Source organism: Xenopus laevis, chromosome 3S (assembly GCF_017654675.1).
Source record: "Xenopus laevis strain J_2021 chromosome 3S, Xenopus_laevis_v10.1, whole genome shotgun sequence".
Classification (NCBI taxonomy): domain Eukaryota; kingdom Metazoa; phylum Chordata; class Amphibia; order Anura; family Pipidae; genus Xenopus; species Xenopus laevis.
The window spans coordinates 69,755,257-69,877,152 of record NC_054376.1 but is presented as its reverse complement, the minus strand read 5'-3'; the positions used below and the strand labels follow the sequence as shown (position 1 = coordinate 69,877,152).

General features: G+C 37.9%; 5 protein-coding genes and 1 long non-coding RNA gene across 14 annotated transcripts; 2 read left to right on the top strand and 4 right to left on the bottom strand.

Moving 5' to 3' along the window:
• The first annotated feature begins 290 nt into the window (after nucleotides 1-290).
• Nucleotides 291-27,575, top strand: dmtf1.S (cyclin D binding myb like transcription factor 1 S homeolog). The gene is made up of 17 exons (XM_018255741.2): nucleotides 291-440; nucleotides 5,101-5,216; nucleotides 6,900-7,019; nucleotides 7,752-7,846; nucleotides 9,435-9,549; nucleotides 11,224-11,300; nucleotides 12,236-12,393; nucleotides 14,164-14,196; nucleotides 14,352-14,461; nucleotides 16,559-16,787; nucleotides 17,926-18,077; nucleotides 19,098-19,301; nucleotides 21,390-21,475; nucleotides 21,983-22,141; nucleotides 23,685-24,041; nucleotides 24,705-24,852; nucleotides 25,599-27,575. The coding sequence occupies exons 2-17, from the start codon at nucleotides 5,108-5,110 to the stop codon at nucleotides 25,694-25,696; spliced, it is 2,250 nt and encodes a 749-aa protein (XP_018111230.1). The 5' UTR covers nucleotides 291-440; nucleotides 5,101-5,107; the 3' UTR covers nucleotides 25,697-27,575.
• LOC121402181 lies at nucleotides 21,050-23,954 on the bottom strand. Its single transcript, XR_005966658.1, has 2 exons — nucleotides 23,821-23,954; nucleotides 21,050-22,139 (listed from the first exon to the last, which is right to left on the bottom strand). It is a non-coding gene; the product is annotated as an uncharacterized LOC121402181 (long non-coding RNA).
• A 2,445-nt stretch (nucleotides 27,576-30,020) lies between the features above and the next one.
• tmem243.S (transmembrane protein 243 S homeolog) lies at nucleotides 30,021-39,299 on the bottom strand. 2 transcript variants are annotated; one of them, NM_001092915.1, is given in 5 exon segments: nucleotides 30,025-30,479; nucleotides 30,794-30,898; nucleotides 34,334-34,384; nucleotides 37,209-37,465; nucleotides 39,118-39,246. In NM_001092915.1, coding segments are annotated over 4 exon segments (357 nt in total). In that variant the 5' UTR covers nucleotides 37,287-37,465; nucleotides 39,118-39,246; the 3' UTR covers nucleotides 30,025-30,356.
• Nucleotides 38,304-59,623, top strand: dclre1c.S (DNA cross-link repair 1C S homeolog). 6 transcript variants are annotated; one of them, XM_018255738.2, is made up of 14 exons: nucleotides 38,304-38,922; nucleotides 48,000-48,051; nucleotides 48,188-48,272; nucleotides 49,114-49,173; nucleotides 49,635-49,690; nucleotides 50,853-50,954; nucleotides 51,160-51,232; nucleotides 51,533-51,673; nucleotides 52,609-52,710; nucleotides 53,867-54,003; nucleotides 55,090-55,144; nucleotides 55,489-55,577; nucleotides 57,626-57,726; nucleotides 58,263-59,623. In XM_018255738.2, exons 2-14 carry the CDS (start codon nucleotides 48,005-48,007, stop codon nucleotides 59,195-59,197), a joined length of 1,983 nt encoding a protein of 660 aa, XP_018111227.1. In that variant the 5' UTR covers nucleotides 38,304-38,922; nucleotides 48,000-48,004; the 3' UTR covers nucleotides 59,198-59,623. The 6 variants fall into 6 exon arrangements, with proteins under 6 accessions (XP_018111227.1, XP_041444402.1, XP_018111225.1 ...); XM_041588468.1 differs by having other exon boundaries at nucleotides 38,851-38,922; nucleotides 48,000-48,047; XM_018255736.2 differs by lacking the exon at nucleotides 38,304-38,922 and adding an exon at nucleotides 46,932-47,151.
• Nucleotides 43,050-46,525, bottom strand: meig1.S (meiosis/spermiogenesis associated 1 S homeolog). Its single transcript, NM_001171698.1, is given in 3 exon segments — nucleotides 43,050-43,739; nucleotides 45,298-45,439; nucleotides 46,457-46,525. Coding segments are annotated over 2 exon segments (267 nt in total). The 5' UTR covers nucleotides 45,436-45,439; nucleotides 46,457-46,525; the 3' UTR covers nucleotides 43,050-43,610.
• A 10,608-nt stretch (nucleotides 59,624-70,231) lies between the features above and the next one.
• On the bottom strand, nucleotides 70,232-82,959 carry suv39h2.S (suppressor of variegation 3-9 homolog 2 S homeolog). Of its 3 annotated transcripts, none has more exons than XM_018255733.2 (7): nucleotides 82,721-82,959; nucleotides 80,221-81,403; nucleotides 78,917-79,062; nucleotides 77,608-78,279; nucleotides 75,355-75,501; nucleotides 72,342-72,471; nucleotides 70,232-71,626 (listed from the first exon to the last, which is right to left on the bottom strand). In XM_018255733.2, exons 2-7 carry the CDS (start codon nucleotides 80,255-80,257, stop codon nucleotides 71,520-71,522), a joined length of 1,239 nt encoding a protein of 412 aa, XP_018111222.1. In that variant the 5' UTR covers nucleotides 80,258-81,403; nucleotides 82,721-82,959; the 3' UTR covers nucleotides 70,232-71,519. The 3 variants fall into 3 exon arrangements, with proteins under 3 accessions (XP_018111222.1, XP_041444399.1, XP_018111224.1); XM_041588465.1 differs by having other exon boundaries at nucleotides 81,325-81,403; nucleotides 82,721-82,946; XM_018255735.2 differs by lacking the exon at nucleotides 80,221-81,403 and having other exon boundaries at nucleotides 82,721-82,951.
• Nucleotides 82,960-121,896: the final 38,937 nt, after the last annotated feature.

Sequence of the window (121,896 nt, the reverse complement as noted above, 5' to 3'; positions counted from 1 at the left end):
ACATGTTTAAAATCAATTTTTATTATTCTTTTTTTACTCACTGAAATAAAAAAGACTAAAGGTATCTCAGCATAACGAGACAAATATAAAGGCCACAGAACTGTAGTCAAACCAGTCACAATATCATGCAGCAGCAGCAGCAACGTGCCAAATAGCAATGCACTGAAAATGCATGGAAACTGGATGAGCCAAGCAAAGAAATGGAATTACTAAAGTGTAAATTAAAACACAAAGAAGAGTCAAACGTTCCCTCAATTATCCCGTAAACATACGGAAGCACCATTTTGCGCTAAAAGCGGAAGTGATAGTTAGCTGTTATGCTTTGTTTCCGGTAACAGGAGGTGGAGATTGCGGTTTGTTCTGTGTGTTGGTCTGTTCCTGCATCCTGGTATCTCGGAGCCTCCATCCTGATCTCCAAGTGCCCGGACTGAAAACAGGAAGTGAGTATGAAGCCCGGCCCTGTGTGTGACAGGCAGGAAGGCTCCGAAATGTGGAAGCTCTTGCCCGCTGGCGCTTCAGTTCTGGGGACATTACGGTCCCATTGGCGTCCCACCCTGCGCAAGCCTTGTACTGCACTGTCAGTCTGTGTTACTCGGTGTAGCGTTACAATAGACTTTATTGCTGTGATACACGACTACTGTGTTACTCACTGTGCAATTACTGTTCAGTTGTTTATATTAAAAGTTATTTTTGCTGCATTAGCAAAAGATAGTTGTCATAGTTTTAAATAAGTATTTCACATTAGTATTTTCCTCTAAACTGTCTAAAAATTTAGAAACCATTAAATGAACTAAGCGATTTTTATGGCCAACTGTGACCACCATCTGGACTCCCTGTTTTACCTGGACTCTTCACTAATGTGCTTACAGTTTGCACAAGATTGACCAGTTTTGCACTTTAGCAAATACTTACAGAGATACTGTCATAGTGCAGTTAATTTTCTGCAGTAAAATCTGTTTCTCAAAAGAACAAACAGATTTTTTTATATTTATTTTTTGAAATCTGACATGGGGCTAGACATACTGTCAGTTTCCCAGCTGCGCCCTAGTCATGTGACTTGTGCTCTGATAAACTTCAGTCACTCTTTACTGCTGTACTACAAGTTGGATTGATATCACCCCCCCCCCAGCAGCCTAACAACAGAACAATGGGAAAGTAACCAGATAACAGCTCCCTTAAGGTGGCCATACACTATTCGATCTGATCGTTTGGCGAGGTTGCCAAAAGAGCGAATCTTAACCTGATATGCCCACCAACGGCTGGATGATATCGGGTTAATCAGAACGTTCTGCCCTTGGGATTACAATGCTGCGAACGGGCACCAACGGGTTGCACCACCGTATCAACTAGCCGATGCGGTCCTGTATTGAAGAAAAAATTAAACTTGCCCGATCCATATCTGGGCGATTATTGGCCTGATATCGATCAGGGGGACCCGTTGGGAGCACCGATATAAGGGCAGATAAACTGTCAAATTGGTCTAAAGGACCAATATCAGCAGCTTTAATCTGCCTGTGTATGGCCACCTTAACATAAAGATAACAACTGCCATAGACGCATAGATTTTTGGACCGTGTGTGGAGTGTCCCGACATTTTCCGTCCGGCGGAGATCGGTCGTTTGGTCGATCGGACAGATTTAATTTTGTCCTGACCGTCCCGCCGGAGCCCATTGCACTCTCATCGTAATCCGATCGTTCAGCTTACGCTCCGATATAGCCATGCCCGTTAGTGGCATATCGGGGCAAGATGTCGCCAAAGGAGCTGATCTTTGCGTCTAACTATGGCCAGCTTTAGAACAGCACTCAATAGTAAAATTCAGGTCGCACTGAGACAGATTCAGTTACATTCAGTGGGAGAAACAACAGCCTGACAGAAAGCAGTTCCATCCTAAAGTGCTGAATCTTTCTGAAAGCACATGGCCAGGCAAAATGACCTGAGATGGCTGCCTACACACCAATATTACAACTGAACTTGCTGGTTCAGGAATTAAATTTTATATTGAAGAATGAATTATTTGTAGTGTAGACAGTGTGATTTAAAAATAAAAATCATGACAGAATCCCTTTAACATCTGTTTGTATAAATGATTGCACCGTGTTTATTTTAATAAAAAGAAATTCTCACTTTAGCATCCATGTGTATTTATTTTATGCATATTTATGCTGGAGGTAACTGAACAGTTCCAAAGCAAATGCTCTCCCCTGATTGCCAATAGCAATCCCCTTTCTATTTACAGTTACACTCCTACAGTGGTGTGAAAAACTATTTGCCCCTTCCTGATTTCTTATTCTTTTGCATGTTTGTCACACTTAAATGTTTCTGCTCATAAAAAACCGTTAACTATTAGTCAAAGATAACATAATTGAACACAAAATGCAGTTTTTAAATGAAGGTTTACGTTATTAAGGGAGAAAAAAAACTCCAAATCTACATGGGCCTGTGTGAAAAAGTGATTGCCCCCCTTGTTAAAAAATAACTTAACTGTGGTTTATCACACCTGAGTTCAATTTCAAAGGTTATAAAGGCATTTCTAAAGCTTTGGGACTCCAGCGAACCACAGTGAGAGCCATTATCCACAAATGGCAAAAACATGGAACAGTGGTGAACCTTCCCAGGAGTGGCCGGCCGACCAAAATTACCCCAAGAGCGCAGAGACAACTCATCCGAGAGGCCACAAAAGACCCCAGGACAACATCTAAAGAACTGCAGGCCTCACTTGCCTCAATTAAGGTCAGTGTTCACGACTCCACCATAAGAAAGAGACTGGGCAAAAACGGCCTGCATGGCAGATTTCCAAGGCGCAAACCACTTTTAAGCAAAAAGAACATTAAGGCTCGTCTCAATTTTGCTAAAAAACATCTCAATGATTGCCAAGACTTTTGGGAAAATACCTTGTGAACCGACGAGACAAAAGTTGAACTTTTTGGAAGGTGCGCGTCCCGTTACATCTGGCGTAAAAGTAACACAGCATTTCAGAAAAAGAACATCATACCAACAGTAAAATATGGTGGTGGTAGTGTGATGGTCTGGGGTTGTTTTGCTGCTTCAGGACCTGGAAGACTTGCTGTGATAGATGGAACCATGAATTCTACTGTCTACCAAAAAATCCTGAAGGAGAATGTCCGGCCATCTGTTCGTCAACTCAAGCTGAAGCGATCTTGGGTGCTGCAGCAGGACAATGACCCAAAACACACCAGCAAATCCACCTCTGAATGGCTGAAGAAAACCAAAATGAAGACTTTGGAGTGGCCTAGTCAAAGTCCTGACCTGAATCCTATTGAGATGTTGTGGCATGACCTTAAAAAGGCGGTTCATGCTAGAAAACCCTCAAATAAAGCTGAATTACAACAATTCTGCAAAGATGAGTGGGCCAAAATTCCTCCAGAGCGCTGTAAAAGACTCGTTGCAAGTTATCGCAAACGCTTGATTGCAGTTATTGCTGCTAAGGGTGGCCCAACCAGTTATTAGGTTCAGGGGGCAATTACTTTTTCACACGGGTTTGGATTTCTTTTCTCCCTAAATAATAAAAACCCTAATTTAAAAACTGCATTAAAAACTGCATTTTGTGTTTACTTGTGTTATCTTTGACTAATAGTTAAATGTGTTTGATGATCAGAAACATTTTGTGTGACAAACATGCAAAAGAATAAGAAATCAGGAAGGGGGCAAATAGTTTTTCACACCACTGTATTTAGATTTTTACAGAAACAGGTACCTGTTATTCATTAACCTTTATAACTTTATAATACACAAAAGCCATGAATATCCTGTAAATTATATCCTTATAAACGGTGAGTTCTGATGTCATCAGTTATAAACTGTGAGTTCTGATGTGAGTTCTGATGTCACATGACTCACTGAAATTTGTGTATTATAATAAATAAAGTACCCCCAGTTGTAAAATATGAGGATATTAGAAGTTACCTCGGAGTTCCATGACCCGTATAAAACCACTCGGCCTTCGGCCTCGTGTTTTTATATGGTCATGAAACTCCTCGGTAACTTATAATATCCTTATATTTTACAAGAGGGGGTACTTTATTCACTATATATTTTTATTTTTAAATAGCTGCTGTTATCCTGTGCTGTACTATTAATGTATTGTAGAAATGCACAGTGCTGCAAATGCAACTAGCACTCTTTAAATAATTAATGTGTACATCTATCACCCTACAGGCTTACTGGCATTTACAGAGTTAAAATGATTGTTCTGTTAATTGCAAGCTGCTGTGAGATGAAGCCGGTTTATAAGGCCTGCCTTGCTTTGTTGCTGTTAAACTTACTCAAAGTATATGTATTATCTATCAGACACATACTGTAAAGTTTTGGAGGCATCCAAAATAAATGCATTTACCTTCAAATATAACTACCAGGATACCTAAACACAATTAGTACTATATAGGGATGCACCGAATCCACTATTTTGGATTCGGGGCCGAACCTCCGAATCCTTTGCGAAACATGCGGCCGAATACTAAACTGAATTTGAAACCTAATTTGATCACCCTTGGGTGAGAAGGGTGATAAATAACCGCACAAAAGTTTGGAGAAGTTGAAAATAAACTATTTAACATAATACTTACAGGAGGCAAATCCATAGAAAAAGGTAATGTGTAGTTGCCTTTTAAAGAAACACTTCTGGCCTTCTGCCATTCTACATGTCAACTGTATGATGTGCCTCTGGGTCTCACTCTTCATACCTGAACCCCATCACATGCCATTAATTATCTAAATTACTTTAACTAGGGTTAAGCTATGTAGAAACGACACCCTCCTTTTACCCCCATGCAAATAAGCAGAAGCCTATTATGCAAGGGGAATAATATGCCCATCAGGCAGTCTATTAATTTACATAGCAAGCTCCATAGTGGAGTAGCTTCGGTTTTACTATTTAGCTTAAACAAAAACTATATATTTTTCATCATTAAAACATAGGGAAAAAGTATGTTCCTTACAAGCCCTTTTAATGAACTAAAAGTGGGTATACTGTCCCTTAAACAATGCATAATCAAAAAACAGGTAGAATTTCACAATCTGCTTTGTTTCCTCACAATAAGCAAAACCTTTGCATTAATACTGTTGCTGATTTTTTTGTACAGATTAAGTATGAGCACAGATGAAGAAGAGTCTGGCACCGTAAAAATACAAACCAGAAACTCTCTGACACTCACACAGGACCTTGACGGAAACATCATTCTCCACTGTCCCCAAAATGGTATATATCTCTTACAATTAAAATACAAAAGGGGAGGGTTGTGGGTGCACTCCAAGGCTAAGTAAAAATGTGTTTAAATACAATGAAAGTGCTACTGATTTGGCCAATTAATCGATGCACATTCACTGGTCCCCTGTCTCATAAGTAATTCAGTATATATGCAAGTGCATGTATTTACAAAAACAGGTTTTTAGTTACAAAGTTATGATCATAAAATTGATAAGCCACCATGTCAAGGTGTGTACCCACAACCCTTCTCTCTTACAATTAATACTGCTTTTTTGTATGGGTAAATCAAAGATATTTTTTTTTACAATTCATAAGAAAGTAAAAGGTCATCCTACCATCAAACTCTTCCATAAGAATTTTGTTTACTATAGGGAAATACTTATCCTTGCACAGATTTATGGCATTTCATAAACACAATAAAGTGAGGTGGAGGTTGGGTTTTTTGGAGAAACTTGTCAGGAAAAATGTGCTGTCTAGGTGTTGCAATAAATTAAGCCAAGTAATACCTTCATAAAATATAAGAAATAATATTATTAATAATATTCCATTAGGCATATTTATTATGACCAACTGATGCTTGTTTTTCAGATTAGGGGAAAATATATTCACATGGTGCATTTCATTATTTCCATTTCCACCTAAATGTAATTTCACCTCTCAATTTTTGAGTTGCATTGAGTAGGAGGAACAACCTACTTGAAAACAGTTCCATCATGAAGTGCTGGCACAGGATCAGGCAAAATGACCTGAGATGGCTGCCTACACGTCAATATTACAAGTAAAAAAATATATACTTCCTGGTTGAGGAATTTGATTTTATATTGTAGAGTGAATTATTTACAATAATAATACCACACCATAAAAATCATGACCGTATATTTTTAACTGTTTGTTTTGGCTTTAATCAAGCCAAACAACATATAGTGGTGGTCAGAAAGCTCTCCAATTCTGCTTCTAACAGCTCTCCATAGTGATCTAAAAAAAAATGTGTCTCTGTGTAAAATGGTAAGGGGTAGGTGCTTTCTGATTACAGAGACAGTGAAAATGCCCTGTGTGCTAAATCATTTAGTCAAGCACCCAAAACTATTGCTGTCCTCTTGCATTAAGAATAGTACAGATATGGGACCTGTTATCCAGAATGCTCAGGACCTGGGGCTTTCCAGATAACTGATCTTTCTGTAATATGAATCTTCATACCTTAAGTCTACTAGAAAATCATGTAAATAATAAATTAAAACAAATGGGCTGGTTCTGCTTTCAATAAGGATTAATTAAATCTTAGTTTGGATCAAGTACAAGCAACAGGTTTTTTTTTATTACAGAGAAAAAGGAAATAATTTTTAAAAATTTAGATAAAATGTAGTCTATGGAAGACAGCCTTTCCGTAATTCGGAACTTTCTGGATAACGGGTTTCCAGATAACGGATATATCACACCTGTACTGCCAACTTTCAGTCAAAAAATGCTATTAGAATATTTTTAAGATGAAACGTGCTAGTACCAGCACCGTTACATGTTTCTCATGCAAGTCATTGGGAGGCACCAATTTAGGGCCTTTCTCTGCTAGCTCAAATACAGTGACTGGTGTATTGTGTGCCATCAGTCTAAGGGATTTGTTTTTACATAAATGTAAATAAAAGCTTAAGCTATACATTTCTGTTTGATTGCTTGTAGACTCACGACTAGATTCTGAACACATTGTTGGTACTCCTACAAAGAGGATTTGTTTGTCATCTGAGCATGAGCACAGTGTTACTGAAACGACACCATGCATATCTGTTGTTGCACTCCCATGTAAGTCCTTGATTATCTAATTTGGTGTGTGTGTATTAATGTATATATTACCTATGTATTTATTAGATGAGATGGGGAGGTAAATAAATAAATATTGAGAAACAATTTATCCATAAATGTTTGCTGTTGTGTGGAGGATAATTAAGGGTATGCCACCATCATAACACACACACACACACACACAATCAAATACACTGGTTCTGAATCTTCTAGAAGACTTGAATCGTCTTACTTATGAGGGCACAGAATGATACTCTTGCATGATAAAATAATCAGCATGATAAAAATAAAAAATCTTTTTCAGAATTGCAGTAGGTATGGCATAAATATGTAGTTACCCAGAGAAATTCAGACTCTCATACTGCGAATTATCATTCATGCACATGTTCTATACATGCAGCATTTCCCATGATCTGGGAGTTATCTATAGCCATTGCTACTGTTTTCTTTTTGTGTCTTTTCTCCAAAAAATCATAACATGCTTTGATATGTTGACATTGTTGATATGGTATACCAAAATATCAGCTATTAGGAATAGTATTCATCCTACAGTAGGCAGATAAATAAAGAGTATGTAGAAGTTCATAGTAAATATATATATATATATATATATATATATATATATATATATATATATATATATATATATATATATATATATATTATCCCATGTATGCAAAACTTTTCTCACATATTTACTTACTGTACTTTCCGCACATATTTCTACTTTAGTGTCAGAGAATGATCAAAGTTTTGAGGTGACCATGACTGCTACCACTGAGGTGGTTGGGGATGACATCAGTGAAGACTCAATTACGCAGATACAGGTATGATTAAAAGCTAGATCATGTGATTTTAATATGGGGAAAAAGCATCATATACACTGATAATGCTTATTGACCTTCACCCACTTACCTGTTCATATGCCTTATGAGGCAAACCTGCATTGCATTAGAACAGAAAAAAGCGATGCATGTTCCTGTGTCCAATTATGCATCAAGAACCTTTGATTTACTAGTGCTGACAAAGCTTTAAACTCAGCGCCATATTTTCAAACATTCAGTCTATTTCTATCTTGCTAGATCTCTCATCAGTGCATGATATTGGAACATGCTTTCCGAGGGGTAGAACTTTGAGATCAATCAAGTGGAATAACATGAAAGGTTAGGTTAGACTAAAAGAAGCCAAAAGATATTCTATTGTGTAGTAAATGCAGTGAAATGCAGCAGAAAGCAGTGATCAGCAGAAATACACTCTTTCTTGTCAATATACAAATAGATATCTACAAAATGATTTACAAGAAGTACAATAAAGCAACTCTATGCATAAGTATACACCCCCCTCCAAGTCAATATTTAGCAGATGCACCTTTGGCAGCATTATAGTATTGAGTCTGTGTGGATAGACTTTCATCAGATTTGCGCATCTGGACACTGCAGTTTTCCCCCACTCCTCTTTGGCAAAACTGCTCAAGCTCTGTTAGGTGGAGACCGTGAGGGAGCAGCTACAAATTCTATATTGGATTGAGATCTGGACTCCTGACTTGGCCATTTCAGGACTTTAACATTGCTGTTCAGATGTTGTGTAGGATTTGCTTTATTATGTTGGTGGGTGACAAATATCCTCCCTAAGCTCAGGTTTGTTGCAGACTGCATTATGGTTTTGCTCCAGGATTGCTTTGTATATGCTATATACATTCTATCTTCTCCCTAAGTCTTCCAGGGGCTCCTGCTGCACCCCCACAGCATGATGCTGTTCCATCACCACCACTAGTTGTATGTATGTATGTATGCATACTCTCCAGTCTCAGCCAGAGTCCTGTAACGCCTTCAGAGTTGTTATAGGTCTCTTAACGGCCTCACTTACTTGAAAGTATTGTAATACAGTATTCTGTGTTGCAAGGAACGGCATAGAAGCATTTGAAAAGTGGTTATAATTAAATATTCCAATATTTGTGATTTTCATTGTATAAGCAGAGTGTATATTTAGTTCCCCTCACACTAGGAAACTGACAGCATTCTTTACTGCCTAGAAATACAAACCTTGTTTATTTTACCAGCTGCCAGTGTTGCTGCATATTAGTCAGTATTCATATAATCCTAGTTACTCCTTTTGAGCACAAATATAGAAGACAAAAGGACTGCAGGTGCTCTCAACAAAGAGATGTAGAGCAAGTAAAACCATCACAGGTGAAGGTACACAAAGTCTTTGATCATCACCCACCCATCCAATGTAATATCCAAGAATCTCTTTATTTGCTAAAAACCACACACAGTATCACTACTGTCTTTTCTTAACTGTTTAAACAGTATCAGCCTAAATACTTTATATGGACATATCCTTATTTTTTTGGAATGCATTATTTAGTTTTGTCTTCATTGTGTTACTAAATTGGATTTTATATACTTTTTTAAGATTCTCCAAAATGAACACCTCAATGACATTTCACCCTCAGACAATGAAGAGGCTTCAGAAGTAAGCCGAGCCTGGTTTACAAGCAAAGAAGACAAATATTCTCTTACCAACAAAGGTATTTTGTGATATTTGTTAGGGTATTAAATTAGCATGAATGGAGTTATGAATTTTTTTCAAAGAATGTGCTCTCTAAATTGTGTGGTTGTGTGTACACATTTTATGACACCAGCACAAAGAACAGTGCAGTGCAATAACTTTGGATACCTACAAGTATGTTTTTCTTTTAGAAATGCACACAAAAGAAAATGTTTTGCTTAGACAGCCTACAGCAGGGGTGTCCAAAAGGTAGATCGGGATCTACCAGAAGACCTTTAGCTGGTGATCAGTAGATCTCAAGACACTGTCAACCAACAGCTTGTCTAAATCAACCTTCTGTAAAAATTGAGATATTTATTCTGTTATGGTTACATAAGAAATAGTTAATAATAATAAATATAATAATAATACAATAATATCATATTAATTTAATAATACATACATAAGTTTAGCAATATAACTTCTATCAATGTATTATTTAAGCAATACAGAATTCTAACAATGCTATTATGGATGTAGATCATAATGGGACAACAGCACTAAAAGTAGACCCCGCATTAGTAAAGTATGGGCATGCATTCAAATGAATAAGTTATTAACTTATTAATTAAGTTTATTACGTTTTAATTTTGTACCTGGGCAGTTGTGAGAGTTTTGTTTGATAAGCTGGGCAACGGTGGACCGAATAACCAAATATAAAAACACTGGGTAAACATTAATTCTTATTCGCCAATCATATATTACCAAATTAAATTCATCTAAGTCTTCAATTCAAATACTTTGTAGTAGTGTGGGTGTGAGCAGTTTTGGGGTGGATGATGACCTGCCATTGAGTTATTTTTTGTTTTGCTCAATATACTTTGCTAGTCACTCAATCATTTAGAAGATCCAAAGAAAACTGTAGCACACCGATCAAACTTGTCTTGTGAAGAAAAGTGTTTTTATTGGCTCACGGCAGACATAAAGTTTGGCAACGTTTCGGGCCACGCAGGGCCCTTTATCATTTAGAAGATCATACAGTTCATATAGGAAGTAAACAGTGTAAAATTGGTGTATCTATATGACCAGTTTCAGCGGGACTTACAAATTTATATGTGTACAGTGGCCCAGCGCCGATTCGTACCTTAGGGCCGCCTGAGGCGGCTCCTGCAATGCCGCCCCCCCTCGCCGACTTACCTGTCGGGAGGGGAGGCAGGAACACTAATGCGGAGAGCGCAATTGCGCTCTCTCGCATTCGTAAAGCCGAATTTCCGGTTGGGGAGGCAGGAACACTAATGCGGAGAGCGCAATTGCGCTCTCTCGCATTCGTAAAGCCGAATTTCCGGTTTAAAAACCGGAAATTCGGCTCTTAAAGGTGCAGGAGCGGCTTTTTGCCGCCCCTGGAAACCGCTCCGGCGTTGCCGCCTGAGGCGAGCGTCTCAGCTCGCCTCATTGGCGGCACGCCCCTGCAGTGGCCTATCACTGGTCTTAGAAGGACAAAATAATTTTGACCTTTTCTGCAATGTATGAAATAGACCTGTGTCCTAAGTGCAGCAATTTTGAGTAGAAAATAAAATAAACACAAGTAATGTATATTAGAAAGTACAAGCAGAAAAGTAAACCTTTCCTTTATCCAAAGGCTTAGGTTTCCTCTGCTGTTTTCAAAAGTGCAAAAGTGGAGCTACTCTAACAGCTTATATTTTTCTTCTTAAAGGACATAAATGGAAACAGGGGATGTGGTCTAAGGAAGAAATTGAAATCCTGATGAGCAACATTGATAGGTACTTAAAGGTAAACATTCATTTTATATTTTATTTATTCAGTAAAATGTTGTTGATTGGTAGATGATAGTGACAGAGTATTTTGCTGGTTCTAGCAGTGTCAATAAAAGTTATAATTTACCTTTCATACCCCACTTTTATGGGTAAATACCTTTCCTAAACTGGTCCACAATGGGTAGCAGACCAATTATCTCCTCAATTTTTTCTGTTTTTTCTGGACAAAATGTAACTGATAACATCTCACTCATTTTTACTGAGGTTTCACTGTGGAAACCTTAAGAAGGGGAGAGATAAAATTAAAGGTTAATGGGCAAGCAAAATTGGCCAAACGAAAAGCAGGGGTGAGTAGAAGAAGTGTGAGGAACATTATAATGGGGGGAACAAAATCAGACTCAGGAGATAACTGATATGGCTGGAAAAAAGCAAAAGTGGTTAGAAAATAATGAAAACACTGGGAAGAGAGTTTGAGGAACAATTTAAGGTACAGAAGAAAATAGGGGAACTCAATTTCAGGAGCAAAAAAATAGTAGAAAATAAAGCGGGAGAGACAGAGGACTATAATATTTAAATTACTAAAGAGAATGAAAGACAGAAGGGAGTAAAGAAGTTAGAAAAATAGAACGAGTATAACATTATAAAGCATTAAAGTAATCCTGCAGTTTAATGAGAAGGGTTTTGGATGCAGAGGGATTATAGCATGAGTGCATTAGAAGTGTCTGTACTGAAGTGCAGTTCTTTGGGCTTGCTGTAAATGTGATCTTCAAAGCAGAATGGCAGTAAGCAGTGGAGGTAGTGGGGGGAAAAGACTTTTTATACAGTGGGGGTTTTTTTTACGTAGAGTGAATACCAGGCAATACTATCCATAGAACATGTTTCTAAGGGCTCTAGCAAGTAAAACAAAAAACTTTGTATTGTCCACTGACCTAAATATCTTTGCCTCTGCAGACTCATGATATTAAAGATGCAGCTGAAATTATTTTTGAAATGTCAAAAGACGAGAGAAAAGACTTCTACAGAACGATAGCATGGGGTCTGAATCGGCCACTCTTTGCTGTGTACAGAAGAGTTCTGCGCATGTATGATGATCGGAATCATGTAGGAAAGTAAGGAAAAGAGAGCTTGTAGCATATTCAACCATTCCTTTTTGTAGTCCCATGTAACTAAAAGCATACTTATATCACTTATATTTGATTGTTTATATAGTCAAAGTGTATTTGAATTAAAGGGGCTCTTCCTTTTTTTATTTAAGTGCTATAAGTTTTAAATTATATTAACTACAAACAAAATAGCGAATTTTTGCTAGGCACAAACAAATGCTAGAGCATCTTTGCTATGAAATGCTTGCACTGCCAAAGTAACACTTGAGAAAAGCCGCCAGCGTTCGGCGCCCAGGGTCTGACTTCGCATTTTTGGGAATTATCATAGTGGTAGCGAATTTGCTCCTGGTGAAGTGGTGTGATGTGCACAAAGCGGTCGCTGCAGACAATTCACCCTTTAGTAATTCTGCCCCTTAGAGGCAGCCTTCTGCATTTTGTATTGTATTGTGGGTTATATAGAACAGAGTAATAACAATGCTGAGAGGGCTGTTCTCACTGATTTCTTTTTTCAAGGTTTGATTAGAACATTTTCTGTTTCACCATCTGATGACAAAGTAATAAGTCAAAACTCTAAAAAAGACAAGGTTACAAAGACAAAATGTAAAAAGCACAAAAGTAGTGGTGGCCCTTAAAAATACTAATTTTACTTAGGTACTAAAGTATATTGGTTATCACGGCTTTTTCATTAACAGGTTTATGGATCATGCTATATTGGTAATTTTAAATTATAGCGTTATTATACATACCACCTACAGTATAGTGGAGAATAATTAGTTACAGTACTAAGAATTATAGGATGATATTATAAATCAAAGGCAACTTAATGATGTGGTTAGTTACATTCTTTTTCCTTCCTGTTGTAACAAGTATGTACGTTCTATTGTTAAATTCTGTATACTTCTTATACGGTATCTTAAAGGGGTCCTTCTCTCAAAACCTGCATTCAAAGCTATACTGGCACGTTCCTATAAAAATCATAGGAACGTGTCCATTTAAAGTAAATGCTGCACCCGGAATCGTTCCCAGAAAAGCCACCCTCAGCCCCGCGAACATGTGTGCTTCCAACCTGCTGACACTACTAACAGATCTTCTGAGTTGCTTCAGTGACGCTGGGCTGGGGGGCAGAGCGATCCTTCCATAGGCTGAAGTCCTGTTTTCATTCGTAATCAGCCTATGGAAGGATCATCCCATGCCAGCATCACTGAAACGGCTTCAAAAGGTCTTTTAGCAATGTCAGAGAGTCGGGTGAATGCAGGTTTGCGGGGACTAGGGGAGGTGTTGCTGGGGGCTTTGAGGGGAATGATTACGGGTGCAGCATTTACTTGATACTGACACGTTCCTATGATTTTTATAGAAACGTGTCAGTATCGCTTTAAGGTTTTCTAAGCAACTTTCCAATATACATAAATTACAAAACTTCAGTAGTTTTAAAGTTATTTGTAAATGTGCGGCTGTTTATATTGTCTGCACTCCTGGCTTGGACTCCTGAAACAATGTTTTGAGCCAGCTGGTTAACAGATCTGAAGGAGAACTAGCTCTTGAAATTAAATTTTCTTCATTATGAAACTGTTTTGGGTTGTTCCCTTTTAACACCTGCAGATTATCCTTTATGTTCCTAGAAATTTGTATGCCCACAATATGGTCATGTCAACAGCAAGCCTGCTTCAAGTAGCAGTTGCTTCAAGTAACAACTACTATCATTTGTTTTACAATGTTTTTTTCTGGTGTAATTTGTATTTATTTACTGAAAGGCTAATGTTTAATTTTGTTGTGCAGGTACACGCATGCAGAGATCGAGAGACTTCGAAAGTACGTTTTTCTCTTTAAATATGTATTATGCTATTTCAAGAACAAGTTTACTGTATAAATGTATACACAATATCAGCCTCTGCATTTTCATTAATAATTAACAATGTGTAATATGTTTTGTTTTGATTTTTTTAAAATTGATTTTCATTTTGCAGCCTGAGAGGGAAACATGGGAATGATTGGGCTACTATTGGGGCTGCTTTGGGCAGGAGTGCCTCTTCTGTAAAAGATCGTTGCCGACTCATGAAAGAGACCTGCAAGACTGGTGTGCATGCTCAATTTACTTCTTTGTTTTACTAAAGGAAATGCAAACCCTTAAACCAAATTAATGGAAAAGTGATATCCTGTGCACTTCTGCAATCTACAAATTTTTTTCTTAATTTTGAGGTATCGGCAGTATTTACACTGCTATTACAATTCTTTTGAAACAAAAGTGCCACCTGCTGCTCACTTCTGGCAACTAGACAGTCAGCATAAAATTACATTTGGGGGCAAATTTATCAAAATGTGAGTTTAGAGCTTAATAAATGAAAACTCACCCACGTTCCATTCATTCTTATGAGATTTTTAGAATTGTATTTATTAACGGGTGAAAGAACTTACAGTTTGATAAATACAATTCTAAAAATCCCATAGGAATGAATAGAACGTGGACAAGTTTTTATTTATTAAGCTCTAAACTCACATTTTGATAAATCTGACCTTAAGATTCTGATAGGTGATATAAGGATATAATACATCAGCAGCAAACAACTGCTGTTTGGTATGTGGTGAATTTTACACAAGAAAAAGAAAGCTTTACAATAGGCAATCTCCAATATGTTTAATAATAAAAGATGTATGTGCTCCAGTACCATCTGCACTCCTCTACCAATGTGTTTTCCCCTTCTAGTGGAAAGCATAGCACCTGTCAATGACCAGTGCTCTGCTTACACAGAAATAGTTTTGTGCTGACACCTACAGAAAGTACTTGCACATTTGATCAGCACAATAAAAGCTAATAATAAAAATAATTGTAATAAAAATAATTGTATCACTATTCAGTGTTTTAAATATAGGCTAACATTTGTCTACACTACACTCAAAGGAGAAGGAAAGTCACTTGGGAGTGCCAAAAGTTAGGCACCCCCAAGTGATTTTAAGTACTTACCTGAAACACCTAGACGGTAGCGATCGATTCCTTCTTCTTCTTTCTTTGCATGGGTGCTCATGTGCAGTATCAAGAAAAGCCAAAGAAGTTGCCTTTCCCGTCATACTGCGCATATGTCCGCCCTGAAGAAAGCAGAACAAGGAAGCTGATCGACTTGGGTGCTTTCTGGAAGAACCCCCGGACCGGTGCAGTTTTCTGCTGATAGGAGCACAGGCCCAGGGTTTCAGGTAAGTATATACAATCACTTGGGGGTGCCTAACTTTTGGCACCCCCAAGTAAACTCAGCCTTTCCTTCTCCTTTAAGTCTCTCTATGTTACATAATCCAAGATTGCAGCACAAGCTTCATGCAAAAGCCTTCAAAATTGCACTTCAGTCAGATGTTATTTTTAGCCGAGATATTTTCTGAGGAATTCAGCAGCTTTTCCCCCTGGCATTATATCATCAATTCTGAGTTGTCTATGTGCATTGCCAGCATTGCACATTCAGACAAATAAGTGTTTTCAACATTGTGATACTTTGCCAGTCACTTTAAGCTTCTGTTGCTGTTCAAGGAGCTCACATATTGTATGATCACACCCAGATGCCAAACTCTGCTTTTGCCTCAGCTGTGAAAATGTAGCTCCTTCCTTAAGATAGCTACGCCTGATAGGCCCACAATAGGCAAAACCATTAGTGACTGTTGCTTTGTGTGAAAACTTGTAAACTTAAAACTTTGGGTGAAAGGAATTGTCATCTTAAAGGACATGTCAACCCATTGTTTATTTTGCCTAATAAAAGAAAACAATTCTAAGCAACTTTGCAATTTGGGTTGTCACTAGAAATGGCCAGTGAAAAAGTATGGTTCATCCCAATGTTATTAATATGGAAAAAAGATAAATATATATATATTAGAAATGTACATTATTTGGATAAAATTTAATCTATGTGAGACAGCCTGTCTGTGGGTTTCCAGATAACAGATCCCATACCTGTAATTGTGTTTTCTTTTATTAGGCAAAAAATGTTTTTTTGGGTTGACATGTCCTTTGATGACAAAAGGCAGTAAGTGTTTCAAGTGAACTGCTGTTTCTTTTAGAAATAGATTTAACCTGTTCTAATCACCCTACATTGCTTAAATTGCGACTGCATTTCCAGGTGTTGTATAATTCTGTTGTAGTAATGTATATTTTTAATCTGTTAATGTGTGTTTTATGGTTGGTTTATCTTAAAAGGAAAATGGACAGATGAAGAAGAGAGAAGACTAGCAGAGGTTGTCCATGAACACACCGGAACCGATGCGGGAGATATTGTAACACAAGGTGTGTCGTGGGCTTCAGTGGCTGAAAGAGTGGGAACGCGATCTGAAAAGCAGTGTCGCTCTAAGTGGTTAAATTATTTAAACTGGAAGCAGAGTGGTGGCACGCAGTGGACCAAAGAAGATGAGTTAAATCTTATCCTCAGGTTTGTTATTAGAGTAATAAACACTGAAGATGCTGTTCCAGATTACTGTAATTTCTTATTACTTTAGCCTTAAATCCAGATTTCAAGCTACCAGAATGATTATTTTTGTATACCTACAAACAATATGGTTCATATTACATGATGAAAATGTTTCTCACATGAGAAATATATTCTGCCTATGTATAAGGAATGCTTTTAGATTTTCACCCTTTGACAGAATTAAATATGAGTGTATCTTATAGTGTGCATATATTAATATCCTTAATGACATGTTCGTCATGTACAAATGTATATATGAAAGAGAACTACCATTTTCTATTTCTAGATAATGTTCTTGGAGAAAGCATGATATAGAACAAAATGTATTTTGCTTGTTCAGGGCATATTTAGATAATTGTTCATTACTAATTTAAACAATACAGATAGGACTGCAAATTGAGGAATTGATTTCCAGGATATTTTTTTTGCATTTATAATTATAACTAATAATAACAACAACCCTGATGTGCTGACTATTATGAATTTATGTATGTATAGCGCTACTTCTGTATGCAGTGTCCAGTTATATCTTAGATTTTTTTGCCAGTTGCTTTATTTGAATGAAATATGGATCCGGTAAAGCATTTATCCCAGTTCAGCTTTCCAATTTCAGTACCTGGTAAAAATCAGGTCCTGTTGCTAACCTGAGATTAACCAGATGTGCGCAATCATTTTCATTTGGGAAAATCACCTTTTCCAGGGTAAATAAGTAGAGAAAGTCTGAGCAAGTTGTCTTTAATTTTCTATTTGACTTTACAACACCTTTAAATATGACGTTACAACTATTTTCCCATTTAAAAATGTGTGTGGCATTGTAACCGACTGGATATCAGATCATGTATGCATTTTTTTTTGGTGGCTGAACTTTCAAACACTAGCAATATTCTTTTTAATATTTGTTAATATTTGTCTTTAATTTTATACCAGGTTAAACCATGCATGAAATAAATATATATATATATATATATATATATATATATATATATATATATATATATATATATATAATAGATATATGAACAACATGGATGATGCATATGCTGTATGTCTTATGTAGTATCTTATTTTGTGAATGCTTTTTTATTTGTGACCCCTCTAGAATTTCAGACCTTGGTGTTTTAGATGAAAATGGTATAAACTGGGATATTCTGGCAGAAGGATGGACCAGTGTTCGGTCACCTCAGTGGCTCAGAAGTAAATGGTGGACAGTCAAGAGGCAAATTGCAAATAACAAGGACGTGTCATTTCCTGGTAAATTGTTGCTGGACTATTTTAAATTTATATATAGGTACATTTGCAAAAATAATCTTTTTAAAAGAGACCATTACCTAGTAATAAATAACGTTGTTATTAAATTAATTTCCCTTAAATAGACTATAATTTGTGGGGGATATAACTTGCTGAATGTGTGGGCAGTATAACTTGCTGAATCAACAAGAAAATCACTAGGATTATTTTCTCTGTATATTATTGGTGGGCAGACTTAGGCAGTCTGATATAAGTGTTTGGGTTTGGTGTATGCCAGGATACCTTTCTGAATGCCTGAGGTTTTTCAGGTAAAGAATTTTTCCATATGTTGGAGCACGCCTTAAGGCTATTAAAACATTTAAACTAAAACATAAAGGATTGATTTGTTTTTCGGATTCATGCTTAATTTCCAATTACATGCTATTCTCTTAACACAGAGAAAAAAGCTAATTTGGTAAAAATGAATATTTGTTAAATAACTTACCAATAAATATGGCTAGAACCCCTATTTAGCCATATTTTATATATATTGAACTTGTCCCAGGAGTTTCCCATCTTGGTTTTGTTCCTTTGGGCAGCTGTTGAGAAGCTAAGTTTAGGGGTTGTTGCAAATCATCAAGTAGAAAATGAGGTTTGTCATAAGCTGATGCTACAGGGCTAATTATTAAATTCTGATTGTAATTGTGCTGGTTTCTATTAATTATTTACAATCAACCTTTAAATTGTAACATTTATATGATGTATATTCAGTATATTGTTCGTCGGTTCCTAATCTCAATAACAGTAACTGACAGCAGCACAGAGCACGGGGAGCTACTGGGGCATATTTGGAGGCACAGATCTTTACTGCTAAAGGGCTGTGGTTGCCTTGGTCTGGCATAGAAGCCCAAAACATACAACATGTCTAGCCTACTTCTTTAGTTAAGCTATAGTTTTCCTTTAACATTGATAGCTTTAGGAAGAGGGCAAGCCAAAATACTTCATTCTTTTTGATTCTGTGCTGACCTATGGGTTTGTGTTTAGTGCTAATTAAAGGGCTAATGCAGCTGCATGAAAACCAAGCAACACTCTTGGGTGCTCAGGAGCTGGAGAACAAATCTGATGAATCAAGCAGTAACTCCAGCGTGCAGCACGTCCAGATCAGAGTAGCACATCTGGAAGAGAGTGCAGGCCTATCCCAGAGCTCCATGACAGCCTTACAGATTCCTGTACAGATTACACATCTTTGTAAGTAATGACACAGAATTACTTTGTAAAAGTAGTTTAGAAATAAACTCAGAGAGAAATAAACATGACAAATGAATAGTAGTTGGTAGAGTGAAAAGTCAGTAGAGAATAGTAGTGGGTAGAGTCAGTAGGTAAGTAACCATATTAAAGGGGGTCATTTTTTAGGTAAGCATTCTCTTTTGTCCTCAATACATATTGAAGTATTAGCCTTGAAGGCAGTTTTTCTTGAAAATCTTGTGAGACCTCTTTTATTCTCAGAAACGAGGCAGTAATTGTTGCTATTTTTTCAGTGACGCCATCACAAATTCTGGAACTCTGCATTCCAGTTAGCTTACTGCTTTTATCTATACAAGGAATGTAAACAATTTTATAATAGTAATGTCTGAGGATAGATGTACACGTGTTTGCAGGTTTCAGTAGTAAACCTTAAGGCCTGGGCATTGGTTGTGAAAATCATGTGAGGCTTAATTGGGGGGAGCTTCTAATGGTGTACTAATAATTCATCTTTTTAGAGGTGTGGTTCTGAAATGATAACTGAAAAGCCACAAAAAATAAAACTAATAAAAAGCCTATCAACCTTCCTAATATAACATATAACAGGTAGGTTTGGCAACTGAGAGTGTCTGCAGAGCAAGTTGCTGATAGTAGCATTGGGATCATGATTTAATTAAACATACTACAGGTATGGGATTCGTTATCCGGAAACCCGTTATCCAGAAAGCTCCAAAATACAAAATGGTTGCCTCCCGTAGACTCCATTTTATCCAAATAATCAAATTTTTTTAAAAATGATTCCCTTTTTCTCTGTAATAATAAAACATTATTTTGTACTTTGATCCAAACTAAGATATAATTAATCCTTATTGGAAGCAGAACCAGCCGATTGGGTTTATTTAATGTTTAAGTGATTTCCTAGTAGACTTTTATTAAAACCAAAATGTAAATTTTTAGAGAGCAGCCAATGGAATGCTGATATACAAGGAAGGGTGGCTAAGGGGTACGTCTGTAGAGATCTCAAACAAATACATGATTTATTGTGTTGACTACAAAAACAATCTACCATTCTAGCTATGCATACAAAGGGTAAGCCTAACATCTCTTAAAGGGGTTGTTCACCTTTAATTTAATTTTTAGTATAATGTAGAGCAGGGGTCCTCAACCTTTTTCACCCGTGAGCAACTTTCAGATGTAAAAAGTGTTGGGGAGCAACACAAGCATGAAAAATGTTCCTGTGTGCTGCCAAATAAGGGCTGTGATTGGCTATTGGTAGCCCCTATGTGGACTGGCAGCCTACATGAGGTTCTGGTTGGCAGTACATCTGGTTTTCATGCAACCAAAACTTGCTTCCATGCCAGGAATTAAAAAAATAAGCACCTGCTTTGAGGCCACTGAGAGCAACATCCAAGGGGTTGGGGAGCAACATGTTGAGAGTGATATTCTGAGACAATTTGTTAATGGTTTATATTTTTATTATTATTTGTGTTGTTTTGCTTTTTTTTTTAGCACCTCTCTAGGGGGTCTGGTTTCTAGGGTCAAAGTTATTTTAGCAACCATGTATTAGGTTGAATAAGACTGGAATATGAATAGGAGAGGCCTGAATAGAAATATTAGTAAATAAAAGTAGTAATAACAAAAAAGTTGTGGCCTTACAGAACATTTGTTTTTTAGATGGGGGTCAGTGACCCCCGTTTGAAAGCTGGGAAGAGTTAGAAGAAGAAGAAGACCAATATTATTTTTAAAAAAAAAAAAAAAATGAAGGCCAAATTGAGAAGTTGCTTAGAATCGGCCATTCTATAATATATTAAATATATTACAAGTTAACAGGAAGGTGAGCCATCCCTTTAAATTTAGCCTTTTTTAAAATATGCCTTAGTGGTGTAAATGATATGCGAAAAGAAAATCAGAGAACCGCATCACTTTATTTGTCAATGTTAAAAAGCACCGTGGCGTTATGGGCCTGATGCGTTTCAGGCGGTTGCTCCCTTCATCATAAACATGTAGTGTAAATGATGAAAATGAATGTTGCCCATGATAAAATGTCATTCTAAGCCACTATCTGCTATAATAAGCAGTTTTTGTCAATTATAGCCTCTTCTGCTCCAGCCTCTCCTTCGACTGACACAGAAACCATAGCACTAAACTGTGGCACACTACAGACATTTGAAATCCTTCCTGTAAGTATGCGTGCGTCTTTTTCTGTTCTTTTGCTGATCTATTTTAATAAAACCCTGATGTTATTTAGTTTAAAATGTATCTTTATCAAGCATGCCCAGACTGAGACTCAGGTCACAAAAAGGAATTGTGCTGGTGCAACTGTGTAAATGCTATACAAAAACATCCTGCTGCAAAACATTCTCTCTAATTTCTTAACAGAGTAGGGGAAATAACCCAGTACCAAGCGGTGGCATCTGGTACATTAATGAAAGTATGGATATACATAGAACATTTTTTTGCACTCGACAATTTGTGCAGGAGCCGTGTCCCTCTGATGCAGCTCAAAATGTAACCAAAGACACCTAACGGTCTTTGTCCTGAAGCCTAAAAAAATCACCCTTATTCATTATTTCCTAACATTTTCACAAAACATACAAGAAACACAATAAAAGGTAAACTGTGTTCTTTCATATTGGTAAAAAATAAATCTACATCTGGAAGATCTGAATAATCTTCTTTGTCTTTAGTCATTCTACTTACAGCCAAGTGGGACCACAGGAACCTTCATTCTTCAGACAGGTTCCAGCCAAAGTCTTCCATTAACACTAACTTCTAACCAAGCAGTGACGCTTCCATCAAACTCATCTCCAGCATCACCGGAACAAATCATTGTGCACACCTTATCTGTGAGTAAACGTCAAATTATTATTATTCTTTTGTGTGTTACTGGCCCTATTACTTTATTTCAGCAAATGCTTTGAAGTTACCAGTTAAACTGTTTTATGGTGTGCTTCTTTTTAATGTGAGATGTCACTTTGAGCTTTTTGAAACTAATTTGAAGGTGAACTGCCCCTTAAAGGGAAAATGTACAAACACTTTTTCCAGTTCAGTTAGTTTCAGATAGTTCAACAGAAATAAAGACTTTTTTTCCAATAACTTTCTATTTGTAACTGTTTTTATAATATTGAAGTGTAAAGTTTAATTTTTCACCTTCTAAAGCACCTCTGGGAGGGGGATGCATTGATACATTTCTTATCTTTGTCCCCACTGAGAAGAATCCCCGAGTTTCATTACAGGCAGCTGTTACAATTAGAATTAGATGCTGCTGAGAAATGTATCAACTAGTTGTAGTAAATTGTAAAATTTCAGAATTCTCCTGAATCACTGAGCTGCCAGACTAAAACACTAGAGACAGGAACATCAAACTTTAAACTTGAATTTTGGGAAAATGGTAAAAAATAAAAGATGGAAAGCAATTGATAAAAGTCTTTGTTTTTGGTGAACAATCTGAAAACAACTCAACTGAAAACTGTGTGGAGGTGGACAACCTTTTTTAAGGGTCAGGGCGCACGCTCAGATTCGGGGATATAAGTTGCCTGGCGACAAATCTCCTCTTCTTCGGGGCGACATCGGAAAATGAAGCACTTTCAGTGCCATCCCGTCGGTGATTTACATTCTAGCCGGTGGGAGGCAGTTCGGGGAGATTAATCGGCCGAAGAAGAGGAGATTTGTCGCCGGGCGACTAATCTCCCCGAATTTGAGCATGTGCCCTGACCCTAAACCAAGCTCAGTTGCTTTTGTTAAATATTTGTACTTGAAAAACACATGAAAAGCAATTTCTCTTCTAACAAACAAGATTTCTATGTAAAGCAACAAGCCCTTACCACTTGTCTAGATACATGTTTGACTCAAATTGTAGGAATGTGCTTCATTTCCTCTTAGTCATTAAGGTATAAGGCAGAAATAAATGTTATTTTAAGCAGTGTTTGCTCCTCTTGGCTGCTTTGTCTCATTGGTTTACTTATAGACTTTACGTAATCCAACAATATCCTAGTAGACTGTTTCTTAGCCCATGTGTAGACTCCCAATTTTATCTTCTCCTTTTATTATCTGGTTGGGCATTGCCCACACATCTAGCAGACTAGTTCATACATAATGTTGGGCTAGGGCTGCACTGAGCCATGTATGAGTCATGTAAGAGATCAGTATATGCAATCAGATTCAGAGTGTATGGATGCAAACTGAAAAGTGTTTGTCCTGAACCCACAAGGAGAGTTATACTATAAATGTTCAGTAAAAGTTTACACCTGCTCAATTCTTTCACAGATAGTATCTTAGAACAGGTATTATCAAGTTCATCTCCATGCCTTTCTATCATGGTTTATTCCAGATATCACAGGACATATTTCATACTAGTTTTTATAATACATATATTCCATTATTTCCTAGCCAGAACATCTCCTAAACAGTGGTGAGAATATTACAGTTCACTGCCATACGCCGGGGATTATAATTCGCACTGTGGCTTCTGAAGACATGACTTTACCTCTTATTCAAAGAGAGCTTTCTGCTGATTCAGACTTACATATGGACAATCCTCAGGGTGGTTTGGAAGTGAACTCTTTTTCTGGGCAGATCCAGCCTGTTGATATTGTGCAAGACTCTGGGTATTTTCGAGAGCAATCTCTAAAGATAAAATTCCGAAGGTCCCTGGATTTAATGCATCAAGTTGTGGATGATAAAGGGGTGGACATAAAGCCAGACAATCACAGTCAAATGGACCTGGCTAGCTCCTGTATGAAAAAGGTAAGACAAAGGAGTTATTTATCAAAGCCCGAATTTATCTCAATATTTTCTGCTACAAACTCTGATCAAATCCGTTCGGGGTTTTTACGCTTATTTATTAAATTTTCCCGAAAATTTGCTTTGCGGAAAAAAAATTATTTTCACGATTATTTCTGATTTTTCATCCAATTTTGATGACCATTTCAGATTTTTCACCCCAAAAGATTTTTGCCTGAAAACTCGGGGTATTGCACGAAACCCAGTGTACATCAAAAAATCATTGGGACTTCTCCATTTGACTTATATCCAACCTCGACAGGTCTGGGATGCTGGATTCTCAGATTCTGACTTTTCCATCCTTGCGGTTTAATAAATTCCGAAGTCTGATCACAATTTTTTTTTTGTCATTTTTGCATTTGGAGTTTAGTATATAACCCCCAAAGTGTTCTTGCACTTGGCCAAAAGGAATTTTAATAGTAGATGAGAAATGTGGTAATTGGTATTTAATTTTTTTACTTGTTTCCATTTAAATAATATCCTCTCAATAAAAAAAAAGTAGGGGGAGGTTATTTTTCTGTCCACAGTAATATTGCAATTGTTTTTTGCTGGACATGTACTGCCCTCAGCAGCTTGGTATCCATATACCTGCCTGTAGGGTGAAGTCATTACCTTTTTTTTTTATAGGTCCTGAATTCTTCTGTCATTGAGGAACAGACTAGTCCGTCTTCCATTGCTAATGAAGGAGTACTTATTGTCTCATCACTACCTGGTTACATCCAGACTGAAGATGATATTGATGGAGAGTCTGTACTTTCTCTTACAACACTTGCAGGTAATTGAAATGTATATAATAAAGCAAAGGAAGCATACACAGGTTTGTCTGTCATCTTGCCAATTCTTACAGTTTTGTGATATTTCTGGTACAAAACTGTGCAGCAGTATTATATAGCAAATAAGCTTGTTTTTCCATTTGTAATGGTATAATATAAAGAAAGCAAAATTGGCCATAACTTCTGATGATCATACACAGGCAAGCGCCAAACAAAACTCAATTGGAAAGGCCCTATATAACTAGAAATCGAAAAAGGTATAGTCTTCATTTCATTGAAGCTCAGGGGAAGGATGAGGGTCACAAAAAGAAAGAGGACTACATTTGGCTGCCCAAACACCAGTTTAACATGAGTACCAACGCAACAGTTAGGGACTACATTTAAATGAAAACAAATTTTCAAAAAAAACCCCTGAATCCTTAGAGAAAGTTTAGTCAGAATACCAAACCAAATCTTAATTTGCATATGCAAATTAAGGGTGGGAGGGGCAACACATTTACTTCCTTGTTTTGTGGCAAAAAGTCACGCAATTTCCCTCCCTGCCCCTCATTTTCATATGCAAATTAGGATTCGGTTCAGACGGGCAGAAGGATTCGGGCGAATCTAAATCTTGCTGAAAAAGGCTGAATTCTGGATTCGGTGCATCCCTAAAACAAATTGTAACTACTGAAGTAGAGGGTAGAGCATTTTTATATTTGAAAGGTGCCAGAAATATATGTAAAGTATTTTGCATTTTGATCCTCCATAGATCCTATTCTGCAGCACCACGGGAACAGATCACACCTTAATGACTCTTCACTAGATGGCCCTTACTCAGATGACTCAAAAGATGTTGAAGATCTATAAAACGGACACCAAAATACATTCCCATCCAGCTCACTTAAAGGAACATTTCACTGTAAAATGAAACTGGGTAAGTAAATAGGCTGTGCAAAATAAAAAATGTTTCTAATATAGTTATTTAGCCAAAAATGTAATGTATAAAGGCTGGAGTGACTGGATGTCTACTTGATGGGGACCATATTGGACATAACTGTTAGTTTTTGTATTTAACCTGTGTGTTTAGAATCAAGAAGTGAACAGTTATGTCCCATATGACCCCCATCAAGTCACTAATTGGTGACTGACTTGTAACAGGTTAGAAAGCTGGAAAGAGGAAGGTACTGGCTATTATGTTAGACATCTGTTTACTCCAGTCTTTATAGACTCAAATTTTTGGTTAACAAACTATGAAAAACATTTTTATAATTTTGCACAACCTATCGATTTATCCAGATTTGACTTTTACACTGAACTTTTCCTTTAACGTTTCTAAACACTACATTGTGTATTACCTGCACCACATACACTGTGTTCTACAACCTGACTGTTACAGAGAAATCATAAGCAGACTTTTCATTTCCTTCTTACCTTTTTTTCAGATACAAATTTGTAAATGGGTTCACTTTCTGCACACAGGGCAGCCCAGGCCTTCTTTGGACTGTTTCCAAAATACAAAAACATAATTGTATGCGAGCTGTAAAATGGTTTTAGTTTTAAAAATATTCTTTTCTTTTTTTTATAACAATTAAAAAGTGTTAAGGGGAAATTAAAAAGAAAGTTTAGTTCTTTTTATGCTTTATATTTTAGAATCAAAATAAAAAAAAGCATAAAAAGCCTTTTAATGGTGGCATGGGGAAGAACATACATGGGGCCATTGACACTGGCAGTTTTATATACGAGACTGCTGGGGCTAAAACTTAGTGGTTACATTTCCATAACCCTGTACATCAGGTGGTACATTATATCATGCATTGTAACTGAGCTGCAGCAAAGCAGAATTACAGTCATTTAGTCCAGTACTAAAATAATTTCCTCTGTCCAAAGCAAGTTCTTCATCTTTCTATAGGAAATGTAAAGGCAAAGTAAAATCAATGACATTTTGATCACAATTGTTTGTAAGCTGAGCTGGCAGAAAACATACAAGTTCATGCAGGCAGCAACATTTCTGATATGTATATAGATGCTAAAAAGAACTACAATTAGCTTGAAGCCTATTTATCATGCTATGTAAAATTCTTAATGTTGAAGCAGCAGTGTTAAATGGTACATTTATAATGGTGTGCATTTTTTTATGCTGCTTGAATACTATATTTGACAACCAATGAAATTCAGGCGGTTAAAAAAAGCATTGCATTAAAGTACTCATGGATATTTCTTTTAGCATCATTTACATTTTATGCCCCCTTCAAACAGTTGGATTGTACCAGAGCTTAGCACCAGAACACACATCTATACAGACATTCAGACTGCCTTTGTGACTGCCTAATGTGAAGTCTGTAGCACTCAGCACAATTCTGGGCATTTAGTCACCCAGACGATTGATAATTGGCCACAGACAACTGCTTGGAATCTCTACTAATTTCAGTGTTTCCAAGCAACAAATACATGACTATTACAATACTGGAAGCATTCATGCAAATATTGTGCCATTTTAATTTGTTTCCATTTATAACACTGAGGCTGATTGTACTGTCCATTTTGACCACTGTAACGAGGCATAAACCAGCAGTGAGCAGATCATCATTATTCACCTATCACTGCTTCCCATAGTCGCCCTTCAGAATGATGTTTAAAGGGGGTGTTCACCTTCCGACACTTTTCAGTTCACTTGGTTTCAGATAGTTTGCCAAAAATAAGGACTTTTCCCAATTACTCTCTTTCTATGTGTGACTGAGGGGGTTATGTATCAAAGTCTGAATTTATCTCAATATTTTCTGCTACAAACTCGGATCAAATCCATTTATTTATTATTACATTTTCCCAAAAATTTGCTTTGCAGGAAAAAATCTGATTTTCACAAATTTTTCAGACTTTTTCATCCGATTTTCACCCGAACACTTCGGGGTATTGCCGAAACCCAGTGCACATCAAAAAATCATTGGGATTTCTCCCATTGACTTAGATGCCCGATTTTCAGATTCTGACTTTCCATCCTCGGTGTATAATAAATTTCGAAAAACTTGTAATTTTTTTTAAAAGTCCGATTTTATAAAGAAAAAAAACTAATTTTCGTATCTTTTTGAAGCAGCTTGGGGAACGGGGGTCGACAACTCTGTTTAAAAATTGATACATTTAGTTGATACATTTGTTATCTTTGTCCCTGCTGAGCAGAATCCCTGAGTTTTATTAAAGGCAGTTGTTAGAATTGATACAATAGTTGCTAATATTCCACAGACGCTGCTGAGAAATGTATCAACTACTTGCATCAACTAAATGTAGCAAATTGTAACAGTTCAGAATTCTCCTGGACTACAGAGCTGCCAAACACTAGACGAACATTAATCTTAAATATTGGAAGAACTGTAAAAAATAAAAGATGGAAAGCAAGTGAAGAAAGTCGTTATTTCTGGTGTATTTGGAAGGGGACAACCCCTTTAATAGCTCTTAAAGGAGAAACAAACCCCTACTAGAAAAAAACCCTACCCTGCGTAGACCAACCTCCCTCCTCCTCCACAGCCTAACTTTTTCAGAAATTTTCATGACTTTCGGCACATGCGCAGTTGTTCGGGACCAGAAATTTACTCCAACTGCGCATGTGCCAAAACTCCACTCAGATTACGAAGAAGACCGAAAAAAGAAGATAGCGCCCGTGAACTCCCAAAGCTGCACGGAGGGGTAAGTAAATAAAATTAGGGGCATTTGCCCAGGGGGGCAGTTAGGCTGTGGAGGAGGAGGGAGGTTGGTCTAAGCAGGGGTAGGGTTTTTTTCTAGTACGGGTTTGTTTCTCCTTTAAAGACAAGCATTTAGTTGTGCATTCCATTTCAATCGCACAAATTAGTTAGAGATCATTCTTTCCAATACTGACTGCATTGCAGGGAATATGCAGCTTGCTGAGATTGGCATTTAGCATGCAGTGTGTATAGCCTCTATAGGAAAGAATGCTTATTTATGTGTTCCCTTGTGATGGAATGCATACAAAAAAGCCACCAGAGAAACACATGACAAAATAGTCTGTATGGTGACAGGCAGATCAGAGCATTGATGAACTGACCTGTCGGCACTATAAGTTTGATGGCATATTCACAGCATGCATATGTATAACTTTGTATTTTGAACCAAAGAAGCCACCTGCTGTCTTGTGTACTTCTACTATAAAATGCTCCCACTGCTCTACCATTGGTTTGTTATAATCCTTCAACTAACTCGTATTATAATAAAATATATTTGTAGAAAAAGTAGGAAAGTACTTAAAAACTATATACAGGTTAGGTGTAGCTTATTTATATAATATTTATAATATTTTAGTATTTTGGTACATTAGTAAATAGTTGCAGCCCTCCAATAGACATTGGAAGACTACTCTGTTAGTACTATGTGCTCCTTCCCCCTTAATCAAGGCTCTCAAACACATTTAGATTCCCCTTAAAGAGCAAGTCAACCCTAAAAGATAATTCTAAGCAACTTTCCAATATATATTTCTGAAAACTGTTCAGTGATTTTAAAGTTATTTGTAAAAACAGTTGCTATTGAAAGCAGCATTTGCTTAACTCCTGGCTGTGACTTTTTAAATAATGTTGCAAAAGTTTTAGTTCCCCAGCAAAGACAGGTCTGTTAATCAGCTGCCTTGTCTTATATTGTATCAGTCTGAGCCATCGGGGCAGAGACTAGAAAGGGACAAACACTGCTTTCAATAGCAATACAAATAACTTATAAACCACAAAAAATGTAATGAATGTATATTACAAAATTGCTTTGAATTATGTTTTCTTTTATTAGACAAAAAAAAATTTGGGTTGACATTCCCCTTAAGGCCTATTGGCACCTGTGTATTTCCTTCTGTTTTTCAGCCAGTGGAGTTGCTCCAATACGTAAATACATAAAATACGTCCAATAAGTAAAGGCCACATGTACTACTTTGTGCCATAGGCATGAGTTCTCCACAAACCCGACCATGACACGATCTCTAGAGTCTAAAGAAATACCAAAGATTTCACTTGAATTATTTTAAACAGATTTTTTTTCCATTTGTCATCTCCATCTCTATATATAATACAGGAAGTCAGTGGTATCTGCAATTTCTTCCTTCATATTTATTCAGAATCCTTCCAAACACCATTTATTTCTAACCATCGTGGTTCTCATCCAGGGCTGGTGATGCCTTCGCCGTCATTAAGGAAAAAAAAAAAGCTTTGTTGTATTTTTTAATTTATTAAACCCTTAAATTGTCCTGTACAAGCTAATAATATTACAGTTCTGGCAATGTGAAGAAGTAGATACTGGCATTCGTTGCATAGTAGAGAGAACCCACTGTATTATATTTAAACCAAATAAAGAATATTTCACATATGCGGTGCCAAGATTGTGTTCCTCGTGTCTGAGTTGGCAAAGGGCAAGTCTCACATGTGGATTAAGTGCAATACAAAATAGCTTCATGGTATATAAGCCATTTCTTGCATAAAAGAATCAGAAGTCCTTTGTTTGTCCAAAGAACATGGTTTCCAATGCAGTTCTGATTGGTCATGCTTCATTTCCCCACATCATGAAAATATAGGTTGGCACATATGCATAACATGATAATTGAAAACAAAATATAATAGATGAGATTTCTAAATTTTGGTTCTAGATCACCTTGTCTGTACCAGAAAATCTAAAATAAGAAGTGAGAAAAAAAATTATTAGAAAGGATTCCCTTCATATAGAAATATACATTATTGTATATGGGGATGCAGCAAATCCAGGATGAGGCTTAATTGCAATTGCTTTAAAACCACTAATTTGGAATTTACACATGCAACTCTTGTTATATCAGTGCAGAAATATATCATTTCACTGTGTGCTGGGGGAAGATCCATCAGATGACTTCCTAATATTTTACCAGCGACATATCACTGAGAAACAATGTGAACAATTATTCCGTGCCTTACAGCACCATTCCCATGTATTTCACATCAAAATACTTACTAAAATAATTCCAGTTATTGAGCACAAGAAAATGCAGATGGCAAAGAAGATATTCACTGGTTTCGGTGGGGTATGTGGAAAAACAAAAGCGCTGACCATTGTTACCTGTACAGATAAATCAGAAACATGGATTACAATATATAGATTAAGCAACATTACAAGCTACACATCCATAGCTATCCAGTCATGGGAATGGAATAGCAACAAAATATTTGCATTTTTTTGTTTCAAAAACAAAGAATAAACCAGTGGAATGGTATTTTTTTAAATTAACTTTTAAACTTTACAACTTTTAACATCCTTGTAACAGCCACAAGTCCAGGGATTCTTCAATGAGACCAGTTGGGGTGAAACACTAGGTGCAGTCTTCCCTCAATTAGCACACTTCTCATTTCAGTAAATGACAGAGAGATGGGCAAATATATTACATGGTTAACCCTGAGACAGACATTCCTGTGTGCCATAAGCATAACAAAAGGCAATGGTACATAGTGTATTGTGATCTGTTCAGTCCTATCAAAATTCATTTCTCTGCTAGTAGTCTTTGATGATTGGCTGGATGGCAAATACAGTCCCCTATGTGTTGTATATCTGCTTCCTGAGCAATTCTGGTACAATGGGACTATTGTGTCACACATCTCATATGGGCAGAATGAAAAATATCTCCCAGTGGGGGAAAGTGTTTTAACTAGTGCCATTCTCCTTGACAGGGCCTGTATTAGATATAGAAGGAGCATGCAGGACTCAATAAGAAACAGGTTTCATTTATAAACTGCTCAGGACAATGTCCCTTTTAGCAGGATTTGGGGTCATACAAGAGCCTGTGAAATCTCTCTAACCATTTTCAGAAGCTAATGCACAATGTGTCGCTTGCATTATTCCAACAACTACATGACCACAAGTGCATTACTATCCAAGCAGCGGACAAAACCTCTTAACCTTACCAAGCAGCAGGGGAGCAACTCTCTCAAGCAAGAACTAAATCTCCCAAACTACAGGCAAAATCAGTTTATAGAAGCCAGTAAATGATATCTCAGTGAGTGATGCATTGATACCGTTAGGAATTAAAATGACTCGCACAGGAAAGATCAGAAGGCATTCAGGCAGGATTTCTGGTCATAAAGTAGCCAGGCACACAATACAATCCTTTATTCGGGAAAACTTCCTCAGCACAAGGGCAAGAGGAGGGGGGAGGATTTGCAGGGAACATTATTTTAGCACGCTGACAAAGAACCTGCATTTCTTCCCAGGTTGCTGGGAAGAATGGCACAAGTCACATACTAGATAAGCTCTGTAGAATACAATGGTGTCCTACAGAATGTATCAGCTATGTAACCTGTGCCATGTCACCCTTTTCAGAAAGAGCAACAGTACATTATATTTTGAAAAATAAAACTAATGTTTTGGTGTCACTGTTCATTTAAGCACTAGTCTAGCTTGTAAAATTTTATCCGTGTAAAATTCTGTGGGGTTGTTTGTACTGATTTTTTTTTTTTTACAAATAGAACAATGCCCCGAGTCTAGCCTTGAGGTCTCTTTCCAGGAAATATAAAATTAAATGATTAGAATCGTTCACATTTCACAACAGAGACCAGTCTCACATGTTCACTTGAAGGACTATGCCAGAAGTTACAGCAATTGGTGTGGCCTCCTAGTAAAGTACATTATAATTGCAACCAGTTCCTCAACTATGAAATCCATATGTCTGGAAGAAACTTGCCAATACGTCTGTTGTTTCTCCCACTAGACTTTGCTTTGTGACAGTCCCCACTGCAACTGGGTTAGCTACTAATGTATCGTTGTGTGTAAACAACTGGGGAGAGTGCCATCATTACTTTCATTTAGGGGCTTCCTTTGCGAAAGATTCGGCTGAATACCGAACCCAACCCCTAATTTGCATATGCCAATTAGTGGTGGGAAGGTGAAAATATTTTTCCTGCCCCTAATTTGCATATGCAAATTAGGATTCGGTTCAGCTGGGCAGAAGGATTCGGCGAATCCTGCTGAAAAAGGCCGAATCCTGGATTCGGTGCATCCCTACTTTCATTCAATGCCCAGTAATTTGTTGCCTACTAGGACCTACCAGAATTTCTATACTGTGTCCAGTTCAAGCTTTAACAAGGGCTACCTGAGAGATGGGGGGGGGAGATGGTAGTGGTTGATACCAAATCTAGTAACTCAGGCTAGCATATTTTTTTTATAGAAGAGGCACAATAGCCTGGGACAGAAGGTAAGTTGCAAACATTTAAGGTTTCCATGTCTTTTAGGGCAATGAGACACAGAGCTTCTTTGGGTCCTAGAAAAAAGCAGCGCCAAAGCACTACCCAAAGATTGTAAACAGTCTGACAAGCACTACATAATACAATAATAATAAATGCCTGTCATAATCGCTTGATTGGTTTACATTCTAAACTTCACATGGGTGCTTTGGTGCTGTATTTTCAGGTTTTTACAAAATACACAGCACCTGTGGTAGCCATGTGTGCCTTTAAAGTATTATATATATATATATATATATATATATATATATATATATATATATATAAAACTTGGGTAATACCCGCACTCCGTCACAATATTCAGTTTTCCGGGTCCTTGGTCAAATAATATGTAGACAATTGTTAAAAGGACCAGCACTCCGTTTTCAAAAATCACGATAGTTTATTGTAGTGTCACAGTGTCTTCAAAGTTTCGGCCTTCATGAAAGATTCAGCCAAATCCGAATCCTAATTTGCATATGCAAATTAGGGGAGGGAAAGGAAAAGGTGGGAAAAATGTTTACTTGTTTTGTGACAAAAAGTCACGTGATTTCCCTTCCCACACCTAATTTACATATGCAAATTAGGGTTTGGATTCAGTTTGGTCAGGTACAAGGATTATGTGCATCCCTAATATATACACCTACAAATATTAGACCCAAACTTATGTTATCAAGTTACCAAATCCAGATTTCAGTTCAGTATTTAGCCTTTTTCTGGAGGATTTGGCCAAACCCTTGTGCGTTACTGATGTGCAGGTCGGGTTTTTCCCTGCCCGATATCCACCCTCCCTCCACCCAAGCCCGACTTCCGGGTTCCTTTTATAGACCTGCTCCGCCCTTCCGATGACGTAGCAAAAGGGGAGTGGCGAGCAGGTGCGTGTCTATAAAACTTGACCCCGGAAGCCGGCATTGTAAGGTCTCGGGTGGGGAGAGCAGGCAGAAGAGCACAACCCGGACCCGCCAGGGACGGAAAGCGAGGTGCAAGGTCATCCCCAACCCGATTGACTCGCAAGTATTGGGGCGGCCCGCACATCACTATTGTTCGTGGCCAACTGAATCTGCACTGGGTGGGCAGTTCTCGTTCACTCGTCCCGACCTAATTTGCATATGCAAATTATGATTGTTTGGTATTTGGCCGAATCTTTCAAAAAAAAGGAGTCAAGGGGTTTGGCTGAATCGCAAAATAGTAGATTCAGTGCATCCCTATTTGAAATCAGTCATTTGCAGAGTCAAAAGGTGAAAACCATTTTGCAAAAAGATACATATTTATTTAGACTTACAAGTACAAGCACAGATGTTAGTCCACCAACAACTAGATTAATGATTCTGTCCTGAAAATACAGCAAGAAAAGCATACTGTAAGTGGTTTAACATGATCATGTACTATAGATAAATAATGTAAACTAGATAGCAACTATAGTAAAGCAGCACTTGGAAAATAAGGATCTGTACTTATAGGGAACCTTCCACCCTAAGAAATAATTCCAAATTATTTTCTATCATGTTAGTTGCGCAAAATGAACTTTACACTGTATTTATTATTTACATTTTGTTTCCTTCAGTCTTGGAATTACACAATCACAGCAAGCAGGCATGTGCTATTTTGTGTTATTTAGACAAATTTTGTATCACCACAAAATCTTGTGTATGCACCAGAATGGGGGACCTAATGCCCATGCACAGTGCCCAACATAATTATAGAGTGTGAGCAGGGAAAGTGCAATGTGTGGAGTGCAGTGACATCGCTCAATGGAAAGAAAGTAATTGACTGTTCCACCTCTATGAATATTTTATTGGCAACGCAGATATTTAAACACCTTTATAATAGGTATGGATGTTTAAATGAATTCAATAATTTTGATTCCTTGTTTAATTTGACTTTCATTTTACAGCTTTTTATGTGTAGATGGCAGGTCTGCTTTAACTTTTAATCATTTAGGTTCCACAGATTGTAGAATCTATGGTGCCGGAATAAAAAAGCCATCATTTACAGTTTTTGGTTAGTTTTGTTAATACCTTTAGTTTTCCTTTAGGTTAAGTGCCACACACAGCTGATTTTGGGCCTGTGAGAATCAGCCAATCCAGAAGCCTTTGCCCGCTCCTGTGTCTACATTCACAGGCACTCTAGTGGCCTGACTGCAGACAAACACAGCATATTTTGCCTCAGAAACGAGTATATATTTTCACACTCTATGGGGCAGATTTATTAAGGGTTGAACTGAAAATTCTAATCTAATTTTTAAATTTTTTATGGTCAAAACTCTCAAATTCAAATTGTGCATAATCCAAACTCTATGCGTCAATGCTATTCGGCCGGCCAATGACGCAGCATCAAAATTGATGTAATCGGCTTTTAGGATGCGGTCCGTCAATTTTCATGATTTTCCTCGAATTTCGGGGGAAATTCTAATTTTTTTGGCAATGTGAAACGGGAGAAATTAGCCCATCATTACTCCTGACATTCGAATCTTTTTCAGAGAAAAAAAATTTGATTTGAGTTTAGTAGATTTTCAGGTCGATAATATTCGTTCGAGTTTTAGATATTCCAGTTTTTAATAAATAACCCCCCAATCAAATTTTGAGAATATTTGAATTAGAGTTAAAAAAACAAAAAAACACATGAATTCTAAATTCAACCTTTGATAAATATGCCTCCCCGTGTGTCTGCACCCAAGCCAACCCAGTGCTTGTGAGTGCAGACACAGGAGTAGGCAGAGACTAACAGGCAGGCTGATTATCGGCTTGCATTTATATTTATATACAGGCTGAGAATCAATCACTTCCCAAAAGCACGCACAATGCAATTTAGTGGTGCTTTAACAACAAACTGAAAATTCAGTATGAAAATCTCAAAGCATTCATTTGCCGGCACTATGTCTGCTGCTTCTGAAAATATTTCTCAACGCCACTTCTCTTAAGCAAACACCAAAGAGTCTTCTGTGTATGATGTGTGCTATAAGCACTTTAATCAGAGCAAACAGAGGCACTTCAGCTGTACAAGTAAGTGTTTATTCTGAAACAGCAGGATGAAATGAGCCATCAGATGACGGTGCACTAAATTCCAGGAGTGAATGAACAGTGATCCAGCTTTTTTTACAAATGAAATCTACACTGTTTTAAAGGGGTCTTTCACCTTTTAGTATGATGTAGAGCGTGATATTCTGAGACAATTTGCAATTGGTTTTCATTTTTTTTTTATCATTAAAGGGTTTTGAGTTATGTAGCTTTTTTTAATCAGCAGCTCTTCGATTTGCATTATAAACAATCTGGTAGCTAGGGTACAAATTACCGTAGCAACCATGCATTGATTTGAATAAGACTGGGATATGAATAGGAGAGGACCTTACTAGAAAGATGAGCAATACAAATTTGCAATAAAAACAAATGTGTAGCCTTACAGAGCATTTCCTTTTTAGATGGGGTCAGCGATGCCCATTTAAAAGCTGGAAAGAGTCAGAAGAAAAAGGCAAAAAATTATAAATCTATAAAAAATAATGAAAACCAATTGAAAAATTGCTTAGAATTGGCCATTCTGTTACATACTAAACATTTACTTAAAGGTGAACCACCCCTTTAATAGACAAATAGGGATATGTAATAAGACATAGATGATATAAGCAGTTTGAATTCGGCAGTATAATATTGTTCCTTAAGTAGTTTATAGCATTGCAATTTTTAATTTAGCACTGCGCATTTTTAGCACTAATGCGAAGGTGCATCATTTTCTGCAAAAATCCCTCTTCTGCTGGTAGAGGAGTGGCTATATGTTCACAAAACATCACATCAACTATGTGCAAAAAGAAAATTAATGAATGATTATAGGCATAAATGATATCCTCAGCTGACCTACAAGAAATATCTTATGGTTGGAGACCACATGACACCTAACTGGAAACAAAATGGTTTCCAAACAATGAAAGTGTTGTGTTCATAATTCATGTGAAATGCAAGGATACAGCCCAAAACAGTGGTGTAGAAAATACATTTACTTCCAATGCTGCGTTGAAGAGAAACTATTTGGTTTATACCAGCTGTTAAAATATAAAGAAAGATTGGGACAGAAGAACAGAAATGTGTTACACATAAACAACATTTTTAGAAGTGTTTTCATTAACTACTATGTAAAAGGTAGAAAAAGAAACTAAGCACACTTACTCTTGCTGAGGTCTCCCCAAACAAAGGTCTGTTGTCTAGGCCCCCAGTTCCATAGGTTCTGGTGGTGTAGTCCTCCATGATAAACGGACTGGCTTCTTCAGTCATTAACCTAAGCTGTGTATGTGAGGATCTATCATAAAGCAGGAAAGTGGGCACCTTTAGAGCACGGCATGGAATGTTTGTTCAGGAACTATTCACACTTGAAGTGCCGGGCTGGGGCTTGGAAGAGAAATCTTCAGTTCATAGTGAGCTTCTTCCTGTAAAAACACATCACGCTGTAAACAAATAAAGCTTTTCCCTGACTGGTGTGGCTACAGAGCAGGTGTAATACAACAATTTAGAGACAGAGGGAGAGACAGCTGCCTTGTCAATAGTGTGTTCACCAGTTACAACTTACTTGTAGTGAATCATTTTGAATATTGACTGTGTAAGGCTTGAAATGGAACCACAGCACATGGACATTACACATTGAGTTCATCAACCTTTTATGTGTTTTATGATGCACTCTATCTACTCCCAAATTGCATGTATGGATCAGCCTCCAAAATCTATACTGCATTAAACAAGTATCACTCCCCATATACATTGTGTTACACAAGCTCTCCAACATCATAGCCATATTACCATTGCACAGGCACCCCCATAAAAGCAGACCACATTGCTCACACAATGCCCTATAGACGATGTTACAAAAGAACTCCCCTTCACATCCAGAATGCATTGCGTCTAATCCCCTGAACATCTACACAGATTTGCAAAAACACACTGCCACAATCATATACTGTTGCAAAAGCTCTTTTCACCCCAAGCTCATTTATGATATAGCTATTGCACACAGAGGTGAAACTATAGAGGAATCCAATTCTGCAACTGCTCGGGGGCTCAGCAGCACACTGATTAACATCTGTTCATGAAAAATACTTCTGCTTTAGTGACCTCTTTGACCGAAAGGGACATCAAGTCGTGAGAAGGGGAAACTCTTCTCTAGGTTTTGCCATGAAAATGACATCCAAAGAATGGGTGAAAAAAATGGTTGCCAGTCAAAAAATTGTTGCCAATAGACTTCAATGCATTTGGCGAATTTTTCCGCCGTTTCATGAATTTTCAGCAAAGCAAACCAAATCAGATCTGCCCATCACTAGCACATCAGCATCCCAGATCTGTTTTAAGAACAGACTTTCTGCAGTGGGGTTGAAGGACAATCTGTAAAAAAAAAACTGATTGTATTTGTTCAAACTGTCAATCAATAAGCTCAAAATTGGCCAAAAAAAGTCAGTGCACGCATTGCCACCGATGTCCTGAACTGTAAGATCATGTCAGCCATTGAAAGCCATATTCAGAAAAAGAAACACATTTCTACTAACACTAGTACAATACACTAAATGGTGCTACTTTTAAGTGTTCCCTTGCTTCCTGTAGTGTATTTGCTGCTAGTGCTGAGATGTTCAAACTTTGCTGCACAATACTGTGAGGGGATTCACAGTGAATAACATGCAGTCCTCTCATCAGAGGCAGTCACTTGTACTTCCCCAACTGCCGGAGAGTCTCAGATTGTCCATCACTGGCTGATGAACCCATAATAAAGGCAAAAGAGAAATCCTAATCCTTCAAACGACACCTTTACATACAACACGTGATTGCAGCTGCACCGTAAGAGCCCTCACTGGGGAAAGCCCACAGCCAGTTCGGCAGGTGGAGACAAGGAAACACACAGGTAAACTAGAGAATTGCTTAGAAGCGGGACGTAAACAAAAGCAATGCTGAACAGCGTTGCATATAAAGTTGATTGATATATAGGAAGCACATCATAGTAGAGCCTATCAATGCTACATAAGCTCCTCAGTCTGCACTATAATGATACAATAACACAGAGGCCGGAGGAACATTTAAAAATCGCATTTCCTCTTACGCTCTCGCGTGTTCAGTGTGTCGCTTCATTTTCCTCCTCCGGCCATGAGACTAGAAGCTGCTGCAAAACATGATGATCACTATGTGAGAGCAAACAATATGCATCCCAGCTTGGAACACATCCACTTCCTTCCAGCTACAGGAAATTCCGCGTTTGCTCACGTGAATTCTACGATGTGAGTGCAACGCCATCTAGCGGCTGGAGGTGGACGCTTCCATACCAAAACAGATTTTCTAACTCAATGATATTAGAAGTTGCGATTTTATATTAGACAGAATAGACACATGGCTAGTATGATGGCATTTGAAACTCAATTCTGCAACTAATCTTAGCACCTGCTTCTGTTTATTTTGCTTAAAGGGGAACTCCACAAAAACATAACAAGCTTTTTTTTTATAAAGTAAACATAATTTTAAGCAACTTTGCAATATACATCAATTAAAAAATATGCAGACTTTTCATGATTTTTAATGGTTTGGAACAGTTCCCTAAGCCTAGCCCCCTGCTCTCCTCCTTATCTTCCTGACTACTTTGCTGAGCTGGCTGACAACTGTTACTTTGTACAACAGCCAGCTGTCCTTAGCCTGCATCCTCCAAACCCGACATTTCCCTGCACATGTGTACGGAACGCATTTTAGGACATTCTGCAGTGAAATACCTGTCCTGCATGCGATGGCCTATGCCTTCGGAATGGCGAATCGGTTTGCCGTCACCCATCGTCCAAATCTGCAATCACACCTCTGTCCTCTACCCTCCCTTCTCAGCCGTCACTCATACGAACCCCGCCATCAATCTTCCACCCTCAGTCCTCTTCCTTTTATTGCTCTTCCTTCCGCCCTCTTCCCGGAAGGAAGAGGACTGAGGGCAGAAGGCAGATGACTGAAGGAGGAGAATGGAGGGCTGAGGGTGGAATACTGAGGGAGGAAGGCTGACGGCAGAAGGCTGACAGCGGAGTTCGTATGAGTGACGGCTGAGAAGGGAGGGTAGAGGACGGAGGTGTGATTGCAGATTTGGATGATGGGTGATGGCAAAAGCAACCGATGCGCCATTCCGAAGGCATAGGACATTGCATGCAGGACAGATATTTCGGTGCAGGATGTCCTAAAATGCGTTCCGTACACGTGATTTCAATAAGGAAAGGAACATCACAGTGCAATGCATTGTGGGTTATGTAGTTCCTACATGCTGTCTGTAAGCTGTGGAGAAGTTGTTACAATTTGTAACATCAGTGTTTAGTCCCTCCTTCCCTGCCAGGATTTCAAATGATGCATAAAGAGAAGAACTGTTAAACAGCTGGATTTCAGCATAGAAAATGGCATTTATTCATACTTTTTGAGGAAATAGGTAACTGTGATGGGTATATTAAGGGTTTCTGTGTTATGTGGGCCTCTTTATCAAATGTTGGTTTGGAAGCCGGAGTTCCCCTTTAATAATGAACCCAGTGGGGCATTTTAGGGTTGCTATACTGGTCTAGCAAGGTAAATATTTATGTCTCCGTGTTCCACCATGGTTCCATTTTACCATGTCCTTGAGTTCAGAACTAAAATGTAACATTCTGGTAGCAGTTTCTTATAAGATAGTTTGGAAAGTGGGCCCACGGTTTTCTGGTGGGTCACTAGCATCCCAGTCCAGTACTGAATTCATCTCATGAAGGAGATAACACCAGTTATTATATCTGGTCAGAAAAATGATATTTCAGCAAAATTACAGTAGTTCAGATTCTCAAGGTAGATCTTTTAATCAGCATATATTAAATTTTATTAAGTTAATAAAGTGGAAAAATTCCCAAAAAGACAGATCATATATAAGCACCTTCCCATCAAAGGTCTTTTTGAACAATTCTGTAAACCAGTGCTTTCCAACTTCTGTGCTACCGAGGGCAAGAATTTTTCTGGCCTACATGGTGGAGGACCGATAATGGAAGCCAGTGTTAACCACTCCCTATTTTTAAACCACACCCACTTTAAACTACACCCGTGTTACCACAAGACCATGTACACATTAATGGTGGTAGCAGACCAAAAACCAAATGGTTGGTGCTCGCTGATATCACGCATCACTCATATGTGAAAAAAGTTAAGTCATATTAACTTAAATCCATATGCCTTCTCCTCCCCTGATAAGACAGCACCCCCAGCACATGATGAAACACCTTACGGTCTCCTAACAATAATCAAATGCTAACAAACCCCACACAGGAAGAGTAAGGCACACACCAGTAACGTACCTAGGTGGGGACAGGCCCGGGTATCTGCCGTACAGCCGCCCCCCACCACACCCCCCTCTGTGCTGATTTTCTTTGCAACTGCAGCCGGCTACAGGGAAGCCCGATCTGCCGGGGGGCCCTGCAGGGGTGCGTGCCATTATCCTATTGCACCCCCTGCTCCCCCAGTAGTTACGCCACTGGCACACATAGGGTTGCCACCATTTCTGGAGAAAAATACTGGCCTTCCTATATATTTATCTTTTTTCCCTATTAATAACATTGGGTTTAGCCATCATACCAGCCAGGTGGCAAACCTAGGAAGAGTATGGCACACACAGGGAGCATAGGGAAGGCAGAACAGAGCAGGAGAAAGGGAAACCTATCAGGACCAGTCTAATATGTACTTCATACAGTGACACAGTGCTGGTGCCCCTCCAGCAGTTTGTAGTGTGAACAGGTGAACAATGTGGGCAGTTTCAGTCTGGGTCTCAGATGTGAACAGTACAGGGCTTTAGGGGTGTCAACAATAGAGGTGTCACACGTATGAACAATGCAGGGGAGAAGAGCCTGAATTTGAGGTTTAAGCTCTGTAGTGATACCTATTAAATATTATACATGGTAAGCAAACACAGCAGGCAGACTTTCATGTGGGGGCCACACAAGGGGGGTTGTGGGCTGCGGGCTGCATGGCAGCCAGTTGGACAGTCCTGCTGAAAACCAATGTAAAACATGTTGGTGCTATATAAAAAGAATCATTCATGTGTTATCGTGTTGCTGCATAGAATGGCAAGGAAAAGAAAATTTTGGTAAGTATGGCAAACACTTTCTCTTATTCTCCTTAATCCAGTGCTGGGCAATGCCACTCAACCCGGCCGACTTTTTTGGCTAATTTTGGCATTTATTTTACAGTATATACCAATAATATTTCAAAGCCCAAATCTGAGAAAAAAAATAAGACAGCACAATTTTAGTTGTGTTCTTGGTCAAAACAGTTTTGAGCACAAAAGAAGTAATAATATTAAAAACTGTTTACTTATTGTAAACCATACACAAGTACAACTAATTAACCTTACTTATAATCAGGTGAATTGCTTGACAATATAAAGAGCAATATAAAGAGCAGAATGTCTGATCAAATGTGCAAAATGCAAACGCAGTTCATTATGAGTCCCATAGACTGAGAACAGCAGCTCTCTGCCTCCATGACAGCTGATCTTTGCTTGAGGTAAACGAAGATGTAGTACAAGCAACATGGGCCCCCAAGTCTGGATGATTTTTATTTATATTGGATCGAGCTTACCTCCACCAAAGTAGCTGATCTAATTGGAGGCGAAAACCATTAAAGGACAAGAAATGTGGATTCCTGAGGGATGGTAATATGGCATCCCCAAGTAAAGCCATGCACATATTTCAGACAGCACTAGGGATACATAGACATGTAAGTAAAATGGCAGTACAATTGTTTTTTTTCTCTGGGCCAATGCAGTTTTTCCCAAAAACATAGTGGTTGGATTCACTAACTAACATATTGGAAGTCTCTGGTAGTGAGCTTTTTCTTGCCCTTTAAAATATAAACAAGTGGAACTCACTGTACTATAGTTAGTAATTCATGATGGACAAGATTGATTTTGGCTACTCTTAATCCTAATATTATAGTGTACAGAAAAACCTAAAAGGTTTTTTTCAAATTTGTTGGACTTGGCAACAAACAACAATTTTGCACAAGTTTAAATTGCAAATTCTATTTATTTAAATAACTGTATAATTCTACTTTTCTATAAATGTCCTTGCAACACAGGAAGCAATATTAACAAACATTAAACATATATAAATCTTTGTTTTAATGCATGGAGCTAGGAACCATCATACATCTTTATGAGTTCTACATCTCATTGCACTTAAACTCACTGAAAAATTGGTGGTCAATTTTGCAATGTCTAGATGTAATCACGATAAACATTCCATGTTTGACATTATTTTGCACAACTGTGCACACAACATCGGATTTAAAATATAACAAGGAGTTAGAAAAGATAAAATGGTCCTGTCCATGAATTCCTCTCTGTATGGAATAATGAATCTCCAATGGTAAAAATACAATATACAAAACATTTCATAATATACGCCAACTGGACAACAAAGCCATTCAGGAAAAAAAATAATGTGCTAGAGCATATACAGCATCTACTTTACCTTAATGAATATTTTTTTCCATATAACACTACTTCTGTAAAAATGTCGTTTGCCAAAGAAAATGAAAATATATACTACAGCAAATAAATGAACTTTAATAGGCATATACTTTAACTTTATTGACTTCTTTTTCTTCACATTCTCTCTTTTTATTGTAATAGTAAAACGTATTATCCTTTCTTTGAAGTTTTTTCACAAATCCAGTTTCAGGCCATCGATCCACCTTATGAGGAAAAGAAAACAGTTTTATATTAAGGTGTGGAAAGTTTTTTTTTTACCATAGGCATTGCAAAGCTGTGGAATTCTACTAGAATATACAGGAAAGTGTTGCATGCTCTTTTGGCAACTGAGAAAATGTAAGGCTTGGGGCACAGGCATGTGCATAATAAGCAAATGCCACAACTTGCACATTATGTGCATGCGTGTGACGTCAGAAGAACATTATGCACATGTGCTATGCACTACATGACCGCTCGCACTGGGAGCTCCCTCCCACTATGAGTATCCTAGCGCTGGCTGGAGGCAGTTATATATTAATATTTATGGCCAACAGGTGTCCTTTAAGGATCAATTATTTTGTAATGTACATTTTTTTTCCCACAATCTGATTTCAAAAACTTAAAAAAAAAGCTTGCAACCTAAAACCTGGCACATTTTTTTATCCTTTTAAAGAAATTGTTCAATGTAAAAATAGATAAATAGATGGGCAAATAGATAAGCTGTGCAAAATAAAAAAAGTTCTCTCAATATAGTTAGCTAGCCAAAAATGTAATAGCCAGAACACAACTTCCAGCTTTGCAGCTCTCTTACCTGTTACCAGTCAGTAACCAATCAGTGACTTGAGGGTGGTAATATGGTTCATAACCATTTGCTTTTGAATCTGAGCTGAATGCTAAGGATCAATTGCAAAATCACTGAACAGTCATGTCCCATGTGTCCCCCCTTCAAGTCGCTGACTAACTCAGAGTGTATTTTTACACTGAAGTTAGTTAAGTTAGAAAAAATTGATCAACGCATATTCCCTAGTCCACTGTTTCACAAATGGATTAAGTATCTAATCTAATGCATGTATTTTGCAAAACAGGGGTTTTTAGTGACAAAATTATGATCATAAAATTGATAAGCCCCCGTACCACGACAAGGTGAACCCCATATGGTGGTCCTAACCTTTTTTTCTGGATTGGCATCTCCCTTCACACTGCATGTCTCAGGGTCAGTGTTTTCAGACCAGGGCATCGGCTTAAGTGGGCTTGATCCTCCCCCATGCCAGTAGCATTTTATAGGGGAAAGGTTTGCCAGTACCAAAGCATTGATTATTTACACAGGCTTGTTTCTTGCTCCCCGCTTAAGGCTTGTAAAAGGGAGTGATTGCCCAGACCAGCACCAAAGTACTGATCTAACTAGGCTTTAAACTCTCGTGTGCCACAGACTTTATAGGGGAGAGATTGCCCTAATCTCAACAACGGTTTAATAGGCTTGTCCTTCCTCCCCCGCGGCTTTTAAAAGAAAGTGATTGCCCAAGCCAACACCTATTTTAAAGGCATAAGCTAGTTAAGTTCCTCATGTTTTCTAGCATCGATAATCCTGAACCCAAAGGTGAGAGATAACAGATATGCCCCATAGCTTCTCTCATTACACAAAATGCTAATCTTTTTTGAATATTTGTGTAGAGTTCCTCTTTAATGATAAAGGATGAGAATATTTTGAGAGAGTGCTGTATGTTGGATTGCCTTATCCTTTACTAATAGAGGGAAATGGCGAAATAGATGAAACAAACTTACCATTTCAACTTGCTTTACATGCCTGTATTCCACTTCATCTCTGTATCCAGCAGTCTGAAACCTGTACAAATTTTCTATCTCATCTGACCATTGTTTTGCACGAGTCATTGACTTTGGTTTTGCTTCAGAGGCAGACATTGTGCTAACAATAAAGTGAATAGCAATTAAGACATGTTTGTAGGCAATTTAATTTATGAAATAGCCATCCTAATACATATGATTTTTTAAAAAAAAAAAATTCTGTACAAGAATGTGTATCTTAGATGGTTGATAAACAGTAAAATACAGTTCTAGTAATTTAGTTTGCAGTTGTCAACTTTGGCACAGAGTTTGGGCAGGGTATTTGCTTTATCTGTTCAGTGTCTGGCAGTTCCTTCACAATGGTTTGTAACAGGGTAATCTTATCAAACGTATATATTTTGGTTACTTGGTGTCCTAAAGCAAAGCACCTTTGTAACAAAACCAAAATGTTCCAAACAGTGCATATATGGTAATTCAATTGTGTTTAACAGTGTTCAGGTAAAGCCACCATCTTTCCTGCATGCTGACCTAAGGCCAAATAAACTCACAGTAACTCTTTTAAAATAAAGCCTGCCAATAAAAATCCCAGCATGGTACAGATATGGAACCTGTTATCGAGAATGCTCAGGAACCTGGGGTTTCCAGATAATAGATCTTTCTGCAATTTGGATCTTCATAAATCTACTAATAAATAATGTGAACATTTAATAAACCCAATAGGATTGGTTTGCCTCAAATAAGGACTAATTATATCTTAGTTTGTATCAAGTACAAGATACTGTTATAATTATTAGAGAGAAAAAGTAAATCATTTTTAAAAATGTAAAATTATTTAGATTAAAATGGATTCTATGGGAAATGGCCTTCCCATAATTCAGAGCTTTCTGGATTAATGGGGTTTCTGAATAATGGATCCCATGCCAGTATATTTCATAGAAGAGATTAGAAGCCTTCATAAATTCCAAAAACTGTTCAGATATATTAGATCATGTGCTCCTGCTAATTTAATTATACTATATCTCCAATTAACCACTTGGCTATATGTGGAAGGCCAAACTGCACAAACCATAGCAGCCTGGCGGTACTCATTTAAAACATATTAAAAGATGCAACGTCAGTGGATTTAGGCAATTCTTACCAGATGCGGATTATGGATTTAATACGACTAGAAAAGACGGGACGCGTCAGGGCTGCCCAGTCGATCTATAGAACGCGAACTGCAAAGACACAGCACCGCAAATTTGACGCTGTGTCAGTTTCTAAGGCACGCTGGTATCCTAGCAACCAATAACGCGAGTTCGCTATTGGCAAAAGCAGAGCGGGCCAAGTGAAAACTAACCCGAGGGCAAGCTAGTTCGAGTCGCAGGCTGACAGCCAATCAGCATGCACATATATGTGTGTCTTGGCCAATCGACTGCCGCATCTGGAGGCCGAATAATCTTCGAATTACGAGTGTCTTTTAGAAGAAGGTGTGGTTAACATTACCAACGTGGGATATGATCTGTTTTAATAAAAGACTCTATTTTACTTGTTTTCCTAACTAATAATGCGTTTTTTTTTAACTGAATCATAATTCGTGTTGCCAAGACCCCGCCCGTTTCCTTCTTCCTATTGGGCAGGATGAGGCATGCGCTGATTGGTTTGCTGCCTCTTCCGGGATTTTTTATACTAAGAGCTGCAGATGTTATTAAGCGGGGCTAATAGATAGGGCCCATACTTTCACTATGAGTTCTTTCCCGGGGCGTATGAAGGAGTATCCTGACATTTCCATCGATAGGTTTGATAGGGAAAACTTGTCTGCTAAGGCTTACTTCTTATCTCACTGCCACAAAGGTGAGCGCTGCACGGAAATGCTGGTCTGCACAAGATGCAACTGTTCTGAATACAATGAAAATATATTCTATCTATAATTGAAATACATTCCGCCTATTCCTTTAATTAGCACATATTCTAAAGGGTTGCTAATTAATGTAGAGTTATTGTGCTTTTCACTATGCATTAATTAGCTGAGTTAGTTTAACCAGTGATGCTGAGCTCTTTTTAAACAACCCCCTCCCTTCAACCTTTGTTGTGACTGTTTTGGGGACACAATCCTAATTTATATATGCAAATTAGGGCCGGGCGGGAAATTGTGTGACTTTTTGTCACAAAACAAGGAAATAAAAAATGTTTTCCCCTTCCCACACCTAATTTGCATATGCAAATTAGGATTCGGTATTCGGCCTAATCCTTCATGAAGGATTTGGGGGTTCGGCCGAATCCAAAATAGTGGATTCGGTGCATCCCTAGTAGGAATGGGCTAAAATCAACTGTTACCAAAAATGTTTAGTTGCAGTTATTGCTGCACAAGGGGGGTCACACCAAATACTGGGCGAAAGTAAGTGAAGACTGACACACTTACTTTTTCCACACGCAGATATGTAATTGGATAATTTTTTCAATAAATACATGACCAAATATAATAATTTTTGTTTCATTTGTTTAACTAGGTTTTCTTCATGTACTTTTCTGACTTGTTTGAAAATCAGATGGTTTTAGGTCACATTCATATAAAAATAACATTTTAAAGGGTTCACAAACTTTCAAGCACCACTGTATAGCCACCCATCGTCCTAGCATGAATGCAATACTGTACATTTATCCTTCTCAAAATTTTTTCACAATTACATTTCTCTTTATAGACCACATGAAAGGACTGAGGGCTCCGTTTCTGAAACGAAGACTGCAGTGTAGGTGTGTCTTTTATACCTTCGATGTTTTCTACATGCTATAGGTTTAACTTAAAAAAAAAATTTTTGTCTTATGATCATGAAGTAGATATTCCTTTTAATAAAAGCATAGATTAAAAATGCATTGCTTTATTTTTTAGCCTTAAGGTTAACCTGTACTGTTCCCCAGTCACAAAAGAACTTCTTCTCACAAATCCAAAGTATGCATTCTGGGAAAATCGTATGGTAAGTTCCTGTTTTCCTTATTTAAATCTGTTAACCTAAACATTAAATTATAGCAGGACAAGTTTATACCACAGTTTTAATATTAATTTTAACTCACATAAATAATAATTTACATAACATTCAAATAGACTAATAATTAATTTTACTCTGATCCAGATACAGGTAGGGAGATAAATAATCTATATATATATATATATATAAAAAAAAAGTCCCTTGAGCCAGATAAAAATATATTAATCCACTACATAGAGAAAGGAGCTCTAATGTGGAATAGCAGTACAATAACTTGTACTTGTGATCACAAATATCTAATTGGAATTTTAAACAATAACAGTATGATTGACTGGGCCATTCTAGCAGCTTAATTGAGAGTTTCTTTGGCTATGTGTTTGGGATCACTGTCTTGCTGAAATGTCCACCCTTGTTTCATCTTTAGCATCCTTGTAGATGGCAGCAGATTCTTTCTCAATTCATACTTCCTTAGGGTGAATTGTTTTTCTTTCCACTTTTTAATTATGGCCCCAACGATGCTCACTGGAACATTCAGAAGCTTAGAAATACATCTGTAACCAATGCCATCAGTATCTTTTTGCAACAATACGGTTGCAAAGGTCTTGAGAGAGGTCTTTGCTTTTGTCCATCATGAGATGCTTTTTGTGTGAGACTTTATTAATGAGAAACCCTTTTTATGGGCCATCTATTAGGACTAAACCAGCTGATAGGGGGCAGGATTGCTTACTAAAAACTGACAGATTTCAGCAGGTTTCTTGGCTTTCCATGCCTTTTTGCACCTCATTTTCACTATTAAGTTGTGTTTATTTCTATACCCCCCCCCCTTCAGATATCTATTGAGATTGACACTCCAACTCAGATTTCTTTGGTCGATGAAGCAACAGGTGATGTAAGTAATAGAAAAAGTTGTTGTTTTATAGATCAAGGATGTCTCGTAGTAAAAATAAAAGGAAAGCCTCAAAACATATTGCTCCATATATGAGTGATGCATGGTATAGGGCTACTGTGCAATTTGCCCTATACAGCACTAAAGATATTGCCCCCTCCCTTCGCCACTGCTTATTTTTCCTTCCAGGTATGCTGTTTGCCTTTCTCTTTAAATTTCATTGTATCGCATTAAACTGCCAGTTTATATGCTTTTGGACTAGCCTGGAAAGCTTTGCATTGAGGGCTATAAAACTAATATGGAGGTACTTCTCCTTCAAATATTTTCAGTGCTGAGCCCAGATATAGTTTTTGCTATTTAAGTATATATAATAATAATAATATTGGTAGAAAAGTGATGAGTTTACCACTATTTGTACCACTGGAGGGTGGGGATTTTTTAAATTGCTTTTCTCTATATTTCAGAAAGAAGATGTTGTGGTCACACTTTTACCTGCAGGTCACTGTCCAGGATCAGTAATGTATGACCTCCATGCCAGTAAATTAGAGATTATTCAGAAAAGGACTGCTAAAAATCTTCGTCTTAAGCAGATACTTAAAATATAAACTTTAAAAGAGGAGGGGTTTAATATAAAAACTCATATAAAAACTCATAATTTGTCATCTGCTTTAGGTATCCCATGAGTACTCTCTGTGTATCACTTTGAAGATGAGAAACTGCAGCTTGTGCTGCAGACTTTGTTTCTTCCAAATCAAAATGGTGATCCAGCATTATTTAGAGGGGTGGGGCATTCTCTCATGAGATATTTCCATTCAGAAGTCATAAAAGAAATAAAGCTTACTGTGCCCAGATATATTCAGGAAGTTTGACTAATTTCAACAAAATTTCTCACCATGTGACCATGCTTGTCACTAGCTTTTATACATTACATTTTTGGCTAACTAACTATATTAGAAACATTTTATATATTATCTATTTACCCAGTTTCTATTTTTATACTGAACAATTAATTCCTTTAAAGGAACAGAAGCACAGCAAATGAAAGTGTATTTAATTAATTAAAATATAATGTACTGCACTGGTAAAACTAATATAGTATATATAAACACTGCTGCTGGGTAGCTGTGGGGGCAGCCATTCAAATCTGCAAAATGAGAAAACGCACAGGTTACACAGCTGAAAACAGTTAAGCCCTGTAGTAGACATTGCGATTCTACAAAGCTTATCTGTTATCTATTATTTGTCTTGTGGTTGAATGGCTGCCCCTGTGGCCACACAGCAGCTTGTTTATATAAATTATAATAGTCTTTCTGAAGCAAACACCACAGTTTTACCAGTTTAGGGCAGCAGTACATTATTTATTCATAACTTAAAAACACTTTAATTTTTTGATGTTCCTTTAAGATAAACTGTGAATAGTCTTTTTTTCCAGTTTTGGAATAATTTACCTTGTTTGATTCTGCAGCTTTCCAATCTAGATTTGGTTACTAGGCCTTACTAACCATTGCTGTATTGTATTTGTTCACCTACTTTTGTGTGTTTATGTTATGGCTGCATTTTTTCATCTCAGTAAGTCATTCAATCGTTTGCAGAAGTAGAAGCTTTACGTGCTTGTTGCTGGCATTGGAAATTCAACAGTTTAATCTGATTATACCGTTTCTGATCAGTATTCTGTTTTCTAGGTTTTTGTTCCAAGGAAACGGCGGCACCGTTCTGTATACAGGTGATTTTCGGCTTGCAAAAGGAGAAGTGGCGCGTATGGAGCTTCTACACTCAGGAAACAGGTGTTTAGAAAATGTTGGGGTTACAGACAGGCTATCTGCATGCATGTTCTTTCTTTTCACATATTGTATTAACCTCTTGTTGTGCCTTCACTGCAAGCTAATGTTCTGTATGTTAAATGCAGCTTTTAAGAACTGTGGTTTTGGCTAAAAACTACAGGTTGCAAGATGAGAATATAATATAACTTTTTCTACATTTTTTTAATAGAGTGAAAGACATAGAGAGTGTTTATTTGGATACTACGTTTTGTGACCCTAAATATTTTCAGATTCCTAGCAGGGTAAGTTTGTTTTTTAATGGCTACATTAATAAAACTGATACATTAAACAATTTACAATCTGTTATATTAAACCAAGTAAACACAGAATTCACAATATGAATATGGATTAGTTTCCTTATTTTTTATGTTTTATTTTTGTTTATATTTATCAGCACTAAACCAGGTTCTCATTAGACATTTACAGGTTTAAATGTAGACTATTACTTACATGTTACAAACATATTTCACAATGCTGTGCACTAGAAGGGAGAGAACCCTGCTTATTGGGGTTTACAGTCTGTTATTTTTGTTTTTTTGTAGGAAGAATGCTTGTTTGGAATTTTGGAGCTGGTTCGAAGTTGGATCACACTGAGTCCTTATCATGTTGTGTGGCTCAACTGTAAAGCAGCTTACGGCTATGAGTATTTATTCACAAACCTTAGTGAGGAATTTGGAGCAAAGGTTATTTTATTGTACAGTAGAATGTTTTTAAATACCTATATTAAAGGGGTTGTTCTCCTTTTGAGTTAACTTTATTATGATATAAAAAGTGATATTCTGATACAATTTGCAACTGATTTTCATTTTTATTATTTATGGTTTTTGAGTTATTTAACTTTTTATTCAGCAACTCTCCAGTCTGCAATTTCAGCAATGTGGTTGCTAGGGTCCAAATTACCCTAGCAACAATGCATTCATTTAAATGCGAGACTGGAATATTAATAGCAGAGGGCCTGAATAGAAAGATGAGTAATAAAAAGTAACAATAACAATACATGTGTAGCCTTACAGAGCATTTGTTTTTAGATGGGGTCAGTGACCCCCATTTGAAAGCTGGAAAGAGTTGGAAGAAGAAGGCAGACATTTTAAAAACTGTACAAAATAAAAAAAAAAAATTATTTAGAATTGGCCATTTTATAACATACTAAAAGTTAACTTAAAGGTGAACCACCCCTTTAGTATATGTTAAATGCAATATAATTTGATTTTTAGTTACTATTAAATAGACTTTTAGAATAAACCAGGGGATAGTCCTGTCTTGAAGCTCTTCCTGGTGACCTATCCCGGACTCTCGACTGAGTCAATAGCTTATTGTCCCATGTATAAGATTTGCTTGCTTGGCAACTTTAACAAATACGTAGAACTTCCAGTGTGTGGTCTGCTTACGTCCAGTTAGGCATCTACTATGCTTTTTTTTCCTGAAAAACCAAGATGATGTTCTATAAATTATAAGGCTCTCCCATGAATCAATAGAACAAGTTCCATTTTGTTTACACGTCTGATTATCAGTGTCCGAAGACATTATGGATATACATTTGTACTGGAAGCTTTATTTGCTAAATCACTGAATTCTGTTTCATGTGTACTTTTAGAGTAATGTTTGTTTCTATATTTAGGTCCATGTGAATATGTTAGACATGTTTAAAAACATGCCTGAAATCCTGTGTCATATAACAACTGACCGCCGGACACAAATACATGCCTGCCGACATCCTGTGGTAATTAAGAGGTTATATAGTGTTCTTTATAATAACATATTACAGTAAAAAGTGGAAAAGCAGATGATAAATTGGTTATCAAAAAACTGGGCTCTATAGTAGTAGTATACACCCTTTTCCTGTATGATCCTAATAAACAGGGCTTGTAAAGGTTGTGCTGTTTACTTATTTTAATTGAAATCTCTAGTTTTTTGTTATTCACTGTACCAAACTGACTAGAACAGTGAAATTAAAGACACGTTCATCTTATTCTTTATCCCACCTCTTCAGAGCATTTGTTTTCAGTGAATGAATGCAAAGCTTCTTTATATAGTAAATGTATTCTTATATAAAGGTCTTACAAATAGCCTCCAACTGCCAAAGGACTATGTTGCTATGTAAGGCTACAATATTATTGCTAATGTCTTTAATTTCACTGTTCTAGTCATTTTGGTACAGTGAATTACAAAACACTAAAGATTTCAATTAAAATAAGTAAATAGCATGACCTATACTCAACTGTCTTTATTACAAATGACATGACAACTCTGAATGTATTCTGTGTTAAAGGGATTCTGTCATGAATTTTATGGTGTACTTTTATATATAAATAACACTATTTACATTGCAAATAATTAATTCTATAAATTAAAATGTATTTTTTTTTAGCGGTAATATTGGTGTGTAGGCAGCCATCTTTGTGCATTGTGCCTGATCCTGTGCTTCCTGAAAGAGCCAGCACTTCACAATGGAACTGCTTTCAGATAAGCGATCAATATCACTTTCAATTGCAGTGCAGCAGTAAAGAGTGACTGTTTATGTTTACCAGAGCACCCATGGCCGAGGGCACCTGAAAAACTAAAAACAGGTGTAGCCCCTATGTCAAATTTCAAAACTAAATATACAAAAATCTGTTTGCTCTTTTGAAAAGTGGACTTCAATGCAGGATTCTGCTGGAGCAGTGCGTTTTCATTTGTACAAGTTTCTGTTCTATTGCTGATATGCTCAAAGTGTACCATAATATCTGGGGGTTTTTTATACTGAACTGAAGATTTTTTTATTCAAATAATTATTTTAACAAAAAATTATTTTTATAGCCAGCCAGTTAGAATCTGGGACAAATTACCTATCTTTTGATTGTTTTATTGGTAATGGCTTTACATCTATCTTTTCTAAGAATGAAGCGTTCATGCGAGGTAATAGGATGCCCTGTGGAATGCTCTCAGATGATGGCATCCCTCTACATGTCATCAGCATTAAACCATCCACTATGTGGTTTGGGGAAAGGACCAGGAAGACCAATGTGATTGTAAGGTAGGCTTTCTTAAAGAGCACACTTGGAAAAGCAAAGCACTAGCAAGAATGTAATCCTGTGGGACCTCCTGCACCTACAGTTAGAGGGTGCATCCTTAATGGCTTGGTATAGCCATCACTGTTTAGACCCAAAGGTGATTTTTATATCGGACACCTCCATCAGCTGAGCCATGTGACAGTTTCAGTGAGCCATGTGAATATGACTCAAACTTCCTTGGGGATTATATAGGGTTTTCTAGTAAAACTGCAGGAATGGATGTGTTTTTATATTAATAAGACTCTTTTGCATGATATATTATTTCAAACTTCATCCTATGGAGAATCACCCCTTTACTGCTGGGAGTGGAATGATTAGATGCCATTAATCCCATAAACACAAGGTGGACATCCAGACATCTGTACAATGTGCAGCCTATTTATGCACTTTGCACAATGTCTGGAGAATTGTATTTGACCCCTTCAGAATTTTAAATTCTGTTAAAGGAGATATATTGTGTGAAAAACAAAAATCTCCCAGTGCATTATACTCTTAAATATAGAAGGGATGTTTGGACTGATTTATTAAAGATTTCTGCACAAACCTTACTATTCTCACCAATTTGTTACACTTCCTGCTGCCTCCTTTCCCAGGTTGTGCAGGGGAGCACTTAATACACTGCACTGTAGGATAGGAAGACAGAAGCTAGGCTAATATGATAGGAAATGAAGCTTGTCTTTGCTTGTGTGACTTCAGAGCTGTGATTGGCTACTTCCCCCCCACTGTGTTCTGGCAGGGACCTTTAGGACATGCCCACCCTCATTTGAAACAGGGACCATAGCAGATCTATGGGAATCTTCAATAAAGTTCATCATAGTTTTTAACCCAGAGTGAAACCGGCAGCATATAGTATTCATTATTGCCTCCTTACCTCCTAGGCAAGAGATTAAAGAAAATCTGCTGCCACCAGAGCGAGTAAATGCAGTGTAAAGAAATGAGAGCATGTGAAAGCTTCTTTATACACACACAAAATCCATATAAATCATTTTTATTTTTTAATGTCACTATTCCTTCAAGAACATATTTTTATTCTTCTTTTTCATGTCCAGGACTGGAGAGAGTTCCTATCGTGCTTGTTTTTCTTTCCATTCCTCATACAGTGAGGTAATGTACCCGATTTTAATTTACAGTAAAATGTAACAACTACAGGTTCCACTATTGACTTGTGTTTTAATGGAAATAAAAACGACCTAAAATGACAGTAAATGTAACTTTGCTGTGCTGTCTCATATAGGATCAGTTTATCAAGGAGGTCCACTATGAAATATGCCATTGTCCCTCTATAAATTCATGTTAATAAGAAAAAACCTGTGCTGGGTTTTCCATCTAATGATCCGTGCTTCTTGTTTCCTTATTACTTGTGTACTATGTTATTTGCTTAGTTACTCCATCTCCTCTTTTTACATTCATGTTCTTGCTTTTTTAATAAATGTCTCTTTTGAACTAAGATTAAAGATTTCCTGGGATACATCCTGCCCATGAATGTTTATCCTAATGTGATTCCTGTGGGGAAATCAATAGAATATGTAGAAAGCATGTGAGTATTTTAAAAGCTTTTCTCTTAAAGTGAAACAGTTTCTTATTTTAAATGCTATTTGTAGTCTGTATGCATACATTTATTTGTATATGGCACAGATTATGAGGTGCAGCATGTGGGCAGTACTAATTGGGATGTACTGGGCTCCTATTTTTGGAATTCAGGCGAATCCCCAATCTTTCGATTAGGCCAAATGTGAACCCTAATTTACAAACTATTCCAGCTCCTCTTTTACAATAATGTTCTTGCTTTTTAATATGCAAATTAGGGAACAGAAGGAGGAGAGAGTCAGTGCAGGGGAAAGCTTTTGAACCCCTTAATTGACATAAAGTCACTTGATTTGAAGAATTTGGTTCAGCCAGGCTCTTGCAATTATCTGAATCCTGATGAAAAAGACTTGGATTTGGTTGAATCATGAACTAAATCCAGGATTTGTGTATTCTCTGAAACAGATTGTTCACCCTGACACTGTTTTGTTGGCAAATCTGTATTTTTTTCAGGCTCCGCCTGAGACATTCCTCCATAAAGTATATATGTTGTGGGCATATGAATCTGACGTGTTGCCTAAAGCTGGCCATAGACGCAAAGATATAGTTGTATGAAAGTTCTGTGCGATTTTTGGACCATGTGTGGATCGTCCTGATATTTTTCATACCATGGCGATCGGTCGTTTAGTCTATTGCTTAGGTTAAAAGATTTCTGTCAGCTAAAGATAATTTCTCTCCATTGCCTATCTGACGATATCAGTGGGCGACTGTCACTGATATTTGTAGGACATAACTTTCATATGATTGCTGTCACCGCCAGAACATCTTCTGATTTGTTCTTTTACTACTGTATTTAATCTGAATGAATAGTGACAGGCCGAAAGATTGGGACGTCCTATCGTTCGTCAGATACAAGGGTAAAATCTGAACGTCTATGGCCAGCTTAAAACACGCTAGACATTTTGCAGATAGCATTATCTAATTTGTGTTCTAAGCAAGGGCAATGCCAAAATCTTATCTGTAGTGTCAATACATTTGGGATATCTTGCCTTACTTCCTGACATATGTGTATATTTAGTGGACTTATGGAACCAACTTCCCCGAGAGTATAAAGGTCCCCATAGACGCAAAGATTTCTCTTGCCGAACGACCGATTTTAGAGAAATCTGACCAATCCATCTAAATTATTGTGCAGTTAGTAGGATTCAAACGATCGAACATCTTATGATTTTTTGGCCGACCTCTGTCAGGAAATTGATCGGCCAGGTTAAAAAATCTTTATCGGTCCCAGTGCAATCTATCTATGTTTGCAGGGACAAACAGGCAGCTCCCCTTTGTTTTCCTGACAAATTGGTCTTTTTAGTTGATGGACAATTCGTACGATCGAGATAATCGTGGTCTCACAATGATGATCAGATCTTTTAAAAATCTTTACATCTATGGCCAGCTTAAGGCTGATGGGTTGGGGAAAAAACATGTTTTACAATTATTCACTTAAGACTGAGGCTAGAAATAGATATATAATTATATTGCCTCTTCTTCTGGGTGAAAATCTCCCCGAACTGCCTTCACGTGTCTTCCCGTCCGATATGATGAAAAGTCGCCTGCGCTAAAGCACACGGAAAACAAAGCGCTGCGTGTGCTTTAGCGCAGGCTACTTTTCATTATAGCGGACGGCAAGATACGTGAAGGCAGTTCGGAGAGATTGTCGCCCAGAAGAAGAGACAATTAGTCGCCAGGCGACAATCTCCTTGAATCTGCCCGTGTGTCACAAGCCTAAAATGCCACACAGATACTGCTTTTAATGACAATTACATTTGCAAATTACTTTAAAACCAATGGAAATTTTTAATGTATATTGGAGAGTTTCTTGAAATTATATTTCCTTTTTTTTAGGAAAAAAAATCAGTTTGGGTGTGGCATTCCTATTTAAGTTCTGCACCTTGTATTACAGTTAGGATCAGATCTACCACTGCTTTGCTGTGTAATGCAGAAATATATATAATATTTATTCTCTTTTCCGTGTAAAGCATTTATTACAAGCTCTGTGTCATTTTACAGCTTAAAACCTCTATGTAGATCTTATTCTGACAGTTCAGTGGTAAAGTATAAACCACTTGGAGCCCTGAAGAGAGTGAGACATGTGGATGCTCAAGACACAGGTAAGTAAGCAGCTCTATCCTAACTATACTCTACAGTGGTGCTTGAAAGTTTGTGAACCCTTTTTCCTATATTTTTATAGGAATGTGCCCTAAAATAAAACCATCTGATTTCCAAACAAGTCCTAAAAGTAGATGAAGAAAACCTAGTTAAACAATCAAAACCCCAATTATTATGTTTGGTCATCTATTTATATAATAATTTGTGTTTCATTAGATGAACTAGGTTTTCTTTATCTACTTTTAGGGTTTGTTTGAAAATAAGATGATGTTTTAGGTCACATTCATATAAACATATAGAAAACTTTAAAGGGGGGTCACAAAAGCACTGCTATATATGATGTCCCATGAACTAAAATCCTTACACCCTCTTGGCCTACTCTAGACTCTTCTCTGTGCTGCTTGCATTAGACACCTCAGCCATTTATTTGCCAGTTACAATACCAATCTGTAATATTTCCACATATAAAACATTACATGCAAATTATTCCTTAACACCCCTTCAACAGCAGCTTTCATAAAATATTTTCATTCTACAGATAAAGATGGTATTGATTCTTTATTTGATGATTATCCATTGACTCATGTGAGGAACAAGATTGCCCGAGATCTCCACTGGAACTCAAAACAGTGTGGCCCTATTTCATCTGCAGTCCACAAAGAGAATGCCAGACCTGCAGGTAACCCCACTGACATGTCAGTCAACACAGTCTTGCCGGTAGACTATATTGACTGTGAGGAATCTAATGGGGAGGACGAAGATGAGGAGGAAGAAGGTACGGAAGAAGCATCCTCTAAGATAATAGAAACTTCACAAGTTGAGACTGCTTCCAGGAATTCTGGTGACATTGACTTAAAACAAGCAACAACTAATGCAGAGGAAAGTGATGTACCTGAATGGAGTTCCTTCTTCAGGCCTCAAATCTTGGGAAAGGTTGATGTCTCAGATACAGATACAGAACATAATCCAGCATCTGGAGATGGTATGGCTTCCCTCTCACCAAAATTGTTCAGCGATTCCGATGATGATTCTACTCATATTTCCTCCATGAATTCCTCTCAGTCAACTCACATCTCTGAACAAGGTAGTCAAGGATGGGACAGTCAAGCTGACACTGTCCTGCTATCTTCTCAGGAAAAGAGAGCTGCAGAACTGTGTGTTACACATAGATATTCTACTCTATCTGCTATTGATGAGTCGGCGATTCCTGAAGCCTCCGGAGTTAATGAGTCTCCAAACCTGAAGCTCAATGATCAAACTGTTGACCTTGTGACCACATCTCCTACTAAAGTATTTGGAATTCCTAAGGCAAAATACACAGACGATAGTTCATTACTGAACTCTGAGCTAAAGTCAGACTCCCAAAGTTCTTCTGATTTTGACATTCCTTCTACTCCTGGAACTGAACAACCACAAGCAGATAAACTGCAACATGTGTATAAGAGGCTTGCAATGGGAGATAATGTTTTATAGAATAAACAAAGGGTAAAATATTGTGTATTTGTAAGATAAACAACTATACAATGGAATAGGATCACCCAATATGGAGTAGCTGGCTCCTAACTGGGACATATGAAAATGTATCTTTTTTGTTAATGGATTTTTTAAAGAAATCTATTGTGTGTTTTACATAGTTTCATAGAGGTTTACAACTGTGTTGGCATCTTCTTCGGCCTCAGACACTGGCGCTTCTTGCTGCATTGCCCTGTGGCAGATCTCTCCTGCGTTCCACCGTAGGGAAGGGCAAGAAGAAATGCAGCCCATTTTCAGGATCAGGTTGTAAGAGCCCTTATGGAGCTGTTGACACCTTGTTGCTGAAAATTGACCATAAAACCTTAAAGGAGGCATCCTGCACTTGGGGGTGCCAAATGTTAGGCACCCTAAGTGATTGTATTGACTTACCTGAAACCCCAGGCTGGTGCTGCTATCAGCAGAAAACTGCACTGGCCCGGGGTTATACCAGTGAGCACCATGGATCCTCTTCCAGCCTCTTTCTTCAAATTTCCCAGGGCAAACGCATGCACAGTTGAACAAAATAGCCGACTTTTTAGTTAAAGTTCGGCTTTTCGTTCTACTGCGCATGTGCAGTTGCGCGAAGGAAAGAGGAAGACTGGAGAGGATTGCTCCGTAGTGCTCACAAGTATAACCCCGGGCTGGTGCAGTTTTCTGCTGATAGGAGCACCGGCCCGGAGTTTCAGGTAAGTAAATACAATCACTTGGGGTGCCTAACATTTGGCACCCCCAAGTTCAAGATGCCTTTCCTTCTCCTTTAAAGATAGCCCTGTAACGATTCCACTTGTATTTTGAAGCTCATGTTATGGAGATTATTTTTATTTACTCATTTTGATTATGCAACAGGCATGACACAAACCAGGTACCACTTTTCTAATTATTCCAAAATATTTCTGTCTAAAGTTTTCAGAAAAATGATCCACTGGTGAAGCAGCCCCAGGACCTAGCTGTACAGTCATTATTTATGAAAACTACCGAACACCGGTTTTCCTGGTTCAAAGGCTATTTTTAATGGCGATAACAGACTGTACTGCCAGGTCCTGGAGATTTTTTGCCAGCTAAAATACAAGGCAAATATGCCAAAAAAATACCAGAGATAAATCATTACAATCATTATCGGTACGGCTAATTTTCTCTCTTCTGCTCTTTATTCGGCTGCACCCTACTGCTCAGCTGCTGAATCGTCTATTTTCAAATTAGCAAGGATACCGACTAAACTTTTTTTTTTTTTTTAATGCAGAAAACCATTTTTAAAGACTTCCTTTTATTCAGTCGTATCAGTGAGCAGTAAGAGCTATTGTTTCAGAAAATCTATTTGTGTATACACTCAACAAACTTCAGGGAAAATAACTATTTATACTATATACACTATATGTATGTATATAAAAAGTGCTGTTTCTGAAAAAGAAATGTAAGACAACTTTATGTATTTAACTGGATAGGTTATTTTTCACTAAATAAAATAGTATCTATGGATTCCATGCTTGTGGGACTTTCATTTGCATAGGACATCATTGAGCCTTTTAAAAGATGCAGTCAAAAGTAGTGTGCAGTCCCTGGTTGTGTAAACAGTGTCACCATCAGTAATTGTAGGGCTTCATGCTATTTGTGTCCCCCCCCCACATAATGTGGTTTCCATTTTTAGCATGCCAATCATCTGGGCCCCCTGGGCAGCAGGCCTTGCCCACCAGTAGAATTAGGCCTCGGTGAACACAAAAGTGCTCATGCACAACATTTTCGAATTAACACTTTTCCGATACTTCAAGGTCCAGCATACAAGGTGTTGGTTTGTCCGCTGTTTTTCCCACAATGGGAGCCACCTCATTTATTTTACTATAGACACCCTCCTGCTCCCCACCCCAACTCATACTACTATTAGAGGGCATATAGGCTGATGTAATGATCTAGGTGGGACCAGTATTTTCATTACTCAGATATACTGCAATCCTTACAACAAGATCTGGATACATCATATTTTTAAGTGTTTTTATATTTTATTAATTCCCTCTTTTAATTTTAAATGAACTATTAAATGTTATGTTTTATTGAGTGATTCCTTCTACAGACTAGTGGAATGCGAACTGTTGCTTACGTAATTAGCACTCCTTACACTATTGCACTTTATTAACTCTTGTTTATCACAAGACATAATAGTGACAATATATCAAAGTGTGGACACAATGAATTTATTTGCACGAATCAAAACATTTTTAAGGCATTAATTATTCCTTTCATGGTTTCCAAGTTACACACACACAATCTAATTATATTTATTATTAAGGCTTTGCGACCTCGTTAGCTCTTCTTTGCAGTTCCTTTCTTTCTGGTACAAATTCATAGACATTCACTTACATTGAGTAAGAGTTTTTATATCTATCTATATATATATATATATATATATATCTTATAAAAACTTAAATTTATATGCTTACCCAATGCACCCATGCACAGACTGGCAGCAGGGAGTAAGAAGTGTGCAGGATTAAGCGCCACTAATCAGATTAACCAAAGACACACAGGCCAGGCTTCATTTGGATACCATTCATTTTAGATTTTGAAACCAGCCATATAAAATGCCCTGCTCCTTGAACATGAAAATAATTTCTGGGACAAATATTACAAGCAATGGATTTTTAATAGAAACAATTTTAATAATATATTTCAGAAGTGACGCCACAGGTAATGGAGTATTAAAATAAGGTTTTTGTATTTCACATTTGTTATTAACTACCATATTATTGTAATATACAGGTAAACAAGTACTCATTTCACTCCATTACATGTATTTCAGCATTGATCAAACAAAAATACATTTTAGCAAAATCTAGACAATTTCTGAGCACAAATATTTTATACACCAAGTGATTCGGATTAGGTAACTTGTGAGCAAGTAATATTTTCTACTTTTAATAAATAAATGCATCTTTTACATTCTGCCGAGATGTTACTGACAATTTAATAGTAATAAATAACACTGAGGAGCTACTGTGTCAACTGACATCAAAAGTGCGGATAGGCCATAAAGCCCAAACTGCTTTCCCTAATGACGTATTGTGCTGGCACTGCTACATGCCTACATTCTTTTCACTAAACGTTTGTGCTACTCTGCATTCTTTGTATATACTTAGATTTAGGTGTTAGATGTGCTGTTTAGAAGAAATATAGAAATTTTTTCATACTCACCGTAATTTCTATTTCCAAGTCACTTCCATGGCAGCATTCACCAACATGGGTTAATCCCGCCTATCAGGTCACTGGACAGGAAAGTGTTAACGATCGGTTTAAATACCTTGCTCCTCCCAGCAATCCTCGTCTAGTAACAAGCTCCAGAAGAAGGGAGGGAAGTTGGTGAATGCTGCCATGGAAGTGACTTGGAAATAGAAATTACGGTGAGTATGAAAAAATTTCTATATTTCCCGTCACCCATGGCAGACAATTCACCAACATGGGATTTCCCCAAGCTTAAAGAAGGGAGGGACCATTATCGATCAACCAAAAAACTTTATTTAGCATGAACAACAGATTGCAAAATCTTTCTTCCAAACTTTGCATCTTGAGACAACATCACATTCAGTCTGTAATGACGAATGAAGGTACAAGAAGATGTCCACCTAGCAGCCTTGCAGATGAGGTCTGGCGGGGCCCTGGCTTCCGCCGCCCAGGAAGTAGCCATGGCTCTTGTAGAGTGAGCCCTCAGGTCCTTAGGAATCTCATTGCCTGTCAACCGATAAGCTAGAGCAATGCAGGAGACAATCCAGCGGCCAATCGTAGATTTAGCTGGTGCCATACCCTTTCTAGGGCCCCTCGGAATCAGGAATAACTTGTCAGATTTTCGCCAATCCTTCGTTCGCGTCAGATAATGCGAAACGGCCCTCACCAGGTCCAAAGTATGCCATTCTCGCTCCTTGTTAGACTTTGGAGATGGGCAGAAGGAAGGTAGTGTAACTTCCAAATCGGCATGAAATTGGGAAATTACTTTTGGAAGAAACTCAAAAGATGGTCTCATAACCACTTTGTCCGGATAGACAACTGTGTCTGGCTCTTTTGCTGACAAAGCAGAAATCTCTCCAACCCTGCAAGCTGAGGTAATAGCGACCAGAAACAGGACTTTCAACGTCGCATGCCAGTCCGAGGCTTTCCGCAAAGGCTCAAAAGGTGAAGACATTAAGGCTCGTAAGACAATCGTAAGGTCCCAAGGTGGAACTCTGGATTTCTTGAAAGGACACACCCTTCTCATTGCGTTGAAGAACCGGTTAACCAGAGGCTCCTCCGCCCAGGAATGACCACACAATGCAGATAATGCGGAGACTTGACCTCGCAGAGTGCTTGTGCTAAGTTTTCTCTGGAAACCCACAAACAGGAACTGAATCACCTGTTGGACAGTAGGATCTTTTGGGTCAAACTTGTGTTGTACTGCAAATTCTGCGAAACACTTCCAGACCCTGTAATATTGAGCCGAGGTAGAAGCCCTCCGAGCCTTCAATAAGAAATTTACCAGATCGTCCTGGAAACCATATTCTGCTAGCCTCTGCCTTTCAATTTCCATGCCGTCAGTGACAGGGAATCCACTCCCTCGTAGACCACTGGGCCCTGGGATAACAAATCCGGCTGAAGAGGCAGTCTCAGAGGTGGCTCTACTGCCAAACTCTGCAGGAGCGGAAACCAAGGGCGTCTCGGCCAATACGGAATTATGGCTATGACCAAGGCTTTTTCGACATCCACCTTTTTCAACACCCTCCAAATCATTGGAAAGGGCGGAAAGACATAACCAAATATCCTGCTCCAATCCTGGAGGAGTGCATCCACTGCTTCTGCCAGAGGACATGGTGCCCTGGAGAAGAACCTGCTGCACTTGTGGTTTTTGTCCGTGGCCATAAGATCGATTTCTGGCCTTCCGAACCTTTGTACTACGCCTTGAAAGGTAAGCAGACATAAACTCCATTCTCCTGGTTGCAAGGTGTTGCGGCTGAGAAAGTCTGCCTCCGTATTCTGACTGCCTGGAATATGTAAGGCTGTCAGCCCTTCTAGATTTTCCTCTGCCCACGTCATTATTGGGGCCAGTTCTTTTAGCAGTCGGGCGCTTCTGGTGCCACCTTGCTTCTGCACATAAGACACAGTTGTAACATTGTCTGACTGAATCTTTACCCAGGCATGTAGAATCTTTTCTGAAAAGGCCAGCAACGCCTCTTTCACGGCCCGTAGTTCCAGAATGTTTGAGGAGAAACCCTGCAGGTTCCAATGACCTTGAACACTGCGGCCTTCCAGTACTGCACCCCAGCCTCTCTCTGAAGCGTCTGTCGTGATCACCACATACAGTTTGCAAGGACCATCCCCTGAGTCAAGTTTCCTACAACCAGCCACCAACTTAAACTGTCTTTGGCGACCTCTGAAACTACAATTCGTGAATTTAGTTTCAATTGTCTTGAAGCATTCTCCCTCAGGAAGAATTGTTGGAGAGGCCTCATGTGCCACCTGGCCCACTTCACCATCTGGATCGTAGATGCCATGAGACCTAGGACCGACATGCATGACCTTACTGAGACTCTTTGTTGTTCTTTGAACTGTCTTATTTGTCTCAATATATGCTGTATCTTTTCTTGAGGAAGTGAAACTATTCCTTCCTGCGTATCCAGGTGTGCACCCAAGAAGACCATCCTTTGTGACGGAAGTAAGCTGCTCTTCTCCCAGTTTATTACCCAACCGAACTGTTGGAGTACCAGGATTGTTCTGTCCCTGAATTTCAGAGCTTCCTCTCTTGATGAAGCCACCAACAGAATGTCGTCCAGGTAATGAAATATAGGCACACCTTCTACTCTTAGAAAAGCCACGACCGTGACCAGGACCTTCGTAAATGTTCTTGGGGACGTTGAGAGGCCAAAGGGAAGGCAGGTAAACTGGACATGTTGACCTCTGAAAGCAAATCGAAGATACTTCCGGTGTGTCTTGTGCACTGGTACATGGAAATATGCGTCCTTCAAGTCCAGATTTATTAGCCATGACTGTGGCGGAACTGCTTGTAGGATGGACGTCAGTGATTCCATTTTGAAGCGCCTGCAGTTGACAAACTGATTCAGAGGGCGTAAATCCAGTACCGGTCTGAATGCCCCCGAGGCCTTACGGACTAGAAAGAGCTTCGAATAGAACCCTAAGCCCTGTTGGGACTTCGGAACCCATTCCACTGCCCCTGAGTTCAGGAGTTGATCTACATACTCCTGTAACACTTGGTCCGAACCTGGTACCTGCGGGACTGAAGACATCTTGAACACATTGCGAGACGGCACCCTGTGGAATTCCAACTGATATCCTTCCTGAATCACCCTCAGGACCCATTGGTCTCTGATTTTTGAGGCCCAGACCGCATAAAAGGATGTTAGACGTGCCCCCACTCTGCTGGTCTGAGCCGGCCTGATCTCATTGCTTCTTCTCTGTATGGCTTGAGCTGAAAGTAGAACTTCTCCTATTGGGAGGCCTACTTTCCCCCCTTGTGGGCTTCCAATTTGTCTGTCTTCCGGCAGTCCTTCCATATCTAGGCTGTCTTGAACCACGAAAGGACCTGTTAATGGGGGAACTAGGCCTCCCCCCTTGACGCCTGAATCTCTTCTCCTGCGGCAAAAATACACTCTTGCCCCCGGAAGCCTTCTTAATGATGGAATCGAGTTTCTCACCGAAGAGCATCTCTCCCTCAAACGGTAACTGACATAAGTTCCCCTTAGAGGCTGAATCCGCCAGCCATGGCTTCAGCCACAAAGCCCTTCTTGAGGGCACCGAAAGTGCCATAGTTCTTGAAGCTAGATGTACCAAATCTAGAGAGGTATCGGTCATGAAATCCACCGCTAGCTTCAATTCAGACAACATTTCACGTAACCCAGACCTTTTGACATTAGAAGAAATGGCATCTTCCAGGTTATTCAACCACACCTTCATAGCTCTTGATGTGGAGGTCATAGCTACTGCCGGTCTACAAGTTGCTCCTGCCGCTATAAACGTCTTCTTGAGATTGGTTTCGATACGTTTCTCCATTGGATCACGGAAAGCTGCTGCATCATCCACTGGCAGCGTTGTCTTTCTTGCCAACCTTACCACCGCAGCGTCGACTTTAGGCGGATTGTCCCACAATTTAGAGAAAGACTCCTCCACCGGATACTTTTTTGCAAACTTCCCCTGGATAACAAACTTTTTCTCTGTTCTCTTCCATTCAGAGCTGATGATTTCCTTAATTGAATCATGCACCGGGAAAGTCACCTGTCTTTTCCTGACCGATGGGAAGAATTTATCTGCTGAACTAGACCTAGGTAGCTCTTCCGAAAGACATAGCGTCTTCCTTACTGCCTTTACCAGATTCTCTATCGCTGTAGGATCAAATGCAATCTCTTCCTCAGAAAACACTTCTCCCTCCTCTGAGAGTTCTGAATGTGCGTCCCCAGGAGAATACAATTCTTCATCTGACACATCCGATAGAGACTCATATGGCAAATCTCTGACCCTCTTAGCTTTCCTCTGTACCCCAGAGGTAGAAGCAGTAGCCTCTTGCATGCCTTGTACTACAGCTTGCTTGATGATGGAGACCAGAGCATCCAATTGTGGGGCTCCTGAAGGCCGAGGGTCTGCAGACGCTACTGGGTCCGTAGCTGAAGCCGCTTTCTTTGAGAGAGTAGGCTCCCCTTTCTGCAATTCAGTTGACACATGTAGGCTGAAAATGGAAAAGACAACCATCAGCCACTAATTATCGTTCTCTCTCATTACATCCATATATCCACAGCCAGCTTACCTAGGACCTTTGGGCTGAGATCCTTTTCCAGAGCCAGGCTGATCCATAGTAACCTGTAATACATTATTCCATAAGCATAAATTCAATTACAAAAGCAAGATTCCACTGGAAAGGCACTCACAATCTGTAGCCGAGTGAACCAACGCTCTCCAACTTCCGGCGAAGTGTACTATCACATCCAGCCAAAACGCCAGCCTTGCACACATTGCCAGCGTCTTCTTATTGCGTCACTTCCTGACGCCGTTTTCCTGCGCGTCAGTCCGGGCGCGCGTCTTTCGTGTGCGCCATTCCCGGCGCGCGTCCATTTCCGGGCGCGCGACTTCTTTGAGCACGCGTCTTCCGCGTGCGTCACTTCCGGCACGCGTCACTCCGTTCGCGTCAACTCAGGCGCGCGTCTTACACGCGCTTCCGCGTCCGTACTCGACGCGCGTCCGTGTCAGTATTGGCGCGTGTGCTCTTCCATGGAACAAACACTTTACCCAGCCTCGAATCCATCTGAAACGGCTGATCCTCTGGACTGCTTCATCCTCCTCTCTACCCTTAGGAGGGAATTCTTACAGCAGCTCCAGCACATAACCCTGCCCAACGGGTTCTTCTCACCACAACCCGTATAGGGTGCACTTGGAGGCATCAGAGGGGAGAGAGAGACCCACTCTGGTATGGTAAGCTTAGCAGCCTTTTAGCCATCTGTAGCAGCCTGTAGCAGTCTGTAGCAGCCTGTCGTGACCTGGACAGGAAAAAAGACGAGGATTGCTGGGAGGAGCAAGGTATTTAAACCGATCGTTAACACTTTCCTGTCCAGTGACCTGATAGGCGGGATTAACCCATGTTGGTGAATTGTCTGCCATGGGTGACTTGGGAAACACTGTTTAGAAGAAAGGGTTTCCTTTCAGTGTGGTTCTCAGTTAGATAGAAAGAGGTCCTTTCCTGCTGAACTTTCCCTGTCATCCCCAGGAATGAATCTTCCGATACATGTTCTCTCACATCAGCCAATCTATGTGTGACCTAAGGCACTTGACAATAGCTGGTTTAACAGAGTTTTGGAAGGAAGGGCAGAGATGAGAGTAACTCCGTTACCCCCATCCCATGTCTCTTAAAAGAGAGCCCCAGTGAAACCACTGTTTTTATTTGAATCATGCCTTTAGGTTATGTATCCTATTTTCCTGCATTCGCCATTAAAATCCATTCCTTGGGTATAGTACCATAATCTGAAAGGAAATATTTACTCTGGGACACATGGACAGCTGTACCTATAAAAGCTTGGCACTTCTTCATGCAATCCAAAGAACTGAAGTAAGAGGGGGCGGTGTTCCACACAGACAATTACAATGAAATCGGAAAAGCACTTTTATGCAGAGCAACTGTTCTTGGAAGACATTGCCTATTTATCCTAAAAGTGGCCACAGACACAACAATTACGATCTTTCCAAGAAAGATTGTTCCTTTCAATGCACACATGTAGAGCTGAATTATCAGATAAACAGGTAGAAACAATAGAATGCTACCTGTATCTGATGATTCAACACTAAACAGTGGCCGATGCTTAGTTGCCTTCAAAGGCACCCAATCAAAATTTCCCACCTGGGCCGATGAACAGATATCTGAGTCTTCTGCCGATATCAGTCGGCTTGCCTCCCACCATACATGCACCGAATATCATATGAAATTTGTTTCATACGATATTATATGTGCTTATATGACCACTTTTAGAATGACAGAGAAAAGCAAATTGCATAGGTTTTGAAGAGAGCACTTTGAGAAGCATTATTTAATGTTATGAAGATTTCACATCCTTTTTTAAAAAATCAGATTCTAATTAGTGTAGATTTGAACTGCATGCTGAACACATCAAAACACAGCGTGTATTTTACAACCCGTACATTGAAGTGCACCATATTGTGTTTTGAAGGAGAACTAAATCCTAAAAATGAATATAGCTTGAAAAGTCATTTTATAGCATGCGCTTATTGCACCAGCCTAAAGTTTCAGCTTCTCAATAGCAGCAATGATCCAGGACTTCAAACTTGTCACAGGGGTCACCATCTTGGAAAGTGTCTGTGACATGCTTAGTGGGCTCTGAGCAGCTGATAAGAAGCTAAGCTTGGGGGTTGTTGCAAATTATCAAGCAGAAAATGCATGTCATATAAGTGGATGCTACAGGGCTGATTATTAAATAAGAATGCTAATTAAGCTGCTTTCTGAGCTGTCATGTACAAATAATCAGAATTTTTTACTAATCAGCCTTATATTGTGATATAGAAATGTTTTTTTCAGTATATTGTGCATCGATCACTAAGCTTAGTAAGTGACAGCATCACAGAAAAGAAGATGAGGAGCTACTGGGGCATCTTCAGAGACACAGTCCTTTACTACTAAAGGCATGTGAATGCCTTGGGCTAGTACAGGAGCCGAAAACATAATGTACAACATTTCTACCCTACTTATTTAATAAAACTTTAGTTCTCCTTCAAAAAAACCTAATGAATCCTGGCAGAACAAGTTAGAATCAATAAACTTATACATTTAGGTGCACTCAAATGTTATGTGGGTAATGGATATTGAATGAGAAGCGAACAGATTCCATTTGATTCTGTCCATTGTACCAAAAGCCCTCAGACCTGCCAATTAGTACAACAGTGTGTTCAATTGTGTTTTTGCAACATGCTGCTTCATGCTTTAATGCTCAATCAAAATGAAATGCAAAAATGCACTTGCAAAATGTGCTTTGATGTGAGCATTTCAACAGATGCACATTAATATGCCTGCGGCAGGTCCTTAAAACATCCATTATATTTTTGGAGTAACCGATGTGTGGCCAATATAAATTTTGTAGTATCAATAATTTTTGGAGGCTAAACAATCCTATTAGGTTCAATGTTTAAACTTAGTTTTTTAGCAGAGTTAAATTATGGTAATCCAAATTACAGAAAGACCACTCGGCTAGAAAAACCCAGGTCCTGGGCATTCTGAACAACAGGTCCCATACCAGTATTCTTTCCTCAATTTATACTCACTCCTGTCTGTACTGTGCAGGCTTTCCTTAAACCTCCTTTAGCACAGGCGAATAATTACATGGATTGGTCTGACATTGTGTATTGAAAGAATATGTTGGCCCAAGAGTGAGGTTACCAGATCACTGAAATATATGGAACAGTATTAGAAACTGCAGCTAGAAGGGCTGCACTAAACTCATTTCACCAAAGCACATTCATTACATCACACATATCTCAAGCAATGTGTTAAATTTAATCAACAAGGAAGGCTTAGAAATCAACAATACAGAAGAAACATCAATATTTTGACCTGCAATATTTTTTTTGTGTATTTACTTTAAAAGTAATCTGACACTAGATTGGGAATTATTTCATCAAGGCATTTTAGAAAAGATTTACTATATTGCACTTCAGGGGACCAGATAATAAACTGATGCCATCCAAAGAGGTCAGTGGAGGGAATGCTACTGTGCATCCATAATTTAATTCAGCCATTTAAAACAAGTCCTTTGGTTAGGTACAGATGGGGGAAGAGAAGAAAACGTTAAAATACCATGATCAAATAAATGCCAATCATGTTTGAGCAGCAAAACAGCAGTCACTTACTTACAAACGATATTACTACCCTACCCAAATAGCACAACCTTGCTCTAGCAGCAATTCACAAGGACCGATTCTTTTGAAAAAGTTTAAATTTCTTTCACACGTGTCTATCGTGTCTACAACCAGCAAAATAAGAAGTTCACTTGGGATGTACCAAACCAAGAAAAAAAAGCTTATGTCAGACGAGAACTCCTTTTTAGTAGACTATGAAGAGGTGTCACGGTTTTGTCTGGGAAAAAAATCACTCATTATATGGCCATAGAAAGCAAAGCTATTTCTCATCATATACTACTACTCATGAGATAATTAGCAACTAAGGGTAAAGGCACAGCAAGCAATGTTGGGAGTTGTGCCTGTTGTATTTATTCTTGCTACAAATGTAACATCTTGAAAGCACCAGTCCATTTTCAAATGATTTTAGCATTAGAAACAATTCCACACTTTCCTAACAGGTACATAAATGCATTACTAGGCAAAAAAATAACATAGCTAGGCATTTTGATACCAGATTTGAGGGGGGGGGGGGGAAGCAATAGTCAATATGCTCAAAAATTGGTCAGACAGCTGTTGAAATTTTAGCTTTTGTTCATACTTTTTGTAGCACAACAATAAGCAAAACTGGGCACTGCTGCAAAAATCACAGAAAAAGCAACGTTTGAACTTTGCTGCATCCAAAACCTTGTTTTCTTGTTCTACACATTAAGGATTCATAAACAATCTCTAAACTGATTTTTGCACTTAATAAATACATATTTTATTTACAACTAACACCTGACTTCAACGTAAGAGAGTAAAGGGGTTTAAAAATTGGCATTAAAATTTATTTTGTAAAGTGAAAACCCACAAACTAAGCAATTATTGCATTTCAGTTAAAAACAGCATAGCAAAACATTTAATGGGGGGTGAAGCAGAAAAAAGGTTAGTTAAGGAAGCCACGACAGGTGGCAGCTCCACATCTGCAGGCTATCCTCACTCTTTTCTTGGCAGGGCTCATATCAATAGAATCTGTGCTGAGGTCACCAGAACCTGGAATTTGTAAGGAAAAAAAAGTTAAATCAACAAACAAATCACTGTTATCTTGTGGTCCTTGTACAAACTATCGATGTTGCTTTTTAATTGTTAAACATTAAAATCCACACAAACATAACCTAAGCTTTTTGAAAAGTAAACAATTTCTAGAAACATTGAAATATACATCAATTAAAAAATATGCTGACTTTTCATGATTTTTAATGGTTTGGAACAGTTCCCTGCTGATCTGTCTGACTGCTTCTGATACAAAGTAACAGTAATCGGTCCTCCAAACCCCACAATTCCCTGCACACGTGATTTCAATAAGGAACAGAACATCACAGTGCAATGCATTGTGGGTTATGTAGTTCCTGCATGCTGTCCGTAAACTGTGGAGAAGTTATAATTTGTAACATCAGTTAGTCCCTCCTTCCCTTCCAGGATTTCAAATGATGCAGAAAGAGAAGAACTGTTAAACAGCTGGATTTCAGCATAAATAATGCCATTACTCATACTTTCACAGGTAACTGTGATGGGTATATTAGTGTCTGTGTTATTTGGGTCTCTTTATCAAATTTTGGTTTGGAAGCCAACTAAAAACAAGGTAACAAAGGGGTATCAAGCAAAAGTGAATTGCTGGACCGTATCACAGCTTTTGACACCCTTTACACTGCAGCAATTAAATATCCTAAAAACATTTGCTCAATAATGCTTTCGTTTCATAAATTACCTTTCATTTGGTAATCAAATGTAAGTTCTTCTCCGGCCTTGATACTCCTTGTTGAAAATAATGCAATACGCGGAAGACGTACATCAAGATTGTCAATAAAGACATTAAATACCTGAAGATTTGGATCACACTGTGGAACAAAAAGAGGTTTGATTTAGCAATATACCCAGAATATATTCCAGAAAATCAGGCCACACAAATAACACAATGCTGGAAACATCTAATTTCAGTATTAACATACAAGTTTTCCCCCCAAAATCTGGTATCTGGTATACTGGTGCCCTGACTATACTCTGGACTGCATGGACCTACACTTTTGATGATGCTGCAGATTGTCAGGAGAGAATCAGAGAGATGCATTGTCTGGTACATTATCAGTCCAGTTTCAGAGGATGGAGCTGAAGCATGCCAGAATTATGAAGCATCTCGGAATTAAACTGTCTAAATCTGCTTGTAATAGTAATTGTAAATTTTACATTCCCATTAAGATTAATTGATGAGTGCTGTAATAAGTGCCTAAGAAACAAGTGTCATTTATAAGGTATGCATTTCTGAATTATATTTAAATGCTGGAGTGACACAAATATATGGGGAGCTACAGACTTTATCTGGGGCAAGAAGAATAGAAACATTTAATATGTTTGCCTGTTTTGAGCATTCTTTCCACCACCTTAAAGGGATACTGTCATGGGAAAGAAAAAAAAAATTCAAAATGAATCAGTTAATAGTGCTGCTCCAGCAGAATTCTGCAATGAAATTCATTTTTCAAAAGAGCAAACAGATTTTTTTATTTCCCAGCTGCCCCAAGTCATGTGACTTGTGCTCTGATAAACTTCAATCACTTTTTACTGCTGTACTGCAAGTTGGAGTGATATCAACCCCTCCCTTTTTCCCCCCAGCAGCCAAACAAAAGAACAATGGGAAGGTAACCAGATAACAGCTCCCTAACACAAGATAACAACTGCCTGGTAGATCTAAGAACAACACTCAATAGTAAAAACCCATGTCTAACTGAGACACATTCAGTAACATTGAGAAGGAAAAACAGCAGCCTGCCAAAAAGCATTTCTCTCTTAAAGTGCAGACACAAGTCACATGACCAGGGGTAGCTCTTTTGAGAAATGGATTTCAGTGCAGAATTCTGCTGGAGCAGCACTATTAACTGATTCATTTTGAAAAAAAATTTTTTTCCCATGACAGTATCCCTTTAAAGGAACAGTTCAGTATAAAAATAAGAACTGGGTAAATAGATAGGCTGTGCAAAATAAAAAATGTTTCCAATATAGTTACGTTAGCCAAAAATGGAAACTAGAAAAGCTGGAGTGACTGGATGTCTAATACAACAGAACACTTCTTCCTGCTTTGCATTTCTCTTGGTTTCCACTGATTGCTTACCAGGCAGTAACCATTCAGTGACTTGAGAGGGGGGCACATGGGTCATATCTGTTGCTTTTGAATCTGAGCTGCATGCTGTAATAAGTGCCTAAGAAACAAGTGTCATTTATAAGGTATGCATTTCTGAATTATATTTAAATGCTTGAGTGACACAAATATATGGGGAGCTACAGACTTTATCTGGGGCAAGAAGAATAGAAACATTTAATATGTTTGCCTGTTTTGAGCATTCTTTCCACCACCTTAAAGGGATACTGTCATGGGAAAGAAAAAAAAAATTCAAAATGAATCAGTTAATAGTGCTGCTCCAGCAGAATTCTGCAATGAAATTCATTTTTCAAAAGAGCAAACAGATTTTTTTATTTCCCAGCTGCCCCAAATCATGTGACTTGTGCTCTGATAAACTTCAATCACTTTTTACTGCTGTACTGCAAGTTGGAGTGATATCAACCCCTCCCTTTTTCCCCCCAGCAGCCAAACAAAAGAACAATGGGAAGGTAACCAGATAACAGCTCCCTAACACAAGATAACAACTGCCTGGTAGATCTAAGAACAACACTCAATAGTAAAAACCCATGTCTAACTGAGACACATTCAGTAACATTGAGAAGGAAAAACAGCAGCCTGCCAAAAAGCATTTCTCTCTTAAAGTGCAGACACAAGTCACATGACCAGGGGTAGCTCTTTTGAGAAATGGATTTCAGTGCAGAATTCTGCTGGAGCAGCACTATTAACTGATTCATTTTGAAAAAAAATTTTTTTCCCATGACAGTATCCCTTTAAAGGAACAGTTCAGTATAAAAATAAGAACTGGGTAAATAGATAGGCTGTGCAAAATAAAAAATGTTTCCAATATAGTTACGTTAGCCAAAAATGGAAACTAGAAAAGCTGGAGTGACTGGATGTCTAATACAACAGAACACTTCTTCCTGCTTTGCATTTCTCTTGGTTTCCACTGATTGCTTACCAGGCAGTAACCATTCAGTGACTTGAGAGGGGGGCACATGGGTCATATCTGTTGCTTTTGAATCTGAGCTGCATGCTGAGGATCAATTGCAAACTCACTGAACAGTTATGTCCCATGTGCCCCCCCCTCAAGTCACTGACTAACTCAGAGAGAGCTAGTGTTCAGTATATTCTGACAGACATCAAGTCACTCCAGCCTTTATAGATTAAATTTTTGGCTAACTAACGTTATTAGAAACATTTTTGATTTTGCAAAGCCCATTTACCCAGTTTTGTTCCTTAAAGGGCCCTTACACACAGGCGTTGATTCCATTATATTCTGCCTGTTGTACTCATGAGCATTCTGAATTGCGTTTTACTCTATTCGTGTTTCACAGTGTTTGCTTAGACGTAGCATGTTGCATTTCCTCGAGCTTCTCGCTCTTTCAGCCATCAATAAAACGGAGGGATACATTTGGAACAGGAAAGAAACGCACTTATTTTCATTAAAAAAAAAGTGTTTAAGCACCATACATGGTTTTTTGTGCTCAGCACGCCTTTAACACAGAAAAAATGCCTTTGTTTAAGAGCCCTTAGACTGGCAGAGAACCACTATAAGATTTTAATCTTTCCATCATTTCACTTCCAGCTATAAAGGAATGGGTCTGCTTACACTGTGATTCACAAAATGTGAGACGTTTCCATATCGAGCTGCATCCACTGTAAACTCATCTGCCTCATAGTCTAAATCAAAGAGATATGTAATTCCTCTGCTGTCATACTGTTGGCCCCTTCTCTCTGCCTCCTCACTTGTTATTACCTGATTGGGGAAATAAAAAAAAGCATTAAAACATTTTTTCATTATTAATTGGAAGTGATACACTGTTGTACACATTATAATTTTAAAGGACAGAGAAGTATGGTCTAGTCTAGTGAGTAGTCCTCCTGTGTACTAATCAACATATTAGGCCATTTGTCCGTCCAGTAAAAATCTGGTATTACGGTCAAGCCTTAAGAGTATTTTACCACTATAATCCTTTGCAAAAACCCTTAATGTAAACATTTTAGATAGATTATGGATCTGTTTTCCCAGAGTGCTCGGGACCTGTTATTTCCGAATAAGGGATCTTTCAATAATTTGGATCTCCACAAGTCTACTAAAAATAAACCCTATAGGCAATGTTCCTTCTCAGCTATGTGCATAATAAAAAAAAAAAAAAAAAAAAAAAAAAAAAAGGTATAAGTGATGTCAACCGGAAATAAAATTTCATCTAAAGAAAGTGATTTAAATTCTGAGCAACTATCTATTTTACTTTCAATCAACAAAATGTAATGGTTTTAAAGTTATTTGTAATTGCATTTAAAAGCACCATTGGTATTTCCCTTGCTATTCATTGCCCTGATGGATCTGACCTGATTGTAGCAGAAGACAAGACTTGCAATACATTTTTTTGTAGTAAGTAACTAGACATAGATTCTAGACAGGTACCCCTTAATGGGGTTATTAACCTTCCAAACACATTTTTCAGTTCAGTTGTTTTCAGATTGTTCCCCAAAAAATAAGGCTTTAATTACTTTCCATTATTTAATTTTTAATGTTTTTCCAAAATCTAAGTTTAAATTTGAATGTTCCTGTCTCTGGTGTTTGATTCTGGCAGCTCAGAAATTTAGGTACAGACTCTAAACTGTTACAATTTTGCAACATATAGTTGTAAAATTTCTCAGCAACTATTGTATCAATTTCAAGTTGCCTGTAATGAAACCCAGAGATTTCTTCAGAAGGGACAAAGATAAGAAATGTATCAACTAAATGTATCAATTTAGAACAGTTTACAGGGTTGGCGACCCCCCTCCCAGAGCTGCTTTAGAAGGTGAAAAAGAGACACTTAACACTTCAATATTTGAAAAACGGTGACACAGAAAATAGAAAGTAATTGGAATAAGTTGTTATTTCTGGTGATCTATCGGAAAACTAGTTGTTTGAAGGTGAACAACACTTTTAAAAGTCATCACGACATTCAGTAGCAAAACTACTGCTTTAATGTGTTTGCATTATTTAATTAGCAAAATAACTTCTTTCCACTTTAGGAACCTTACCTATACTTTTTGAATAGCTAGCTCTGAATATGAGTCCTGTCCTTCACACTTTTGAGCCCCACCCACAGGTACAGAGCAGAGAGGACGACAAAACACAAGGCACAGCTTCAGAACATTGATGGGTAGAAAAGGATATGTTCTGCAAAAATAAAGGTAAAGTTTCTACATGTCGAAAAAGAGCAATTTTAAGTATAAAAATATAAAACCAAAAGCATAAATAGCTTATACAATTGAATGTAGTGATGACTTAACATGCAAGGCCATATCAAAGAAGAAGTAATAAATGAAAACAGTGATACGGGAAAAGAGTGGTGTTATAGCAGTATAACAGAATCAGTAGTTTCACACAAAGCCTTTAGTGACGTCCAATGACAATCAAATGAAAGTGCAAGAACTGGTTCCCTTGAAAACAATATACGGTAATGTAAAAAATACATGGTGTTTGTATTGCAGATACCTGCAGCCGCAATCTGAACTATCAGGTTTAAATGACAGATTATTTTAACAGTCCCATCCTAAATTGGATATGGAGTACATAGGTTTAATGTTATTTGAAAATGTAACACAAGGAGCTACAGGGTTAGTGATCTTTACTGCCAAAAGATCTGTGTTGGCCTTGGAATGGTACAAAAGCCCAAAACATAAACCATTTCTAGCCTATTCTTTGAGATTTATTCACCTTTAAAATCCAAAACAGTGGTAAACAATAAAACACTGCCTGGCATACAGTATATGGAAGGGAGACTGTTCATTTGCATTTCATGTGTGTCACAGACATTGTTGAATTCATTCTGGGTGTACAGTGTGAAAGTCTGCATTCAATACATACCTCCCCAACATATTCCATCACAAAACTATTTTTCTTTATTTTCTGGAGTGTCCTCACGCCCCAACCACGGCCATTGTCTGTCCTAAAGATGCATAAAGAATAAGGTGGTCCCTTTTGCACCACCCGGTTAGGACAATCAGGACCACATTTGCATCTTGAATTGCATTCATAAATTGGTCTTCCCGGTGGGATTTTTATCTGCTTGTGTTCATTATATGCAAAGAGGACTCCTGCTTCTGTGGGACAACATTTGCCTTTAAAGCAGTCCGAGCATTCACAGCCAACAATGGCTTCACCCAATGTGTTTACTCCAGGAGAGGCCTTGTAATCGTTGATATAGTAAAAGTCTATAGGAGGACCTTCTAAATCAACAACATTTTCAACAAAGAGCATACCACTATGGGATTTTTTCCTGTTCAGCTCTTCTTCCCAGCGCCGTAGAACAATCCTCTGTTTAGCTTTTTTGACTATATAGTCAGAAAGAGAAGGGTCCAAAGACTTAATATTATTTTTTATGACCCCTTTTTTATTTGGTTTAAGTGCATAGAAATACTTATAAAGATCACTGTAAAACTGTTTTAGGAGTGTAGGGCATTTCAAGTTTCTTGTAGGCTCCCACGAATTTGAAGACTCTGGCCATCCCTTCCACTTCACAAGAAATTTTTCCACACCCTACAAAAAATAAAAACTTTAATCTTCTTGCAAATTTTATACAACATAAAATCTGAATATAAAGTACCATTAATTCACAATATTACAGGTATAGGACCCGTTATCCAGAATTCTAGGGACCTGGGGTTTTCCAGATAACGATCTTTATGTTATTTGGATCGTCATACCTAAAGTCAAGTGGAAAATCATATCAACATTAAATAAAGCCAATAAACTGGTTTTCCTTATAATAAGGATGAATTAAATCTTAGTTTGCATGAAGTAAAACCTACTGTTTTATTATTACAGAAAAAAAGGGAAATCATTTAAAAAAAAATTTAGATTATAAAAGGAATCTATGGGAGACGGCCTTTGGATCTCCCTCCCCAACATCTTATTCTGAAGCCAAAATATAGTCATAAATTAAAATACAGTAAAACCATGATTTTACGTTTCACAGAATTGACACCTTTTCTTCATGGTCCCATACAGGCAAGTGTTTCTTCCTGGGATCTTATGAATTCATGGAACTAAAGCCATTTTGAGGCAATTCCCATGGAAATTGTGGTTCTACTGTAATATACAGTTTCTATACTTCTAGGAAGACTCTACACTAGTGCTAGAAGTGTTGGGTGTAGTTTGCTTCCATTCATCTTACCTTTTCAATCCTGTAGTCGCATAGATATTCTACTTCATAATTATTTAGATTTTTCTTGGTAATTCCAATGCTTGTACAAGTGAGCATTTCTTTTCGGCAGAACTCCTGCAACGTTTCGATGGAAGCAAGGCATGGTACACACCAAGCTGTAGGGATAACCAACAAAATATTATATATAGATCATAAACTAACATGTTTGGCAGAGATATACAAAAGTATTTTAAAACAAAGGGAGTGCCTCATGGGTGACTATTGCTCAGTGCAAATATCTGGTTGTACCTTGCTGAAGTTAAAGGGTAAATAAAAAACCCCATTTTGACATAAGCTTTTTCAATTGGGATTATTTAAATCATATATTTTAATAAAAAAAGATATATTACATACATACCTGCACTATCAAACGGTGTCTACACACATTTTCTACACAAAGTGTTTTGTCTAGCTCAGATTTTTTTTTTTTAATCCAAGTTACTTTGCTAATTAAGGGCAACAGCTCAGAGCCACTCCTCACTAGTTTTAGGTTAAATGCAATGAATATGCAGAGCTGGAAACTGGTTTCCAACGATATGTCAGACCTCAGTGCTCTATTAAAAGAGTTAGGAGTTGGAAAATTTTTGGCGACTCCGAATCCAGATACCCAAAATTGCTCCCAACTCCACAGCTCTGATTTTTTTCTCTTATATTATCCACATGCATTTATAAAACTCAAACATATTCTGCAGTGCTGTACAATAAAAGGTTGTATACATTAAACAAAGATTAACATACAAAAACCAATAAAGAATACAAAAAGTAAAAAGAACCCTGCCCAAAAGAGTATACAGTCTAAAAGGAGAATGGGTTAAGATGTAAGGAGTGGAAAAGGGCAATATCGGTGAGAAACAGAACTATGCATTCACAACATACAGTGCACACTGAACCTATGTCAAGCCAGATGACAGTTAAGGGTAGTGACACACAGGGAGATTTGTAGCCCACGTTTTTAAAAGCATGTTTCTGCAACAAGTCGTTTGTTTTGTCTTGCCATAGAGAAAAATGTAAATTGCCAGCTACTACACACACAATGCTATTTGAAATCACCTGTAGTCCCAAAATGCACAGAGACCCTTTTTGGAGCGATTTATCAGAAAAAGCATGGCTATTCAAAAATAGTGAAAATCTGCACTAGCAAAACACACAAGGAGGTTAGTAGCCATGATAGTATGCAAATCCGTGTGTGTGGGGCTTGTCAGAAGTACTTAAGAACATATGGCCGTCATTTCTCATCATTCGCATACAAAGATACAATACTCGTGTGAAAATACCTTTTTTAAAGCATTTCTTTGACACAGATAGGCTCATTGATCTTGTTGAAGAACGTCCAGAACGTCAGAAAGCACCATGGTGCACTATGGGATGAAAATCGCTCGGAAGCCAAAGTTGTCGGAAATCTTTGTTTGCAAAAAGACAATCGTCTTGTGGCCGAAACTCGCTTTTTTTTTTAAAAAAAAAAATTGTGATGACAAAGCTCCCTCCCTAGCCTCAGCTTTTTTAAAGAAATTGTGTTATAAGAGACCTTTTGATTTGGGAGATAAGCAAAATGTAGGAAAGAAATTCAGAAGGGGTGCACGTCTTGCAAAGCCTTGAATGTATCTAGAGGCAAGTTCAGAGATGCAGAGTGGGGCTTAGGGACTGCTTTAAATGTGAGGGTACTGGATGCCAATACAGAGACTGAATGGCAAAGGAGAAGCGGTGGAATTCTGCTGATTCACTGAACATGCTTTGTGATCCTGTCAGTTATCTTAGGAGCCGGTTCACACTCATACTGTATATATAGAATATAAATGTCACAATATAAGGCTGATTTATAATTAATTTAATTGGCATCAGAATTGATTAATCATCCCTGTAGCATCCACTTATATGACAAGCCACCCAAAACTGCTTCATGTTTCGCTACAACCCCAAAGCTATTATATAACCTGTAGTAGAGCTGAGAAGCAAACATTTTTTTTTTCATCCGTGCAGGTTATAAACACAAAAACCTTGTCATCACTTGACCTTAAAGGATAACAGATCCAATTTATATGGCCACAGTGCCTTGGGTGATCTGTACTGCTCATTTTAAACAAAAGTATATTCTATTAAGATATTGTTTACAACTGATAAATGAAGCATATACCTCAACTACTGCCTTGATAAACCAGATCTTTATGTGCCCAGCCAGTTAAAAAGTTACCCACACCAGTATTAAAATAAAATGACATTGGATGGAATTAACCAGAGCTATGACAACGTCCTGCACACACAATGCAGACGTTTCTTTTGATGGTACAGATGTTCCCTGGATATCTGGCAGGGTCTCTCTAGAATCTCTGATTTTCAGTGTTGGAACCGCACACACAGCTTGATACATAAAGGTTTAACACCCAGTTTTATTTGTCCACAGAGTGCAACAGTGAGATAATGTTTCAAGTTTCATCCAAGCCACTCTTCATCTGATCCACACTGCAAATCAGAACTGGATGGTAGTAAGACAACTCAGTTTTCAGTTAAAAAAGTTATCAACACAATCCAATGCAATAAAGACATGTATGTGCATTCCGCCATTTTGAAGGCACAGAGATTCCGATTATCAAGGCATACAACAGAAATTCACTCATTCAAAGAATGGACCACTCTCAGCTTTTCAGGGACCTATTTGTGCTAGGGCTTTAATAGCAGCCAGATATATGGAGTTCCCATTTGGACCCATGCAGATCCCTAATAGACATACACTCCAAAGGGAGTTTTAAAAGAGATGAATGTGTATTATACAGGATCACTTATTCCGGATTAAGACCAACATTTCAATACTCGTTGGGATCTTTAGCCAGGCCTTCTGTGAGAATTGCTGCAAACTCTTTAACATGAATAAAAGCAATCTAAAGAGAAACGGGAGGCTGGAAAACCTGCCACCCACATATAATAGGCTGTTAGCAATGTTGAGGCCTTTGGCCCAACCTGCATATCCAAGAGGACACCATAGATAGAAGTTATTGTAATAAGTGAGAAGAAGCAGTTATTAAATCTACAGGCCTTCCAGGGCAGTCTGCGGATGTGCACCCCTAGCACCCCCGGACTGGCAATCTGTGGGTTCTGGCAAATGTGAGAGGGCTGCTGTAAGGGGCCATAGACTGACACTATATATTGGTCTGGTGGGGGCTGTTTGGGCTGACTGGGCCTCTATGTACCTAAAATGCCAGGGCCTATTTTGAACCTCAGCCCAGACCTAATCCCTAGAATATACATTGCTGGCTGATGTTAATCACATTGGGTTTATACAGGGGGCACTTATTCACTGCATGCTTAGGGAAAAGGTTATAAAAGATTGAACTCTGTGCGGGCCATAAAACTCTCTTTGAGAGCCACATAAGTGCCACCATTTGAGCAGCCTTGTGCTACATTCATTAACAGGCACATTCGGGACACTGTCCTACAGCTGAGTTCAACTAGACCTCCCACCACCCTAAGAAGCAGCTGTAAGAATAAATGCAGCGATCCAGACTCAGGCTCCTGATACATGCGCACAATAAACATCAGTCTTGCGTCATGAGGACGAATTAATGCGCACTGGAAGTAAAGTTCTTCTAACTGAGACGTATAGGGGTTTCTCCGCATCTAAGTGAATGAATGAAACGAATGCCGCTGTTCCACGCACTGACACTGTGAAGCAACACTCAGCGACACTGCACCAAAAGAGCCCCAACGTAGTTTCCACTTTATTTCATCACACCTTCACTGATAACCTCAGGAAGGGACATATACTGATAGCGTAACACTTACCTCCACGCGCTGCAGCCATGTTGTACCGCCGCTATCACTCTAATTTACATCTCGTGACGTCAGAGACGCGGAGACGAGGTCCTTATGCAAGCCACGCCCATGACAGCCTTTTCTCTGTACACAAAGTGAGCTTGGCTTGTTGAGCGTCACAAGTAGGTGTTGCGTTCCGAAGAGAGCGGTTAACTTGAATAAATTCTGTTTGCCGCCAAACTGGTTTCCTGTTTGCATCTCTATCAACACCATCCAGTCCCTTGCCGAAGACTGACTCGTTACTGCCCGCTTATTATAGTGCAAATGAGCTCTTCGTGACTGGTTTCACGTATTTACTACACATGTAATGGTGTTCTATTAAATGCAACGTGTTCTTTAACTCCTTATTGATTAGGGCAGCGTTTGAAAGTGAAAACGACTTTTTAAAGAGAGAACTGAGTAGTTACTGGCGGCAAGTCACCCACAAAGTCCAACTAGAGACTTATTTTTGTACTAAAGTTGCTTAAAAAGGGGTAACTTTTTTTATGTTATAGAACAGTCAGTTCTAAGTAATTTTTCAATTGGTTTTCATTATTTTGTATAGTTATTTGCCTTTTTCTACTGATTCTTTGCAGCTGCCAAATGGGACGTCGCTGACTCCCTTCTAAAAAACAAATGCTCTGTAAGGCTACAAATGTATTGTTATTGTTACTTTTTATTACTGATCCTTCATATTCGAATCAATGCATGGTTGCTAGGGTTATTTGGATCCTAGCTACCAGATTGCTTAAGATGCAAATTGAAGAGCTGCTGAATAAAAAGCTAAATAACTCAAAAACCTTCAATAATAAAAAATGAAAACAAATGACAAATTGTCTCAGAATATCACTCTCTAAATCTTGCTAAAAGTTATCTCAAAGGTGAAAACCCTCTTTAAATCTGTATCTGCCATAATGGTTGCATATTGTAATAAATATGTTACATAGCTTTAAAATGTTACATTTTAATCTTATACATTTGCATGACAACAATAAAACCAAGTCTGATATTTTAGGCCTCCCCCATCCAGCTCAGCTGTCTCCATCAATAACCATGGTGGACCATACTACTAAGGTAGTAGGGCTCAAATTTGTGTTATTCCTTTACAGAAAGTAAAGAAAAGGGAATAATCGGCTGTTCCAAAAAAAAAAGAGTAGTGCCTGCATTCTTCTTTACAAGATTCACTGTATAAACCGAAAAAGCTTTCAAGATTTTGCTTTCCATTGAATCACTGAACTAATATTTAGTTGTATAATCACTGTTTCTGAGAAATGCTGTTCATCTGTGTTGCATGGAGTCCACCAACTTCTGCCATCTGTTACATTCCACAATTCTTCTGCATTTTTGATGTCATCCCACAAGTTTTCTTTAGAATTAAGGTCCAGGGATTGGGTTGGCCACTCCATAACATCAATCTTGTTGGTCGCTTTGTTGGCTTTGGCTCCTTTTGTCAGCTTTGGCTGTTTGGTTCCAATTTTGGCAGCACGGCCGAGCCCCCCTTAACACTTATAAGTTGCCCCCTGATGTGGCCCTGACGCCATTGCCTGCCCTGGTTGCAGCGGGACTGACTGTCTACCTATACCCAGGCAGTCCAGTTGCAACCAGGACAGGGCCAATAGTTTAAATGGACAGGGGCATCTTGCAAAAGAATTGTATCTTGCCCCCACTGCATAAAATTGAAGGTGATACGTGGCATGTGTAAACTTGTGAGTCACTTGATTTGTTTTGTTTTGTTTTTTTGCATCATGGGTTACATACAGCTCCCTCAATGGGCCCCACGTAGTTGCAGGGTTTGCCCCTCTATAGTTAAACCACTATAAAGGAAGAAGAATGATAAGAAACTACTATACAGCTGATTTTTGGCATATTTCAGATAAACTGAATGTCCTGTAAATCAGACCCATGTTATCACAATCACTTAGATCCATCTGGGGTTATGTTTAAAAACAAAAAAAAGTTCACCTCATCTAGTAACCAAAAGATTCCAACCAGCAGGTACTACGGATCACTTGTTTGTAAGACAAACATTTAATTGGTTTCTATGGGTTACAAGACCTGGTGCAAACCTTTTTAAGAGGTAATGTATGATTAGGAATTAGTATGATTAGTTATGCGAACATTTTTATGTGTGCCTTGGAAGAAAGAATGATTTTGGAAAATGACAGGTTTAATGACAAAATAGTGTGTTACTTTAGATTTGTGGATGATGTTTTCATTATCTGAAACTCTACGGAAGCTGAGCTACTGTCATTTGTACCTGAATGAACAACATCCAACAGTTAAATTCACTGCAAACTACAGCAACTCGATTATACGCTACCTAGATGTGAAAATTAACAATGACATTGGCCATATAACAACTGAACTTTTCAGTAAACAATATTTTACGACCAGATAGCTTCCATACACCTAAAACAATAAAGGGTATTCCAAAAGGGCAATTTTTAAGTCTAAGGAGAATATCCTCGGATGATAATCAATATTTGGAAGCCTCTGTGAAACTAATCACTAAATTTACAGTAAGAGGGTATAGAAACATTAAATGCCATGATGATGTTTTAACATTTCCCAGGGAAAAACTATTATTGAAAAATGAGAGTACACAGAATATGGGCAAAAGAATACCTTTTGTAACTGAATATGGGTCACTCAGCAAACAAATTAAAAAAGTTGTGAGGAGACACTGGTCTATCCTGGGACATATGGAGAATATCTGGAAACAAACGCACACCCTGGCCCTCCAAAGCAAACGAAACCCTGGTGCCCAGCGAAATAGGTATCGGCCACCTATCCAAATGTACTGCAAGAAGTTCACTGGCACACAGGTAATGCTGGCAGGGTGAAACCCTTGCTTTAAATTTATTTAATGCAGCATGCAACGTTTCAGGGATGACCCCCTTTATCAAGCATCCTGGGACAAAACCATTAATTTGGGAAATTGTTTAAAGAAAAAACGCTTTTCTCCAACAAAAGAGGCAAAAGTATTTCCAATTTCCTGGTAAAAGCAGATGTATGCACACTAAAGAACAGCACCAGATTTTTGAGTACTCCAAAAAATGGCACCTTCCCTTGCCTCCACTGCAGTAGTTGGAATTCTATAATAAAAGGAGAACATAAAACACATCCCCATAGTGGCCTTAAGATCCCTATAAAACAATATTCTACTTGTAATGCAAACTGGGTTGTCTATGCTCTAAAATGCCCATGTGAAATATTGTATGTGGGGTAAACATCCCGTAATGTGAAAGTAAGAATTGGGGAACATAAAAGATCAATCAGCGCTTACAACCCCACTGAAAAGAAAACCCATATCCTGGTAGGGCGGCATTTCTATACAGCCAAACACAACGCCGCCAGTTTAAGGTGGATGGTTTTGGAACAGATACAAAAGCCATCATGAGGCGGGGATAGGAAAAACATTTTACTAAGATGTGAATCAAAATGGATAGATAGGTTGAATACTATAGAACCACGGGGTATGAATGAGGCCTGGAGCCTTAAGTGCCTTTTGTGAAATCTAAAAATGATTCGGTGTAAAATTCTAACTAATTGTATATTTATTATAGCATGAAAATGAAAACGGACTAAACCTTAAATATAAGGACAAAATAGATTTGAAACTCACAAACAGATTGATGAGATTCACAACACCAAGTAAACTATTTCTTTATATACTAAAGAAACATTGTAAAGACTAGAAGCTACATTTTAGTGTATCTATTTGGATAGATTGTAAAACAGTGCAATGGTATCCATGTGTAATGAAGTTCTTGTAATCTGTCCTCTGGCCACTAGATGGAGCTGAGGAAGCACTTGTGGCTGATGGGAGGTGATCAGGGTTTAAAAAGGTCACTGTAATTAAAATATTTGTAACATGCAAGGACCTTTGCGGTCTGAAACATGTAGTGCTTCAATAAAGAAATTCAGACTACATTGAAAGGCTCTCCAGTCGCCAATTTCGTCTATGATACTAAGTGGAGGTGGCTTCTCCAGCAACTGTTGATGAGCCTTAAAGACTGAGAGAATTTACAAACGAGTGGATTAACAAGGAATTCAATTCTTATGATTAAGAGGGCAAGAAGATGATTTGGTACAGGGACTATTATGACAGTTTCTGTTAAGGACTATTTATTTTGCACTCATTAGTCATACTCTTTATATAAGAATGCAATCCACATGTTCACTGGGTGCCAGGTTTCTTATCGCTATGGGTATGAAAAAGAATGTCTACGTTAAAATGGGTGCAAATGTATGTGTCAACACCCTACTATCCACTTTTTACAGCCTACCAATACCAATCGCACAGTTAATGTGTCATTAGGCTCAACGTGAATTGGTGATGCATTCAGAGAGAGCAGCAGTGTGGAAAGCTTCTTTTTGTTTGACACGGTGCAGTTGCTGCTAGAATGAGCTTCTTGGTGTTCGTGTCGGTTCTGGGGTTGTGTTGGGGATTTGCTTGTAGAATACTAAGAAGTATTGTGTGTTAGACGGTCAGGTCTGGTGTGTCGCTGTTGCGACATGTTCTGGCATGGTGTTTGTGACCCCGTATACCTAGGCTGCTGCAAATATTTGTTGCTAGGGTGTTACAAAGCTCTAAACGAAGAGTTGCATATAGGAATCTCAGAATTTGTTCCATCAAAATGTAGAATGATATTCCGCCTCCCCAGGGACAGTCTGAGCTGGAGATCGCGGATTATCGTTATATTGGCAGTGAGGATTTTTTTGTAGCTTTAAAATAGAGGCCTCATTTGTTTATTCTGTCCAGGGAGCCTTGTATATCTGCATGTAGCAGTTATCAGTGCGGTCATATTACTTCACGCTCCTGCTGCTGGTCTCTACATGCATCCCTTTTTTATATCGGAACCCTAGCAGTGGTGGGGAGAAGGTTGCAGTTTAACTATTATTTTCATTGTTGGCCTCAGTGGTTATTAAACAGGAACTGTGGATTTATTGTACAACAGAATAATAAAGACAATACTTAGGAGCACATTTACTTAGCTCGAGTGAATAAATAGAATAAAAAATACATCGAATTTCGAACATTTTTTTTTTGGTTACTTCGACCATCGAATTGGCTACTTCGACCTTCGACTACGACTTTGAATCGAACCGAACGATTCTAACTAAAAATCGTTCGACTGTTCGACCATTCGATAGTCGAAGTACTGTCTCTTTAAAAAAACTTCGACCACCTACTTCGCCACCTAAAAGCTACCGAACATCAATGTTAGCCTATGGGGAAGGTCCCCATAGGTTTTCCTAGCTTTTTTTGATCGAAGGAAAATCGTTCGATCGATGGATTAAAATCCTTCGAATCTTTCAAATAGCGCTAAATGCTTTGACTTCGATATTCGAAGTCGAAGGATTTAACTTCGACGGTTGAATATCAAGGGTTAATTAACCCTCGATATTCGACCATTAGTAAATGTGCCCCTTAATTTAGTATACTTCTAGCCAAAGTTCACTTTATTGATTGCATTCCAGGAAGCTTTATATTGTTTTGTGTCTCTCTTCACATACCTACAACTGTCTTCGTCGTCTGGGGCTTACTATCACCACTAGCATAATACACTAGTGGGAAGATTTCTCTCTCACAGATGGTTACTTCCATGCCACTTTCAGCAAAATAGGGAAAGTTAGGTATCCAGATATCCAGAACATGAATATTTTAGTTTACTTATATGCATGGGAGTAGCCTTCATTAGAGCAACCAATTAAGTTCTCTTGATTTTAGACTAACTCAACTGGGTGAATTAGATTAATTCGATTTTTGTTTCATTACTTTAGTTGTTAGAGAAAATCTTTGGATTTCAGTATATCACACTACAGTAAAGTTTGCATTTTTACAGAACCCATGATTACATTTTATTGAAAGCTTCCACAAGTAAAATTGTTTTTTGGGGTTTCTCAACCTTTTTCTCAGAGAACACAAGTTAAGTCTCAGACTTCACAACATAAAACACTGTTTTAGAATTAATTATGCATTTTGTTTTTATTACAAAACTACAAAATATTTCACTTCATTAAAGGGGGTAGGGAGACCCACTCTACACAGTATGGGGACCCAATTCTCAGTCCCAACCCTTAGGTGAAGAAGCATTGCTCCATTCGATCCTTGTGTAGTTTACTTTAGTACAACAAAGGTCATTTTATTTTATAGCATTGCTGTCAGTGTTTGTGATCATCTTCTTATCTCTATTACAGATTGCTCTTTACTCAGATGAGCACTAGTCAGGCCAACAGCAAGTCTAATCCCGAAAAAAAATCTTGTCACCAGATCTGTCTATTGGCAAGCAGAGTGCTTCAAACTCAGGTTTCGGTCAGTGTTACAGATCTACTTTAAGGAGTTGCTGCTTTTATTTTGTTTTGCCAAAAGGAATGGACCTGCTAGGTTTGTTGGATAAAAAGCTATAGCCAGGCTTTTGACCCTAAGATTTTACAGTGTAAAACCACCAGGTCTGTAGTCAGATTTGCCAGTACTTTTGCATTTAATTCCAATGTTAGTTTTATGTCAAATAATAGTTCAATGGTAGTCCAGATGAGATGATACCAGACACATATAGCCACCATAATGTGACATCACAGCTCTAGTATTTTTGCATTAGTAATCAGTTATAAGGGCGCTGCCATGTTTGGCTCCACATAGTTGATCAAAGAGCAGTAACATGCTAACTGGAGTCCGACCTGGTCCTAGGTGATGATAGATAAAAAATAAAGATTGAAGAGGGATTTATTTCCCCTGTAAACTGCTCTCTGATTAATAAGGATGCAATGATGCACTTTAGAATAGGGACTGGGTTAATAATAGCATTTGAAAAAATAGCAAAGTGTGGCCTCAAAATAAATTTGCTTTATGGCTACTGGCCTTGGCATCAAAAAAGAAAATTTATAGTTCACATCAAAGGCACACTTAAGGGGTGATTTATCAAGGTTTGAATAACAATTGTTGGCACAATTCGAATTTTGTTTGCACAAAAACTGAATTATATTTTCAAAAACTCGAATGTTGGTATTTAATAAGCACAAAAAAATCGAATGTAAAAATGTGACATCTAAAAGCTGACGAGTTCATGTAGAAGTCAATAGGAGTTGTCCTAGGCAAAATTCAAGTGTATATATTTAAATGTATAAACTTATGAGGCACATTTATCAAGGGTCAAATTTCAAATTCATTTGAGTTTTTTAAAACTCCCATAAATTCGAAATTCGACTAGTCAAAATTTATTAATCAAATCAAATTTTTTAAACGACCCGGAAATTCGAATTGAATTTCATTTGAATTCGATCAAATTCGATTCAAGGTTTTTCTCAGAAAAAAACTTGAATGTCAGGAAGGCTGAATCCAAATTCATCTGTGCACCTCTGCCATTGACTTAAACAGTAATTTGGCAGGTTTTATCTGGCAAATAGTCAAATTCGAATTCTTAAAGGGCCAGAGTATGATATATCTCTAAAATCAAATTAGAATTTTTAAAAAAACTCGAATCGAATTTGGATAACTCCCTAAATGAATTTGACAGTTTTTAACATAAAAAAATTCCCATATATACTAGCCTGAGAACAAACTATGATTGCTTCATAAATCCGTGCAGCATGTTTTGCTTATGCTAAATTCTTCATTGAAACATAACATATCTGAACAACTGTGAACCAGACAGAACATGTAAAACAAATGGTCCAGGTTCAAAGTATATTCTACATTCACTAAAGAAATTACATTAGATGACAAACTATGCAATTACTATACTGAAACTGATGGCCTGTAGAGGTCAGTACTGCACCAACAACTTTAATATTAAAGCAGGGCAATACATGGGGATGATGTTATGATAAATTTACCTTGTATAATTTTACCACATTCTTATTTCTGTATACAGCGGTATTGTTTTATATATATAGAGAGAGAAAGAGAGCATAATGCACCCCCTATTGTAAAATAAGGATATTATAAGTCGTTGAGAACTTCCATGACCACATAAAGTCCGAGTGCTTTTATACAAGTCATAATACTCTGAGGTCACTGCTATTATCCTCATTTTTTTTTACAAAAGGGGGTACATTATTTATTAAAATATACATTTTAGTGAGGCATGTGAGAAATGACATCACTAAGTACCAATAACTAATGACATCAGTAAGTACCATTTATAAGAATATAATATAAAGGATATTCATGGCTGTAGATATAGTTATATATATATATATATATATATATATATATATATATATATATATATGCAATATATATATATATATATATATATATATATATATATATATATATATATATATATATATATATTGCAAATATAATAATATCAAGACCAGAGGTTTTGGATATTTTGTTTCATTTCAGGACATGTAATGCTTTAGGCTACATCTCGTATATGTATATGTTTGATCACCTAATAGACTAGACTAGATATCTTGTTTGCTTACTTCCAAAGCTAGCAGCATATAAATATGTCATGTGTTTATATGGCATATACAGTCATATGAAAAAGTTTGGGAACCCCTCTTAATTCTTTATTTTGAGTTTTGTTTATCATTGGCTGAGCTTTCAAAGTAGCAACTTCCTTTTAATATATAACATTCCTTATGGAAACAGTAGTATTGTAGCAGTGAAATTAAGTTTATTGGATTAATAGAAAATATGCACTATGCATCATAACAAAATTAGACAGGTGCATACATTTGGGCACCCCATGGTAGTTTTGTAGTCAGCACTCACTCACTTTCCACCTCTTATTTTCAGGCGGTGCACGTGTCCAGCGGTCCACTCTCAGACCGTTTTCGTCAAACTCCAACATATGACACAGCTTCATTCGATTGTTAAAGTTTAAAAAGCCTTTATTTTGTACATGGCTTTTGTGATCTGCACCACACAACGTTTCGGGCCTTCTTCCAGCCCTTTTTCAAGTTGAAACTTTGTGACTGTCGCTTGAACATTATCCTGAAGAACTTGTTGATATTGGGTTGAATTCATCCGACCCTCAACTTTAACAAGTGCCCCAGTCCCTGAACTAGCCACACAGCTGCACAGCATGATGGAACCTCCACCAAATTAGGTAGGTAGTAGGTAGCAGGTGTTTTTCTTGGAATGCAATCTTCTTCTTCCGCTGACAATGTTTGTGTTTGCGTGAGTGCAGAAAGGGCTTCTTTCTCATCACCCTGCCATACAGATGTTCTTTGTGCAAATTGTGCTGAATTGTAGAACAATGTACAGATACATAGTAAGTAAGACATAGTAAGTAAGTAAGGTTGAAAAAAGACACATGTCCATCGAGTTCAACCTTTTTTTTTTTTTATTAACTACCTATCTGCCAGTTGATCCAGAGGAAGGCAAAAAAAACCATCTGAAGCCTCTCCAATTTGCCTTAGAGGGGGAAAAATTCCTTCCTGACTCCAAAATGGCAATCGGACTAGTCCCTGGATCAACTTGGACTATGAGCTATTTCCCATAACCCTGTATTCCCTTACTTGCTAAAAAGCCATCCAACCCCTTCTTAAAGCTATCTAATGTATCAGCCTGTACAACTGATTCAGGGAGAGAATTCCACATCTTAACAGCTCTCACTGTAAAAAACCCCTTCCGAATATTTAGGCGGAACCTCTTTTCTTCTAATCGGAATGGGTGACCTTGTGTCAGCTGGAAGGACCTACTGGTAAATAAAGCATTAGAGAGATTATTATATGATCCCCTTATATATTTATACATAGTCATCATATCACCCCTTAAGCGCCTCTTCTCCAGCGTGAACATCTCCAATTTGGCCAGTCTTTCCTCATAGCTAAGATTTTCCAGCTTAGTTGCCCTTCTCTGTACCCTCTCTAATAAAATAATGTCCTTTTTGAGTGATGGAGACCAAAACTGTACGGCATATTCTAGATGGGGCCTTACAAGTGCTCTATACAGTGGAAGAATGACCCCCTCCTCCCTTGACTCTATGCCCCTTTTAATACAGCTCAAGACCTTATTTGCCCTTGATGCTGCTGACTGGCATTGCTTGCTACAGCCAAGTTTATCATCTACAAGGACTCCAAGGTCTTTTTCCATTATGGATTTGCCTAGTGCAGTCCCATTAAGGGTATAAGTGCAACAAGATGTTCTTGCAGGTCTTTTTTCTTGGCCTGCCAGACCTGGGTTTTACTGTGCCTGTGGCCTTCCATTTCCTGATTACATTCCTTACAGTTGAAACTGACAGTTTAAAACTCTGAGATAGCTTTTTGTAGGTAGCCTTCCCCTTAACCATGATACTGAACAATCTTTGTTTTCAGATTTTTTTGAGAGTTGCTTTGAGAATCCCATGCTGTCACTTTTCAGAGGAGAGTCAAACAGACTTGCCTATGAAGTTCAAGGCTTAACGAGCTAATTCAGACAATTTGGTGTTGCCAGTAATCAGTATTGAGCAGTTACATGCATTCAAATTAGCAAAATTACAAGGGTACCCACATTTTTGCACAGCCAGTTTTTCACATTTTTTTTAATTTCATACAGCTAAATACTGCTTCACTAAAAATCTGTGTTCAGAAAACACCCCAGTACTCCTGGGAAATGAAAACATACCACTGTTATCTTTGGAGTAAATTATTATGCAGGCTGAGAGGGGTTCCCAAACTTTTTCATATGACTGTATATGGTCTATATGGAAGATAAGTTCCTTGAATTTCTCTTTCACCACAGTTGCAGTCTTCAAAACCAGAGCATCAACTTTGTACTAGTAGTGTACTGAAGAATGTGCCACTTCAGACATTGGTTAGTATCTTGCTTGAAAATGCCTTGTAACTTCATTGCAACAGGCAGTAATTTAGGGCTTATAGAACATCAGACTTTATGCCTGCCAGCCTAGCCCCTGTTCTCAGCCCATTAAGTTATTTTCTTCTCTGTATTATATTTATTTTTATAACACCAAAAATGTATGTTGGGCATTTTAGACATGAACATAAACTGTTGAATAGTTATTATATATAAATTAGACAGGATAAATATGTAAAGGTGGTCTGTCATCCAGGAATAAAAAGCTATTTAATAAAAGTTCTTTTCAATTTAAACATAAAACTTAACTTCTTTTTTTTCAATTAAAACATTAGAAAGGTAGTTAAACTTTCAACTGCCACTCATATATATTTTGCCCCTGCCTCTGTGTCTCAGGCAAAGCTTGCTTTAATAACAGTGTTCCGAAAATGGCTCCTGCCTGCTTGCTGTGAATGTAAATTTCAAGACTGTAGAAACTAAGATTAAAAAAATAGATATTGTATATAGTGTAAGAAGAGTTTCATTTGCTTGACAGACACAATAGAAACCAATTAGGAATTATTTGTTAGGGTGAAAAGTCTCATTTTAATAATAGGACACAGTTGGAATGAGGCCCCTGGCCCAAGGTAATAAATAAATAATGCGATTTGTGCATTAAAATCTCTTTTTAGTTAATGTGTATGAAGATATAGATTCATGCTTATTTCATTAAACGTACTGTACACTATAGGATGATTATAGGGTTCTAGAGAGTTAATGCTATCTGATCAATTTTGAATACTGTAGCATTTGTATTCCTGTTAGCAAAGAATGGTATGATTTATGCGTTCATTTACTGTAAATCTGTGCAATTAAGCAAATTAAATGAGTTTTCTTTGTTTAGGTGTTACTTGTTTGAACAAAGAACATCTTTATACACGCCTAATCACTATTTTCAGCACTGCTAAGGATCAAAGGTTATTTCAGTTTCCTGAATTTAGTCTCTGTCCTGAACTTGAATATTTCCTCTTTCCATTATCTCACATGTAATGGAATCTTTGACTAACATGTCACACAGTATTATACCATTTTTTCAAAGCACTGGGCATTCCAAGTAAAATAGCTGTACCCTGCAGAGCACCCCATGCAGAGTGTGCAACCTTACATATAACTCTTTTTCTCCATACTGAATCTTTTCTAGTCTGGAACAAGACAGTTGCAACAAATGCAGCCCAAATATGACTACTATGCAGTGCTTTAGATGACATATTATCATAACTTTTATTATTCCAAATATTTTTCAGGGTGGCAATGCAAATTTAAGGCATCTTCATTAAGGCTTTTTAAATATGGGATGGAACTTATAAACAGGATAGTGATTCCCTGGGGAAGAATAGTGGGAGCATTAGGATTGTCTATCACCACCATGGTATGAATGGGAAGGGATACATTTTCTCGCTAGCCCTTAATGGATGAGAAAAAATATAGACTGCAACTTGGCATAGATGGTTCCTCTGAAGGGTGTGCCATGAGGCAGTATGCTAGAGAGAGTCCAAGTCAGACATAAACATTTCTATGTGTAGATTATGGATTAGAGGATAAGACAGTAAGGGCTTTATAGCAAGCAGCTGTTGTCCTTCTGGATTCAGCTAATTCTATAATTTTTTATGCAGGACTCTGATTCAGTCAAATCACAAGAGTTCAACGGGTTCATGGAAGTTTAAAACTGAAACATCTGGATGATTTTTTTGTTCGCAATTGATTGATTCACAATTGTTTCTCAAGTCCAAATTTGCTTCAATATTCAGCTGAATATTTTATGGAGGAATATATATTAAAACGAAAGATATGATGGATTTGGTACATCACTAGTTGTCAGAACTGAAGTGTGAGTATTGTAACCAAGCATCACTCAGTTGCTGCTAATGAGTCAATAGATTCTACTGTGGCACCTGTATTTACTTGTCACTCTGTTATTGTTAATAAACCATTAACAATATTAGAAATAACTGACACCCATCTGATTTTGCAATACACTAAATAGTATACAGCATTCTTCCAGATTAAGCAAACGCTCCCCTAGTGTGAGGGGTCAGTTGAATCTAGGAGAAGCACAGAAATTGTGTGTGTGTGTGGGGGGGGATCCCGACCACTTATTGCAACAAAAAGGATAGTTCAAGCTTTCAGGGAACCTTGTGCAATTCATCTTTTTTTTATAGCAATTGCAGAACATATTTTGCCCACATACTGTGTGGTTCTCCAAATTTTGTAGTTAAGAATTAATGTCCCAAATGCAATATCATACTCAACTATATATTAGTTTTCTTAGTACTCTTTTAGCACTTGGTACTATTTCATCAGGAGAGGCGTTTTACCTGTAATATACAGTAAGGTCCATAAATATTTAGACAGAGACAACTTTTTTTCTAATTTTGGTTCTGTACATTGAAAATGAAACAACTCAGATGCAGACTTTTAACTTTAATTCAGTGGGTTGAACAAAACGATTGCATAAAAATGTGAGGAACTAAAGCTTTTTTTAACATAATCACTTCAGGGGCTCAAAAGTAATTGGACAAATGAAAAAACTGAAAATATAATATTCATTTTTAATACTTGGTTGAAAACCCTTTGCTGGCAATGACAGCCTGACATCACCAGATTATGTGTTTCCTCCTTTTAATGCTCTGCCAGGCCTTTACTGAAGTGACTTTCAGTTGCTGTTTGTTTGTGGGCCTTTCTGTCCCGAATTCCTAGGAGCCTGTGTCACGCTCCCAAAAGGTATAAGATACTAGAATAAACAGCTTCAAAGCAGTATTTTCAAACTGCATGTGTTTCTTTTATTAGCAGTGCAAAACACTACATATTTCGGGTACAACCCTTTTTCAAGTGTATGCTTTAAAAAAAACTTTATAACAGTATCTTCAACAAGTGAAATGCATGCTCAATTGGTTTCAGATCAGGTGACTGACTTGGCCATTCAAGAATATTCCACTTCTTTGCTTTAATAAACTCCTGGGTTGCTTTGGCTGTATGTTTTGTGTCATTGTCCAATCAATTTGACTGCATTTAGCTGGATTTGAGCAGACAGTGTCTCTGAACACCTCAGAATTCATTTGGCTGCTTCTGTCCTGTGTCACATCATGGATAAACACTAGTGTCCCAGTGCCACTGGCAGCCATGCACGCCCAAGCCATCGCACTGCCTCCGCCATGTTTTATAGATGATGTGGTATGCTTTGGATCATGAGCTGCTCCACGGCTTCTCCATACATTTTTTTCTGATATTCCATTTCCCTTTTTTCACTTAAGACGCCTGTATTCTTAAGAATAATCTTATATCCTGTTGTATCCTGTCATCACTATCTGTATATTAGCAAATAAAAAATTGTACAGGATTTCAATCAACTAAAATGCAATTATTCACATTTATCTAAAAAAATTATAAAAGACTCGCACTGATTCTTGGATTCTTTCATTGTCACTAAACGAGGAACTTCTTTATTATAAGTAATATGCATCACCCAATTACATTTGGATACATAATGTGGAATTGTTCAAAGTTCAAATACTTTATAGCGTTCAGTAATTATTATATGTCTGGTAGGCATCATTTACAAATCCAATGGGTGACGTGCTAGAGCCCAAAAAAAGTATCTGGCCCCTCCCTCATCAGACAGGGAGTCAGAGAAGTGAAAATACATTTATATGAAAAAGTTTGGGAACCCCTCTTAATTCTTTGGAGTTTTGTTTATCATTGGCTGAGCTTTCAAAGTAGCAACTTCCTTTTAATATATCTTATGCCTTATGTAAACAGTAGTATTTCAGCAGTGGCATAACGTTGATTGGATTAACAGAAAATATGCAATATGCATCATAACAAAATTAGACAGGTGCATACATTTGGGCACCCCAACAGAGATATTACATTAAATTTATTTGAGCCTCCTTTTGCAAATGTAACAGCCTCTAGATGCCTCCAATAGCCTTTGATGAGTGTCTGGATTCTGGATGGCGGTATTTTTGACCATTTGTCCATACAAAATCTTTCCAGTTCAGTTAAATCTGATGGCTGCCTGCTTCAAATCATCCCATAGATTTTCGATGATATTCAAGTCGGGGGACTGTGATGGCCATTCCAGAATATTGTACTTCTCCCTCTGCATAAATGCCTTTGTAGATTTAGAAGTGTGTTTAGGGTTATTGTCTTATTGGAATATCCAACCCCTGCGTAACTTCAACTTTGCGACTGATGCTTGAACATTATCCTGAAGAATTTGTTGATATTGGGTTGAATTTACAGACCCTCAACTTTAACAAGGGCCCCAGTCCCTGAACTAGCCACTCAGCCCCACAGCATGATGGAACCTCCAGTAGGTAGCAGGTGTTTTTCTTGGAATACAGTGTTCTTCTTCTGCCATGCAAAGTACTTTTTGTTATGCTCAAATAACTCAATTTTTGTCTCATCAGTCCAAAGCACTTTGTTCAAAAATGACTGTGGCTTGTTTAAATGAGCTTTTGCATACAACAAGCGACCTGGGTTTTACAGCAACTGTGCCTGTGGCCTTCCATTTCCTGATTACATTCCTTATAGTTAAAACTGACATTTTAAACCTTTGAGATAGCTTTTTGTAGCCTTCCCCTAAACCATGATACTGAACAATCTTTTCAGAGTTGCATTGAGGATCCCATGCTGTCACTCTTCAGAGGAGAGTCAAACAGAAGCACAACTTGCAATTGGCCACCTTTCTCATGATTGGACACACCTGCCTATGAAGTCCAAGGCTTAATGAGCTAATCCAACCAATTTGGTGCTGCCAGTAATCAGTATTGAGCAGTTACATGCATTCAAATTAGCAAAATTACAAGGGTACCCAAATTGTTGCACAACCAGTTTTTCACATGTGATTTAATTTCATAGAACTGAATACTGCTTCAGAAAACACCCCAGTACTCAGATGTTCCTGGGAAATGAAAGACATACCACTGTTATCTGTTTTGTTGAAAGTTGAGTCAATTATTATGCAGACTGAGAGGGGTTCCCAAACTTTTTCAAATGACTGTATAGTTAAGATTCATGAGGACACTTTTTAGCCATTGCCTTTCCACCAAACATGGGTATAAAAAGTTTTATCAGTTTGCTAGAAATAATAACAAATTATTATCAAAAAGACCAAACCAATGTATGAAAGGGAGGTGAATGCAGGAAAAGCAGTTCACAATGCAACAATCACAACCCATTACAAAGGGCAAATCAAAAAATGTTATAAATGGACAGTGTGAATACAGACAGAAACATTATGTGTAGATGCAAAAAACAGTCAAAAGCACAGCAGTACAAGGAAGTAAAAATCATGGATGACTTTTTTTTTTTGCTGTAATTTGAGTGAATCACAAGCATAGTTTGAACCTTGATTATTAATAAATTCGCCTTAAACAGACACACAAATGTAGAATGTTATTCCACAAATCATTTATTGGTGGGTACTGATTAGAAATAGTGGGTTCTAGGTATATGATCTACTGCAATCTAATGCAGTCTGTTGAACTACAGATCACAGAAGTCACTGGCTGGAATTCCCATTGTACAGATTCATGTAGCTGGATCTGATTTATGTTACAGAATTAGTGTAACTGTACATGAAACAATGATGGTTGATATAAACCTTAAAGGCACCATTGAATTAAGAGGTAGGGATTCTTCTGTTTTGCTTAGCTCAGTGTCTGAAGTACAATGTTGGTGTTTCCTATAAAATTGTGGAACAATGTGACTTTCCTATTGTGACACTTAAGGTCACTTTAAAGGAAAATCTGGACTGAGATGTATGTCAACACACTCAGTCTGTACAGGATATCTGATCCTGCTACAGGACTAGCACGGGAGTAAGTGACATTGAGAGAAAAATACAATGGATTTCCCTTCAAATGTTTGACATGAACATCTCGTGATTGATGAAGCTTTGGAATGTTTAAGTTAAATACCTGTTCAGTGTGCAATTATTACTATTATAGTGCAGCAAAATATTTTGTTCTACATAATCAGTTTTCATCATAATATAAATGAAATCACTCACCTACTAGCTATTATGAAAGATTAACATGGGAAAGAAAGCAAAACAACAGCAGATTGTCATATAACTTGACCCTGTTAATTATGTAAGCAAGGTTTATTTATAAATGGAAGAGGCAAGTACTAGGTGCAATATTGGGCACAAAACTGCACCCATTAAAATGCTATTCAAGTATTGCTTGTACTTACCTGGACTTCTGGACAGGAGTGTTCTGCACACTTGTGCCTATTGCTCTTAGATTAGTGCAGAAGGCACAAGGTGAGAAAGTAGCATTCTGTGATCTAAGAGTGTCCTCTACATAATGACTTCCTAGAGAAAGCAGTAGGTACAGGCCATCCACTTCACATACAAGCCTACCTTTACATGGCCAGAAAGTTGCCATTTATTAGAGCAACAAACTTGAATGAAGAGAGTATACATATCCTTAAAAGGGATTATGTCGTTATTTTTATGGTTTACTTTTTATTTCTAAATTGCAAATTCACTAAATTCAATCTATTGTTTAAAAATGTTATTCATGAACAAACAAATAAATATTTTTTTAGCTGTAATATTGGTATGGAGGTAGCCATGTCAGTGTGTGCCTGATTCTGAGCTTTGAGGCAGAGTGGAATTGCTTTGAGACAGCTGTTGTCCTCCTCATTGTTCTTCAATACGACTCAAGTATTGTGTACTATACTCATGTCTACCACTAGACGGTAGAAATGGAAATTATTAATTCAGCAGAGGTGCTAGGTAGCAGCAATCTGGTTAGCAGCCCATTGTTCTGTCAGTAGGCTGCTGATGGGCTGCTGGGTGAAGAGGGGGAATGCTATCACTCCAACTTGCAGTGTAGCAGTAAAAATGACTGAAGTTTATCAGAGCATAAGTCTCATGCTTTGGGGCACCTGGGAAATTGACATAATGTCTAGCCCCATGCCAAATTTCAAAATTAAATATAAAAAAAAATCAGTTTGATCTTTTAAAAAATGGATTTCAATCTAGAATTCTGCTGGAGCAGCAGTATTAACTGATGCGTTTTGAAAAAAACATGTTTTCCTGCAACAGTGTCCATTTTATTAAATAGTACAGTCCTTTAGTAAACCATGTCCAATCTGGTGCAATTTTTAGCTGATTGTCTGCAATGTTAAAGCGATACTGACACGTTCCTATAAAAATCATAGGAACGTGTCAGTATCAAGTAAGTGCTGCACCTGTAATCGCTGCCTGAAAAGCCACACCGCAAAGCCGCCCCCAGCCTCGCTAACCTGTGTGTTGGTGACCCGCTGACACTACTAACAGATCTTCCGGGTTGCTTCAGTAACGCTGGGCTGGGGACGGAGAGATCCTTACATAGGTTGAAGGTTTTCATTCGTAATCAGCCAATGGAAAAATCACACCACCACCAGCCCAGAGTCACTGAAACGGCTCAGAAGATCTTTTAGCAGTGTCGGAGGGTCGGGTGAATGCAGGTTTGCGGGAGCTGGGGGTGGCTTTGCGGGGGGGGGCTTTGAGGGGAACAATTACGGGTGCAGCATTTACTTGATACTGACACGTTCCTATGATTTTTATAGGAATGTGTCAGTATCATTTTAAGAAGTGCAATCCACAGCTCTCCGAAATGCATCAAGAACATTTTGTACTGCACAACAGTTGGAGAATAAACACATGTTTGAAAAAAGTTTTTTTGTTGTTGAAATTGTTAATAACCTTACCAATTTGATTGCACATTGCTGATAGAGAGATTTAATGTATTCACTTCCACATTTGAAAACTGTACTTAATTTATTCTAATCTCGTGGGCTGACCTCATGTCCTCCGGGAGATAAATACTCACCCTGAGACATAATTGTATGTTGCTATTATTTATTTATATAAGGTTATTAAACCACTTCTCTTATGTAAACACTCCCAGTTAGCAAATCATTTGAATGTTTTGGGACTTCAGAAACAGTATTTCACATGATACCAAACCATGTGCTATTGAGATGTTTAGTCTGAAATGTGTTTATAGTAATTGAAAAACACCATAATGTAGCACCAAACTTCTGCAGACATATATGAGAACAATAGCTGTGCTCTAGCTTAGAAAGTCTTAATGCCTTAGTGATAGAAATAAATCTTGCCAAGAAGAGCGTTTTTGCACGGAAACAACTGCGGTGGAACTTGGTTTGTGCTCTTGCTGTTGGTAATGCAGCAGGCCTGTATAAGTTAGATCCTGCCAATTGGTGTATCATAGTGTGGCACCCACTGTACATTATTCATTTGTCTAATAATTAGCCTATAGTATGCTGTTTTTGTTTTAGTCTTTCTTGCATTTAGCATAATACATGGATGCTACCTGTGTCACAGGTAAGATGAAATAGTTATCTTTAAGAATTTGCAATTGAAAATGTAATTTTAATTTCTTCATGTTCTGTTAATGGCACTGATGAGAAAGTTTGAATTAATCAGTTTACTGAAAGTGAGACTTCATAACAAGCTGCTGTACTGTAACTTGATAAAGACCCTGCACTTATGGGGTTAATTATTCAGGAACCTGACAGATCCCAAACGTGTAAGCCTGATCTTCATTAGTACCATCATTTTCAATATATTTTTGTTCATGCATATTTCAAGGGGGTAAGAAGAGAAGGTGATTCTTTTGTTATGATGTCACCGATACACACTTGGATACAAACGTCGGATGCACTGCCTTTTTAATGTGAGGAGGTAACTCCATATGCAAAGCCGCTGCTTTTTTCGTGACCTGCAATTGTAATAGTAGATACTACTGCTGAGCTTTTTCCTGCAGAAAGCTTCAGAAAAGAAGAAAGAAACGTTCACTAGGTTTTGTGCTTATTCTCTGCATGGCTTTGTTGTTTATCAACCTGTGATAGATGAAGTGAAACAGGGTATTAATCACTTCCATGTTTTTGGGATCATATAAAGGGGATCATCATCCCATTTCTCAGAGCTTAGAAGCCTTATCTTGAAATTTCTCTGTAACTGTCCACATGATGGTGAGCAAAGGATATTAAGCTGCAGTGCTTCATATAAAAATGCATGCATTTCCTTGTTCGGGACTACTTTCTTGTTTTGGCCATGAAAGGGACAGTGCACCATTTGAGTCATCTGAAGTACAGAAGATTGAAGGTGACTCTGTTGTTTTTAAGCAAGCCTGCACAACTGTGTCTTGTGGGAAAAACAAAAAACTGTGTTCCAGCACTGATGTTGGCTTTAACCAGTGTTGCTTCCCAGTAAGAAATGGATCAGAAAACTGTAATTTAAGGATTTCAACATTCAACAATTCCAGCCTGGCAGAGAAGACATCTGTATCTTCTGCTCAATCTGATATGTTGCCCTTGCAAACCCACATTCCCAGACCTACAATCATTAACGTGCCAATGGTAAGTAGATGTGTTGTTATTTTTAACAAATAAACATTTTGGTTTATCAAAAGCTTTTGATCAGAAATTGCATTATCATATGATTTATATTTACTGTATATATTTAGATAAAGACAATGTATCCTTGTATAAATTTTATGGGAAGAATAAATAATAAGAATTACAAGAATAATTTTGAATACATATGTCCAGTGACATATATCATGAGTTAAAGTACTTAAGATACTGGGGGATTTCCTGCCTGTATGCACTCTAATTCAAATAACATTTTGCCTTTATATTGATAAAGGTCCCAGATGTGGACCGAAACGTCGATTAAATAAAGAAAGTAAATTTTAAAAGAAAAATCCTGGTGTGCATCAGCATTCTATTACTATATATATATATATAATTCTAAGCAACCTTCTAATACACAATTAATTGTATATAGTTAAGCAAATACAAGTTATTTTATATTGCTTTGTTTACCTATTACAGGTATGAGACCTGTTATACAGAATGCTGGGGACCTGGGGTGTTCTGGATAACAGAGCTTTATGTAATTTGGATCTTCATACCTTAAGTCTACTAGAAAATCATGTAAACAGTAAATAAGCCCAATGCAGGTTTTGCTCCTAATAAGGATTAATTATATCTTAGTCTGGATCAAGTACAAGCTACAGTTTTATTATTAAAGAAATTTTTTTTTTCTTCTAAATTTGGATTATTTATATAAAATGGAGTCTATAGGAAATAATCATTCTGTAATTCGGAACTTTCTGGATAATGGAGTCCCGGATAATGGATCCCATACCTGGACCTGAATTTACTGGCATCATTAGATGCAAGTGTGCTTACTGGAATTCAACCTAAAGTGGCACTATCATAAAAATAAAATGGAATATAATAATATAATAATTTATTCTACCATTATTTCATTGAAAATAGTTGATAGATCATTTGTAGTGCCAGGTCTCACCAACAGCCAGCCCATTTGCATTTTAGATCTGCAACAGAACAACGTTTGATGCATGATGGAGATAAACACTGAAATGTCACAACTGTTACTCAAAAAATGGCACGAGCCAAGGCACATGATCAAAAAAACCGGCACTGGTACCCAGCACCCAACATGTGCTACCTCTCAAATTAAATAGAAAGAAAAGCAGCACTAGTTAAACTAGAATGTAAGTAAGTGCTAGTCAGAGGGCTTTGTCTTAAAGGAGTTGTTCATCTTTGAGTTAACTTTTATTATGATGTGGAGAGTGATATTCTGAGACTATTTGCAACTTGTTTTCATTTTTTTGTTATTTGTGTTTTTTGAGTTATTTAGCTTTTTATACAGCAGCTCTCCAGCTAGTTGCTAGGGCCCTAATTACCCTAGCAACCATGCATTGATTTGAATAAGAAACTGGACTATGAATAGGGAGTGCCTGAATAGAAGGATTAGTAATAAAAAGTATGAATAACAATACATTTGTAGCCTTAATGAGCATTTGGTTTCAGATTGGGTCTATGACCCCATTTTGAATCTGGCAAGAGTCAGAAGAACAATGCAAATTAAAAAATATATAGAAAATAAATAATGATGACCAATTGAAAAGTTGCTTAGAACTGGCAATTCTATAACTTACTAAAAGTTCACTTTAAGGTAAACTACCCCTTTCAGTGAAAATCATGTAACAAAAACGGAGGCAAATCTGAATATGAAATTCTCCAGCTAAAACATGTTCAAATCATGTAGAAGTCAATTGCGGATATCACTTTTACAAATGGGAGATCTTTCTTTGATTTGTGGTTTTAGAGGTTTTGGGGTATTTTTGATGCTGGCTTTTGTGCAACAATACAAAAAAGTCATACAGTAATTAATGTGTGACAAGTCAAAAAAGTAGCGGTTTTTGTGACTTTTCTGCAAATTTACCGTTCGTGCTTTTTCAGTTCTGATTTTTAAAATAAATTTCATGAAATTAGGTTCGAGAGAAAGTAAGTTTAGTCGTGGTTTCAAAATCCTCTAAAACCACTAAAATGAGACTGTTGATAAATTCATCACTCCTAAAGTGATGAATTGGCACTTAATAAACACTTGCATAGAATTTTGGGAACGAACGGGCATACCAATTGGCATTTTTCCACACAAAGACCGCAACTGGACTTGTGGGTTGTAAATGACCCCCTACTGGTATAACTACAAAGGAAGGGGGGCATTAGACTAGTAGCAAAAACCCACAGCAAATATACTCTCCAGAATGAGAAACATCTGAAGTAAATTAGCTTTTTCTAATTGAGAAAGTTCAGGTATTGATTAGGCTGGTTGTAAAATTGCCACGTCTGTTGCCTGTGGCCAACTACATTGCACGAAGCTTGTGCTTCATCCAGTCACTGGCTCGAGAGCCAGACATTGGCATTGAGCCTACCATTAAAAGTAAGAGATTTACATGAAGGCTTACCCTGATGAATTAGCAATTCTTTACAATTATACTTAAGGTGTAGTTATTCTACAGTAATGGCCATAGTTAGGCTATAGCTGTTTCAAGATTAGCTGGAAACCAATTTTGAAGTATGGCTGGAGTGTTGACCTTATATTGAATCTGTTGCTAATTATTTAAAGTCAAAATAATTCATTGTATTAAAGTCAAAACTTTGAAGTTAAGTTTAAAGTTCATTTATTTTAATGATTGTAAACCTGTAGGGAAAAAAAATTTGGCCACAATTAGGGACAACATTAATATATAAACCATCAAGACTTAATTTTAAAGAAAGGACTATCTCCCTAACCAAATCTAACTCATGACAACCAAGAGACTGAATTGTTTCTATATGATCAATATTAGCACTTTCCAAGTTTCCAAGACTCTATAATCCTTGACCTAAGGCCGATAGACAGGGACCTCTTTACCATCAACTCTTTTGTTAAAAGACTACTCTGCATGTGTTTGTACAGTAGAATGAGTTAAAACAATATAAGTAACAAAGGTCAAGGCTATAGCCATAATAGGTCACTTAATAAAACCTTTCTCAAATAAGTACTGTGAATTGTATACCTCTGCATAAAATATAAACTGTGGTACCGTATTAGCGAGTAGCAAAAATAACAAATAAAAAAACAAACAAATACAAAAAGTATTGTAGAAGTGATACCTATATTGGCTTACAATAAAAATACATTGCAAGCTTTCGGAGCACCAAGGCCCCTTCGTCAGGCAAAATACAAACGAAAGCTAGAAAGACACAGCATATATACTGTTAAATCAGTGAAAGGTATTCATGGGCAATAAATTAGGAAGTTACAGATAGATAGAGATCAAATGTAGAGATAATACAATGAATTAGGGTGGGTTGTAAATAGTCGTTTGCATGAAATTTAGCTTGCTATACTTATGTTGTGTCCTGAATCCTTAACCTATTTTTTCAAATAGTTTGTTAGTATTATGTACAGTCCTCAATGGTATCACTTTCATTAGATACCAAAGCATATATGTTTGGGACACATAATATAAGCTGTATGTGATAACCTGCCTGGTGTCGAACCAGGGACCTGATGTTCCTGTGCTGTCTGCATTACTGCTGTTCTATGTGAGCAGACAGCTAAGGCCCTGGTTCACTCCTATGGCTATGCTATGTAACTGCAAGTAAGCATGGCTTGTCTCACCTGTTGCCAATCTGGCCACATGTGATCTGTGTAGCCATTAGTCTGCCTATCAAATCCCCTACACTGCACTGACTCATTGCCCAACGTAGGTCTAGTTCCTGGGTGTGATTCCTGTCTGATCATCCATTCCTGACCCATGCCTGTTTTGTCCTTTTGCTGCATCGCTGCCTGAACCAACCCTTGCCTGTTTGACTAATCTGGATCCTGACTTTGTATAGTGGCCTATTTACCCTGACTTTGCTCCTGGTTCCTGATCCTGTACTGGTACTTTCCTTGCCTGTTCCACGTCTGCCCTTTTTGTTCCTTCCTGTATATGTTACTGTTCCCTTGCCTGCTCAGAGCTTCTCCCTTGGTCCTCTAAGATTAAGTCCTGGTGACATCTGAGTAGCGGAGGGCTCCTCCTGAAGCCAAAGGAGGCTGCTATAGGCAGAAGTGTGAGCGGAGACCGGAACCTTGGGGGTTGCTCTGGGTTTTGGGATACCATACATTACACTGTATCAAGGAAAAAGATTAGACCAAGGAAGCAATGTAATGAATGATTAAACATCCCTATATGTAAATTAAATATAAATGCTGAGCAATGCATGAAAACATTTATGTCTGTCATCCTCCTATGGAGGTCTGTTTTTAATAATTTCACCCAAATCAGCCTTCCAGCTTAAAGTTCAGATGACCAATGTTATTGGGCCAATTGAATGAAGTCCAGTACAGACCAGTTTCAGAATTTTTTAAACGCAATGGTATTATTATCCTCCTTCCAACATGAAAGATTTTAAATAATCGAGACTTGTAAAGAATTAGACCATCTTATATTGCAGTTCTTAACATACACAGTAACATAGTAACATAGTTAGTAAGGTTGATAAAAGACACATGTCCATCGAGTTCAACCTTTTTTTTTTTTTATTAACTACCTATCTGCCAGTTGATCCAGAGGAAGGCAAAAAAAACCCATCTGAAGCCTCTCCAATTTGCCTTAGAGGGGGAAAAATTCCTTCCTGACTCCAAAATGGCAATCGGACTAGTCCCTGGATCAACTTGGACTATGAGCTATTTCCCATAACCCTGTATACCCTTACTTGCTAAAAAGCTATGCAACCCCTTCTTAAAGCTATCTAATGTATCAGCCTGTACAACTGATTCAGGGAGAGAATTCCACATCTTCACAGCTCTCACTGTAAAAAACCCCTTCTGAATATTTAGGTGGAACCTCTTTTCTTCTAATCGGAATGGGTGACCTTGTGTCAGCTGGAAAGACCTACCGGTAAATAAAGCATTAGAGAGATTATTATATGATCCCCTTATATATTTATACATAGTCATCATATCACCCCTAAGCGCCTCTTCTCCAGCGTGAACATCCCCAATTTGGCCAGTCTTTCATCATAGCTAAGATTTTCCATACCTTTTACCAGCTTAGTTGCCCTTCTCTGTACCCTCTCTAATACAATAGTGTCCTGTTTGAGTGATGGAGACCAAAACTGTACGGCATATTCTAGATGGGGCCTTACAAGTGCTCTATACAGTGGAAGAATGACCCCCTCCTCCCTTGACTCTATGCCCCTTTTAATACAGCTCAAGACCTTATTTGCCCTTGATGCTGCTGACTGGCATTGCTTGCTACAGCCAAGTTTTTCATCTGCAAGGACTCCAAGGTCCTTTTCCATAATGGATTTGCCTAGTGCAGTCCCATTAAGGGTATAAGTGGCTTGGATATTTTTACATCCCAGGTGCATGACTTTACATTTATCAACATTGAATCTCATTTGCCACTTAGCTGCCCAGATTGCCAGTTTGTCAAGATCCTGTTGCAAGGATGCCACATCCTGGATGGAATTAATTGGGCTGGATAATTTTGTGTCATCTGCAAACACTGATACATTACTTACAACACCCTCCCCTAAGTCATTAATGAACAAGTTAAATAAAAGTGGACCCAATACTGAGCCCTGGGAGACCCCACTAAGAACCTTACTCCAAGTAGAGAATGTCCCATTAACAACCACCCTCTGTACCCGATCCTGTAGCCAGTTTCCTATCCACGTGCAAACGACTTCATTAAGCCCAACAGACCTTAGTCTGTTGGGCTTAATGAAGTTTAGTTTAAGATACAAAGGAATACATTTTTCATATATTCTAGATTTATAGGGTCCAGCTTGAACACTGGCCTCTTTATGTTCATAACCCTTGGGTCAGGACCCCAAATTGGGTTCCCATGCTTTTTAGAGCGTGTCTCTAACTTTTATTATGTAAAATTTCTTCCTATATAGAAAACAGTGGAAAAAAAAACAAGACAAATAATTTAAAACTGATTCTACAACTCAGTCCTCAGCTCTGGACAAATATTAAGATATACTGTACTGCTTCAAGTGAAAAATATGATTACTAAAATAGAACTTATGTACAATAGTTTAGGTTAAACCTGTCTCTAAGTCTCTTTCTAACCACCTTAAATAAACAAGCATGTGACTTATGGTTATTCTTCAAGCCACAAATCTCATTGTACCTTATACTTGGAGTGAACACTGATTTTGTATAACATTTGAGGCTATATTTTAAACTGGGATGGCTGGAAATTGGTTTCTAACAGAGAAAACAGGAGTGACATGCTTTATTGAATGATACTCGGCAACAAACTAGTTAGGAATTTCTGAGTTTTATCTATAGTTCATCTTTAGTTTTGTTTGCTTGTTGACACTTAGGGGCCGATTCACTAAGGGTCGAATATCGAGGGTTAATTAACCCTCGATATTCGACTGGGAATTAAAATCCTTCGACTTCGAATATTGAAGTCTAAGGATTTAGCGCAGATAGTACGATCGAATGATCGAAGGATTATTCCTTCGATCGAACGATTAAATCCTTCGAACCGTTCGATTCGAAGGATTTTAATCCAACGATCGAAGGAATATCCTTCGATCAAAAAAACTTAGGAAAGCCTATGGGGACCTTCCCCATAGGCTAACATTGAGTTCGGTAGGTTTTAGATGGCGAACTAGGGGGTCAAAGTTTTTTTTAAAGAGACAGTACTTCGATTATCGAATGGTCGAATAGTCGAACGATTTTTAGTTTGAATCCTTCGATTCGAAGTCGTATTCGAAGGTTGAAGTAGCCCATTCGATGGTCGAAGTAGCCCAAAAAACACTTTGAAATTCAAAGTTTTTTTACTTCTAATCCTTCACTCGAAGTTAGTGAATCGGCCCCTTAAATAGGATGTCAGTAATACGATATTATATGAATGCAAAGTATATAGCTAGTGATTCTCTATGCATGACTTGTAAAAAGGTGTATTCCTGCTGACTGGGAGTCTGTAAATCCTGTGTGCATAGATTAAGAAGGAGCGACTTCTGCAGTCTTGCCATTCCTGTTATTTCTAACCAAAGGTTATATGCATGTTTGTTTATTGTATCTATATTAAGAGGTTGCGAGGAGCAAAAAGATGCTTCTGGCACATTCTACTCATCTTTTGTCCCATTTCACATTATATTTGTAAGTTGTTAAAGGAAGGTTCCTCTTTAATCTTCTGATTGAATTTTGGTGCTCTAGATAGGAACTGTATCACTTTTAGTTAAGTAGTTGAGAACAGTGTATAGGTATACATTTATTAAAATGGCACATCACAGAATCTCAAATGAAACTAAAGCATGCAGAGAGATTGAAGGTAATTAGGGTTTGTTATTAAGAGGGGAAGATTATTTGGCTTTATAACATACAATTAAAACAGCAATGCAAATGTCATTGTTTTACATCACAGTCCATAGTTTCACGGTAACCTTTCATATTTACTGAATGGTGGTGTGCCGTTGCCCCAAGCCCCAATTCCTCCCCCCCCCAAAATTTGGTGAATAAACCCAGAACTGTATATGTTTACCCTACAGTTTTTTTAATGTACAATCTAACAATGTGGATAATATTGTATGAAATGCAATGAGGGGTTAAGTGCAAAAGTAGCTGTAGCATCTGGCTAGTCCAATGGGAGGTACAGACTAGACAGCAGACTAATTAGTATCTTTCCAATTCCCACATAATTACCTACCAGTATAGCTCACAAACATCATATTTGCTAACAACCTGCCAACATATAAAGTTGACAGACATATTATTTTAACCCTTTCCCTGCCAGCCGTTTTGTCCTAGATGCGAACATCTACTGCCAAGCAGTTTTTAGATATTTTGCACTCTTTCACTTTTAGGCCCCTTCCTGGGGCGGTCTTTTAGTTTACCCAGGAAAACAATATATTGTTTTTTTCAGGACAACCTGAACTTTGAAAATATGCAAGAATTTTGGTGTAATTCTACTTCTGTAAAAAAATATAGGCTTCTAAGTGTCCAATAAAATGAAAAAAATCATGTTTCACAAAGAACAATCACATATATCAGAAACATTATTTACTTTATGTATGAGAACACAGCTGATTTGGAAAGGTCTATGTCTCCTGAACGCGGCAATACCAAATATATATAGTTTTATGGAGATTTCTCACTTGTATAGATCAAAATCTAAAAGCAGTACACTAGCAAATGTCCAAAGCACCGCTCCCCAAACGGCATACTTCTGATTTCAAGGCCAAACATTCCACTAACAGTAGGTTTACCCTAGAAAACTACCCATTATTAGAAAGAACAGATTCTGGTGAATCAAAAATGGGTAAACATATCGTTGTACTCCAAACTACCAAGTTGCAATTGTTTCCTAAAGTTATAATGTTTTATAGAAATTGGTGAATTTTTTGAAAAATGACCTCAAAGCTTCCAATCTACAGAATCGTATCTCCCACACATCATTAGGTATCAATGTACAACACCCCAAATATGAAAGCCTGGGGTCCACTGAACAGTTTGATGCGAAATATGTATAGGTGTACCCAAGCACGTGACATATAGGGGCCCTAAAATGTAGACACCTCATTTGAGCTATCAGTTCTGTAATTCCAGATACTGCAAAATCAACACATTTGCATCGTTTTGGGGTGGGGTAAAAGTAAAAAAAAATAAGTTCATCCCAGAAAACCATATATTTTCGGAAAGTACACATTCCCACGAATCTAAATTGGGTATGCATGTGTTTGTACTACAAAGTACCAAGCCGCAAACGATTCCTAAATTTGGTGATTTTGGCGACATTTCCAAAAATCACCTCAAAATTTCTACCCTGCAGCATCGTATTACCCACATACTTTTAGGTATCAAGAGAAATCACCCCAAATATGAAAGCCTAGGGTCCTCTGAACAGTTTGATGCCCAATATGTATAGGTGTACCCAAGCACGTGGCATACAGGGGCCCCAAAAGGAAGACCCCCATATGGTCTGTCATTTCAGGTACTGCAAAATCAACACATATACATCGTTTTGGGGGGGTCAAAAGTAGAAAAAAGTGGGTTCACCCCAGAAAACCATATATTTTCGGAAAGTACACATTCCCACGAATCTAAATTGGGTATGCATGTGTTTGTACTCCAAAGTACAAAGCCGCAAACCATTCCTAAATTTGGTGATTTTGATGATATTTCCAAAAATCACCTCAAAATTTCTACCCTGCAGCATCGTATTACCCACATACTTTTAGGTATCAAGCAAAATCACCCCAAATATGAAAGCCTAGGGTCCTCTGAACAGTTTGATGCCCAATATGTATAGGTGTACCCAAGCACGTGGCATACAGGGGCCCCAAAAGGAAGACCCCCATATGGTCTGTCATTTCAGGTACAGCAAAATCAACACATTTACATCGTTTTGGGGGGGTCAAAAGTAGAAAAAAGTAAGTTCACCCCAGAAAACCATATATTTTCGGAAAGTACACATTCCCATGAATCTAAATTGGGTATGCATGTGTTTGTACTCCAAAGTACCAAGCCGCAAATCATTCCTAAATTTGGTGATTTTGGTGATACTTCCAAAAATCACCTCAAAATTTCTACCCTGCAGCATTGTATTACCCACATACTTTTAGGTATCAAGCAAAATCACCCCAAATATGAAAGCCTAGGGTCCTCTGAACAGTTTGATGCCCAATATGTATAGGTGTACCCAAGCATGTGGCATACAGGGGCCCCAAAAGGAAGACCCCCATATGGTCTGTCATTTCAGGTACAGCAAAATCAACACATTTACATCGTTTTGGGGGGGTCAAAAGTAGAAAAAAGTAAGTTCACCCCAGAAAACCATATATTTTCGGAAAGTACACATTCCCACGAATCTAAATTGGGTATGCATGTTTTTGTACTCCAAAGTACAAAGCTGCAAACCATTCCTAAATTTGGTGATTTTGGTGATATTTCCAAAAATCACCTCAAAATTTCTACCCTGCAGCATCGTATTACCCACATACTTTTAGGTATCAAGAGATATCACCCCAAATATGAAAGCCTAGGGTCCTCTGAACAGTTTGATGCCCAATATGTATAGGTGTACCCAAGCACGTGACATACAGGGGCCCCAAAAGGAAGGCCCCCATATGGTCTGTCATTTCAGGTACTGCAAAATCAACACATTTACATCGTTTTGGGGGGGTCAAAAGTAGAAAAAAGTAAGTTCACCCCAGAAAACCATATATTTTCAGAAAGTACACATTCACACGAATCTAAATTGGGTATGCATGTCTTTGTACTACAAAGTACCAAGCCGCAAACCATTCCTAAATTTGGTGATTTTGGTGACATTTCCAAAAATCACCTCAAAATTTCTACCCTGCAGCATTGTATTACCCACATACTTTTAGGTATCAAGAGAAATCACCCCAAATATGAAAGCCTAGGGTCCTCTGAACAGTTTGATGCCCAATATGTATAGGTGTACCCAAGCACGTGGCATACAGGGGCCCCAAAAGGAAGGCCCCCATATGGTCTGTCATTTCAGGTACTGCAAAATCAACACATTTACATCGTTTTGGGGGGGTCAAAAGTAGAAAAAAGTGGGTTCACCCCAGAAAACCATATATTTTCGGAAAGTACACATTCCCATGAATCTAAATTGGGTATGCATGTGTTTGTACTCCAAAGTACCAAGCCGCAAATCATTCCTAAATTTGGTGATTTTGGTGATACTTCCAAAAATCACCTCAAAATTTCTACCCTGCAGCATTGTATTACCCACATACTTTTAGGTATCAAGCAAAATCACCCCAAATATGAAAGCCTAGGGTCCTCTGAACAGTTTGATGCCCAATATGTATAGGTGTACCCAAGCATGTGGCATACAGGAGCCCCAAAAGGAAGACCCCCATATGGTCTGTCATTTCAGGTACAGCAAAATCAACACATTTACATCGTTTTGGGGGGGTCAAAAGTAGAAAAAAGTAAGTTCACCCCAGAAAACCATATATTTTCGGAAAGTACACATTCACACGAATCTAAATTGGGTATGCATGTCTTTGTACTCCAAAGTACAAAGCTGCAAACCATTCCTAAATTTGGTGATTTTGGTGATATTTCCAAAAATCACCTCAAAATTTCTACCCTGCAGCATCGTATTACCCACATACTTTTAGGTATCAAGAGATATCACCCCAAATATGAAAGCCTAGGGTCCTCTGAACAGTTTGATGCCCAATATGTATAGGTGTACCCAAGCACGTGGCATACAGGGGCCCCAAAAGGAAGGCCCCCATATGGTCTGTCATTTCAGGTACTGCAAAATCAACACATTTACATCGTTTTGGGGGGGTCAAAAGTAGGAAAAAGTGGGTTCACCCCAGAAAACCATATATTTTCGGAAAGTACACATTCCCATGAATCTAAATTGGGTATGCATGTGTTTGTACTCCAAAGTACCAAGCCACAAATCATTCCTAAATTTGGTGATTTTGGTGATACTTCCAAAAATCACCTCAAAATTTCTACCCTGCAGCATCGTATTACCCACATACTTTTAGGTATCAAGAGATATCACCCCAAATATGAAAGCCTAGGGTCCTCTGAACAGTTTGATGCCCAATATGTATAGGTGTACCCAAGCACGTGGCAGACAGGGGCCCCAAAAGGAAGACCCCCATTTGGTCTGTCATTTCAGATACTGCAAAATCAACACATTTACATTGTTTGGGGGGGTGGGACAAAGGTAGAAAAAAGTACGTTCACCCCAGAAAACCATATATTTTCGTAAAGTACACATTCCCCTGAATCCAAATTGGGTATGCATGTCTTTCTACTCCAAAGTACCAAGCCACAAACCATTCCTAAATGTGGTGATTTTGGTGACATTTCCAAAAATCACCTCAAAATTTCCACCCTGCAGCATCGTATTACCCACATACTTTTAGGTATCAAGACAAATCACCCCAAATATGAAAGCCTAGGGTCCTCTGAACAGTTTTATGCCAAACATGTATAGGTGTACCCAAACACGTGGCATATAGGGGCCCTGAAATGAAGACCCCCCCCCATATGGTCTGTCATTTCAGGTACTGCAAAATCAACACATTTACCTCGTTTTGGGGGGGCAAAAGTAGAAAAAAGTAAGTTCACCCAAGAAAACCATATATTTTCGGAAAGTACACATTCCCACGAATCTAAATTGGGTATGCATGTCTTTGTACTCCAAAGTACAATGCCGCAAATCATTCCTAAATTTGGTGATTTTGGTGACATTTCCAAAAATCACCTCAAAATTTCCAACCTGGAGCATCATATTTCCCACATACTTTTAGGTATCAAGATAAATCACCCCAAATATGAAAGCCTAGGGTCCTCTGAACAGTTTGATGCCCTATATGTATAGGTGTACCCAAGCACGTGGCATATAGGGGCCCCAAAAGGAAGACCCCCATATGGTCTGTCGATTCAGATACTGCAAAATCAACACATTTACATCGTTTTGAGGGGGGCAAATGTAGGAAAAAATTAAGTTCACTCCAGAAAACCATATATTTTCGGAAAGTACACATTCCCACGAATCTAAATTGGGTATGCATGTCTTTGTACTACAAAGTACGAAGCCGAAAACCATTCCTAAATTTGGTGATTTTGGTGACATTTCCAAAAATCACCTCAAAATTTCTACCCTGCAGCATCGTATTACCCACATACTTTTAGGTATCAAGAGAAATCACCCCAAATATGAAAGCCTAGGGTCCTCTGAACAGTTTGATGCACAATATGTATAGGTGTACCCAAGCACGTGGCATATAGAGGCCCGAAAAGGAAGAACCCCATATGGTCTTTCATTTTAGGTACTGCAAAATCAACACATTTACATCGTTTTGGGGGGGGCAAAGGCAGAAAAAAGTAATTTCAACCCAGAAAACCATATATTTTCGGAAAGTACACATTCCCACGAATCTAAATTGGGTATGGATGTCTTTGTACTCCAAAGTACCAAGCCGCAAACCATTCCTAAATTTGATAATTTTGGCGACATTTCCAAAAATCACCTCAAAATTTCTACCCTGCAGCATCGTATAACCCACATACTTTTAGGTATCAAGAGATATCACCCCAAATATGAAAGCCTAGGGTCCTCTGAACAGTTTGATGCCCAATATGTATAGGTGTACCCAAGCACGTGGCATATAGGGCCCCAAAAGGAAGACCCCCATATGGTCTGTCATTTCAGGTACTGCAAAATCAACACATTTACATAGTTTTGGGGGGGGCAAAGGTATAAAAAAGTATGTTCGCCCCAGAAAACCATATATTTTCGGAAAGTACACATTCCCGCGAATCCAAATTGGGTATGCATGTCTTTGTACTCCACAGTACCAAGTCGCAAGCCTTTCCTAAATTTGGCGATAAAACCAACGGTTTTTACATTTCTGAAAATCGCCTAAAAATATTGCAATTGGCCGCATTTATCTCACCCAACTTCTTACATACAATTGTAAAACACCATAAATACTGATGCCAAGGGTCTACTGAACAGTTTTATGCCCAATATGCATTGATATACCAAGGCAGCTGGCATGTGCGGATCCCAAATGTAAATAGTGAATATGAGTTTTCTCTGCTGCCGATTCGCCTTCTGTAAACATAGACCATTGACTTCATATTATGTGCCTCAAGACCCTCCTCACAGCAAAGACCCCCCAAAACCATATGTTTTTGGAAAGTACACATTCTGACGAAAACAACCAAGATAAAGACGTCTTTCTACAGCAAAGTACCAAACTGCAAAACTTTTATAAACATAGAGATTTTTACATTTCTGAAAATCGCCTAAAAATGTTGAAGTATGCCACATTTATCTCACACAATGTTTTACGTACAAAGAAAAATCACCCCAAATATGGACATCAGAGGTCTACTGAATAGTTTGATGCCCAATATGCATAGATTTACCAAAGTATATGGTGTGTACGGCCCCAAATGAAAAATGTGCATATGAATTTTCACGCTGGCCAACTAAGCTGCTGAAAAGAGAACCCCAAATGTGCGTTATGTGCCGTAAGACCCCCAAACTGTAAAAAGACCCCAGAAAACCATATATTTTTGGAAAGCATATATTCTGACGGATCAATCTAAGTAAAATGATATACCAAAGCACCAAACAGCAAAACTATACTAAAGATACATAAGGAACAATAATCCAGGGATAAAATTGCAATAAAACCACAAAAATTGTGCAAATCAATGAAATAACAAAATAACTGCACCGACAGCATAATTAGTGGCCGAAATCGATTATCCAATAGTCATGCTGCTGAAATAAACAGTTTTTATGGGTAAAAAAAACACAAATTGGTGAAATGAAAAAGTAAAAAAAATAAAATGTGTATACATGTGTGTACACTTCCAAGAATTGTGTGACAGTGTATAAGTGTGTATAAGTGTGTATATAAGTCCATATAAGTGTATATAAATGCATATATGTGCATATAAGTGGAAAATGAAAAATTAAAAAAAAACGTTTTTTTTTTTTTTTTTTTACTACTAAAATATGTGTGTATGTGTGTATAATGTAGGTAGGTGTATGCAAGTGTGTAAAATAAAGGGCACTTACCGTTTTTGGCTGATCTAAGAGCTGGAGAAGAGAGATCTGCAGATTCACAGCAAGCAGGAAGTGTGTGGGCGTCGCTGGAACACGAGGTGAGCAGGAGGAAGCAGAGCAGCAAGGCAGACACGCGATTTGCTGTGTCTGCCTCTTTTAGGTCGGCCCTGCGACAATCCAGTCGCAGGACCGACATGACAGCCCCCCAGCCTCGTTGCCCAGGGGGCTGTCAATGCTGCTAAACCTCTGCAGAGGCGGCTAAAGCCGCTGATGCAGAGTACAGCAAGTAAAACTGCAAGCACGTACAATGTACGTGCTTGGCAGTTAAAGCCCTTGCCTGCCAGAACGTACGGTGTACGTGCTTGGCAGGCAAAGGGTTAAGGGTTTTGCTCCCATGACAGCAAAATATGCCTTCTCAGAACATATACTATATATCATGGTATTATTAACTAATATACCCATGTAAATAACTATAAATGTTGTAATAAACTTTTCTTTTTGTTTTGCACCTTACAAGACCTGTGAGTGCGGTTTTTGTTTCAGTAGTTTGATTTGCATAATATCATTAACCTGCACCCAGGCAGTTGTTTTTTATTACATAAGTGCTCCAGCTCGAACAATAACAAACAATATATATATATATATATATATAATCCTTATTGGAAGCAAAACCAGCCTATTGGGTTTATTTCATGTTAAAATTATTTTCTAGTAGACTTAAGGTATGAAGATCCAAATTATGGAAAGATCCATTATCTGAAAAATCACAGGTTCTGAGCATTATGGATAATAGGTCCAATGCCTATATAAATATGTATATATATATATATATATATATATATATATATATATATATATATATATATAGTATAACAGTTCTGTTGAGTCTGTTTGCCTGACTATACTTTATTCTTACATTTATATAGCACCAATATATTAGTTTTAAGGGTGAATGTTTAGTCAGTCAGTGCTAGTCAGTCTGCTGATGTCTCATCAAAATCCAGTCTTGTTCCCTACACTGAGAATTACTTATAGTACATTTAAAGCAACGTATAGCTCTTAGATCATCCAGAGACAAGTTTAAAACGATCCAATGTTAGAAATGCTTGTATTTATAGAACACCACATTACTTTTAGATATACACATATTAGTTGCCTGCATTTAGCCTAGTGGAAGAGCGAGCACATTTTATTTCAGTATAAATAATAGATTATGCTTTCTGCATTACCAGGCAGAATCAAAGCCATTGCAAAAACATACTTTGAGATACAATAGATACAACAAATGACATCATATAGACCTCAGTGCACCCTGAATAAAATGATCAGGTTATGGTTTCAGACAATACATTATATAATTTCAGTCTGGTGGGCTGTATGAAAGCCATTACAGCTGAAAGGATTCTGGTTGCAAAACTCCAGTTGGCTTCATTAGTGTAAATAATAGAGAGGAGAAATTATTTTAAAAATCAGATTTAATTATTTATTATCCTTGGCTATAAAAGTTTAATTTAATATACCTTGTCCTATCATTATGCTGGTACATGTGGCTGAATTAACTGATTGCTTTTTAAACTAATGTTATGAATGTTATTTAAATGAATGATGGTTAACTAGGCCTTTCATATCAATGCATGAATCATTTTAAAACATAGTGGGGTTAATTTCTTTTATATCACTAGGCAACATTGCCACACTTCCTCGCTTCAAACCTAATACGAACTTCCAGGAAGCCATTGCTTTATGCTAAGTGAAATATTGGACAGCTGGTAGAGTTACGTAAATATTTTACATAGATAGCAGAGTTGATAAACTGCTTAATGTTATGTAATAGAAAAGTACCAGAGGAAAACAAATGGTTCTCAGAAATGAATTTACTGTTAGGGTTGTTTGGCTGTGGCCAGCAGTGTCATATTAGGTGAACATATGTATGTGTACAACTAGCATTTCAGTCCCTGTTTGGGACTTTTCTCAAGGTAACAATACACATGTGCAAACATACTATATACCCACTTCCCATCAAGTGATGGTGACACGATAAGGTCCTGTTAAATATTTCTACTTAGAGAGAGAGAGAGAGAGCAAGAGAGCGAGAGAGAGAGAGAGAGAGAGAGTGTAATTCCTATATGTGGAGCGCACAACCATAAGTTCATTAGTTGCCTGGGTACAACTATATATAAATGTGTGTGTGTGTGTATAGAAGTTTATGTTCTATGATATGTTCTAAGATATGTTCTAGTCATCCATCTTTGACCCATGCCTTTGTACAGTGCATATGTTGTGTCTGCCAGGTCACTGTAAAATTATGTTTGCATATTTGTTTATATGAGTAAAACATGTATATAATGTAAGAGGGAAAGGACAGTCAAAAGTTGAATGCTCACTGAGGCATTAGGGCAAGTTTGGGAGAACTGCCATAAACTTTATTAAAGAAATTTTACAAACCCATTAACAAAGGCAGTAAGTTTGTTCCCATAATGCAGCATTTTTCCAATAAATTTACGTTCAGTAAATAAAACCACTCTCCAATGCCCATGTGTGTTTTGACAGTTTAAACACAAGTTGGGATTGCGTCACTTCCATTGCTAGGTGTATATATATATATATATATATGATGTTTGCGTGTGATTTATACACAATACGCTATATAAATACATGTTGATAATAATAAGTGTGTCACACCTATTAATGCTGTAACATACTACTATAATAATATAGCAAAATTCTTTTCCCCATTATATTAAAGCAGACCTGAAGGTCTCACATCATGTAAGTCAAACTAAGATAATTAGATAATTGCAGCCATTGTTGGGGGATGATGGGAGACACAGCAGCTTGTGATTGTCATGTTTAATATGTTTGACAATTTAGCTATTGTCTATATTAAAAAAAATGGTAATGTCTATTTCCCATTGCACTGTTATTAGCCATGACGTAATTTCCCTTTTAGGGATGAATATAAAGAAGTAAATCATAAAAGCCAAGGCATTAAAAAATAAACACACATCAAATAAGGATGTGAGTGGAGAATGAACCAAATCCAGATATGGTGGGAATGTGTAGTGTGCTTTGTAATGTACAGTTTACAGAACATATAATAAGACTTTCCCTTGGTTTCTTCTCCTTCCGTGCTGACCCCTGAAAGACCAGCCAGGAAGAGGATGACCCCAACACTAATTATGATTTGCCAAGGCATGGCAATGGCTCCTTATCAGGTAAGACACAATATGTAATATTTATCGGTTATTTCCTGCTTTTTTTGGACAGTGTGGGGTTATCTGCTTCAATGAATAGAGACTGTAAAACCTCTTTTAATGATAGCAAGGGAAATGTATTCAGAGTGACATAAGACAGACAGTGATAAACTATGTAACTTACCACATTTTTGCTTAGTTATCTTAAATTTGGTATTCATTAGCCTTGAGAAAGGCCTCATGATAAAACCCTTACAAAAATAAATGTCTTGTGTTACCTCAAACACTCTGCATACTGTTTTTCTGGTGCTGTATTCTGTATTTTCAGTTATATATTTTTTTTACATTTTAAAACAGCTTCCTCAAAAAGTGATCTTATATCTAATAAAGCAATTTAGGTTGAAATCTGAAGCCATCTCCAATTTGCCTCAGATGAGGAAAAAAGTATTTCCTGACTGCTAGGGGGCAAAGGAAACCCTGGATCAGTTTTGTGCTAAGAGTTTGTTTTAGGAACCCTGTAATTTCTCCCCTCCTAAAAGGAATCGAACCCTTTCTTGAAGCTATCTAATTTATCTGCCAGTACAACCACTTCAGTTAAAGAATTTCACAACCTCACAGCTCTCACTGTAAAAAAATGATTTTCAAACTGTAAGATTATTTTTAACACGTTTATAAAGTGGCAGCATATTTCACAACACTGTTCAATAAATGGGCATATGCTTTGAACATACAGATTTACATACAACACTCAAACATTAAGCTTTGCAAGATGTAGAGAGGCCCTTTGTCAAAAGAGTTTATAATCTGAAAGAAGAGGATGGATGCTCTAATAAGAATAAATGCTCACATCTGCTCAAAAGTTCTACTGGTGGTAAAGGCACCATAGAGTTTACTATATGGTCCCCTTACATATTTATACATAGTTTTCAGGGGTATTTACTAAAACTCAAATTTTTCCCTTTTTTCATTAAAACAAATTAAATCTACCTCCCGTCCATGAATTTGGTTAATTTACTAATAATTTAGGTCGACAAAATCGGACTGAGAAAAAACTCTATAAAATTAGAGCGTCAATTTGAATCGTGCGACTTTTTCCAAACTGTCACTCCGAAAAACCTTAATTTATCAAATTGTCGCCCGAAAAAATCTCATTCTCATTCATCTATCTGGATTATTGAATGAAAACCAGCGCTTAAAGGCATAAAACATGATCTAGAGGTTGAAGGGACCATCTGCCAATGACTTATACAG

Excerpts from the sequence above, each read along its gene's own strand:
- dmtf1.S (XM_018255741.2), top strand. The coding sequence starts at position 5,108 with ATGAGCACAGATGAAGAAGAGTCTGGCACCGTAAAAATACAAACCAGA. Across the intron at positions 5,217-6,899 it reads TCTCCACTGTCCCCAAAATG|ACTCACGACTAGATTCTGAA; the intron begins GTATATATCTCT and ends GATTGCTTGTAG. Across the intron at positions 24,042-24,704 it reads CTAGCTCCTGTATGAAAAAG|GTCCTGAATTCTTCTGTCAT; the intron begins GTAAGACAAAGG and ends TTTTTTTTATAG.
- tmem243.S (XM_018254281.2), bottom strand. The coding sequence starts at position 37,313 with ATGACTGAAGAAGCCAGTCCGTTTATCATGGAGGACTACACCACCAGA. Across the intron at positions 30,899-37,208 it reads TTGGGGAGACCTCAGCAAGA|GTAACAATGGTCAGCGCTTT; the intron begins GTAAGTGTGCTT and ends TTATCTGTACAG. Across the intron at positions 30,480-30,793 it reads CAATAACTGGAATTATTTTA|ATTTTCTGGTACAGACAAGG; the intron begins GTAAGTATTTTG and ends TTCTTATTTTAG.
- dclre1c.S (XM_018255736.2), top strand. The coding sequence starts at position 47,043 with ATGAGTTCTTTCCCGGGGCGTATGAAGGAGTATCCTGACATTTCCATC. Across the intron at positions 47,152-47,999 it reads CTTATCTCACTGCCACAAAG|ACCACATGAAAGGACTGAGG; the intron begins GTGAGCGCTGCA and ends TTCTCTTTATAG. Across the intron at positions 50,955-51,159 it reads CTTCTACACTCAGGAAACAG|AGTGAAAGACATAGAGAGTG; the intron begins GTGTTTAGAAAA and ends TTTTTTTAATAG.
- suv39h2.S (XM_018255733.2), bottom strand. The coding sequence starts at position 80,257 with ATGAGCCTATCTGTGTCAAAGAAATGCTTTAAAAAAG. Across the intron at positions 72,472-75,354 it reads CACATTTTGTGAATCACAGT|TGTGATCCAAATCTTCAGGT; the intron begins GTAAGCAGACCC and ends TTTGTTCCACAG. Across the intron at positions 71,627-72,341 it reads ATTTGATTACCAAATGAAAG|GTTCTGGTGACCTCAGCACA; the intron begins GTAATTTATGAA and ends TACAAATTCCAG.